The following is a 144,179-nucleotide window of genomic DNA, read 5'->3' on the forward strand; positions in this document are numbered from 1 at the left end:
GGTCGCTCGGCTCCCGCGGTCGCTCGGCTCCCGCGGTCGCAATAGACCAAGCGGCGCTGAGCTGCGAGGGCTGTCAATACCGCTTGCGGTTTTAATTCTACTTTTTTCTTTTTTTTTTCTGTTTAAAGGGTTATTGAACAATTAATGCCATCCCTATAATATATATAAGTCTTTGACATCTTTATTTAAAATAACTCCAGCTTAGCTAATGGCTAATACCAAAAAGGACTTTTACCATCTTAAAATGATGTGAAAAGAAAAAAGAGAAGCTACTTCAAACAGTATTTTAAAGCATTGCCCATTTTTTGGATTAGGTGTCTATTTATACAGGAACCACTGATTATTGTATATAGGAAATGGAAGTAGGAGGCAGCATGCAATGATGACTCCAGACAATAAAGCTTCTATGCACAGAGAAGAGTACTAAGAGAGTAGTGGATTATAAACCTAACATGCATGTTTCTGGGTGGTAGGTGTAAGCTAAATTTGCTGGAGAAACCCATACATGCATAGAGAGAACGTTAATATTCTTTAAAAAATACAAACTTTCCCAGCTGACATTCGAACCCACAATCTTGTTGTTGTGAAGCAACAGTGCTAACAACAGTAACCATAGTGCAGCTGTCATGATGTAAAACTGTGGATTTAGAACCACGCATATATAAAGTCAATCTTTGTCCTCATGGTTTTGTGGAGGAACAGCTGGTATAACAAATGTTAACTATGAAGAAATATTTTCCTCAGCCAAATTTTATATTTATAAAACAGTTTTTAAATCATCTCTCTCGTGCACATTCTGACATGCTTTTGTCAGTAGTGTTGTGGAAATGTAATCATATCCATCGAGCTTTTATTAATATTGCTACCTTACAACTACATATGCTGGTTGGTTTTAAATTAATTTTAGTGAGAGACAAACACAAAGTATGTAGGTGAAGAAATGCATTGTTTTAGAAACCCTTTAAAATAAAATTAAAACATTGACATGCACTAATATTCAGCTGCTCGGAGTCGATAATTTGCTGTACAGTATTTTGTTGAGATTACAGCTGGAAAGCTTTGGAATTATGTCTCCAGCTGTTTGCACATCTCACATCTAGACTTTGACTAATACATTGGTGAAAGGTGAATCTCCACCCTTAAGTCTTCTGCAGAATCTTGCAGGTTTTCCTTCCCGTACATTTCTATATTTAGCTCCTCCTATCTTCACACAATACCGTCCCTTACACGCATAGCAATGAGGCTGTCCAGTTAGAATATCTGAGCAGATTGAACTTCCATCCATGTTTAGTGCTTTGCATGAAGGCCATTGATTAGACTTGGATATATTTAGACTTAACAGATTAGCTGAAGCTTAATATATGTGGACCCCATTTTTTAGAGATTTATATTTGTCTTTTCCCGTTTGCTTTTCATTCCATGAAATCACCATTTTGTGTCTTTTATATGATTAAACATTTAATGAGGTTTTAATATGAAAGAATAAATAAAACTTTGAGGAGTGTAAAAAACTTCACATGTACTGTACAATAATTGTTAAACAAACTGTTTTATGTAGCTACATAGTACCACCTCTTTTTGTGCACTCACAATAATATTTCACCCAAATCTGAAGATTTTATTACATAACAAATCTGTATTTAATTTTTTTTTAGATAATTAAACCACAAACCTTGAATAAACTTTACATGATGCATATTCATTATTTTATTTCTTTAAAATATACATAATTGTCATGTTTATTTATTTAGAATTAATAGTTTAAAATTATCCATATAAGTGTATTTATTTCAAATATAGTTTACTGTTGGAATTTCATAATAATCAGGGTTACCTATGTGCAATGCCAAGAATGAACTTCTTGTAGTTTATTTTCGTATTTTTTTAATGAATTTTAAACAAGTATACTCATTAATCAAAATTTTTTTAGTAAGTATACTTTATTAAGACTAAATAAAGAAACCAGATGATAATGTATTTCAAATAAATAATTACAAGTTAATGCACATCATTTAATGGTTATTTAATAGGTTTGTATTTAAATTATATAAAAAAGTAAATGAGTAATAAATAAAAAAAATACATAAATCTTTAAATCTAGGTAAAATATTTTCCTAAGTTTGCCCCTAAGAAAATCTTAAAACTCATACAAACTTTGAGTTTGCATTTGGTTAATTTCATCAGTCCTTAAACGAGCTTTAAGTGGAGCCACGGAGTAAATGGGTTAGGTGTGAATACATTTTTTAAATATATACAATTGTAATGAAAAACTAGCTTTAAGAAGAAGAACGGATTTTTCAGTTATGAGTAAAATTGGAAAATCTACTTGTAAAATGAGTTTGTAGGCCTCCATGCTGCAAAGATGTCTATTTAAAACAGACTAAATAATCCATTTTAGATATGTATCTTTCCCACATGTAAAGTGATGTGTTGCAGAAGCCAACATGTGATAACTTCGCTATTGCTTTGATGCAGATTTAGCCAAAAATACAATTCAGCCAGCAAAGAAAACCATCTCAGTTATGTTAATCGGCAGTTACAACAGCAAGATCAACTCATTACATGAATATTTAAAGACAAGGAGACATCATAAAAAATTTTCTCTTGTTTTTGCTTCTCAGCCTCTATAAGAGACCTCTGATCACGCTCAGTGTGCAGGTTTACTAAAGGAAAGCCTTGTATGTACAGCATTAAGCAGCACAGGTGCACTGAAAAAACAGCAGTCAGAGCATCTAATCAATACATTTAAAACATTCCTCAAATAGACATTAAGGGAGCAAGGCCAGGGAGTATCAGCTCAGGTCACTGCTTATCGTGGGGTTTGTTCATACAGATTTGAGATCTGCTAAGAATGGGGGGCTCCTTCTTAGTCAGTGGGCTGAAAAGAAAATAGGAAAATTTGGACTGTGCCAGATTAATCATCCTTGGAGTGTCAATGACCTGATAGTTAAAGGATCAAAAGAAAGATAAAAAGTGTGGGCGGCGGTGGCAGCAAACAAAACCTTTCATCTGTTCTTGGGACACGTCATGTAGCTTTTTCAGATAGTGGAGCTGTGATTTCTCTCTCCTACAAAAAAAAAAAAACCTTTCCATTACTAGCCATGAGACCCCTTGCTTTCAGTTTCATAGCCTCAGCATTTTGTGAGCAAAGGACCTCTAAAGATGGCAGAAGGACAGCGTCTCCTTGTGTACCGCTGGAAGTTTCTAATCATTAAACGGGAGGCTAATGGCGAATCGGAAATTCAATATCAGTGCCTGCATTGCATTTCTCAATCTCCAGGCTTACAGAGCCAAAAAAAGCCCCACAGTAAACCTGGGAAAAGCATCAGGCTAAGCAGTTTGCGTAATGTCAGCGTGATCATTATTTAAGTATGATTTAAAAAGAGAAATCCCCATGCTACTATACTTTCCGAGAACTGGCTGAAGAATTAGCAACGCCCCAGGATGTTATCCCAAAATCTGAAATGCTGTGCAGAGAAGAGTTTACAGATTTTCTGAAGAGGAACTGATTCCTGTTCTTTTTAACTTTAGCACGCACAGGAGGGTGTTACTCAAAGGAGGTTACTGTAAACATTAATGACACACAAGCAGCTGTGTGCATGCATACGGTGCTCCTGTTTACAAGAACTCACCTGCTGATGATATGTGGGCCTTTGTGACAGTGGAGTCATTTTATATGATGAACAATAATCAAACAGCTGAGTGAAAAAGAGACAAATTGAAAAATAGATTTTATCATTTCCCTCCTTCTTTATAAATAGTTTTTTCGACCCCTCTCCCTCTGTACTCTCTGGGCTCACTGTGTTATTTCGCCACTGACAGGTGGAGCCTTTTAAGTCCCATGTGCAAATATTTGCAGATTATTTTCTGCAAATTGGTTCTACCTTAAACAGACTGAATGGAGAGTATCTGTAAACAACACTTGTCAAAGATTGCTGACAGGGATTTGTACTTTTACCCGGAAATTCTAAACAATGATTATGCTTTGCATAATAAGCCATTCGATTAAAAATTGAACCTTCCCCGCAGTCCTATGTACATGTTTTATTACCTCTAATACTTTATATAGGTTTCCAGCCCCTTCTGAAATAAAGCCTCCTCATATCATGGCATGTTACCCTGCTTAACAGTAAGGAATTTTATGTTCCGGAGTTTATGTTTTCATCCTCAGAACTAAACCATTGAGTCAGTCGTGTTCAATTGTATGTGACCAGAGTGTAAATCTACATGGAGGAGGTGGAGAGCAGAGCATACAAGCTCATACAAGGGAACACCACAAACTCACTGGTTCAGACATGTGGATGACACCTCACAGTCAATGTCAACATTAACATCAACTCAGTGGCCAGAAACATCAAGGATTTCAAGAAAAAAAACTTGTTGCACTTTCTGGACTGTGTTGTGCATATTGAGGACAATGGGAGTCCTATTACTGGGGTTTACCAGAAACATACGCATACAGACCTAAATCTGAATTTTGACTCACATCACGAACCCACTAAGTCTCTGTTTTCAAAACTCTGAGTTACCAGACTGACAAAGTTACCTTAATTGCAGAGCAGAAGCAAAAAGAATGCAAACATGTCAGGGAAGCATGTGATTATCCAAACTGGCCATCTACTAAGCTGGCCAAAAGGATTAGCAGAAAGAACACACTGCATCTAATACAAAGGAGAAAACAGAGAAACTTGAAAACACTATAGTTCCATATGTGTCAGGAATTTGGAACTGGTTCATCCCAAAGACATGAACACCAAAACCAAAGCTGAGTGGCGTTGTTTATGACATGCAGTGCATTAAGGATCTCGAGGACTCCTACATGAGAGAAACCAAACAACAACTACAAAACTTAAGGTGCAGAATAGCCAGCAAGTCTGGGCAAAATTCAGTTCTACACTTGCACCTCAGTCCAAAATGTTTAGATTTGGACAGAGAGGACAGATGGTTTAAAAGAGAGGTAAAGGAAGCCATCTTTGCTAAAGGAGAAAGGCTGTCACTGAACAGAGGGGGAGGATCATGGTTTAAGTTTCCAGGTATATATATAACTCAGTGCTGGAACTCATTCCAAAGAGGTTACACAAGCACATTCATTGTGATTAAAATAGCCAAACACAAAACCCATACATAACAAAAGACCAGAGGAAAAATGGCTCAGTCACTTATTTGCATCTGACTTGGAATGTGGATCATGGGCCTCCAGCTGCTTAACATTCACACTTCAACTACAGGTTGCTCTAGTTCAAGACAACAGAACTGACAAAGATTGCTAGACAGGTGTCAAAATATTTTCAAGAAAACTGAACAATTGTTTGGTTTCCTTGAATTTAAGCTTATTTTGTGTTTAATTGGTTGTGACACATTTTACATGGTGGTAATGGGGCAAAAGGGCCGAATGCAAATATACACACCACTTTCAGATTATTATTTGTCAAAGGAATCAAAACAAAGTATAATTTTCCTTTCACTTTAAAATACAGTATTTTCAGATAGTGTGCAGCATAAATTCCACCTTCAAGTTTGTGGTCTTGAACTGACATATCACGTAAATCTCAGGTGAAGGAATATGAATGTTTTTGCAACACAAAAATCAGATTTTCTACATCAAGTTCAACAGTACCTGACAGGGAGATTGATCAGCACATTAACAAATTACTCTCCCAAACTGTACCAACAGGTTAAACCTCAAAGTGCAAGTCTTCCCGCCAACAATGGCTATGTATTTCAAACATCTAAGCTGCAAGGAAGAGTTTTTTCTTTTACTGCAGGCTCAGATGATAAAACAGTTATTTGTAACCAGTATTTCTTCATTCCAGAGGTGATAACGAGACGTTTGTTGAGGTGGTGGTGAGCTTCTGTAAAGGAAAATGGGCTTGTTCCTTCTAAAGCAGTGCAGTTCCGGTTGAACAAGGGGCCAAGGAGTGACTAAACACAGGGAGGAGCCAAGCAAGTACAAATCGAAGATATCAGAAGAGAAGCAAAAAGTAGGTTTGTTTGATGGGAATGCTGGAAAAAGTGACTAATCAACGCTGCTTGTAAATTTATGGTATGGACTTTTTTATGGCTTCTAGCACAAATATGAAGTCATTGGCTAAGTTAGATATATTTCAAAGAAGTGAAAGTAGTACTTCCTCTTAAAGAACTCTTAGGTTTGTTCTTACAATTAAAAGGGATGTCATGTCACAGAACATTTTTGCAGACACAAGGACAATGAGGTATAAGAGAAAAAAATAGAAATAAAGACAGTCCCATGACATTGTATTCTGACTGAAAAAAAAGATTTATGTCTAGTTTCCATCTCGAAAAGTTTGTGACAAAGAAGCCTTGATGAGTAATGTCAGAGTTTTGTTAAGTAATCTCTTGGCATTCAGCCTCATTTCTAAACAGGGTATGACATTTATTTTTCCTCCTCTGATACTATAAATAGGTCTATAGGAGCTTGCCACTTAGGGATGACTGTCTTATTTTCAGGCTCAAAGGATTTGATGATTCAGAACCATGTGATCAAGCAGCTTTGTGTAAAGGAGCAATTGACTAATAAGGAAATACGTGGTTTTTGAAGTAATTCATTAAACTGATCACGCAGTAGCATAATCTGATTGGCTTTTGTCCTTTTACCACATTACTATACATTTTTTTTATTGGAAGGATAAAACACAAATTCTCAGTCCACTTTGAACTTGTTGGTTTGATTGTTCACTGATGAATTTTTGTTTTTTGATTTTGACATATTGTTTTCGTGTCAACAACAAAAAGGTTTGCACATAGTTTGGATGTTATTACTAGGTGGTTGGTAACCTAAAAACAATATGTAAACAACATTTTACCAATGCATAATCAACACAACCATCTTGCTGCAAAAACATTTAGCCATATGTGACAGTAACGCTTTTGCTATGATTCTAAAGCAGAGTTCAAAAGAGGGGTATGAGGGATGAAGTGTAGCTTTTTGTTCAGATATGTTGGAGAAGAGATGCATTCAAGAGTTTCTTGTTGGTAACTCTTTAGACCTGGACCTAAGCATTCTTGGTTGAGACCATAAGGGATAGCTCAGTTTTTCTATTACAAAGTAATATTGTTTCTCTTAACACATACAGAAGATATTACATTGCATTGTTTTTTTGTATTTTATGTAGCAACTTAACAAAAGTTTTTACTTACCTTCCTAATATCAATTTCATTCCCATAAAAAAAGTGATTGTGGACCCATGAATCTAAAGCAGTGATTCCCAACAGGTGTTACTTGTATCCCTAGTGGTCTGGGAGTGCATTGCAAGGGGAAATATTTTATCTATCTGGTAATAAAATATAATAAGATGAGATCTGTTCTGCTTTATGAGGACTCATTGTAAAAATTAAACAGCCTTTTTCAACCAAAAGGTAAGTTATTCCTCTATATTTGAGTTGACTTTCAGCTTTGACACATCAAGACCAAGCAGAGAAACAGACTGGATGTAGAGAACAGCCTTCGATCAGCAGTTTTTCCACACCTGATCAAAGCAAGCTCAGGTGTGGAAAAACTGCTGATACCAGGCTGTTCTCTACATCCAGTTTCATAGATGAGGAAAACAGTGTAAAATAAATGGAATCAGTCTGAATATAATGTTGTTCAGTATTTTGTCCCCAAGTCATCAAGTTTAAATGTAGTTATAGGAAAGTCACTCAGAGGAACTCCAATTTTATAAAGGCAGATTTATATCATGATTTTATTTTGGTATTTATTTTTGATTTTTTACTAACTTCCGGAAAACATCTTTATATTGTTCTTTTATGATTTGGAAATAATAAAATGCCAAAGAATTAAATGCTCAAGTTAAAAAGATTAAATAAAATACTTATAATATTTATTTTGTACTTAGTTATTGTATGTTATACTTTTTGAGAATCATTAATACTTTTGGCTGAGAGGGGTACTCTGTCAAAAAAGGTTGGGAAACACTGATCTAAAGCACTGTATATTAGTTTGTCTTTACAATGCAAATTATTTGCTTGAAATGAATTGAAACATGCACTGTTCTCTCTTTTTAATACCTCAGTTAAAAAAATCTATAAATATCATAGGCTACTTGCATTTCTTGTTGGTTTGTGCCAAATATTTGAGCTGATATAAAAAAGAAATCTGTCCCCACTTATTAAACTCTAATTATAGAACAGAAAATAAAATTAATAAAAAGTGTAAAATATAAAATAACAGAATAAGTGACAGAGTAAAAAAACAAGCAAAAAACAAAACACAAAAAAACACAAAAAAAAAAACACAATTAAAAGAAATCAAGAAATTGTATTTAACCAGTGTAGATATTATTTACTATAACCCATAACCAAAAAAGCTCAACTTAAAATATCGGTAGAAGTTGGAAAGAAAATGCTCCCCTTGAAGGTCCAGGTGGAAGTGTGATTGGAAAGAAACATCCTGAAACAGGATCTCCATTAGTCCATTTTGTGAAAAAAATAAAATAATTAAAACCACAACGATACGAAATCAGAAACACCTGTCAAAAGACAGGTGGAAACAGTCACCTACCCCCCACCCCCCAACCATCCTTACATTGAATTGTTTTTGTTTTTTGGGGGGGGGGGTTTTGTCTGTAGGTGTGTATGTGTGCGCGCGCGTCCGGGGTTTCACGGGAATTCACCTGGATAACGTCATACGCCGCGCGCTCCCAGCTAATGAGGCGCAGCGCGAGCTGGTAGGCAGAAGTAGAAGAAGCTTGAATGAACAGGCGCACTCCGAGGCACTTCCTCATAAGTAGCCTTAATATTGCGGTGGATTCCAAGAAGACCTGTTATTAAAACTCTAAATTTGTGACACAACAAAGGCAGCCTTCAGGTCGAGAAGAAAGCGGTGAGTTACTGAACTTCTTTCGTGTTTTGCAGAACTTACAACTCGGTGTTTGATAATTGGGAAAACAATGCAGTATCAGCCTGTACCTGTTTGTTCCAAGTAAAATGTTTTGTCTAGTTGCCTGTCATTATTTTAAGCTGTTTTTGCCATATTTCATTGTGAATTTTACCTGACAGCGAAACGAGTTGTATTTCTGTCTCGCTGGGCTGGTTGGGTCAGTGTAGTGGAAGAGCTGCAATTAATCACGTGGCAGCTTTTCAAAGCCAAGGCAAATGTGGACATTTCTCTGGTGAGATGCTGTGGCCCTTTTCATGAGCTGTCCAAACAAGAATGGATCAGAGGAAACACTCAAGTAACATAGGAACCCATTAAAAGTACAAAAATAAAAAAATACACAATATGTACACAAAGCCCCTGGTGTGAACCCTTAGAATCAAAACAGAACAGCAACAACTATTCCCACTGCTACTAAAATGATGTGTGTTGTTTATAACAGCTTTAATGTCATCTATAACATTATCTGGGTTCATAAACTTAACTAAAACAGGTTTAATTATAAGATATTTTAGTTATAGTACAAGGTATCATACTCATGAAAATGGCGCTTAATTAAAAAATGATAATCTTGTTTCTTTAATTTAGGGCGGTCCTGTCAAGTACATTAAGATTTATGACTGTTTTTAGTTTTAGTTTTTATGGTACAACTGTCTCCTTTCCACATCTGGAAAACTTACAAACGGCTGAGTTTTCTTTGCTTTTTACTCAGGAAAGGAAGTATAGTAGCTTTTCTTTAGCCAGCTGACTGTGTAGCAGTGAGTAGGAACCTGTGTGGGAGAATGCTTTTAAAACATATGTGTTAGGTTGGCCATGCCTTGTTCTGGCTAATTTATTTTATTATGAATCAGAAAAAGAAAATACAGACTCAACTCAGCCTTGAGACACAATTTTTCTATCCTTTTATTAGAATGAAATTGGTAATAAACGTAGACCTGAAAAACAAACCGTAGCGTTAGGTTGTTTATCTGTTGTGCACAACTGAGATCAAAGTCTATAATTCTGAGATAACAAAGGTACCTATAACTTGGCACTGACTTTACAACAATACAAACCTAATTTAGTTGTCTAAGTGAAAATGTGAGTAGTGATAACGGCTCGCCATCATGGTGGAGTAATATCTTAAAAGGAAGTATCTTTGACAGCTGTGGCGTTGCTCGGACTCAAAAGCCGCAACATCTTCTGATCGCTGGCTGAACAAATGAACAAGTGTTGAAATTATTCCTTCGGTTGCTAAAGTCTTGAGACACTCCATCTGCTATTGTGCTGGGTTTTTTGTTGTTGTTGTTGTTTTGTTGAGACCGCAGAGCTTTAAGAGCACAGTTAACATTATTTGCCCACAGTCACTACTGTGTGAAAATAGGTCGAGGGCATTGTGAATCATTTTGGAGGGTAGACGCAGGGACATCTGCTCCGCAAGCATCCTGATCTTTTGATAACTCAAAAATAAACAAAACAGGCGGAACATGTTTGCTTTTATGTTAAAATGTATGTTTAGATTTAGATCCTAAAACAATAGTGCAAATTTTATATTATTATGAAGAAGATCACCTGAAATAAAATCTGAACTGCAATAAGTCTGCTTATTCTCACAGTCCTTTCTTGTTGTGTGCTGTAAGAGGTAAACCTGCTGAGTGTCTTAGAGGCAGTGTGGGTTTTGTATCTTGCCTAAGGTCATTTCAACATGTAGCCAAGGATCACGCAACTAAACTTTAAATGTTACACTCCTCTGTCTCCTGAGCCACACATCCAGGTTTAACCCATCTATAACTGTTAGCGTCTTTACTCGGGTGTAAATCAGGTTTTTCATGGCTTATACTGATTTTCATATTAAACCTGCTGATAAATTTTTGATTTATATATATATATATATATATATATATATATATATATTCCATTATCTTTTTTAAGAGTAGAACTTAAGTTTGTTTTGAACATAATAGAGCTTTATTTAGGCAAAAATGTCAATAGAAATAATGACTAAGAAATCAACCAGTTCTCCGTTGATCAAGTATAGAGAAAAACTAAGAGGGTTTTATTTTCAATACAGGTGCTGGTCATAAAATTAGAATATCATGAAAAAGTAGATTGATTTCAGTAATTCCATTTAAAAAGTGAAACTTGTATATTATATTCATACATTACATACAAACTCATATATTTCAGATGTTTATTTTGTTTAATTTTGATGATTACAAATGACAACAAATGAAAATCTCAAATTCATCATATCAGAAAATTAGAATATTGTGAAAAGGTTCAAAATTGATGGCCCCTGGTGCCACACTCTAATCAGCTAATTAACTCAAACCACCTGCAAAAGCCTTTAAATGGTCTTTCAGTCTAGTTCTATAGGCTACACAATCATGGGGAAGACTGCTGACTTGACAGTTGTCCAAAAGACGACCATCGACACCTTGCACAAGGAGGGCAAGACACAAAAGGTCATCGCTAAAGAGGCTGGCTGTTCACAGAGCTCAGTGTCCAAGCACATTAATAGAGAGGCGAAGGGAAGGAAAAGATGTGGTCGAAAAAAGTGTACAAGCAAGAGAGATAACCGCACCCTGGAGAGGATTGTGAAACAAAACCCATTCAAAAATGTGGGGGAGATTCACAAAGAGTGGACTGCAGCTGGAGTGAGTGCTTCAAGAACCACCACACACAGACGTATGAAAGACATGGGTTTCTGCTGTCGCATTCCTTGTGTCAAGCCACTCTTGAACCACAGACAGCGTCAGAAGCGTCTTGCCTGGGCTAAAGAGAAACAGGACTGGACTGCTGGTGAGTGGTCCAAAGTCATGTTCTCTGATGAAAGTAAATTTTGCATTTCCTTTGGAAATCAAGGTCCCAGAGTCTGGAGGAAAAGAAGAGAGGCACTTCATCCACGTTGCTTGAAGTCCAGTGTAAAGTTTCCACAGTCAGTGATGGTTTGGGGTGCCATGTCATCTGCTGGTGTTGGTCCATTGTGTTTTCTGAGGTCCAGGGTCAACGCAGCCACATACCAGGAAGTTTTAGAGCACTTCATGCTTCCTGCAGCTGACCAACTTTTTGGAGATGCAGATTTCATTTTCCAACAGGACTTGGCACCTGCACACAGTGCCAAAGCTACCAGTACCTGGTTGAAGGACCATGGTATCCCTGTTCTTAATTGGCCAGCAAACTCTCCTGACCTTAACCCCATAGAAAATCTATGGGGTATTGTGAAGAAGAAGATGCAATACACCAGACCCAACAATTCAGAAGAGCTAAAAGCCACTATTAGAGCAACCTGGGCTATCATAACACCTGAGCAGTGCCACAGACTGATCGACTCCATGCCACGCCGCATTGCTGCAGTAATACAGGCCAAAGGAGGCCCAACTAAATACTGAGTGCTGTACATGCTCATACTTTTCATGTTCATACTTTTCAGTTGGCCAACATTTCTATAAATCCTTTGTTTTTATTGGTCTTCAGTAATATTCTAATTTTCTGATATGATGAATTTGAGATTTTCATTTGTTGTCATTTGTAATCATCAAAATTAAACAAAATAAACATCTGAAATATATGAGTTTGTATGTAATGTATGAATATAATATACAAGTTTCACTTTTTAAATGGAATTACTGAAATCAATCTACTTTTTCATGATATTCTAATTTTATGACCAGCACCTGTATATTTAATGCATAAGAAATGGATCATAGGATGAACTTTTAGAACATATCCTCTAATAAGATACATTTGATTAAATTTAGGGTTTGGATGCCTAAGTTCTAACAGTAATGCAATTTTTATAAAAAAAAATGTTCCAAGTCAAAACTTATTAATAGGATTTTCTCATCTCAAATCACATTGGTGCACCTCTAGTTTGAAATGATACAATAAACAAGCAATGTAAAGAAGAAACCTTCTCATAATTGCATGTAAACGCAAACACATTCAGGCACAATTTAGGTTTATTTGCACAAAGAGTTCTGGGCGCTGATGCTTTTGCTCATCACATGCCATTGTGCTCTTGTCACAGCTCTTCTTTTTGTCCTGTGCGCACACTCCTCCTTACAACTTGGTATCCTGTTTAGCTCCTCTGGTTTAGATTCTATTCTGTTGGGCTTAACTAAGCCTTTGTGAACTGTGAGCGAAGCAGAAATGGACACCTCATTTTAAAGCATGCTAAGCAAACACACATTCAGTCCCTGACACAGAGGCAGGATTCTTTCCATGTCGGTTGCAGCTTTGGCATCGTTACAAAAGTTAGTGCTCTCATGAAAGAAGCCAAACCATTTGGGGGGCGACTTTTTGACCGTGATCTTCATTAAAGGCATATCCTATTTGACATAATGCAGCATCCCAAAATAATCTGATCGCCACCATGTGTGTCTGTGTGTGTGAAGGTGCATTTGGTCTGGTGCTGTTTACATATTAACCTTGGAGGGATGGAAAAAGGCAGGCTTCTTGCCAGTCACCACTGAATTTCATTAAAGGCTTCTTTGTTCAGGGTTATTAGTTCCTGTTTGTGAAGATAAGTTGACTTGCATTCTTTCAAAATGGAACATTAAAGACAAAATGTCTCTGTAAGTTTTGAGGATTAGGTAGAGGTTTGTAAAAAGGTTTTACTTACTTGATCAAGTATGAAAAGAAAGTCATGTCACTGGAAAGATTAAGAAGCCCCCTGTCATATTCTGTTAAAGCAACACTTCTGGAGTCAGGTTCTGTGTAAACATTATTGAGATCTGAAGTAGAAAACTCGCTTGGTGGTCCATTTCTTTAAACATGTTGCTTAATGAGGCTAATTACTCACTAATCTATTGGAGGGAACAAGACATCACCAAAAGAAACAGCAATCCCAAAAAGACTGCAGCAGCTTGTGCAAAAGCTGTTTTATAAAAGTTTAAAGCTTACAGTTTTCTATTGGTAGCCATATAAATAGGTAGCTGATTGCTTACATAGGAAAAAAGAGTTGGAGGCAGGACACTGCTTATCCTGGGAATAAAATGGTTACATAGTTTGTTCAAATGTAAGACCATGTTAAACTCTAAAACATAATACTGACTTAAATGTAGGGTTGTCACGATACTAAACTTTTCAACTCGATACCGATACTAAGGAAAATATTCGATACTCGATACCATTTTCTATACCACAAGGATAAAAACAAAGACTCCAAAATTCAACAGAAATTTTCATTAATAATAAAAATACAATAAGAATCATATTTTGAGGTTGTTTGCTCTGCAGAATATTAAGCAAGCTTGGTAAAAAAACTTAAAAAATTAAAATTAAGTTTTCTTTACTTGGCTATGCTTTGCACAGATAGCAATGACACTAGCCAGACCGGTTAAGAAACAAAAATAATTCTCAGCAGCTGCACCTGTTACAAAAAAAAGTCTGAAACTGAAAAGTGCACAGAATTATTCAATCACATAGTGTTCAGAAAGTGCATTTTCCACTATTCTGCACTGTATTGATACTTTTGAAAATTAGTATTAGGATACAACGTTTCAGTATCGATACTTTTTTGAGTATCGATTCTTTTGACAACCATACTTAAATGCATTCTGTTTTAGTACTTTGTTACTGAGTACGAGTTTTGTTTGCATTACATGTTATGTGAGAATATTATTGTTTACGCCCTTACCTCTATTGGTTAAAATGAGCTAGAAGGCGGGGTGTCCTTCTCTTTAAATAATAATCACTTCCGAGTAAATAGCCATTCCAAACATGCTGATGACAGAAAGAGGCATCTAATTTGGTCATCTACAGCAGGTAGGTTATTAGCTGCTTATAACCATTCAGTATAACCTCACTTAAAAAACCTAAACCAGCTCCTAACAACTTTGGATAAATATTGGTTCTATTTCTAAATACTTTTTATGTAATTGGCTATTTGTGACAGGATTTTAAGGGGCTTTTTGTCCAACTTCTTTTTTTATAATGCCACAAACATACAACTGAAGTATTAACCGCAGTATCTGAATCCAACAAGTGAAACGTTTTTTTATGCATATCAGATATAGTCAAAGAAAAATGATTCTTGTTCTTTGAAAGATTTCAATGAAGTAGGACCTTTGTTCAGATTTGTTAGTTAAACGGAGCAGAACTTGTTTATGTGTCTGTTGCCCAGAAGGCAGAGGCAACTAGAAATCCATGCAGCTTCTTGTAGTAATGTCCATTTACGCGTATGTCATGTTGATGAAATCGTATATTGCCCTGATGCTTGGAGGCGGCCTCCAATACCCTCACAATTTGCCTTTAATTCAGACAGTCCTCCTACATTTGTATTTTGTTAGCTGGAAGGAGGGATGTTATCTGTTTGCAATGCTGGTTTATCCAGCTATATTTGGGAATGTTGTTATAGAGACGGTCTCCAAAAACAAAAAATCAAGAGATTGTGTTAGAGATAGATTGATAGATTTTTTGGCATTGGCTGGTAGCTGCGTACCTTTAACTATTAATGAGTGCATTCAGCAGTTATGCTTTGAGATCTCATGAAGCACATTCATTACAACCATCTCCATTTAGTATCCATTATTATTGTTTTTTGTTGTTGTTTTTTTTTTAATAAATTTTTCTTTTTTGTTTAGATTGAGATTTGTGACACCTGTTATCATTTTAGGTCTTTAGACCAGCTGTTGGCATCTTCAGTCCTCGAGGGCCGGTATCCTGTAACTTTTAGATGTTTACTTTATCCATCACACATAAAATAAGTAGTTATAAGATTAGCAGGGCTCTGGGGAACTTGACTGCATTCCGAGGAGGTAATTCAGCCATTTGATTCAGGTTTGTTAGAATCGGAAGGAATAGCAGCCCTAGAAGACTGGAATTGCCCACCACTGAATTAGACTGTTAAAATAAAAGGTATCCAAATTGGCCTTAAAAAGTACTGTTTTGAGTTAAAGATTTTCTACTGCGTTGTAAATGACCCATCCATTTATATAAGGGAGGAAAGTATAAGAAAAAAGACATGCAATTAATTGCAGTAGCTGTTTCCTGCAGGTCTGCTCTGTTTGCCTATAGTGGCTCTGCAGCCACACTTGGCCAAAACAGCCGATACTAACCCATCATAAATAACCAGGAGCTTCATGGTCCACATACAGAACTAAGCAGGAGGGTGGGGGGTATATTTGTCATGGAACCAAATAGGTTCTTTCAGTATCAGCAATAAAGCTAAAGCACAGCTTTTCACTCACCAACACCACAGCTGAATTCTGAACCTACTGACTCCACCCCTCTGGTTCATATTGGTTATTTGAATTTGAAATTTTACTACTCTGGAAATTTTCTATTTTATATCTGTATATCTAATTCAGGGTATTCATATTTTTAATAAGAATACCCTGAAATAATAAAATAATAAATAAAAAAGTGTATATCTGTACCTGCTTCCATCTAATAAAAAAAAGTGTATATCTGTACCTGCTTCCATGATCAAAATAGAGCATTAGCAGTAGTGACTGCTCCTTCTCTCTGCCGTGTTTCTGCAGGCTGACTGCTCTGAGGCACAACTTTCTTGGCATATTCACATGCAAATGACAATCAGGCCCTTGAACAATGAAAAAAAACCCATAGTTTTCCTAAAGCAGCAGAGGCTTCTGCGATCATGACTCAAACATTCTTAAGCTTATGGCATTAATGAGAAAAAATCCGTTTCAGTATAGTAAGAAGATTGTATTTTCAGATTTTTCAGCAAATTCTGAGCAATTTCTAGAGAAAGATCTTGCAGCTCACAGGTTTGAAAAGCTTACAAATACTTTTAGAAATCTGTAATTTACTAAGTAGAAATCTTTTTAAAAAACAATTAGATAAAAAATAAAACACAGGAATAGGCAAGAAAATTCCTGCATAAAGATTTGTTCATTTCCTTGAACTGAGTGCTCCACATCTGTCATCACCCTTTTTTAATTGTGCATCCCATCTGCCTGTCTTTTTAATTGTGGTTGGGAGTTTTGCTATAGTTGTGGAATGTGGAAAGACGGGTCTAATTTTCATGCAAGGTGCAATCATGGACAGGTTTTATATTTTTCATGATTCAAAATATTTCCTGATAAGATTTGCTGTAACTATGCAACGTCTTTGCAGCAGCATGAGTCTGCATCTTTAACGTGAAAACCGTTGACAAAATGATGTTTGAAGTTACCTTCACAGCTTCTCTCCCTTTGTGTGTTTCCGGTACTTTGATTTTTAAAAGCATTTGGTAGTCCTGACTCCTGCTGCCTCTGTAATGCATGCAATTTTTGTTGGACACACATCACAAAGACAATTCAACTATCAGTACTTGCTTTTGTGCTGATGCTTAGTAAAAGTATATTTTATGGCATAGACATTTGTTTAATGATCTAATGAAACTGGATTTCCCCCACATTCATAGCCTTTTAAAATTATGCTCAGTCAGTGAGACACTTAAGGACCTCTGCAGGTCTGTGATGGGAAAACTCCTTTTGTTGGAAAGACAGATGCACATTAGACATCTGGACAACTTTTTAATCATATGTCAGTATGTTCAAAGCAGGACATTATGCCTTTAAAGGAAAATAAACACAAGTGCTACAGTAATTGCATACAATTTTCTGGAAGATTTGTCTATAACGTGTACATTCCGACTTTGATAAAATGTTCCAATCACATCAAGAAGCTGCAAAGTAGGAGTAAATAATAATTTGAGGTGTAATTTTCAAGTCAGATAAAGCAACTGTTTGTCAGTTTAAACTGTCCTGTAAAACCTCCAGTTAGGTGGAACACTGATGGTTGTCTGTAAATCATTTGAGACAAAAGGAGGGGTACATGTCAGAATTTTAAAGTTAGAATTAAGTTAAATTCAATCCCATGCTGACAACCCAAGGCTTTTCTAAATGGGAAACGTTGAACTAATCGGTCTTTATGATTTAATTGAACTATCTTTGTAAAGTGCCTTAAGATGATGCCCTCTAAACTGAACTGAAATGAATTGAATTGAATAGATCCTTGGGTCGGCTCAGCCAGCTGACAGCATCTACTTTCAACTGATGCAGAATTCCTTCAAAAGTCAGCGAAAGAATTGTTTATTGTGGTCTCAGCTGGAAGTTAAGATGAATCAGATTAAATCGACTTTACGGATGGAGAATATGGTCCGTGTTTTCAGCCTTGCCGTGTTTAGACTGGTGCATCTAATTCTGTTGATCAAAATCAGTTGCTGTTTACTTGCTCTTTAAACTGCAATAAACCAGGATGCAGTCTAAGAAGCCTTAAGGAAATAATTTAGGATGACAAGAATAGACTTCTTCAGCAATCATCTGGCACAACTGCAAAGACATTTTCATACCAGTGATCAATTACACAACAGCCTGGGAAAATTTGCCATTTAACAGTGTTTTCACATAGGAGAATCTGTTAGTTATTCAAGAGGACTGATGTTTAGCTAAACTATTAACCTTGGGAAGACATGAGCACATGCGTTGGTGTCAGTTAGCAGCCAATTTAATAATTGTGATTGTCGACCTCACTGACCTGCTGATAACCTGCTGACTCACGGCGAGCTCCCAAGCCTGTTAGACCTGCTCGGTCTCTTCTTTCTGTAAGGAACAGATCACACAATTGAAGCCCTGTGAATTACAGGACCTGTTTGCAATGCATCTACTGTGCATGACTTTGATTTTAATCTACCTTTTGTACACAGCTATGAGCTTCTGGTTCCATGATTTTTTTGTCTTTAACACAGACTAACTTATGGAAAAGTACCAACTTCTTTTTGATTTCTGTTTAAAATGTCAATAATAGTAAAACCCAGAGAATCTTTTAAATTTCCCCCCTTTTCCCCAGATAGTACTATTATAACTACTTTGAATTTATTATATTAATGGTTGATTTTGTTTTGAACATTACAAAATCTCAGTTGAATCAGCTAAGGTGTTATTTTTATTCCAGGGGCGTGATGATGATATGTTTAACTAACAAAATTAAATAATAAACTATATGTAACATTATTACTTGTTTGTCGTCTTTATGGGGCAAGCATTTTGTTAATTGGAATCTTTACTCAGTGTAATATATTTCAGTATACTTCGGCAATTCTAGAAAATATTTTATTTTTGATTCTTTAAAAAGCTAAGGAACATAGGATTTTTGAGGGTTTTATAAAGGAAATCAAAGTGTAAGAAATCAGTGTTTCATGGCCTCTTTAGCAAACATAGATTTAACCAGGTTTTAAATGTAGTTCATATTCCCTAAAAGTAATTAAATAGCCTTTTCATATAGCCTTAAAGCTAACTTTTGACCAACCCCGATCTCTTAAAACTGACATTATGTCCTGACAGTAGACGATAATGACAATTGTGAACCTTTTAGCTAGTCCCAGTTCTATCACAGTTTGTACAAATTGTTCCTGTCCTCTCACCATGACACCTTTTATTTTTCTGTAGCGTGTCTGAAATGCTGCCAGAGAAATGAACAGACCCTGTAACACAACCATAAAACAAATGAATACTTTCAGAACTTACAGAAAAAAATGTTTTGAACATAAAAGCTGAGTTTCCAGCTTAAAATCCTTCCCTTTATATTGAGGGTTTAATGGTAAATTCTCTTTGGCGGATGGCTTTATAATTTATATTTTAATGCTTTTAAAAGTAACAATGTGGAGTGGAGTACTTACTTGATTCATATACATATATGCATGGCACTTGATTAACAGAATCACTTTTATTAGTCAAGAACACTTCAACACAGGTACAGTGGTAACAGGAATTAGTCTTCATAATGTTGAAATGTCAGCTTTTGTTGTATGAACCCATCAATCAACATGTTTTGCTCTGTTCTGCTTTAAACAATACATCTCTGGTTAGTTGTTAAAATAGTTTCACAAATGTTCTTGTTAAGGTGCCATCAGATGCAGTTCTGCTTTTCTGTCATATTTACTTTGTATCATTTGTTGCTAGTCTTATATTAACTCTAAAACTGCATATATCTATGCTTTAGAGAACATTTGCCTTGTAAAAATTGTAATGAGGATACTCTTCAAACTATGCTGCTCATGTGTCTGATAAGTTTCTTTTTGTTTTTTTATTTTTTAATCTCTTACCAGTAATACCTGGTAACCCACATGTTTTTTTGTTTTTTCCCTGAAGATGCTGTCACCACATCACTGCAGGTTTTCAGTCTTAAGGGTCTTTTTTTCTGCTGGGTTGAAAAAAATTTATTTTTCTTTTACCCCTAGTTATCCTCGAGGATTTTATTTTTTTTTTTTAAGTCTTTAGCCATTTCCTTACCCACCCTTTTCCCCAAATACAAGCAGTCAGGTTTTCCACTCCCTCTGGAGAGACAGGGTGCCTGTTTGTGCATAATGTCCATGAAGCAGTTTTACAATATATACGTTGAGCCCAAGACACAAATTGCAAAAAAAAAAATCTTGGTCGATAATTATGTTTATACTTGGAAAATATGAATTTCTCAGCCCATGTGTTTCATCTCTATGGAAATTTTTAACAACTATTGCATGTCTTAAACAGCAGTCTAAACAAAACCTGGATTCAGTTCTGATAAAGCAGCTGCAGAGTAACATTTGACATTAAAAGGAGGTTAAGGGCTCCAATAATGAATAACTCAGGGCCACTTCTGCTCTGGTTGTCACTTCCTTGGTCAGATCATTAGCTTTCTGCACATACTACAGTTTATTTCTGTTCACCACTCAACTTAAAAGTGAACAAGTGTGTCTGAGATTTAATGTGGCTGCGTCTGAGGTTTCTTCTTTGTTTATAATTCTTACCAGTAGGACCAGTCGGAGTGGGAATTTCCATAGCCTTTCAAAGTCACTTAACTGCTGTAGGAAAATGTTCAACTAAATTCTTCGTTCACCTCAGTGAAGCAAAACAAGATCTTTGTTCAGCAAGAGCTTAAAATAGCCCTGTGATTACCTTTTTAGTTGACTGAGACACACGTGTGTACATACATAACAGCATGCACTGCTTCAGTCTCCTGGAGCCTCCTAATGTACGACATTCAGCTCAGTAAGAGACAAAGCATGAGAGCAAGCATGTCTCAATGTTTCCCTGAGGTTTTTACCTAAAACCGGTTTTACAAAGTTTACAATTGAAATTTATTCCAGGTGACATATGCTTGCTTTAAAGTCTTCCTCAACCAATGTAAAAGCATTAATTTAGAGAAATGCCACACAAAGAGGTTGGTGAAAGGAGACACTGAGGTTAGCAGGGCTGCAGTCAGGAGACAAAAGTGGCAGCTAGCTTATCGGAGCCTGACTTGTCTTTATTGTAGCATGAAGAATGAGTAGAGGGATAGTGGTTGTTATGCCACTGATAGATTTAAAATTCAGTAACATTTTAGTTTCACTTCATATGTTCACCTGCAGTAGCCGCCATTTAACCACTAAAGGCAATTAGGGCAGATGGTTAATATACCAATATTGCAGAATTTAAAGGTGCACAGTAATATTAAAATTAGTCCTCAACCAAATTTATGAAGTCGATGTGTAAAAAAAAAAAAAGCAAGTTTTTAGGTTGAGTTACAACTTTTTAGGCAGTAAACAATTATTGATTATCTGTAAACTTCTGCCAAAGTTACAGAGCCGACGTGTGTTTAGCTCCTGGTTCTTGTCAAGTTAATATATGCCACATTTATGACAGAACAGGCCTTGTAAAAATAAATAAATAAAATGTGTGTATATATATATATATATATATATATATATATATATATATATATATATATATATATATATATATATATATATATATATATACACCTTGTTTCAAATAGAGAGTTGGTGCAGTTCTTACCTATACGAACACATCTATACAATAACAATTAGTATTGTAATTAAACATTTTAAATGGAAAATATAGTTATAATATAAGTTTTTCTCAAGTTTAAGTTCAACTATGTGTGGGTTTTTTCACTAAAGCACTTGGTCTGATTGGTTCCAATTCAGTTCAAAAATACTTAATTAATCCTAAATGGAAATTAAATAAAAAATTAAACATAACTCTAGTAATATGGTTTAGATTTAATTTCTTTGGTGGGATTTAACATGCTGGCTGATTCTCTTTCACATGTTTGAGGTAGCTAATGTCATTAAAATATTATTTAAAATTGAACATGTCCAGCAATGATTTTATGCTGTGCATTAGGAATTCTTCACACTAGAGAGCTGCAGAATTTCTATTTTTGTCAGACACCCCTTTTATTTTTCTATTGTCGAACAGTGATTGTCCTACTAGAGTTGCACCGAACAGACTTGATAACAATTTATTTCGCTATTTTGCAGATTTTATTACTTAATTATTTTTTTCAAACCGTTAAATCTAACCAGCATGAGTTACAAAACAGAAATAAAATGTGCGGCAGGTGCTTTGGAGTTGGAGATTTAAATCAAATAGAAAAATTTTAATTATATAGAATATATGCTTTAAAGCTTTCTCCCTTTAACATTTATCTGATGTTATTTAAACTACTTAAAACACGATGCATTAAGGAGGATTAAGTGTCTCAGTTGATTGTGCAGATAAAGTGGAAATGAGCTCATTTTAATGACTGACTTACTGGAGGACCTTATCAAGCCTAATGGCTGAGAAATAAAGACAACATACACAAGGAGCCCGTTTGAAGCAACTTTGGTCTTTATCTTTTGAATAAACATGGAGCATTTCAGGTAAAACATCAATAGTTTCATTTTACAGAAAACTTTAAAAAAGGATTTCTCCATAGTGATTTCTCCATTCTAATCTTTTTCACAGTCCTAATAGGAGCCCGATAACATTTAAGTCCCCTCAGTCTTGCTCTGCCAGAGCAAGACTGAGGGGAGAAAGGTTAATCCATACAGGGTTTAAGAGGAAGTGTATAAAGAAACGCTTCACTAAGAGATTAAACTTCATTAAGGAATGAATTTGATGCATTTTACTGCTTAAATCCTTTGGTTTACCACCTAGATATTTAAAATAGTTTTATTAATGAGTGTGCTTTAATAGAAACCTTAAAGTAGGTAGGAATGTGTTCTAAATGGACCCATGTAGGAAAACTATATGAGATTAGTCGGTTTTATTTTGTTTTTGAATATTTAGCCTATTGAAACCATCTCACTGGCTTATCTTGCTCCTGCTTGAAAGTGCCCCTCCCCCATTACTAGAGCAGGAGTTTGCATTATGCACCAAGTTGAATAGAAACCGTCTACTTCCTCTATAGAAACTAAAGACTGTTAAGTGCCATATCTCTGTATTACTGTTACTATCCTAAATACTTCAGGCCCCTTTCAGATTCAGATTTAAAAGAAGTTTCAGTCTTGATGTTGCTCCTGATTATGGACAGGAATATTAACATCCTTATTACTCACCAGTTTTTTTGCATGTTCATGTTTGTATCTTGGTAAATTATCTTCGGTGATAAGCTTTAACTCTTAAAGGGTAAGGATTCCTTCTTGCCATCTCCCTGATGTTTAGCTCCATTTGCAAGTCTAGGTCAGGATTCAGGCTGGGTGACTCAAAATGATTATTATCTCCAGTAGTTTGTGATCTACCAGGCTGGATTTGGGCTCAGCTCTATGTTAGATTGAGACATTCCCTGATTGTTGGTTTGTGTTGTTTTTCAGGAGTCCCAGGTGAGTGGTCACCATGGCACCCTTTCTACGAATTACCCTGAATGGCTATGATATGGGTGCTCTGCCCGATATGGAAAACACCCCTATCTGTGCCATCAGGGTTAAGGAATCTCTCACTACAGGTATGTCCCTGTGTATATGTGTATGATTATCGTTATGACTATTATTAACCTGAACTCTCACATTGAGAAAGTAAGCTTGTGGATGTCCAAACGAGTGCAGTCAACTCCTGGGACTTTCTTTTGATTGTGCTATTGTCTTTCCACAGAGCGAGGAAAAACGCTGGTCCAAAAGAAGCCCACCATGTTTCCTAGTTGGAAGACACATTTTGACGCTCACATCTATGAGGGTCGTGTCATTGAAGTTGTCCTCATGAAGAGCTCTGAAGAGCCTTTGGCCAAGGCCACCATAGGTGTGTCGCAACTGATGGAGCGCTGCAAGGCTTCTAGAAACAGAAGCAATTCTGAGTTATCGCTGGACCTGTATCCATCAGGGAGAGTTCACATCATCTTGCAGTATTTCCTGGAGGACACAGATACAGGTAAACCAAAAGCCTGATTTGATGGTGATCATCATTCCTTAGACTTGGACTTAGACTTCCTTTATTGTCATTGCACACAAAAAAAACACAAGGTGAATCTTGACAACGAAATGTCGATTACTCGGCTACCAGTGTAACAGAGCTAAGACCTTATTCCTGCGCAATAAATATGTTTACTATAACTAAGAGCTAGCTATATACGGGGTAAAGAACTACTTATCATTCCTGATGTATTAAGTGTGTTTTAACTGCTTAAGAGTTCTGTATAGCGTCCAAAACATTAACATCAAACTCTATCTTTAGAATGTGTTTTTTTTTTTTTTTAGTTCAACACAAAAGTCTGAAGACCATCAAAAAGATAACTGCAAAAAATGTAGATGTAGTTCCATAATAAATGCACCACTAAGGCCATCACGAGCTGCTGATGATCATTATATTTTGTCATTCTTTGGATTATAATACATTAAACAGAAAAGAAATAGGCTGCAGGTTGTTTTAATGGTCAGAGTTTTATTAGGGGCAGACGGTGAGGTTAGTGCTCAGCATCAGGGAGTATTTTATTGCTATTTTTAAACTGAATGGTGATTAATGCTGTAGTTATCACATGTGTTTTCTTATTGTACATTCATTTTTAAAAAGGCTCCTCTGAATCAATGTATTGTTCCAAAAGTCACACAGGCATATTTTTTTAACAGCTGTAGAAAATCAGGAGAAAAGGCTGAAAAAGTGACTTTAATGCAAAATACACAATCTCTTTTTTTATTTATTTAAAAAAAAAAAAAAAATATATATATATATATATATATATATATATATATATATATATATATATATATATATATATATATATATATATTATACCATCTCAATATAATAGATACAGTTTGATATCATATCTCTCAAATAACTCTAATGACATGTTTGCAAATCTTTAAATAGTCAAAAAAATTTAAATTAGTCAAATCCAATTAAGGTGCAATTACAAAATTATCTGATTTTCTACCAATGTCCTCCCCTTTTTCTTTACTGAACTAGACTCTCGCTTTAAATGGGTCAGAGTTTGTGTCCTTCCCTCCTTTCCTATCTGTGCAGGTGTGGATTTTGTTGTTGTAATGACAAAACAAATATTCTGTACAGAAATGCAGCCCACAGGACTGTTCCTTATCTTTAGGGTCGCTGCTCTTTTCTGTCAAACAGAAGAGATGAAGTACAATGTTGGAAATGAAACCACACCAAATGAAGTCATTGTTCTTTCTGGGCCAAACAATTTTCCCCTTACTCTGTCCTAATACCCTAGACTTTCACACTGTTCAAAATCTTGAAAGTACTAAATTACCCAAAGAATGTATTTCTATATGAATTTCAATTAGGGCTGCAACTAACAATTAATTTGCAAATCAATTAATCTGTCGATTATTTTTGGAATCATCATTTAATATTAGCAAAAAGTTTCCTTAAAGCAGAATTTTGGCCAAATTGAACCAGGTCAAACTATAGCTTTTCCATTTGAGGAGTTCAGGATAGAGCATATTGAGAGACCAAAACATTGTTTTTTTATCTTAAATGCAAAATGTTTACACATTTCTTATACAATCTTTTTTATAATTACTGCTCTAAGTGGGTTGCTCTGTCAGCTAAAAGCATGTTTTAGAGTCTCTATACTCCATTTAACCAATTACTAAATTTGTTTATGATTATTTCAATAATCGTTTAATCCGATTAGGTGTTTCAGCCCTAATTTCAATCCAAAACAAGCAGACCTAGATGTCTTTTTTTATCCGACATCAGTAGACGTGTAGAAGTGAGTGTGGAGATCTACTGTGAATGGGCCCCATTCTCCATCAGTGTCCACCCACACAATCAACGGGTTCCCCATTTAGATAAATTCCCAGTGTTACGTTTGAACAGTGCTAAGATTCTGTATGCTTTGCATCTACCGTCCCTCTCCAATCGAACTGTTTCCTGTGTTTGGGTCACTATGAATCTCTTCCCAACATACATCTGTTAAACTTATCACTTTTTCCCCACCATAAGACATTTGTCGCCATAAGGCTGCTCCTTTTTTCCCCCCAATTGTTCCTGTGTCTGCCCCTGTCTCCTGCCAACCCACACACCTTCTCCCTTCCATTTCACCACTGTTGTTTGCTTTGTTTACTAATCCCACACCTTCTTCCCTGAAAGACTCCTGCTGTACTGACTTGAAACAATTTATTTAGGATGGTATTTGTCTGTATTCTCATTAAAATAAATTTTGAATGAAAAAAAAAACCCTTAAGGAGAGGTAGAATTCATTACTTCCCAGTAAGTTGATGATGAGGTGTACTGTAGTTGAATGTACGAAATCAACATTTTAATGCTGTGAGTGATGTTAAAATCTATGTCTGCTCCTCAGATCATCTCAACCAGTCCGTTAAGGCTCCTCCTCCAGATGGAGTCATGACTCTGAACAGGAGGAGAGGAGCTGTAAAGCAACCAAAGATTCATGTGGTCAAAAACCATGAGTTTATTGCCACGTTCTTCCGCCAGCCCACCTTCTGCTCCGTCTGCAGAGACTTTGTCTGGTGAGGTGTCATCCTTGGTTACATACCAGTAGTAACTTCCTTAGCCTGATTCTGTCCTTTTGTGGACTTCTCATTCTTTTTTTTGCTGTCCATTATTAAAGTTTTGCATGAAAGGTGTTTTATTACCGTATTTTCACGACTATAAGGCGCACTTAAACATCTTTTTTTTCCCTAAAAAAGTGCGGTGCGCCTTTTGGTGCGGTGCGCCCTATGTGTGTTGTAACTGCGACTTTTGAGACCACCTCATTGAGGAGATGATGAAAGAGTGGCTGAATGTAAGGAGACCAGGTGTTTTTTTTTCCACTCATCACCATCGCTGTTAATATGTAACTCCATGCGTGCCCATCTCACAGCTGAAGTGAAAAACATGGGGAAACAAATTAACGCTGTGCTCGCTGTTCAACCGCTCGACATCGGTGTGAACCGGACCCAGCAGGTGCAGCAGAAGCAGCGAGTTTACATGCAAAGTCAATGGTTGACGTGCGTATAGGTGCAGCAAAAGGTCCCGCAGCGCGTTTTGAGCAGCAGGCGCTGCGTCGGGAGCGTTTAAGCATCTGACGCACCGCCAACCCGCTGCTGCTGCTCGAGATGGAAAAATAGAAGTTTTGCTGCTGGACGTGCCGCATCAACCAATCAGAGAAGCTGATCTGGGAGCTGACAGCGAGACAGACCCAGCGCTCTGATGACATATGATATTAACGCAAATGAAAAGGGCTGGATGGATGAGGAGATGATGAAAGCGTGGCTGAGGCAGGTGTATGTGAGGAGACCAGGTGTTTTTTTCCACGCATCACCATCGCAGTTAATCTGTGACTCCATGCGTGCCCATCTTACAGCTGATGAGAAAAACATGGTGAATCAAATGGATGCTGTGCTCGCCGTTATCCCGGGGGTCTGACAAAGGAACTTCAACCGCTCGACATCGGTGTGAAGCGACGGTTCAAAGTAAGGCTGCGAGCGGCGTGGGAGCGATGGATGACAGACGGAGACCACAGTTTCAGGATAAGTGGAAGGCAGCGCCGGGCAAGTTACGCACAGTTTGCGGATGGATTGTTGATGCTTGGACTAACGTGTCTGCTGGCTCTGTTGTTCAAGCTTTCGCAAAAGCAGGCATTATTTCTGAGGAGCCGCGCTGCACGGAAAGTGACTCTGACAGCGAAGAAGGGGAAATTGGCATGTCTGATTTAGCGCAGCTGTTTAATTCAGAAACAGAGGATGATGACTTTGATGGGTTTGATTAATACTTTGTAATAAATACATTAATAAAGCACAATCATACTCAGTTTTGCTCCCGCTCTATTTTTCTACCTGAAAACTTAATTCAACAGCAGCCTCTGGGCCGGGTCTCCTCCGGTTTCACCGCAGCGGCTGGCAGGTGTTTTTTCATCTAAATAATCTAAATCTTGCAGCTATATTTGCTGTGATCAGTGGGAATAAAGTAGTTTTAATATGTTTTTAAGTGAGAAAGTCCACCTGAAAACTTCATAATTGCAGTCAGTTCATCCAGATTATCTATTTCTGTCGGAGGCGCTCAGACCCCCACATACCAGCGGTACACCGACAGCAGAAATCCCTTCAACAGCAGCCTCTAGGCTGGGCAGCCTCCAGGTTCACCGCAACTGCTGGCAGGTGTTTTTCATCTAAATAATTTTAGCTGCAGGCACCAGGATACCGGTAATAAAAGCGAACAAATTCCGTCGGCAGGTTTCGGGATTTTAAGTTAATTTAGGAGCGATCACAGCGCTGTGTCATCTGCGATGTGTCTGTCTCACGGCCAGCACCCAGGTTTGATTAATAGTTTGTAATAAATACATGAATAAAGCACAGTCATACTCAGTTTTGCCCCCGCTGTATTTTTAAATACGCAGTAGAGGTATTTAAAGGTAGTAGAGGACATGTACCGGTATATAAAAAACGCGCCCTATAGTCCGGTGCGCCTTATGTGTGTGTTAAATACAGAAATGGGACACATAACTGAGAGTGCGCCTTTTAGTACGGTGAGCCTTATGGTCGTGAAAATACGGTATTTCAGCACTGCACATCTACAGATTGCAATATTTCTTTGCATTACAAATGTATTCTTGCCTGGCTTGTCAGTTTGGACAGACCAGGGAGGGCATGTTTTAGTAAATTTTTAATGGACATTACTGTTCAGGGGTATTGTTTTTAAAGGAATAGTACACCCAAAACATGATTAGCCTTCATTTTCTACTCACCCCCATGCTGAACAACACCCTGGAGTACTTTTTTGATATCTCAAATGCATCTGGAGATCTGGGAGGCTTCTTGCTGTCTGCTGACATTCAAATAATGGAGGTCTATTGTGCCCGAGACAGAAAGGTCCATAAAAGTCCACAAAAACGTGTCAATATTCCTCCATACTGCTCGTCCAATGTATTCCAAGTGTCCTGAGTGGGTAGCATCCAGAATTTACTCGAAACGAAGTCATTTAGAATGTTTTTAGAGCATAAACAGTAGTGTATAGGATTTCCTGAAAGCGCGCACATGCGCGTTCACGAGCCTACGGAAGCCGGCAGACCAAACCAGCGCATTCAGCTCGGCAAAGAACTCCTGCTCTTCCTCAACACTGAAGTTTCTTTCTTTGCACAAGTAAACAGCACATTTCTTCTTCTACGCTTGCATTATTGGCAGAGCAGACGCTGAATGCGCACTTTCATCTGGTTTGGTCTGCCGGCTTCCGTAGGCTCGTGAACGCGCATGTGCGCGCTTTCAGGAAATCCTATACACTACTGTTTATTCTCTAAAAACATTCTAAATGACTTCGTTTCGAGTAAATTCTGGATGCTACCCACTCAGGACACTTGGAATACATTGGACGAGCAGTATGGAGGAATATTGACACGTTTTTGTGGACTTTTATGGACCTTTCTGTCTCGGGCACAACAGACCTCCATTATTTGAATGTCAGCAGACAGCAAGAAGCCTCCCAGATCTCCAGATGCATTTGAGATATCAAAAAAGTACTCCAGAGTGTTGTTCAGCATGGGGGTGAGTAAAAAATGAAGGCTAATCATGTTTTGGGTGTACTATTCCTTTAACGTTATCCTCCTTTAAACCTGGTCAGATTATCCCTCACCTTGTGAGGCAACCAGATTTTCAAAAGGCTTCTAAGAGAAGACCCAAGTAACCTGCCTGTTTGCTTGTTTCTCAGCAATTGAGCTGTAAGTTGGAACACCATCATTATAAGCATGAATCAGTGTCTGGGAAATTCCCGCAAGACTGTCAACTCATCATCCAAGAGTAGGGAGTGTCAGCAATCTGTGAGCCAAGCTCCTCCTCTATGTATCCAATCTACCAAAAATACGTTCTCTTTACGGACAGACAGTAGAAAGTCTTGATTTTTTTTCCCCCTAAGCCTGTACCTGATAGTAACCTATATTTAACCTACTTTCTATTTTTGTTATCTCTTATCAGTTTTGATTGTAATAAATGCAAATCCATTGAGCATACACACGCTATTAGGTCTATTTTTTTTTTTTTGAGACTCAGATAAAACATTTTTTGCATATCAATAAGGTTGAGATCTATAGACTAATCCAAACAAATCCTAGTGTCAGTCATTCCAGCCACCCAAGTCCACAAACATGAAAATATTTCCTTTTTTCATGTCCATGATTTAAAACATTTTCCTTTCTTTCACCTATTTCAAATAGGGGTCTCAACAAACAAGGGTATAAGTGTAAACGTAAGTTGCTTTTAAGCTCATCTCCATATTTTTGCACGTTTACTCTTTTGACCTCTATTACCTAAATAATCCCTAGCATCTAAATGTACGCTTTATCTCATTTTTTTTTTACCCCAGAATGCAATGCAGCCATCCACAAGAAGTGCATCGACAAAATCATCTACAGGTGCACTGGAACAGCAGCGAATAGCCGTGACACTATGGTAGGTGAAGTTGATGTTTTCCAGTGTGCATGCAAAATGTCAACATCAGATCAGGTTAGTCCAGCAAGGCATGTTTTGTTTTACAAATATCAGCTGGAGGACATGGCTGGAGTATTTACTGCACTAAAATATCAAACTTGACCCAGTTACTGAGAAAAATACTATTTCCAAACACTATTTCCATACTGCAGCAGCTTTTTTTTTTTTCTGAAAGTGAGGAGGTATATCAAGCAGAAGAAAAAAACAACAGAGTTAACAAAAAATATCAAACTGTTAACTTCCATAATTGGAGCAAAACCAATAAATAGGAGACAGCTTAGCACTGAGTTACAACATAAATCATTTGAAAGTATAACTTCCCTGTTTGGCAAAACAATAGCCTAGATAGCACTTGGTAACAGATGTACCTAACATTCTTTATCAAGCTTTGTACCTTTTAGAATAAGTTTATATTTTAATGTGAAAAACAAGCATTTGTCAATTTGCACTGAGTGAGCAAACGTTGATCTGGTGCACACAAAACAGTGTCTTTTCACTTGTTTTATGCAATATCATTCAGTTCTATTCTGTAAATCTGTAAAAATGTTAGCTGTTATGGTCTGTTAATTATAACAGTAATGGTATTATCCTTTCTAATATCTCCCTTTTATATCTTTCTAATTCTAATGGATGTAGTTCCAGAGGGAGCGCTTCAACGTTGATATGCCGCATCGCTTTAAGGTGTACAACTACAAGAGCCCCACATTCTGCGACCACTGTGGCAGTCTGCTGTGGGGTCTTCTCAAACAGGGCCTCAAATGCAGCGGTGAATCATATTAACCCTTGTTTTAATTTGGACTTTACGTTCTCTTCGTCTTTCAATTCTACCATGAGGCTAACTTCTACACTTTGAATGTATCCCCCACATACTGCTTGGTGCTCCTGCTGCTGAGCAGACTGCAACATGAATGTCCATAGTTACTGCCAATGCAAAGTGGCCAATCTGTGTGGAGTCGACCAGAAAATGTTGGCAGAAGTTCTGTCTCTAATTGCCAAGGTTGGTGGATCATCAAGCTTTTTGCCTTTTTAGTCATTAAAATCTGTGCTTTTACCCTAAATATTTGTTTTTATTACAGGAAAATGAAGTCAAGAAACAGGATGACTGCAATGGACCAGAAATTGGGATTTATCAAGACAGGAGTTCAATTACAAGTCCGAGTGATAAGACATGTACAGTAGAAGACGAGCTATCGGGGGAGGATGTTACATGTGAGTTAAATGTTGATTGTTATTCTCCTTACATTGTTGCTTTTTTATTTGTTTTATTATTTTTATATGTTTCTGAAGCGCTAGATTTCCCTCGGTATTTGCATGTGTATTTGTTTATAGATTTGCATATTTATTTACTCAAAGTGTCCAAATTTTCAGCAGGTGGAAAAGCAAAGAGTGTGAGGCCGGCCCCATCCCAAGTAAAAACCCAGCAGTCACTCATGCACCTCAACATGGAAAACCTAACCTTCCATAAGGTGCTGGGAAAAGGTAGCTTTGGCAAGGTATGTCCTGCTGTCTTCACCGTTTATCTTTTCCTCTCTTTAAAATGTCGGAAAGCAAACCTTCCCATGGTTATCTGAACTCCCACATCCAGGTGATGCTGGCAGAACTCAAAGGAACAGGGCTGTTCTTTGCTGTAAAAGCCCTCAAAAAGGATGTGGTTCTGATGGATGATGATATTGAGTGCACCATGGTGGAGAAAAGAGTCCTGAGCCTGGCGTGGAACAACCCTTTCCTCACTCACCTCTACTCCACATTCCAAACTAAAGTAAGAACATCACCTATATAGCACCCTAAAGTTTTCCTGCCCCTTTCATTTGTAGGTTGAGCTTCAACCCAGTTGAACACCCATAGCAAGACTTTGAGTTTATGTTGATACATTTCCAAAGTACTCTACATCTGTTAGTAAAACAATGTTCTTTATTATATCTAGGGCTGCTAAAGATTATTTTGCAAATCGATTAATCTGTCGATTATTTTTTTTTTATTAATCGATTAATAATCGGATAGCCAAAGTTTCCTTAAAGATTTTTTACTAAGTTTAACCAGGTGAAACTAAAATGTTTCCACTTGAGGAGTGCTGGATATAGCATATTGACAGATGAAAAAAATGTTTAATCTTAAATGCAAAATGTTTATATATTTTATTTCTTTTTTTTTTTTTACAATTTTGATATAATTACTGCTCTAATATGGTTGTTCTGTCAGTCAAAGGCATATTTTATAGTCTCTACCCTCCATTTAACGATTAATCACGATTAATCTGATTAATTGTTTCAACCCTAATTGTATCCTTAAGGATTTTCTTAAGAGGAGTAAACTTAGGCTTCACCGCTGAGTAACAATTCCCAGCTGTTCATTAGATAAGACCACACATCCAGCCTGCGTTATCTGAATGATTCTCTCTATGCTTGAGTTCCTAATGTCTCATTTGTGAGCTCACAGTTCTATCTTGTTTTCTCAGGAGCATCTCTTCTTTGTAATGGAGTTCCTCAATGGAGGCGACTTGATGTTTCACATACAAGACAAAGGCCGCTTCGATATCAACAGAGCTACGTGAGTACACACCAAGATAAGAGTGTAATGAGCAGATTTATAACTGGGACTTCATTGACGTAAAGCGGTTTGACTTTTTACTCCCAGATTCTATGCTGCTGAGATAGTGGTAGGACTGCAGTTCCTTCATTCCCAAGGAATCGTCTACAGGTAGGAGTCTTTGTTCCGTAAAATCTGCAAATACAACAAAGGACACTATATAATCATTCAGTTAAATGTATGTATGTTTATCTACAGAGATCTGAAGCTGGACAATGTCTTGCTGGACAGTGATGGACACATAAAAATAGCAGATTTCGGCATGTGCAGAGAGAACATCTCCAATGAGAACAAAGCTGGCACATTTTGTGGGACCCCAGACTACATTGCACCAGAGGTTAGTCTGAGGAATTCCTTTTAAGTGTTCTGAACAAATATGTTCATATATTCTGATGTTTGATTTCAATTAAAAGCTTCACTTTGCTTTCATTTATTTGCATGATCGTTTTTGTAAATGCATGTTTGCCTCCTGGTGGCCTTTCTAGGATACCACAGCATCTACATCAAACATAAACCCATTTCCTATTGTCTACTCTATCTCAGATCCTGATTGGACAGAAGTACACTTTCTCAGTGGACTGGTGGTCATTTGGTGTGCTGGTCTATGAGATGCTGATTGGTCAGTCACCATTTCAAGGTGACAGTGAGGATGAGCTGTTTGAAGCCATCAGGACAGAACCCCCTCACTACCCCCGATGGATCAGCAAGGATTCAAAGAGCCTGCTAGAGCTGGTAAATGAGTAGTTGTGTTGAAGGTAATGTCACAGATATGTTTCTTTTGTTTCTGTTATTTAGTGAATTTCCTCCTGTCTTTCCCTCAGTTGTTTGTGCGAGATCCAAAGCGCAGGTTGGGGGTGGTTGGCAACATCCGAGAGCACTCGTTCTTTAAAAACATCAACTGGACTTTACTGGAGAAGAGACAAGTGGACCCGCCGTTCAAGCCCAAAGTGGTATGAGAGTATGATTTATGGGCTTGCTGAAGGGTTTAATAATATTTGAACTTAATTTATCTCGCATTGGAGAAATTTACCTCTGCATTTAACCCATCCCCTTGGGGAGCAGTGGTCTGCCATCTTGGGACACCCGGGGAGCAGTGTGGGGTCCCAGCGTGGCAGTCTGTGGGAGTGGGGCTTGAACTCAGAACCTCTGGATTCTAAGCTTCATGCCCACTCCACTTATTGCTGTGTATATTATAGCTGATAAAGCAGAAATTTCACTTCCTGGGAAATTAAGATAACACAATAAAAGCACACAAAAAATTCCCAAATAGTTAGATCACAGCCTATGCAGCCTTGAGCAGACTGATGATTTGGCTTCTTTTCCAGCTGACAGTCAGTGTTGTGCCGTATACAAGCATGTAATTGGAAAGTTTTGTGGTAGGAAAATGTGGGCATTTAGTTAGTGTAAATGCTTTATGGATTACCGGAGCCTGTTAAGCACAAAGACGGTCATATTTTATTTTTAAAGCTATTCCTGTACCACAGTCTCGTCTTTAGATGAAAATTTATCTCTTGTTTAAAAATTAAGCCCCCAGTTTTAAAGGGAGAGACTTGGAATCCAAGCTTCTTGAGACCCAGTCTAAAGCGTCCACAGTCGGTGATTTGGTAACCCATGTCACCTGCTGATGCTGGTTTGTTTTTATGAAATAGAAAAAACTTCTGCACCGGCCCAGCATGCTACCCTCTGTTAAAAGGCTTTATGGAGATGCTGATTTCAATTCCAGAAAGACTTGGCATCTACCCATACCGCCAAAAGCACCAATAACTGCTTTATTGACCTTAGTATCACAGCTGTAGAGAATCTGTGGAGCATTGTGAAGAGGAAGATAAGAAACATCAGAATGAAACCTTAGAAGAGCCACAGGCACTCACCTAGACGTTGCTGTAATAAGTCATTTATTGGTTCATGTTATTCTGTTGGATCTTTGAGACACTTCAAACGCATCACTAAACAGTAACTCATTGAATCGAAGTGTCAAAAGAAATATCTTCCTGAATATTTTGATTTTGCCCTTGTTGCTGTTCATTTTAAAATTAACGTTTTATTTCTTGTTCTAACAGAAATCTCCAAGTGACTACAGCAACTTTGATCGGGAGTTCCTCGGTGAGAAAGTTCGCCTGACCTACGGTGATAAAAAGCTGCTTGCAACTATGGACCAGAGTGCATTTAGGGGCTTTTCCTTTGTCAACCCCAAACTGGAAGAAATGATGAGAAAATAAAGAGTTAAAGTTCTCACTCAGGACACAGAAATAGACTTATTTTATTCCATTTATCTTCATGTGGTGTTTGGGCAACTGATTTTGTGCCTGGTTGTAACTTTTATGGTTCCTTGGATAGAGGGGCAGAAGAATAGATGGAAAAGTGTACGATCTTACCTCAGCCGTCTAAATGCACAGGTTTGAAACAGAGCATAAAGCTTCAGATAACTAAGGGAGGTTCTTAAACCAGTCTCACTTTTTATACTAAGGGGTATAAATCAAATATACAATGTACTGTATCAAAGCTGTAATTCACAGGCACAAGAGTAACACTTTCTTTTTTATAAACAATAACTTTACTTTGCACATGCAAACTGATAGAGTTGATGGTACTTGGAGCACTCACTCTAGGCTGCACTTTTTGCACCTTTTGCTACCATATAAACATTTTTTAAAAGGTTTTTGAGTAAAGATGCTTTATTCTATGCAAAATTGTGCTGAATGATAAACACTCAGCTGGTTCATCCAATGCAGAGAGAAGTCTATGCACAGACGGTTTAAATCTGTTCTGAGATTAACTATATATACTATGAAAAAAAATTACTGGAAATGCTTTCCTCAGTGTCATTCATTGCATTTTTTTCCAATCAGACATCCAGTCTGAATTAAAAACAAAAGTGTAAATATCACACAGTTTATTAAGAAAAAGGATAAAGGAGGCTCACTCTGCAAAAAGTTGTTGCCTGTTAAATGTTGCGACTCTACATCTGTATGTAATGAAGGATTTTATTTTATAAGGGAAGTGGCATTTCTATCAAGGAACAGTTAATTAATGTTACAATATTTAAATGTCATTATCTAATAAGAACATAATACAACTTTGTATGAAATAATCAGCATGTATTTGTTTATAACTGTTTAGTGGAGTTCGTTTTTTAACGTCTTCATCTTTTCTTAATGATTCTAAATAAATATACCTGTAAACCTGTTTCCTTCATATTCTTTGTGTTTCTCTGGATTTCCTCTAAGGGTGGTTGAGGCAGTGTGCAAAGTTTACATTTAAATCTCTCCTGAAATGTAAATCTATCTTAAGAAAACTATGAACTAAAGAGTATGTGGAAATGTATGCATTATAGAGATTGAACTATAATTGAGTAAATTCTGCTTTCCTGTGCATGTTCCTCTTGAGTTCAAAGGTCGACTTTTACATCATCAACTTATTGCATGGTGGCTCCTCTAACTGGCTAAAGGAGAGGATGTTTTTATTTGTTACTTCAACAGGAAAAAATGTTTCTACTGTGGTTAGCAGCCTAGTTGACTTTGTCAACAGTGGCTCTCAGGTTTCCAAGATATTATTCTATAAAATTTCAATTAGGACAGTGCACATCACTCAATGTGTCTGCAAATGCTTCAATATAAATATACCAGTTAGCACCAGTGCTACATTTCATCTGTTGTTCTAAGGCAGTTACAAACGTTTAACACATACAGCGCTGCAGGAAAACGGACACAAAGCAAGTCAAAAAACTATTAAGAATAAAGGATTTTTTTGTTGTTGTTAGAATAGCCTAGAATTATAAATGATCTAGGATTCCATGACCAGTAAGTTTTCAACCTAATCTGAATAACTTTTAAAGTTGAGTAGTGTCCACATTTTCAAATCTGGTCACTGTTCTTTTCCCACACATCCACCAAAGCACATGTTGTAGGTTTGACTGTTTACATCCTGAATCCTAAATAAAAAAATTTTTTTAATTAAACTAATGAGGTCAAACCTACAACATTGGAACATCTTAATTAGAATATTGTGAAAATGATTTTACTTTTTAATTTCAGAAAGTGAAACTCCTATTTCACATAGATTCATTACACTTTGAATAGGATAGTATAGAAAATCCCTTTATTGTCCCACAATGAGCTGTGTTTACAGCAGCACAAAGATTATAGAAAAAACGGTCACACAAATATGGACCTTAGAAAAATGAATAAGAATAACATAATTGAAAAGTTAAAACATCAACAATAAAATATTGTACTGTAAAGAGTTTTAACAATATAAACACTATGCACCGGAGAATAAATGACCAATATACAGCTATGGACATTGTTACAGTAATGGATATTTGACAATTTCAACATCAGAGATGTGCAAAATTATTAAAAAATGTAATATTAACGGACTAAGATAGAAACTGCAAAATGAGCCTGAATTTAACAATTTATTGAGGTTGTTGGGAACAGTGATGGTTATAGAGTCTTACAGCTGCTGGGACGAAAGATCTGTGATAACGCTGCCTGGTGCATTTAGGGTCCAGCAGACTGTCACTGAAGGAGCTCTCCAGTTCTGCAGCTTCATGCACAGCTTCATGCATGGGGTGGTAGACATTATTCAACAGAGATGTTAATTTAGTTAGAATCCTATTGTTTCCCACCTCCTGCACTGAGTCCAGAGGGCATCCAATCACAGTTGGCCTTCCTGATCCAGCCACTTTCTCTCAGCTACAGTTAAGCCACTGCTCCATCAGACAGGTCCATAGAAAATGGCTGAAGCCACAACAGAGTCATAGAATGTATTTAGGAGCGCCCCCTGCACTCCAAAAGACATCAGTTTGACCTTAAAATTAAGACCCCAGAATGAAACAATTCATTAATTTATTTCTTTTAATTTTAATGAATGTGACTTAGAGGTGATACAAACTCACACTCGGCATTTCATAACTAAGATGGCTTAAAATGTGTGTTTGTCTCAATGCAGTCAATATTTCTTATCATCAATATTTTGATGCATTAATTGCTGCATCAGTGTTGCATGGCATGGGGGCAGTCAGCCTCTGGCACTGCTCCCCTGGTTTGATATTTGACATCAATCTTCATGTCAACTGGTCTCTCTCACTGAACACCCCAAGGATTCTCTATTGAGTCAGGCCAAGAGCGTCTATTAACAGCACGCTCATTATAAAATCAGAATCTCTATAAAGTTTGTCCGCAGAAGGAAGCATGTATGCTGTAAACATTTTGCTTTAATCTTTCCTTAAATTCTTGAATTTATTTTACCTAAAATACTCTTAAAGTGGCAGTTATCTCTTTGCCAGTGAGTCTTTTCCTATACCACTTTTTTCTTCCTTTAAAGGGACACTATGCAACATTTTTCAGTTAATTAATGTGTTCCATAACGTTTTGGATGATTAAATGAGTCATTTCAGGTTGAACAAAGGTATTCTCGGCCGCCCTGGTGGTCTGTGGGGGAAATACTGCACTTGCAACTGCAGGAGCACCGACCCGCAGCAGCTTTGCTGCTCCGGCTGTGTCTGAGGCGCGTTGGGCGGAGCTTCACTATCCTTTCTCTGCCTTGCAGCTATATTTGCTGTGATCAGTGGGAATAAAGTAGTTTTAATATGTGTTTAAGTGAGAAAATACACCTGAAAACGTAATCAGTGCAGTCAGTTCATTCAGATTATTATCCTGCCTTCAATATTTTTTCTGTCGGAGCCGCTCAGACCCCCACATACCAGCGGGGCGCCAACAGTATGGATCCCTTCATCAGCAGCGGTTCACCGCGGCAGCTGGTAGGTGTTTTTCATCTAAATAATCCAAACTGCATATTCTGCCGGCAGATTTCTGCATTTTAAGTTAATTTAGGTGTCAATAAACTGTTTAAGAGGAGAGATCATCAGCGCTGTGTCTCTCTCCCTGCGTTAAACGCACCCGAAGCGCTGCTTCAGCTGCTCAGACGTGCTGCGCCTGGTGCTCAAAACGCGCCGCGGGACCTTTTGTTGCGCCTTGACGTGCGTCAACCATTGACTTTGCATGTAAACTCGCTGCTTCTGTCGCACCAGCTACGTCCAGTGTGAACGCAGCGTTAGTCATTCGCTGCTAAGCTCAAAACAACCGCGCCTGGCTTGACGGAGAAACCAGGAGAACAGCTGTGCATATTTACGACAGTGCACTTTTACTTTCGCCCTCTGGAGGGAGCCTCACTGGAAAATCAACACCGGTTGCATAGTGTACCTTTAACTGTTCTAAGAAGATGCTTGGATATAAAATTCTGCAAAGAAAAGTAAAAAACGAGTTTATTTAAACATTTTGTTGTGAAGGATGACAATAAATCACTTCTGGAAATATGTCAAGTCGTTTTCCTTAAATTAGGTGTTTAACTTAAATGAATGATTACACTCAAAAGGATTTATATGCCATTAATTAACAGTAAGCCATAATATGATTAATACATGAAGAAATAGCTTGAAATAGCTAACTCTGTGTAATAAAGATATATTACATATGAGTTGAATTTATTTAAACTACGTTTCACTATATTCTAATTGTTTGAGATTAATTTATAGACTACACCGACACCACTGCCATCTAGTGGTCACAAAGTGAGTTGCTGCGGTGAGCGGAGGAAGAAACGTGTTCGCAGCGCGCTCGCCTCGTGTGTGTGCACAGTCCCCATCCTCTGAGTCTGTACCCAGCGGGATCTTAACTATGTTTAACAAAAAACACAACTGTCGTTTCCGAGGCTGCGTTAAAGCATGAACCTCATGTTTCTATTTATCAATATTTCATATTGTCCCTGGAAATGTTTATAGGGTTCAAACTGAAGTACAATGTTATCTTTGTTCTAATAAAATTACATTGCCCATAATAGATTTTTATTTTTTTACACGACGTGCTTATTTGCAAAAATCAGAATCTTATTTGGTGGCTTCGCAAAAACAGCACCTTTTACTTTTGTTGAATATATATTTAAAAAAAAATGAGGAGATAAAAGATTCCCTTTTGATGAAATCATTAAAGCTCTTCCATGATCTCTGCAGTTTAAACCACACTTGCTTCAGCACAGCCAGTACTTTTTTCATGGTTATTTCAACCCCAGTGTGTTGAAAATCGTCGCTCTGTGTTTTTTTTTTTCTTTCCCTTTTGTCATATCAGGCGAAGGGTTGGTCTATTGTGAAGGTTTTTCTTTCTTTCTGCAGAAGCCTTTCTACTAATCGAGCGACAAAATGTGTTTCAGCTCCGCGGTTCTATAGGAGCGGCTCTCACAGAGGAGAAGATGCACTTATTTGGTTGAGAAAGCTCGTTTGTAATGATAAATGGATGGACTTTGAGCGCTGCACTCACACTGTCAACGCATATTTCCAGCAGTTTCTCCCGCCCTCTTCTCCAAAAAAAAAGAAGAAAAAAAAATCCGACTTGCCTTCCATGTGCAGCGTGTTGTGCGGGGTTATAATAGGTTTTTTTCCTTGATGAGGCGTTATTATTATTTAATTCAAAGTATAAACTCACCCTGCCTTTATAGATCACACAAGCCATCTGGCTGCATTTATGCACTTGTAAAATCTCACAGAAAAAAAAAAGAAAAACATAAAGCAACTCCTTCATATTTAACAGCAATCTATCGACTTGTTTATCAGGAAGTGTTTTGGATGGGGAAAAAACCCCAACAGTTATCGAAAGTGGGTCGATCAACCTATATGTATCTAATTTATTTTAGCTGAACCATCAACTAGAAGTCTTGATTCCACCAGGGATTTCAAAGCCCTCTAACGGCCTAAACTGTTTCAGTAAATGAATGTCAGCGGGGGATATCGGGGTGTTTCTTTTATTTTCAACGCTTTTAATTTTCTGTCTTCACTCAGCTTGTCAGTTGTTTTATTGTGTGTGTGTGAAGATGGAAGTCGGGATGATGATGATGAAGCCAGGCTCAGAGGCATATAGGCGGCAGAACATGCGCAGTGGACACTTGTGCCATATTGGAATGAGGTCGTGAAAGAAAAGTGCGTCAAGCTAACGGAAGTAAGGCGACACTACCCGCCACAATAAAAGCCCCGCGCGTTGCCCGAGCGACGGTTGGAGCTGTAGATGTCGAGGAGTAGAAGCCGCACGAGCCTCAACTTCGCCGCCATAATGGAAAGAGGTAGGTTGCAAACAGTTTTTGACTCAAGCTGGGCAATGTTTATATTATCTTGATATACAGTGAACTTTTTTGTTCTGTTTGAGATATTAATTTTAATTACCTGTAAAAAATTAAAATAAAATAAAATTGCCAGAGGAAGAAAAACTGTTTAAACAGTTAGTTTCTACATAAATATTTATTTGAAGATTAAATAATTGAATATTAGGTCAATGTGAAATCATAATTCAGGAATATTACATATTTTAAACTCCAATCAGGATATGTGATTAGTTATTTCTCACTGGGAGAAAATGGTGAAAAGATCCAAGCAAGGAACTGAACCATTTTCTCCACGGAAGTCAAGAGCGCTACAAATCATATGTGACTGGGTATAAATCAATTTAAGGTTTCTCTTAAAGGATTGTAAGGGGGAAAAAAGTGGTTTTGCACATATCCATCAGATTGAAATTTATTTGACTTTTTTCTAAACTAAAACTTTAAAATTTAAGCTTAAGTGTTTTTAGAGCTGTCAGTAATTAATACATTTTCACTTTACATGTAAACTCTTGGTCTGTTGAAAATTAAAGATTAAGGTTTGGTATCTTTTTGGTATAAGAGATCATAGTAATTATGTTTTGTTTGTTTAATTATTCAACATCACAGAATAAACTTAAGTATAAGAAACTTTAGCAATTCAGCAGTGTTGGAAACAAAAGGACTGTGACATCAGTATATATTGAATAAAATATGATGATCCTTATTTTCATTGCTATTGTTTTCATTGATGGGGTAGATTGAGATACAAATTCATAATTATGAGATATTTGCCTTTCAAACTTTGAATCTCATTATTATGACTTTCTATTTGGCTTTTTTTCATGTGGCAGAAGTGTGCTTCAATTGAAGAGGATGGGCCACTGAAAAAAAAAGTTAACTGATTTTTAAATATTATTTCAGGTTGATATGGGGAAAAAAAGTCAGAACTCTGACTTTTTTTCTCAGAATTCTGACTTTAATCTCAGAATTCTGACTTTTTTTCTCGGAATTCTGACTTTAATTTAAGAATTCTGACTTCTCAGAATTTTGGATCTTAATGTAGATGGGCACCATCAAGGAAGAAATGTGGGAGCACTCAGCTTCACTGACGAAGATCTGAGTTGTTTGAGAGGGCCAGTAACACATTGGTGGAAAAGGACGCAATTAGGCAACTTTTTACGTGCCCGAGGGGTCCCCGGTGATGCTATTTCATTAATGGAAGAGCAGAAGGTAATTAAATCAAGAGAGCTAGTTTAGTCTCTAAAACAGACATGGCTGCGGCTTGATGCTAACATGTCAGCTGTCAGAATTCAGTCAGAATATGAAAAAAGTCAGAATTTTGAGAAAAAAGATTTTTTTCTCTCATATTATACTGAAATAAAATGTACATATCAGTTAACTTTTTTTTTTCAGTGGCCCTAATCCTCTTCCGTAGGCTTCCATAGTTTTTAAACCAAACCTCTGCTAGGTGTTTAAGACGGCCTGCCACTCACAAGATGGCGGCGGAGCGACGTATTGTTTCCACGGGGGCTACTTGGCCAAGCTCTACAGCGCTAGCTACGCGAGCCTGTTATTTTGAAAGGTTTCGCCGGCAGTCCGTTTTTTTTTTCATTAACGCTGGATTAACGCTGCTGCGAGAGCGAGCAGGCGAAGAGAAACGGCATCTAAAAAAGCGACTTGGAAAAACTACTTATCGGTAAGGGGATAATTTGGCGACTAAATATTCACGTACTCTGTGTTGTTTTTCACGTATTATTAACGGTGTTTTTTACAGTGGGGGCGCCTTCGCCTTTTTTCCCGTCTCTCAAAAAGATGAGTCGGCTTCGGTCGAGTGTAAGCGCCCTTATTGCTCACCCAGCTTTGCTCCTATATATCGCTCCAGCAGCCGTGACGTTCAGTAACTTGACTCGGACACAGTCGGTCCCAGCATGCGTCCAAAGAGTCCCGCACGGCCCTGACAGTTTTCGGGACGGGGGGCTGTAATTCATCGGGACGCATTTTAATCGTTGTCATGTTTTTTTTTGGTTTTTTTTTTTCTGCTCAGTGTGAAAGTTGGACCGTCAGCGCAGCGTTGGTCTGTCTGCAAAAAAAAAAAAAAAAAAAAAAAATATATATATATATATATATCTTGGCCCCATTTTTCTGTATTTTTCAACGTATTAACCGTTGCAACCATAAAGCAGTTTAAAGACTGCGTGGAATTTTCCACTTATTTTTGCCTCGGACACTAAAATATATTTCTAACGTCGAAGTCTTACATAATGAAGGTTGCACGACCTTATCCGATTTGTTTTCTTTTCCCCGAGACGGTGGCTTAAAAAAATAAAATAAAATAAAAAAAGACACATAAACTAAACGCGGGTTTTTAGAAGCCAGTAAGATCTAAACTGTTGACATTTTGTAAATTGACTCAATACAAGCGATTATTCATGTGGCCTCTTAAAGCTGAAGTCTGTAAGTTTTTAAAAATCACTTTTTTGTCATATTGGCTAAAACTGTCCCTATGCCCAGACAGCAGTACATGTGATATGTAACCTGTGAAAAAAACTGCTTCAATTGGTCCCGCATACTGCCTGTATTTCAATCTGGAAAGAATAATTCGGGACGAGTCAAAACAACCAATCACAGCCAGAGGAGCGTCTGATGGAGTGTCAATCACAGCTCACACACGCCTTCTGGTCGCACGCGGTAGCCGCGCAGATGCTGTGAGAGGGGTGGAGCTTGGAGGTGGGGAATGAGTGAAGCAGAGAGGGTGGGGGAGTGGCGTGAAACCTGTTTTTCTTCAAATTTTCAGTCGAAGTCTGCTCTCTCCTCAATGTTACAGACTGCAGCTTTAACTTCCCTATTGTGCAACTTGAGTGATCCGCTGGCAGCGCGCGCTGCTCAGACCCACAGCACTTTCTCTGCAAAGTGCATCCAGCCTGTTATTAGATAGAAAATAGCAAATAATGCTGTTTTCTTTGTTTGTTTTCATGGAGTCGTTTGGGTTAAAGGATCATGGACTGATACTGTGTCTGAATATGCAAACTTATGGCGATTAGAAGCACCAGTAGGTTAATATCATGTTTTTGGGGGAAGTTGAGCTTATTAAAAATGTTCATATGAGGTGAGATCAACACTTCAGGGCGCCTGCTTTATGTTTCATATAGTTCATCAGCTCTTTTAGTAAATTGAGTTTTACAAAAAAAAAAAAAAAACATGTATTTATTAAGTGAAACATCTTTACATATTAAAGTGTAGGTAATGTTTTAATTACGATTATAAAAAATATAATAATTATAGAAAAAAAGTAAACAAAATGAATTAAAACCAGGGGCAGAGCTAGATGGGGGCCCAGGGCTGGCCATGTGGCCACCCCTACCATTTTTTTCCTCTAAAACAGACGGTAGCAGCAGTAATACTCTAAGGGTAATGTTCAAACTTATTAAATATTTAAATTTTTCATATATTAACTTGACAACAGAAACACTGTGGTTAATGATGCACATCAATATACAAACATTAAAGATGATACATAAAGAATTCATGCTCTTTTCAGAACTAAATTTTCAATTATTTGGGGTAAAGATAAAATGACGTGCGTCTGTAGTTCTTCAGTGAAATCATAGATAAATAAATACTATAATAATAACTTAAAAAATCATTTAATGTGGATGTTTGCCGCAGAACTCAAACCAGAAAGAATTTTGTCCACTATACCTTTTATTTACACAGCATAGATGTTTAAATATATCTGTTTATTTGTTAGCCAACACTGCAGGGGAGTATAGGTTGTCTTTATTTAGAAAATATGGATGTTGTGCTTGTTCCTGTTGAAACAGGGTAGATTGACCCTGAGGTTCTGTTGCCTTTGACTGGCCACCGCTATTAGGATTTTCTGGCTACGCCTCTGTTTAAAACTACAGCAGCATCAATCAGTAAGATATTGTAGTTGGAAAAAATTTTCCCTTTCAGTGTTTCTGATTAGTGATGGCATGTCAATGATTTTTTTTTTCACATTTAATAAACGCATTATATCTCCAAATGTCTTTGGTACATTTTAATCTGAATTTCTTAAAAGCTATTCTGTGAAATAAACAAGAGAAAAGTGCTCTGAACTATTACCTCCAATTTAATTTATTTTAATCTGTTTTAGACTATAGGAAAAACAAACAACATGGAAGGTCACAGGTTGTAGAAAACTGGATTTGCCAAGAAAAATATTCTCCTGTTAGTAAAAAATCATATTTCCAGAAATACAATCCCTTTTTTTTATTTGTCTGCTGTAGTTCTTATGGTGTTATCATTTTTAATGAAAAAGTAAAAAAAAACAAATTTTTACCCTTTATTTGCAAATACAAACCTTTTCAAAAGTATAACATCGTTTTGCCTCTCTTTAAAAGTTGAAAAGCAACAATTATATATTCTTCGGCTAAATAATAAGGCCTTTCAGCTAAATTAAAGCATTTGTATCTGGTATTTTAATACTGCTGCATGTAGTTATGCAAACACTAGATGCGCACCTTCCCAATTTAGCCTTACCTGGAACTGCTCTTTATAGAACAAAATACAGTGAAATTGTTTGGTTAATTAGTCAGGCTAACTGCTAAGCATTCAGTTGCTTAGCAGAAAAAGCTTAACTCTCAACCTAAATCAGCTTCTTCTTAAAAACACGGATGTGTCTTCTTTAGTTTCCACACCATATAGAACTGGCAAACAAAGAAATTGGGCTTTCCATTAAGCAAGGTTAAAGTCTATGTTGGGCCAGTGTTTAGTAACAGGTGGGGGAGGGGAGCATGGCATTACTTGTTGCTCTTTAGGATGAAACGAAGGCAAAAAAAATCTGAGGCTATTCTAGAGTTGTTATGATGGTAAAATTTGGTGTTGTTAGAATTTAAAACGTGTTGGACCTCAGTACTGCTTTTCTAATCTATTTGGTCACATGCTGGACTATTGAGAAAAACACTGAACTGATGCAAAAGCAGAACATCTCTGGTCATATGACAGTTTTTATATCAAAGTCAAAAACAAAACATCTCTCTCTTAGGTCATCACTGCTGCAGGACCTGAGAAATGTTTTTTTTTTTTACTAAGGAAAGATTTCTGAAGGTGCTGAACTCAGAGAAGATCATTTTCCTTTTTTTACTCTGAGGATGTATTTTTCATCCAGGAGCTGTTGTTTCTGAAATTATAGCAGCATGCCTCTTGTTTCTATGCAACAACACAAAAGCCGACAAGAACTGTGACTCTGCTGAAGGGATCTTTCTGCGGTGGGGGATTAACCTTGGCACCATTGCAGCCAATACTTTCCTGTCAGTTTAAGTCAAACTTTCTATTCTTTTGCAAAGCTTTTAGTAATGAATTGCTAACGGTGGAACATTTACTTGCAGCCTTTTTTTTTTTTTTTAAAGCTTTCTCTCTGGAGCTAAAATATAATATAGAATGCTCCTTTCATGTCTCAAATTGACCTCTTAGGGGTTTACTTCTCCCTATAATGCTTTCAAGCTATTTAAAAAAAATTAAAAAGAGAAATCTCTAAAGTTGGCTTTCTCACTGAACCTAGCTGGTGATTTTTGACAAATGGAGCACCATGTTCTGGCCAAATCCTACTCTGGTCATGTAACAGACTGCTACCAAAACATCTCTGGCAGTGCAGGGACTCTCCTTCCCTCAGCTCCTCACTGTCTCCCCTCCTGCTCTACCGCTGACAGAAAGCTGTGCATTTTGCTGAAAATTGGTCGATCTTACTGAGTACTTCAAGTTATTGTAAAGAGTTAAGAATATGAAAGCACAACTTCATCTGTGGTGAACTAAATGGTTACAAAGCAGCCTAGTTTTCTCCAAGTCTGAATGATTGTCTCTCCACACTCTAATCTCGACAGAACAGGCTGCATCTTAGCCGACGTCGTGCTCTGGCTGATAACAGAAGCAGACTTTTTTTTTTAGACTGAAGTTTTGTAAAAGTATATTATGTGACGGCACATGGCGTACAATAAAGGATAGCGTATAGTAACAAGTAAATGAATCCAAATACAAACACTTATTTGTAAAGTAATTATTACTTCTCTGTGTATGATTAAAGACAACAGTTAAAAAAGATACTTTACATTGCAGTGCAAGGGGTTTGTTTCAACAGCAGTTAAAAAAATGTGCAATTTTGATGACAAACAGCTCAAAGTGATTAGATTCAGTCTTATTTAAAAACGTCTGACTTTATTGTTTTCACAGTAAAACCTGACGACAAAGGTAACAATCTAATCAGAATCATCAGAATCAGATATACTTTAAAGTGCAAAGTCATACTGTCAACTTTTAAAGGGTTGGAAAAACCCATTAGTAAGAGTATGTCTTCATCAAAGTCTGATTACCTCTCAGAACAGTCTGTTTATTTTCCCCCTCCCACACCTGTTGCTGGGCATCACGGGGCAGCTGGCTGAAAGAAATGCGGTGTCATTTTCCGTTGTTTGTAATGGAAAAGAAAAGGTGGATGTTTGGAAATGTTTCAAGTCAAAACAGAAACATAGATGAAGGATGTGGTGTAGACAGTGAAATTGGGCCACCTTACAGTCGTAACAGGATAAAACTGTTAACTGAAACAAGTGCAGCGAGTTGCAGGGAGGATCCACCAGAGCAGGACTATTAATCAGTCCTACTTGAATTTAGATTTAGAGAAAAAGCTAAAGATTTAATTAATATAAACACCAAAAAAATAAATAAATGTTATAAATAGAATTTGAACCAGTGGCAATTTCTCATTCAGTACTAGGGAGGCTTAACCTCCCCTGTAAATTTCGTAAAATTATTGTTAAAATATGCATTGTGAAACGATATAAATGTAGTTATTAAACTGCATTAATAATGAACTAAAATGTGCCTGATTTCATGAGTATTTTGCACATTAATCAGCTGTTTATTCCGCTCTCGGACTCAATCTCCCCTCCTAGAGCAGCAGGACGCTTTTAATGAGAAATCTAGGGCCACAATAAAAGTTTAATTAGCAAATCAATTAATCCGTCAATTATTTTTTGTTTGTTTTGATTAATCGATTAATAATCGGATAGTGAAGTGTTGCTTAAAGAAGAGTTTTTATGAAATGTAACCAGGTGAAACGTTTTTTATCTAAAATGCAAAATGTTTACATATTGTTTTTTCACACTTTTTCTATAATTGGTGCTCAAGGTGGGTCGCTCTGTCAGCAAAAGGCATGATTTAGAGTCTATACTCCAGTTAACGATTAATCAATCACTAAATTAGTTGACGATTATTTGCATAAGAGATTAATCTGATAAATTTTTTCAGCCCTGGAGAAATCCCTGGTGAGGTTTCAGCCTCCGTCTGTTGAACTAAGCAATGAAAAAGAAAGAGCTCTGATTGAAAAGCGCTGCAAAATACGTCACCTCCAGTGAGGCTGAACTTAGGGTGTCTATGGAGCAGGGCGCGTCATGAAGCTGACTGCTTGATGCTGATTGGCAAACATACTTATGAATTTTTGACTGACATTGGCCAGACAGGGAGGAGGTTTTTCTCATAATTAGAGAGGGAAAGAGTTAAAATATTTCAGATTGCTTCACAGAAGCTATTTTACCCCATTCTATTAATGTGTTTTATGTGTTTCAACATTTTTTAATGCAGTATGTGACGTTTGTATTTAATTAACGCAATTGAGCCTCCCCTGTTTCAGAGAGCAGCAGCCGCCTCTGGTTTGAACTTTAAGAATCAATATATTAGATTTTCTTAGCAGTAGTGGCAACAATTCTTTGATTAATATAATCAAATTATAATTTTCTTACATGTGTAATTAATTCTGTTTTTACATGGTATAATGCTGAAAAAATGGTGGTAGTTCCACCAAAGGTTTGCATCATCTGACCATCTCATAGCAGCCTGATATGAGATGCGCTTTTTCTGTTTGAAAACATCAAGAAGTAAATTTAGCCACAGTCTTATTCAATTGTGCATCAGAGGAGAAAATGCTGGTGTTTTAGACTAACTAATGGTGAGCTACAGATGCCACCTAGCAGAGGTTATGGAGATGTTCTCTGATGTTTTTGTTCATGTTATCAGATCGTTTTTCCCACTCAGAGACATCTGAGGCCCAAAAAAGCATTTTTCTAAAAAGCTTCATGGCATGTTAAGTGCGGATGAGGCTATGATTCGTTAAGTGCTTGGAACGGGGATGTGCTGCGTGGATGTCGGTAGGCTCTGAGCGCCTGTGAGTGTGTGTGAGTGTGGGTGAGTGTGTGCATTTGGCCCTCTCGTCTTTCGGGTTCAGTTGGGAGTGTCGTTTGGTGTGAGTTTTAGGCAGACTGCTGCTAACTGTGGTCCACTCAGACCACTTTACCGAGTGCAAAACAGGGAAGTCGCTTTTCTTCCTGTGTGCCTGTAGAGCCGAGGCTGTGGTGAACTTCTGCAGAAAGCTACGGCTCGTCCAGCCTAAAGTGAAAAATCAAACAGGTTTGACTTGAAAACGTAAAGAACTTTATAGGAGTGTTGGTTTATTTAGTTTTTTTCCCTCAGTTGTAGAGTTAAACCTTTGAATCCATGCACCAGTGTTTGTAAAGCTTTTTTTGCTGCTCTTTTTAACTCTTTTTCAATCCCCCCTCCCAGCCCCCCAGGACAATGAGAACCTCTGGTTTGTGTGTCTTTGTCAGAGGGAGGGGAGAGAGGACAGAGAAAGTCTGGTGCGGGGTCGTGGGTGAAAGGCGGGCGCTGATCCCGTTGGAGCACCGGGGTCGCAGTTGCAGTCCGGCGGTCGGCAGGGGTCGGCCCTCGGCGGCGGCCCCTGTTTTTAATAGAGATGTCAAATGTGACAAAGACGAGGCTGACAGCGCGGCTGAATGGAGCTGAGCTGATGGAGCGGCTCCCCTCGGCTCCAGCTCTCCCATCTTTCGCATTCACGCCACTCTCTCCTGTTGCTTTAACTGATTTCATCTGCTTTTCACAATCATGCGGGGTCAGCTCCATGTGTCAAAGTGATCCACATTCACGTCAGGCCTATGTTTGAGTCTTCATCACCGGTTTCAAGAAGGAAAAACAAAAAAAGCTTACAATTAAGATTTTGCAAAAGATATTCTATTCGCTAGTTGAAGCGACTCCTGAGAGATTAAAATTTGCCAGCCATCTGGGGTGCTACTTAGGTGCTAAGTGCAGGGCCAGAAGAGAAGCTTTTGGAATATTAATGTTCCAACTTCAGATTTGGCAGCGTTGTGTGATAAATGCAGCATTCCTTCATTTAGCATTTTCACAAAGACTGAAACAAGCGCACATTTATCTGGCTTAATGGTTATTAAAGCAGCTGAAATTCTTGTTGTCTTGATCCACTCGGCCCTTCAGGTCCCTCCGGTGGTGTTTATAGTGGGCTCATTTTGAAGAAGTCACACATTTTCTCACACTGAGTCTTACAAATGAAATGTAGTTTATTAGGATGTTTCTAGATGGGATGGATCAAAATAAGGCCATGCACGGTTGTAAAATCTGGATAAATCTGGTTTGCATTCATATTCAGCCTTCTTGACTCTCATGGTTTAAATAAATTCCCATGCTATATAATATCATCAGAAGCCACCCAATTATTAAATCAAGAATATGAGTGTGTAATGTTTAAATACAGCTGTTCTGCTGAGGCCTCAGAGGGGTGGCGGAGAAGTGGAAACATCTCAGGGAGCGTTAGAGTATTCACATTTAGCAGAGAAGCAGCCCAGATTAATTTAAGCCAGAAATTATTCATATCTCTGGCACATTAGAATTTTTTTTTCATTAATTTCAGAAGTTTGTTTCTGATGGGAAAGAAGACAGGGATATTTTAGAATAATGATAAAATTATCCTCTTTTTATTTTTATTTTATTAAAAGTTGGCTTGTCAAATTTGACTAATATTGTCAATGGAAAGCTCCGAATCACTACCACCCTAATCTCTAGCTTCTCTGTAAGATTCAGGTCTGATCTCTGGCTGCTCCCTGGGAATATAACAAGTTAGAAGAAGCTTGCTGTTAGAATCAGGGCTGTCCCAATACAAAGTATTCTTGTTCAATACGATACCCATATAGAAGCTTTGAGTATTGGCTAATACCAATATTAACCCAATAGGATATCAGCATGATCATCCAGTGTTTGATGGAATGATAGGACTCAAATAAAGAACAAAGTCAACAACAATAGACCCTAAAACTTTAAAGAGAGGTGGATAGGAGTGGAGTGTTTCTGTCATCACGCTCATATCAGAGATCAGGCTGATGTACTCCGACGCTCATTTTCTGCTTGATTTTATATATTACTGACTGATTTCCAATATAAAACTGGAGCGGAACATTTCTAGTTCAAATGCAAAAGATCATTTTGAAGCTAAGTCTTTCTTTAATGATCTTAGGATGAACTGTGGTTCTGGAGAAAGTGCAGAGATCCACAGCTTAGATGGGTGATTCTTTTAGCAGGGAAAATATGTTGGTCAGAGTCTATGGGAAGATGGATGAAGCTAATTGCAGGATAATAATGGAAGTAAACTTGTTAGAGATTGCAAAAGACTTGAGACTAAAGAAAAAGTTTTATTTTGTTTGTTATTTGTTTTTTTTTTTAGCAGGTTGACAGTCTTAGAAATAAACCCTAAAAGAAAGGCAAATAACTGCACCAAAATGGGCTTCTGCTAAATGCTAACGCAGGGGGCTTAATACAAATGCACGCCACACTTTTCAGATTATCTTGCCAAAAATTCTGTAAACCATGTATGCTTTTCTTTCCATGTCACAACAGTAATCTACTTTCTTGGTGTATAATCTAAATTCTGTTATTCATACTTTATGCAATATTCTGTATGGCTTATTGCATCCAACTGATCCCTGTTGAAAGAGATTTGTTGCACTTTTTGTTTGCAGCTTATCTATCTGAGAAGGGAAAGTGCCATCGAGATATCATATTGTTGAAAAATGACTTCAGATATCTTCTTGTTCAGCAGTACACAGAGTGACACTGTGCAGAACAGAACATTGAAAAGGCTTAATATCTATCCTTCTCTTTATCAAAAGTTTGGAGCCATTTTGAGTCATTCTCTCACTGCCGGCAAACATCTTTTCTGCACTGATCCTTCTCAGAGCTTCGAGCCTCGGCCTTGAGGGGGACCAGCATGAGCCAGGCGACGCTCGAGTCTGGTAAGAACTTCTCTATGAGCGGCTGGATCACATAAGTCGGACTTGTTGTTAGGAGAGTAAATGTGTGTGTTCCAGATGGAGATGTTGCTCAGGATGGGGCTGACTTTAGCTGGGATGACTACCTGGAGGAGACTGCAGCCGTGGCTGTGCCCCATCACGCCTTCAAACATGTAGGTGAACATTTTCCAAGTTACTGGTGATTGTTTACCACGCTGCTGTCTTAAGACTTCAGAGTCAAATTATGCTCTAATATGATGATAGAATTAAAACGATTGGAGTCAATCGGCTTATTTGCTTAATTTCCATTAAATCTATAATATTCAAGTTTATTTTAACCTCGTTTAATCAAGTGATCCAACTCATGTCTCAGGTGGACCAGGGCCTCCAGACAGGACTGACCCCAGGTATGAAGTTGGAGGTATGTGTCCGCTCAGAGGCCGACAGCCCTTACTGGGTTGCCACTATCATCACCACATGTGGCCAGCTGCTGCTGCTGCGCTACGAAGGCTACCAGGATGACCGGCGCGCCGACTTCTGGTGCGACATCATGACGACAGACCTCCACCCATTGGGCTGGAGCCGGCAGCACGGCAAGACCATGAGGCCCCCCGAAGGTGAGTTGTTCACTGACTCTTAAGTCAGTCAGACAAGATAAGTTCTAAAAAAAGATGTCAAAACCCTGAACAAGGGTGTCTGCGGTTGGACAGGAAGCAGGTATCTTCAGATGCGAAACCACTGACTCAGCTAGGGGCTGCCTTATGCTGCATTTGGCTCCAAAATAACAATGTTTTCAGAATATGCAGTCCCATCAGACCAATTTGATTGTCATGTTTTCCCACGGGGATGGTGCATTCAGGGACACCAAAGCACCGCAGTAAATTACTTATTTTTATTTCTAAGAAGGATTAAAGCATGTTGGCTGAAGGAATATCAGAGTGGAAGGAGCAGAATAGATACGTTTGCCACTTCTAGTTTATTTTTCCTTGTTAAATTATAAAAATAAATACTTTGTTAGTTAATCTCCAAATGAAATTGAAATCAATCAAACCCATTTAAAATACATTTGGTTTTTGGGGTTATAAGGAGGACATTAGTACTTCATTTAACCTCTAATCAGGTGCGGAACCCCTGGTTTATAATCTTCTGCTTTTAGAAGTTTGGTTTTGAATAAATAAATCACATTTAAAGTAAATAAATATTAAAATAACTGTACGTAATAAAATAATTTTTTTTTCTTGTTACTCGTTATAGTTACAGTAAAGATGGGCCAAAAAAAGGGAGCAGAAAAGAGCGTGTAATCGCTAAAGACCGAACCTAAACATTGTGAACCTTTTGTTTTAGGTGTGCGTGAGAAACATCCAGAGTGGGAGGCTCTGCTACAGAAGGCCTTGGCTGAGGATTGCGGAGCGCCTGCCAGTCTGCTGGAAATGGTAAAGCACACTGGAAAATCCATCTAGAAATAAGTAAAAATTTCTTGAATTGAGTGCATTTAGCCTTAATTTGGAAGGTAAATGAGATGGTTTGCCAATAAAATTAGTATTTTTTACCCTTGAAATAAGATAATTAGATAATATGTACTTGAAATAAGAAAATTCAATTGTGTTTTCTTATTTTAAGTGTACATTGTCTTGTTCCATTGGCAAAATGTGTCTTTTTACCTCCTCAACCCAAGAACAAATACACTTATTTTAAGAAAAAAAATGACTTATCTAGATTTCGATTTTTTCCAGTGAAGGATTTCTGAGCATCTGTCCAACCTTAAACTCACAAGATCCTCACAGCCAGGAAGGAAACTTAGCTTCTGTATCTCTGCAACGTTAATGTAGCTTGTGAGATTAAAAATAGAGTTGTTGAAGTTGCAACATTTTTGTCAGACCATAAATGTTAGCTCTATTAAACAACTGCAAAGCTTGGTTGTGGAGAAAAACACCCACCAAGCTGGCAGTTTATAGCCTCCAGTGATTAGAGTAACTGATTTACTCACACAAGCCTTCACATAACATGGTGATGTTTTACTTTCTGTTTTACTTTCTGTCTGACAGCACTTGGTTGAGTTTCTGATAGTAAATCTGGGAAAAAAGCAACTTTCACGTCGGGCATGCCTGTTGGGAAATACCTCATCCTGAACTAAATGACTTCATGTCTGCAGTGAAGTCTGGCATGTGCAGCTCACATGCAGTCGGTCACATGTAGGGCTCTCTGAGCATGTGTTTACACCACAGAGGCCATGATGCTGAAAGTTATTTCTCATTGCTGTTAGTTGGCTGTCAGCCACTGAGCTTCAGTTCTGCTGCTTAGCTTCACAGTGCATTCTCTCCTCGCCGAGGCGTGTGTTCACATGTACCCGAGCAAGCGCTCTCTCTGTCCACTTCTCATTGATCGTCTCCCCCGATCCTCAGCCCCAACGCGGCAGAGACCCGCTGGAGCTGCTGACGGCCGGCTGTTACGTGGAGCTGCAGGACAGCACCGACCCGGGGTCGGCCTGGGCCGCCGAGGTGGAGGAGAATGTTGGAGGAAGGCTGAAGCTGCGCCTGCTGGGGACCGAGGGCCTCCCAGACACACCTGCAACCCTCTGGCTCTTTTATCTTCACCCACGCCTACACCCACCCGGCTGGGCCCAGGAGCACGGCTGCACCCTGAGGCCCCCATCAGGTTAGCAGCTCTGACACCGGTCAACTTCTACAGGTGCTGGTCATAAAATTAGAATATCATGAAAAAGTAGATTGATTTCAGTAATTCCATTTAAAAAGTGAAACTTGTATATTATATTCTTACATTACATACAAACTCATATATTTCAGATGTTTATTTTGTTTAATTTTGATGATTACAAATGACAACAAATGAAAATCTCAAATTCATCATATCAGAAAATTAGAATATTACTGAAGACCAATAAAAACAAAGGATTTATAGAAATGTTGGCCAACTGAAAAGTATGAACATGAAAAGTATGAGCATGTACAGCACTCAGTATTTAGTTGGGCCTCCTTTGGCCTGTATTACTGCAGCAATGCGGCGTGGCATGGAGTCGATCAGTCTGTGGCACTGCTCAGGTGTTATGATAGCCCAGGTTGCTCTAATAGTGGCTTTTAGCTCTTCTGAATTGTTGGGTCTGGTGTATTGCATCTTCTTCTTCACAATACCCCATAGATTTTCTATGGGGTTAAGGTCAGGAGAGTTTGCTGGCCAATTAAGAACAGGGATACCATGGTCCTTCAACCAGGTACTGGTAGCTTTGGCACTGTGTGCAGGTGCCAAGTCCTGTTGGAAAATGAAATCTGCATCTCCAAACAGTTGGTCAGCTGCAGAAAGCATGAAGTGCTCTAAAACTTCCTGGTATGTGGCTGCGTTGACCCTGGACCTCAGAAAACACAATGGACCAACACCAGCAGATGACATGGCACCCCAAACCATCACTGACTGTGGAAACTTTACACTGGACTTCAAGCAACGTGGATGAAGTGCCTCTCTTCTTTTCCTCCAGACTCTGGGACCTTGATTTCCAAAGGAAATGCAAAATTTACTTTCATCAGAGAACATGACTTTGGACCACTCACCAGCAGTCCAGTCCTGTTTCTCTTTAGCCCAGGCAAGACGCTTCTGACGCTGTCTGTGGTTCAAGAGTGGCTTGACACAAGGAATGCGACAGCAGAAACCCATGTCTTTCATACATCTGTGTGTGGTGGTTCTTGAAGCACTCACTCCAGCTGCAGTCCACTCTTTGTGAATCTCCCCCACATTTTTGAATGGGTTTTGTTTCACAATCCTCTCCAGGGTGCGGTTATCTCTCTTGCTTGTACACTTTTTTCGACCACATCTTTTCCTTCCCTTCGCCTCTCTATTAATGTGCTTGGACACTGAGCTCTGTGAACAGCCAGCCTCTTTAGCGATGACCTTTTGTGTCTTGCCCTCCTTGTGCAAGGTGTCGATGGTCGTCTTTTGGACAACTGTCAAGTCAGCAGTCTTCCCCATGATTGTGTAGCCTATAGAACTAGACTGAAAGACCATTTAAAGGCTTTTGCAGGTGGTTTGAGTTAATTAGCTGATTAGAGTTTGGCACCAGGGGCCATCAATTTTGAACCTTTTCACAATATTCTAATTTTCTGATATGATGAATTTGAGATTTTCATTTGTTGTCATTTGTAATCATCAAAATTAAACAAAATAAACATCTGAAATATATGAGTTTGTATGTAATGTATGAATATAATATACAAGTTTCACTTTTTAAATGGAATTACTGAAATCAATCTACTTTTTCATGATATTCTAATTTTATGACCAGCACCTGTACATTTACACGGAAAACGAATGGATGCGATTAAAATTATAAAAGAAAATAAATATAACATTTATGGTGTGATTGACAACCATATTCAAAGAAAGTATGTTTGTTTTTCAGTGCTGACAGTGAAATAAATGGATAGTTACCCAATAGAGCTTGAGATTAGTTTTCCACCTATGATCAGAGTAATTTTCAGGACTACAGACTGTAAATACAATCTTGTTTGTATGCAAAATGTAAAAAAAAGAACTAATGGCTGTATACAGTATGTCCTGACACAGCTGGTTTCTCCTCTACTGCTGCTACAGCTGAAGGTGTATTGATTTTTAATGCCAGACTTTTTTCTTACTGTAGTTTTTTTTTATACCTTCATTGACTCGGCTTATAAAAGCAACAAACAGAAGGTAATTGAAAGTAAAGCTTATCTTAAGGGAGTCAGTGTTAAATGGTTCACTCTAAAAGCTATTTTTCTCATACATAACCAACTGAGGGTTGAACTTTATAAAAGGATAAATGCTGGGGGGTTTTTCTAGGTAATTTAAATAAATAAAGGTGTGATGATGCATAAAATCAATTGTGGGGTTCTTTTTTTGGGTTCTCCAGGAACACTGCGCCTAAGAAACATAGGATCTATTATTATCAAGGACGTATTGAGTAAAAATTGAACAAATTAAGGCAGGTTGGCATTAACTGTTATTTTTACAGATTGAGGTTAAAGGTTTTGATAGTTTCCAAATATATTGGATTCATTTTATTAATTTGGTTAAAAAAGAAAAACCAAATAAACTAAGAAAAAGTTCTTAAACCATTGCTCATTAACATTCACAGGTTTTCCAATTATATGTTGCCTAAATGCAGTGATAACATAAATATTAAGATTTTTTGTAGATGTTTAAAGCCTAAAGATTCAAACTGGGGTCATGAGATTGCAGTTCTTCCACACCTTCTGTTGTTTTCATAGACATAGCCTCCCGAAGCATTTAAGGCCATGCAATCCTGTGTATTAGTTAGGGTAATGATATTAAAAATCAATATCATTTTAATCCTTCTATTCTATATTTACTTTAAATTCTCATGAAACACACTCTAAATTATAAAGAACATGCCTCAGTTGGTCTTTTCTAGCTGCAAACATGGAACGAAAACAGTTTTACTAACATGCATAATGTATTCATTACATATGATCTTGTGAATTTCAGATGTATGACTGAAGATGATTTAAATATCCTTTTTTTTTAATCAAACAGTAATATAAATATCAGATGCCTGTTTTTTGGTCTTCAGTAGCTGATTTTTCTGTATTTATTTACTTCAGAACTGCTGGCGCTGCGTACTGAGGAAGAGTGGGAGGAGGTGAAACAGAGGATTACCTACCTTCCTCAGGATGAAGCCCTGACGGCAGAGTTTGCTAAGGTAAATCCAGCATCACTGCACTTTTACCAAATACTTCTGTTTAGGATTACATCAGTGATACTTCCATCATGTCTCTGAAGCAACAACGTCCAAACTGGGTTTGTGAAAACGACCCACTAAGCATGTTTTTTGTTTGTCGTTTTAGGATCAGCCTGCTGTCGCTGATCATTGTTTTAAAGAAGGGATGAAACTAGAAGCTGTTGACCCTGCTGCACCCATCTCCATCAGGCCTGCAACTGTCACCAAGGTAACAGCGTTTCTCATTTCTCCTGTGCTGCAACGTTCCTCCTGATGTATGCTGTTTGTTTATACCGATAATATTTGAATATTTATTACCCCAGAGGTCCACAGACTGTTCTTTGGATGGTTTAGGGTGAAGAAAACTGACTGAGAATGTCTGGACCATGATGCATTTTCTCATTTGTTTTTCAGGTGTTTGATGAGAAATATTTCCTGGTGACAATGGACGACCTCTGTGGAATAGAGGAGCCGGAAGGGGCAGGACGATCCTTCCTTTGTCACAGAGACAGTCCAGGGATCTTCCCAGCACAGTGGAGTCTAAAGAACGGGCTCCCTCTATGCCCACCACCAGGTTTGCCCTTTCAAATACATCCTTATGTTATCTTTTTCTGACTGTTTTTTAATGCTACCTTCTGTTCTCTTTTAGCTCCGCTCACTTCCCCTCTTGTTTTTGTCTTTCCTCCACTGCAAACAGGTTTCCAGGGTTCCGACTTTGACTGGGCAGACTACCTAAAACAGTGCGAGGCCGAGGCTGCTCCTCAGCACTGCTTCCCAAATGTGAGTCTTTTTCTAAAAACTGGGCATCTTGTGTTGCTCAATGATCTCAAATAAATGAGTTAATGTTTTCTTTCTATCTGCTAAGGCCGGGTTAAACGAGAACTAGAAATTAATTTACGAAAAATGTAATAAAACTCCTCTAAGTCCTGCCGGAGCCCAGGGCTGTTTATCACTATGATGAAGTGATGCATGGATATGATTATATTCAAATTTAAGTAAATATATTTACATTTTGCATATGTTTTGCATAAGGAAGAACTGGATACATGTAAAAGAAAACAGCAGAAAACCAACAGCATGCCTTTTTGAAGGTTCAGCTGCAGTTTTAATAGTCGGTATCTAAATCTGGTGTAAATACCTTCACATATAAACGGATCTGATGCAGAGTCAAGAGCTGCCTGTTAGTAAAGACAGATTAAACACCGTTCCACTTACTGTTGATGTTTGGTTTATCTACTGCAGAGCTGTGAAGTAACTGGAAAAACATTAGATTTGAAAGCCAGAGATTTTTTTTTTTTTGTAAGAGCCTTATTTTATAATAAAAAAAATAGAAAGGCCAAACCTTTAATTGAATTAGATTTATTCATTGTTAAAAAACAAATCTGATACCAACATTTTCTCTCAATAGTTAAAAAAACAAGATCTGTATATCTGAGGAGCGCGGGCGCTAAAAGGTCGCATCACTTTAAGCTTATAACAGGCTTTACGAATGGGCCTGTCAATTACATTAATGTTTTATCTAAATTACAATACTTCTATTGCTTAAGATGATCTGTGACGCTGACTGCATCTTCAGCAGCATTGCGGCAAAGTAGCTCAGGCCATGAATGAACCTGTCCATCCCTGGATCCTTTCTAAAACAGGCCTCCCTTTGTTTAAGTTAAGGACCAGCCCATCTGCTGCATGCACGGGATGGTGGATCCCCCCCAAAACATCAGCCTTTATTAATACTTGAAATAATCAAATAAGTGTGCAGCCACCTTTTGTCAATAGTTTCCTTTAATACATCCTTTAATTATAACTTTCTCAGTTAAGAGGTTGTGAAATGTGTATTTTAACCTATTTTAAGCATTTAGTCAGTTCATTAACAAATCATTAAATCTGTGATGGACCTCATGGTCTCTTTTGGAAAGCTGCAGACCTTCATTTCACTTAATTACTTCAACCTGGCTTGGGCTTAATGAAAGAGATGAAACCAGTATGGAATCATCAAGCTTAGTCAAGCTTGGTCAAAGAAGAATTAGAAGAATTAGAAAGAAGAAAAATACACAGGTGGTCACGCCTACAGCCAGGGTTCATGTGTATCTGTTGTGAACTGGTTGCGAGCGCCGTGGAACCCCTTTAAAATGCCCCCCAGGTCAAAAGTGCGGCTTCACTTTATTAAGACTGATGCTAATAGTGCGCAATGCAATACATCGTGCACGGAAATAATTTAAGAGCAGAAAGTTGCTCGGTGTTTGACTGCAAGAAGAGCGGACTGCAGCCGGCGCCACCATCCTCCTCTCAGCAGCCCGTGGGCGGTGCAAAGCCAGAGCGGAGTGAATAATGCGAGACACTCTTGGAGAATGCTGCTTTCAAACTGGACGCAGCAGGAGCAGCCAAATCACGTCTGCTGCTTCCTTTTTTGCTGCTTGTACCAGCTTCTGACGCGCGGCTGAAGAAGCTTTGCTGCTCTGGCTGCGCAGTCGAAAAGTGGCTCTGACGCGCGTTGGGCGGAGCTACTCTATCCTTTATTTGCCTTGCAGTTATATTTGCTGTGATCAGTGGGAATAAAGTAGTTTTATTAGGTTTTTAAGTGGGAAAATCCACCTGAAGTCTTAATCAGTGCAGTCAGTTCATCCTGCCTTCCAATATTTCTGTCGGAGCCGCTCAGACCCCCACATACCAGCGGTGCACTGTCAATAGGATCCTATTCAACGGGCTTGTTTGTCAGACATGGTAATTTTTCTAAAGGAAAACTGATAAGTAAAAAGGTCCTCACAATGTAACAGTGAATATTAGACACTGATTTTTTTTTTTTTATGTAAGAGGAAAAATGTAAATGGAAAATCAGAGCTTAAAATAAAACTCAAGATTTGTACTTTTTTATGTTGTGTAATTTTCTTTTTCTTCGAATTGATATTATAAAACTGGTATCGAAAAAAGTATCGTTCAGGAACCGGTATCGAAGTGAAGGTATCGGTATTGGTACCGGAACCGAACATTTTTGAACAATACCCAGCCCTACTGTCCACTTCTGTATATATTTAGCTTGCTTTTGTTTGCTCAACAAATGATCAGAAGAATAAGATTTGTATTGCTGCTGGTTTAGGGTAAAGCATCAGCTGTTAAACTCTAATGTTTGTATTTTATTTTTGTTTATAGGAGCAGTATGAACACAGCTTCAAAGAGGCCATGAAACTAGAGGCCGTCAACCCAGTGTCACCAGAGAACATTCATGTGGCAACTGTCACGAGGGTTAAAGGGCAGTACGTTTGGCTCAGCCTGGAAGGTGAGAGGGGCATGAAAGAAAATGTTCAGTTAGATATTATTTTTTTTCTGTGCTTTTTTTTTGGTTCTGGTCTGACTAGAAAGACAAATAGTTTTTACAGCTGTTGGTTGTATTTATTCTAATTTCTTTTAGTAATAATGGAATCCGCTTTGTCCAGAGCCAATTTGAAGACTATAAGCAGTTGATTACTATATCCGAATTTACTGTTATTTTTTATGCAGAATATCATCTAAATGCCATTTGTGTGGTTTTTCAATGAGAAAAATGAAATGAAACAGATGTAATTTTATTACAGTAACTTGCAACTTTAATTACAGTATACTGCGCTGTGTGCAGACATAACTCTGGTAGCCTGGTGCTGAAGTTTGAAAGTAATGGTTTCATAGAACAACAACACAGAAGATAACTGCAAAGGATACAAAAAACTAAAGCTAGCCTACGTCTGTTTTGAATTGCGGATCTGCTGCGCCGCATTAAGAAATCACTTCACATATTTATCCATGGTTCCCTGGATCAGAGTGTTGTCCAACACAGAGTTCACTTCTTTTTCAAAATGATTAAAAGGTCAAAGTTTTTGAAACCAATATGCAGGAGACCAGTCTTTAAAATGCAAAATGCATTCCTCATCTCAGCTGTGGAAGTGACAACAGTCTCTTCTTCTTCATCCTCGTCCTCCTTGCTGCGCGCAGCACTGGTACCCGCACCAAACAGCTCTTGTACCTCCACGGATGATGTCCTCGTCCGTCACGGGCTCTGACACCGGAGTGCTGTCATCAATTTCGATCCACTTATTAATTATTTTTGCACATGTTTATATGCATAAAGTGGCCAAAAATGAACACTATAAGCAGATTTCTTGATTACTTTAAACAAATTATTTAAACAGCATTTCTATAGAAATTATTCTGTCCCAAGCCTTTTGAACACTAAGCGGTTGATTACTATATCAGTGAACCACTATAAGCGGAATCCACTGTAATATTATGAAGCTATAGCAATCGCAACTTTGGTGGAACAAAAAAATAATCAAGAAATTTGAATTCCAAAGAGGCAAGGGGTTACTTTGATTTAATTTACTTTTTTTTGTCTAAATAGACACTTTATACTGCATGTTGAAACTGAATATTGAAATAAAGAATGATTTAATTTCTCTGTTACTCATCTGCAGTGCTGGGACTCAGGCATTATTAGGTAACGCATTACAGTAACTTTGTTAATGTTGCAATAACTAGCACTGTAACTAATTAGTTTGTAAAAGCAAGTTATGCGTTAGTCATTACTACTCTTTAATTAGATTCGTTATCCGTACTTAATGTGTTTAAATATGGACCCGTTTCCTGGTGTGAGCGCACGTGTGAGCGACGTGCAACTTCAGCATGCCTTGAACACAGAGGAGAGATGATGGAGCAGAGCCACGGATTCGATGACAGAGTTCCTAAAGTGCTCAATGAAGGCTAAATGCTTCTGTGATTTGCTCATTCTGTGCAGGAACAAAAACTTTCTAAACGTCAGTTAGAAGCTGTGATTTAAAGAAGCTACTCACATCATCTTAACAATGCCTGACAGCAGGCTGCCTTTAATCAACATATGTTCCTTTATTCACTTTATAATGATTTTACCTGCATGGTTTAATACTTAATACGATCCTTCTATGTTTTGTTTTTTCCAGGAATAGTGTAACTACTGTTTAATTCTATAGCAAAGTATATTTCATTTTTGTTAAATTGCTTGAACAGCATTGTTTTCCATCTTCATACCTATTTTATAGCCAATTGAAGGCTATCAGTATGCAAAAATATAAAGTTCTAAAACATCGTATTTTTCTTTTATTATAATCAACAACCATGATCACATCTACATAATTATATTGCAACTCCCTTTTCAAACCAGACTGATCAAAATAGTGCACGTTAGTTTTCAGTGTTTACAAATGTCTTGACTTTTAATTTAAAAATTCATTTATTATTTAATTTATTGATTGATAAAAAAAAAAAACACCATATTCTATAACTGAACCTCTAGTTGTATTTAATGTCAAGAAAGTTATCCAAATTGTTTGACATTTTAAAAAGTTAAACTGCATAGTTACTTCGGCTAGTAACAAGTCACTTTTGCTCAGCAGTAACTTAGTTACCAATTCCGTTAAGCTTTTGGAGAGGTAACTATTGAATATAACTAGTTACTTTTTTTAAATAACATTCCCAACTCTGCTCAGAAGTTATTTTAAAGGAGCCATTTCCTTTATGTTTAGTTTAATGGTAGACAAAAAAAATTAAATAAAAAAATCAGTTGGAAATAAAACAAATACATGGATCCATGTGTTGTCTCCACATGGATCCAGCTTTTTAGACCTTAGATAAACATTTTAGAAACCAGTTCCCTGAACCGAAAAATGTTAAAACAGTTTGGAGCTTCCATGTGTTGCTCCTTTTTTGCCACAGTGATGTTGTTTACCTCAAAGGGGTATTTTTCTCCAAGGTTTATTGACATTTCTGTGGCAGCGCCTCCAAAGGACATAGGTGCTACAGTGTCATCAGCCGTGCTGCAAGTGAAAAACTACTATACGTTACTCAGAAAACCTTTTAAATTCATTTTGTCTGCTTTTTGGAGGACCCCCCCCCTTCTTTTTTTGTTTGATCATTCTGTTTTAGTTCTACTAATAATGTTCATGGACTTCTGCATTAGCATTGAGCAGCATCCAGAAACGACTACATAAAAAGACTTCTCTGCTGACTCCGATTAAACTCATTTTATGTAGTTTTGCAACATATTTAAAAAAAGAAGAAAAAGCCACAAAGGGGAGAAAATCCATATTTTGAATCCATACAGTTGGATTATGACGTCTTCCCTCACGCACTAAAAGCACTTTCTGTAATATTAATGAAAGTGACAATAAGAAACAAAAAGTTTAATTAAGCTGTTATTATTAAGGCTTATTTTTACAAAAAGAAATCAATTACAAGGTTTAAACAAGCAAAGGTATATTTAGCACTAGGAGTGTAAATCACATCCATCATGGCGATTCGATTCAGTATCGATTTCCTGACCAAACGATTCGATTATTTTCGATACTCAAGAATACACCACGATAGGATTCGATTTGATTCGATTAATCGGTTAATTTTTTTATTTTTATTTTTTTACACCTAACAGGCTAAACAAAGTTTCAAGTTTGAAATAAATCAATGAAAGCTGTAATATAGTTATGCATTTTATTTTATTTTTTAGAAACAACGGCAAATAACAGAAGTAGAAAAGTTGCAACAAAAAATACTGCAAAAATACTGCAGAAAATCAGTGCAATGAGTGCAATGCAAAACCTCAGCTCCAGATGTCCCCTCCACAGACGCTCTGCTGCACCTCTCCCAAATTGTAGCTGACAGCAAACAGGGCCGCAGACAGGAGGCTGGCTTGTTTTGTTTTTATGACCGAAATTGCGGAAAACAACTCGTGAAGTTTGAGCTGCTAGAAGAGCGAGGTGCTCGAGAACACTGGGACCCTTTTTCCACCTGGATCTCCGCTCTTTTTGGCCCTCATGTCCCTACGTCGTCGGACTAAACTCGGCCCCACTTCCTCGCCGCCTCAGCCGTATCTAGACCCACAGTGTGTAGCCCAGACCACGTTTCAATATTGAGCATCATTTAAAAATGTCTGTGTCAAGCTCACTGCAACACACTGCTGCAGGAGTATAACCAGGAAGCGCGGTAGGAGGGCAAAATAGTTTTAGTGCCACCGCAGCAAGGGAGGGAGAATTACGCCCAGGAGCAAATGGATAAAAATAGACCGGAGGAATAAAAAAACATGAATCGATTCTCTTTCGGACGTGTCGATGCATCGGATCGTCGGCTGTTGGATCGATGCATCGATAAAAAACGATTATTATTTACACCCCCATTTAGCACACATTCAGCTCCAGTAAAAACATTGCTATGTTATAACTCTGTATTTTCCTCAGAAAAATATTGATTACGATGGCTAAACTATCAGCCATGGATGGCCAGAAGGTTATGCAGGTTCATCTAAGGGGAAGGATTGGTTGAAGGGTTTAGTTAAAAAAAATTTTTGGCCTATTATATGTTAAAATGCATATCATAACTTGCTTAATGGTGCTCCATACAGAGCTATATCCTCGCTGTCATCTTATCAAACATACTTTTGTCTTATGGGAAGCTTCTCTGTGACAGAAATGTCTAAATTCAGGCTGAATTGACAGCAGTAAAATGATCCTGCCTAGAAAGCGGGGACCAGTTTAGCCCAGCTCCGCGACCTCTGATGTTTTTGGAATAATTATGGCCTGGAAGTGCTTAGATTCAGAGGTTGGTTCCAAAGGGCTATCCCCAGCATGTGCCTGGCCATGCGCCAGGGTTCCCCCTCCAGCAAAATACAAAGAGGCATGGTGTGCTGCTTTCTAAATTTAAGGCTATTTACTTACATTTATAATTTGCATTCACTTAACTGAGACGTTTAGCTGTGATCTAAAATGAAAACACTTGAAAGATGACAGAAAAGGTTTTATTCATTTTTTATTTACACTTTTTAGTGAAAAAAACTGATATCTTCTTCTAATCTAATCCTTATAGTAGCTGACCAGCTGTTTGTATGTTCCTTTTGTTATTTTGATTAATTATGCTAGGTAAAACACTGAACAATGAATCATTTTAGCCTCAGTTTAAAATAAATAGAACCTGATTTTTTTTTTTTTTATGTTTGGGTGTAATAAATGACGTCCAGCATTACAGGAGCAGAGTTTGCGGTTTTGTTTCTATGATGCGTGTGTCTGGAAGGGATGAACTGACATCGTTGCATGTGGTTTTATAGGTCTGAAGCAGCCAATGCCAGAGCTGATAGTTCACGTGGATTCACTCGACATTTTCCCCGTCAGCTGGTGTGAGACAAACGGCTACCCTCTGGTTTACCCCATCAAGCCCTCAGGTATACAGCATGAGTCATCACAGAAGCTTCTCCTGATCATTATCCAGCTGATGTTAAAACACAGAGTGACTCTGTGTAATATTTAACCTGTTGCATCTTTGTGTTTGATTTTGTTTTTTGTTTTTTTTTTACTAGTAGAGAAGGAAAGAAAAATTGCTGTTGTGCAGCCTGAGAAACAGTGAGTATAAAAGCAGAATATTATATATCACCAACTGGTGTGTCAACTTCTAACTGATTTTTTTATTTTTCTTTCCCACATTACAGCAGAACTCCCCCCAAGTCCTCCTCACCTGATGCTGTCAAACAGCAGATGGCCAATCAGTCTGAGGCGGGTGGTGAGTATGTCTAAGGATTCCCAACTGTGTTGTTTTATTGGCAGATTATCTGTAGTCTGTGGTTGTTTTATCATTGTGGTTTTTTTTTTGGTAACAGGACAGGGGAATGGTAAATACTGCTGTCCAAAGATCTACTTCAATCATCGCTGCTTCTCAGGGCCATACCTTAACAAAGGTCGCATCTCTGAGCTGCCTCAGTTCATCGGTCCTGGGAACTGTGTCCTCGTTCTCAAAGAGGTGAGCTGCGTTTATCTCATCCTGCCTAAAATAAAATGCCTGCTAAAAGAAAAGAACGCTTTTTGTTTGCTTTTTTGTTTTTTAAGCCTAAATGCAAAAATAAAATTTACAATCCATAATGTTTCATTTTTCCTTTAGCTATCTAGATCCAAAACCAAAACACAGCTGTTTGTTGTAGAGATAAAACTAGAGACTGATGAGTTATATCAGAGTTACAGAAACATGTGATCACATGGATATTGCTGAATAAAGCAGTAGCAGTTCTGATTACAATTTCTGGGCATTCTGGGATATATCTGCCTCTTCTGAGGCCTTTCTTTTCTTCTCTTACACTTCGTATACACTTGTTCTCTTACGACCCTCCGCCATTTTCAAAGAACCATGGTGAGAAAGGTGAGCTTCAAGGACTGTCTGAAACCGTAGCTCACTACAGATATAAGCCTGCAAGTGCGCATGTGCAGAAAAAGACACCAGAATGATTGGCAATTAGGAGGATCAATTAGTTAGATGATCCAATAGGAAATAAAAGATAATCCTCTATACCTGTAACTTGTGCAAAATTGGACTTCATTTTTTTTCAGCAATTCAGGAACTTGCTACCACTTAAGTTGCTATTTTTTTTTAAGAAAAGGTAAACCTCATTACCTGCTCATCACACAATGCATCACTGCCAAAACCATGCCAGCTAAAGCGTTTTTTTTTATACGTTAGTGGGAGGTATATTAGTAGACGTTTACAGAAATGCTTAATGAAATAAGATTTTAAAAGCAGTTACTTTTAGTCAGGATGCTACAGCTGGCTTTTGGCATGTACAACTGTTAAGATAAAGTCACTCAGCTGAAAGCACAACACGTTTCTCACAAAATGTTGAGCAACTGTTTTAGCTAACCTCTGGTTAACATTCAATAAAACATTGCTTTCCTAATATCCTTATCATGACTCGCCCAATTACTTTTTTGGGATACTGGGAGTCTAAAGTGTTGTAATTGTTTCCTTTGTTTCCAGGTATTGACTCTGCTGATAAACTCTGCATACAAGCCGAGCCGTGTGCTGAGAGAGCTGCAGCTGGATCAGGAGAGCCGCTGGCAAGGCCACGGAGAGACACTCAAAGCCAAGTGAGGAGAAACGCTCTTTAATCTCAGCTCAACACTCTCAGCTCCTCAGAAAACTTGCTCAAATCACACAAGTGTTCACAGCTGGTGTTTTTGAAGATCTGCATTGAATTTAAAGCTGTAGTTTCACTGATTGCCTTTAGTGGCTTCCTGTTCCAAGTAACTCTGTTCGATCAAGTTAAACCAAACTGGACGAATGGTCGTACATATTTACTGTTTCATTTAGCGATAACTTTTCTACCTTGCAGCACGTTTGTTTGTGGAAGACGTGTAACTATTTTGTCCTCATTTATCAGTATTGTTCTTTGCATATCAGGTATAAAGGAAAAAGTTACCGGGCCACTGTTGAAATTGTCCGCACCGCAGATCGGGTGGCAGACTTCTGCAGGAAGACGTGCGTTAAGCTGGAGTGTTGCCCTAACCTGTTTGGACCTTGCATGGTTCTGGAGCACTGTTCAGAGAACTGCTCTGTTCTGACAAAGACAAAATACAGTAGGTGGTCATTTTCACCATGTGCATATCTTAGATTATTTTACATTTTAAGGCTGGGTGATTAATAGATTTGATCAATTGTTTGATTTTCTTTTTTTCTTTCTGAAGATTTATTTTTTGGAAAACCTAACTATTTTACAAGCATGTTTCACAATTTGTTTGTAATTGCCATTTAAATTACGATCACCCCCAGAGGAAATGATTGAAACTACAGCTAGTTTTAAAAAGTAATAAATGCAATTTGTCTTTTTTCTTTTTATGAAACGTAAGTGAGAAAAAAATAAATAAACCACATTTGCCCAGCCCTGATTGCAGAACTTTTTTACTGAGCTTTACTGAGCAGCAGAAATGTCTGAATTTGTTTTTTTGTTTTTTTACTCAGTGATGTGTCTCTGTTTAGAATTGGAGCAGATTTACAATGAATAAGGATATTATTATTTTTCCAACGTCCGCAGTCTATTTTTATCCAAGCCCATATATTTATTTTCATTAGAAGTTGTAAAAATATCTGTAGTTCTTGTTAATATCAGTCAAATATTTATTTTACACCCCAGGTTTTATACAAAATTTTAAAATTAGCTTTTTGTTTTCCTTTCACTAGCATATTATTGTGGAAAGAAGAAGAGTAAACGTGTTGGCCGTCCTCCTGGGGTTCACACCAACATGGATGGGACAGTAAAGAGGAGAGGCCGGCGGAGGAAGAGGAGGAAGCAGCTTTTTGTCCATAAGAAGAGACGCTCTTCGGCCTCAGTGGACAACACACCAGCCGGCTCTCCACAGGTAAATAAAAGCATGCTTTTTTTATCAGTTCCTTGTTTAATAATCAATTACCCGACCTGTCTTGATTGCCTTTGCTCATCTTTTCCTACAGGGCAGTGGAGAAGAGGAAGACTTGGATGAAGATGACTCCCTGAGTGAAGACACTGGCTCCGAGATGCAGGATGACCTTCAAGATGACTCTGAGCAATCTGTTGAAAAATCTCAGCCCGCCACGCCGTCACCATCTCCACCACCAACACCCAGGCCCTCACGGAGACGCCGGAAACCTCGCTCACCTTCCTTCTCTGATGATGAGAACCATCCTCCTTCACCCAAGGTAACGAGAGTAAAGATATTCTATTTGTTCATATTTAGCAGATAACAAGATGAGAAGAGCAAATTTCAACATATGTTTTGGAATTTTAGCTGAAAAAAAAAAAAAAGCTAAAGGTAGTGGCGAAAAAGAAAAAGAATTTGGAAATGTCTCCACCATGTTTGCTCCTAAGATGGTTTTATGTCTACCATCCTTCCTGTCCGTGTAGGAGACATTTTCTCACAGCATAAGCTCGCCACCATCATGATTCATAATATGGATTATATCTGTGAAATGATGACGATCCATTAAAAACTGATCAGTCTTGTGTTTCTTCTAACAATTTTTTTTTATCTTAAACAGTTCTTTAACATATCTACGAGCTAAAACATTTAATCAAATGAATTGTAAAGAACTGATTATTGAAGAAATCATCAACTGATTTAGTAATCAAACAAAAGTCAACTGGAGTACACAGCTGCTAAAACACGGCATATGTTGAAGGAAACAACAACTCAGAGCTGTAATAAAAGTGTACTAAAAGACATCTTACATTATCAGTTAATGCTCTTGTCAAGCTTATTCTTTTGCTCATAAGCTCGGACTCACGCTGAGACAATGAAATTTAAAAAGGACACATATAAATGGATTTGGATTTGTCACAACAGTTAACCCTGAGCTACAGGCTGGTTAGTCAACATATAAAGGTGCTTTAAGATCCAATTCATGGATCTTAAAGCACCTTTTGCTATGCAGCTGTTCGTAGATTAATGGAAAAAAGTCAACAATATAACTGGTTAATAAAATCATTTTTATTTGCAGTCCTAATCTACATACGATGGTTTCATTTGGGGGGAAAAATGTGTAATTTCCCCGCCATACCTCAGCAACATTCGCATGCCTACTAACTTTTCCTGCATTGTCCCAGCTTGCAGCCCCGCTAACCGATTCATATCAGAATACATCCCATCTCCCGCAATTGCTCTTTCTGCAAAAAAAGTAAATTAAAAAGTACATTTTTTTCTTTCCCTAAATAAAAAAATCAAATTAAACTATAACAAGTGGATTTCTTTTCTGAGAGAACAAATGCATTTACATCCTTCCTGTTATCACTCCTCTGTACCCTATCTGTCCCAGAAATGGGATCCTACCGCCTTACGGCACCTCATTTTCCCGGGCTTTAAATTTATGAATAACTAGTAATTTGGGGCTTTATGTTTACATTTTATAGCACTTTCATATATATAGTGTATAATCTAATGAAAGACACTACTCAAATACAGTGTACTCATATTTTGCTGCATGTCCGATAATGATGTCAGACAAGCAGATAAACTAAGATCATGTGATTTTTATGATAAAAATAAGCTCTTTCAATACTGTAATAACATTATTTATGACGACCTGGGGGAAATATCTGCTCGTGCATGCATATAAGCTCAGCAACATAAAAATTATTGTTTTCAATTGATTATTTAATTTATGCAACCATCAGTTTTATTGAAAGTTAGAAACACCTGATTTTTCTTTAAACATTTCTTTAAAAAACTACTTCTTTTGAAGTGTGACCTAATCCGTGCATTGACATGCATTTTATTTATATATATATATATATATATATATATATATATAGCAACAAGGTATTCATTATTTCCTTTAAATTTAATATTGGTTGTAAAGAAAATGTAAGTTAAATTTCTAACAGTAGAGCAATGCATCATTCATTGGACTTTCAAACATGAGCATTTGCTATTCAGCAGGTAACTCAGTGGGATTAAAGCATACTGTATGTAGTGCGGCTATTTTTTCCCTTTAACCAATTACTAAAAAAATTATTTCTGTCCATTTTAGCAGAGAGTTGTTTAGCTTTTCTGGAAGCGAGTAATGTTGGCTCTGAAGCTACTTATCTGGTGTGATATAGGATGGATTGAGAATCTGTGCTGCAAATGTGGACGCAGGCATTAGCATTGCTAACATCCCTGCTGCTACAACATGAGCTGCTTTGAGATGGATTTAAGCTGGAATACTCCCATTGGAATAACACTTTTTGTGCTGCTTGTGCATCACATTTACAGGTGTATGATACACAGCAAATTGAACACTATAATTAATCAATAAAAATGAAAGCGTTAAAATACCGGCCATATTCAAAACCCTCTATTCTGAAACCTGTTTCAGAGAAATCTTGCTCTTAAGCACCGCATAGCTGCAGCTCTCCCTGATGAAACCAGAGCCCGTTTCAATTGCACATCGCTCATTTAGACACATTTTGAAAACTATGTATAATTTTTTTTGTCTGCTCTACATGTGTCAACTTTTGTCAGTCTTTTACATAAAACACATTGACATTTGTTTTTGTAGAATGACTCCATTTCAAAAACGTTGTGCAGCAGTTTATATTGGTCTGACCTTTTCCCAAATTGTGTCAATGAGGTCATTATTAGAGCATCTAACTCCCAGTATGTCACGTACTTTGAAGTTTGCAAAACACATTAACCTCCAATTCTCCCTTGAAAGGTACTCACAGTCATTTAAAAAAACTTTTCTAGATAGTATGACTCAAGCAGTTTATCTAGCAGGGAGTACAGGTGCTGGTCATAAAATTAGAATATCATGAAAAAGTAGATTGATTTCAGTAATTCCATTTAAAAAGTGAAACTTGTATATTATATTCATACATTACATACAAACTCATATATTTCAGATGTTTATTTTGTTTAATTTTGATGATTACAAATGACAACAAATGAAAATCTCAAATTCATCATATCAGAAAATTAGAATATTACTGAAGACCAATAAAAACAAAGGATTTATAGAAATGTTGGCCAACTGAAAAGTATGAACATGAAAAGTATGAGCATGTACAGCACTCAGTATTTAGTTGGGCCTCCTTTGGCCTGTATTACTGCAGCAATGCGGCGTGGCATGGAGTCGATCAGTCTGTGGCACTGCTCAGGTGTTATGATAGCCCAGGTTGCTCTAATAGTGGCTTTTAGCTCTTCTGAATTGTTGGGTCTGGTGTATTGCATCTTCTTCTTCACAATACCCCATAGATTTTCTATGGGGTTAAGGTCAGGAGAGTTTGCTGGCCAATTAAGAACAGGGATACCATGGTCCTTCAACCAGGTACTGGTAGCTTTGGCACTGTGTGCAGGTGCCAAGTCCTGTTGGAAAATGAAATCTGCATCTCCAAAAAGTTGGTCAGCTGCAGGAAGCATGAAGTGCTCTAAAACTTCCTGGTATGTGGCTGCGTTGACCCTGGACCTCAGAAAACACAATGGACCAACACCAGCAGATGACATGGCACCCCAAACCATCACTGACTGTGGAAACTTTACACTGGACTTCAAGCAACGTGGATGAAGTGCCTCTCTTCTTTTCCTCCAGACTCTGGGACCTTGATTTCCAAAGGAAATGCAAAATTTACTTTCATCAGAGAACATGACTTTGGACCACTCACCAGCAGTCCAGTCCTGTTTCTCTTTAGCCCAGGCAAGACGCTTCTGACGCTGTCTGTGGTTCAAGAGTGGCTTGACACAAGGAATACGACAGCAGAAACCCATGTCTTTCATACGTCTGTGTGTGGTGGTTCTTGAAGCACTCACTCCAGCTGCAGTCCACTCTTTGTGAATCTCCCCCACATTTTTGAATGGGTTTTGTTTCACAATCCTCTCCAGGGTGCGGTTATCTCTCTTGCTTGTACACTTTTTTTGACCACATCTTTTCCTTCCCTTCGCCTCTCTATTAATGTGCTTGGACACTGAGCTCTGTGAACAGCCAGCCTCTTTAGCGATGACCTTTTGTGTCTTGCCCTCCTTGTGCAAGGTGTCGATGGTCGTCTTTTGGACAACTGTCAAGTCAGCAGTCTTCCCCATGATTGTGTAGCCTATTGAACTAGACTGAAAGACCATTTAAAGGCTTTTGCAGGTGGTTTGAGTTAATTAGCTGATTAGAGTGTGGCACCAGGGGCCATCAATTTTGAACCTTTTCACAATATTCTAATTTTCTGATATGATGAATTTGAGATTTTCATTTGTTGTCATTTGTAATCATCAAAATTAAACAAAATAAACATCTGAAATATATGAGTTTGTATGTAATGTATGAATATAATATACAAGTTTCACTTTTTAAATGGAATTACTGAAATCAATCTACTTTTTCATGATATTCTAATTTTATGACCAGCACCTGTATGTCTGCCCCAGTTATAGGCAAACAGTAAGACAGAAACTCTGACCCAACATATGTGTTTCACCAGACGTCAAAGGCTGAACCTCCTCAGAAGCTGTGTTTGGACACGAGTCCACTGGAGTGGAGTGTTTCTGATGTGGTTCGCTTCATCAGGACCACTGACTGTGCACCTCTTGCAAGGATTTTCTTGGATCAGGTAATGATGCCCCTGAGGAGGCAATTTGAATGAAATTGAAATCAAATGTTTGAGAAATTTTGAGAAAGAAGTCAGAAAGAATGTTGAAGTTTTATCTCGTGTAAAACTGTGCATTTGTAGGAAATTGACGGACAGGCCCTTTTGCTACTGAACCTTCCCACCGTACAGGAGTGCATGGATCTTAAGCTGGGACCGGCCATAAAGCTGTGCCACCACATCGAGAGGGTCAAACTGGCTTTTTATCAACAGTTTGCTACGTAGTCGACGGGGAAAGTTAACAGGACACGGCTGCTTCCTGTTAAGCGATTTAATCCTGTAAAAATGTGGACGTTTTATTTAAATTAGAATTTTTAAATTTTACTTTTGTCTGTTTTTGCTTTTGTTTTTTGTTTTCTTTTTACACTGGAAATCATTTTCCTTTTTTGTATGAATTGCATCCTTTTAAATTAGCTCAAATCTAAGAAGTCATAAATTATTATTTTCGCTTACATAGGGCCACAAAGACATGAAATAACCAAACATTTCACTCCATAAAGTATCAGATGTGAAGCAAATTACTGACAAAAAGATATGAATTGAATATGTGTAAAATGCATCAGATCATATCTTTTTTTTATGGAAAATTACACTAATTTCAAGGACCCTCTGTTTGAATTTCATCTCCTTGATATTTTTTTTCCCTTATACTGTCAAGTAGCCTCTACAAAGATAATCAATATTCTTTACTCTTTCAACACTCAAAAGACTACAGGTGGAGCAGTTAAGGAAAAATATGCATTGAAATCTTTGTGGTGTAATTAATCAATGCAACAGTTGTTTGGGTTTAGCTTTGTCAAAATTTAGGCACAATGTTGTTTAAATTACATTTAGGAGGAAAATTATCTGTTATTTTTTTATAATAAAAGATAAAAATGTCAAGTTTTGTTCCTATGAAAAAAAATTGATTTGTTATTACTATAACTTTGCTCCAAGGATTCTGTATTGCGAGCACAAGTAAAACAAAGCACTGAATGCTGATATACCCAAGTGCATGTTTGTACAGTGTACATACTCAAATCTTTTAGTAAAACAGGGTTATTTGGCAAAAAAACTGCCTAAGCAATGTGTAAATGTCCAAAATATACAGAATAATTTGCACAGAATAGACTTTAACCTTTATGTAAGGGAAGCATAATTTTGTTTTGAAAATAGATACAATTCGCAGCATCAGCAGAATAGTTTTTAGCAAGCAATTGGCAGCTCTAAAATGAGAAGTTCATTAGCAAACGCTTCTGTAAGTTGCTATTTCAAGTAGTTTAAATTGCTATGTGCTTCATTTTGTGTGTGAGAATCCTCAATTGTTTAGTTTGCTTGTAGGTTCCTGTTTTTTTTTTTGTTTTTTTTTTTTGTTTTTTAGAAAAACAGAACAAATGTATGTGTCGTGTAAAACTGCAATAAAGATCAATGAGCCCTGGTAGTCTGTGTGTTGTTTTTTTGGTTTTTTTTTCTCCTGCCTTTTTTTTTTTTTTAGATAAATAAAGGTGCGTTCTGCTGCACCCCTAGTGGGAGGAGTGGTGGCCTAACGGTTAGGGCATAAGCTGGGAAATCCTGAGGTTGTGAATTTGAAACCCACTCCCACAGACTGCCAATCTGGCTCCCTGAGCAAAAGACCCTTAACCCTGCACTGCTCCCCAGGTGCCAAAAATGGCAGCTCACTGCTCCTCAAGGAGATGGGTTAAATGCAGAGAGTGAATTTTGTTGTGCTGTACTTGTGACAGTGTAATGACTATATAAAAAATAAAATGTCACAGAAAATTTCTTTATTCATACTTGGAAATAATCATAGCTATGGAAGCAAAAGGGAAACAAAAAAAAAAGGCAAATTTTCCAGCAATTCTTAAGCTTTCCACATGCGTAGTGTCAAAGGTCCTCCTTCTATATAGGACTACTGACTTTTAAAGCTACAGTGTGTAATAATTACAGGGATATACACTCAGAAATGTAATATATTATACATAACTATGTTATTTATCATCATCTACGAGCTCAGCCTCTTAACCTTAATATTTGCGTTGCCTTAGAATTCGTTATTTATAATTACATAGGAGCGGGTCTCGCAGTGTAATTTTTAGCGACATCTAACGTTCAGATTGCAGACCGCAGCAACATGAACATCTTCTAGCGATTGCGAGATTGCCCACAGAGATGGGCAATCTCGCAATCGCTAGTTTGTTGGCTCTGCGCTGCCGTAGCGCAAAGATGTCTGCCTCCATGGCTGCGAGACCCGCTCCTATGTAATTATAAATAACGAATTCTAAGGCAACGCAAATATTAAGGTTAAGAGGCTGAGCTCGTAGATGATGATAAATAACATAGTTATGTATAATATATTACATTTCTGACTGTATATCCCTGTAATTATTACACACTGTAGCTTTAAAGTTTTCATTATTTGATAAAATATGTCCTATTCAAAAAAGAATTAAACATTTATCATCTATTACTTTCTGTTTATTTTTACTCATATGTATGATTATTTGTTTCAGTATTTATTAAACTTAGAAGCACTATGTGTCATCTTCCTTCAAGCTGTGCTAAAAAAAGTCTCCAACCTAACCCATTTGTTGGATAAAGGGATGGGCGAAGCACCGAACTAACCGACAGCGATCCCAGCCTACATTTCCCAGCATGCAGCTCGTTCGCCTACGTTCAGGTCACGTGACGCCGCCTGTCAACAGGAGTGGGCACTGCTAGGGAAGCAGCTAGCTATTATTTCCCTTTAAAAAAAACAACCAAAAAAAAACATCGGATTTTCATAGACTTCTCTGGGCGTCATGAGAGACTGGACGTGTTCCGACTTTCAGGTAAGAGAAAAAATTTGCTTGCCAACATTTTAGCTCAATGTAAAGGAATAATGTACTTAAGCTAACCCTGTGCTAGCAGTAGCCGTGGCCCAGAACGTGGATTTTTTTTACTTGACCTATACTTTACCAAAGGATAATAGAGCTATAACGTCGGTTGTTGTGTGTTGTGCTATCTACATAGGATGCATTTAGCATCAGTGTCCGTTTTTTTTATGTAAACACTAAGGTTGAGGTTAGAGAAGAGGTCCTGTACTGCACAGACCTCAACAATCTATGTTTTTATTTATTTTACAACTCGTTTAGACAACTTTTCTTCTCATATGAATGAGCAGCTGTGACCAAGCGGATGCATGAAGCAGGAGAATGAGCGACAGACGATGCTACCATATGTCCCCGATGCCCAGCTTGACATATACACCGGCTGACTAACTGCTATCTGAGGGAGACCCGCTTGGTTTACTAGAGAGGACCATGGCTGCTGTAAGTGGTGGAAACACGCTCGGAGGGGCGGCTGTAGCCGGGGTTTCTGTGGCCAACACCTCGGCGACATCCTCCAGCCCTCCGCCGGGGACCGATACCCGGGGCTGCGAGAACGGCGCCCTGATGGACTCCTTTGGGATTTTCCTCCAGGGCCTCCTGGCGGTGATGGCTTTCAGCACCCTCATGTGTGAGTATGCTCCCAAAAGCTGCTACGTGTCAGATATCTGACACTGCTGATGGAAGCCGCCTTCATCCAATAACCTCACTACATTAATCCAATTCTGTATTGATCTCTGTTAGGTCCAGGAAGTGAGGCACTAGATAAGAGCAGCACAGATGAGACACTGAGACTGCTTGTCTTTTATGTTCTGTCTTTACTTATTTGCGCAAAGAATACTTCAAATTTCCTGCTGTTGAATGCCTTTTTAAAGTTGTTTTTCTTGTTTGTTTGATTTTTGTTTTGTCATATACAATTTCTAAATTGAATACATTTCTAAAGAGGATCAAACATCCCAGGGAAGAGTCTTAGACAAGTGTCTAAGAATAACATTATAGTGAAGAGTTAAATTGTAAGCAAAATTGGAAAATTGGAGCTTGCTAAACCTTTTCTCTTGAAATTATGCACATGAGCCTTCCTGTTGTAACTACAATTATGAGAAAATGGATTATTAAAGGAAAGAGATGTATTTTGTCCTAATTATAAAGTGCTTTACAAAAATATAACACCTGACGCTGCATGTTGTAGTGATGGAGGACTCTGGCTCTTCTTGCTTTTTAAAACCTGTTGTTTTTTTTTTCTTGATAGGAAAGCCAACATCTCTGCTCTAAAGTAGCCCTTCAGTTTTTGCAGTTGAGTTGATTTTATATAATAATTGAACCTAAAGTAATGTAGAAATATGAAGATGCAGTGAGGCAAAGCAATTGGGCAACAGAGCCCATACAGCGTACCCCAGCTTTTAAAAATGTCATCCGCTTCTTCGCATAGATGACACTACAGATCTTGACCGTTGACACAGCTCCATGGAAAATAATGGAGGGAAGCCAAAAAATGCACTCTTGCTTTTTGCTTCTAATGCTTTATCTGTCACAGCTGACACATTGGCAACATTTTTTTTTTACAAGATTGCTGTAAACTTCCTTTTTTTTTAACAGTGACTTTCCATTTCCTACCCTTCTATAAAGGTTAGATTTCTACATTGCATAATAGTTTTTATATTGATAAATTCTTCGGACACTCACCTCTGTTGTTTCTTTAGATTATGCCAACTTACATTAACTTGTTTAGTGTGAAAACAATGACAAAACTGATACCTGAGGTAGCAGAGAGGCTATTTGAGGATTAAAAATTATATTTCTTAGCACAGATTTCGAGTATTTTCCCCAGAACCACTGGAACAAGCATGAATCCATGTAAACTGCTGTTAATGCAGACAGCATTGACTTCAGCATTCATTGTAAGTGGCTTTTTTACATCAGGACTGTAGCAGCACCGTAGTCGGTGTGCGCTTGGCATAAGCCAAGGAACTGTGTTGTATACTGGAAAAACTAAGTACTCAATATAAGGGCTGAATGATTTCGCGAAAAATCTAAATTGCTATTATATTTAACCAGTATTGCAATTGGGATTTTATTTAGATTTTTCTTTTGCACTAACCGCAAGTTTGTAAATGTTTCATCACAGGCAAGTCGGTTTTTTAAAGCTTGACCAGAGTCCATTGTGGCAGGACTTTACTGTTACCTTAGTGCAAAAAAAGTCTTTATTTCTACTTCCATGCATGGATCTGTGTGCTAGCTACAACTCTCTTTACCTTTATGTGTGGTGACAAACTGTCTTTAAGTGTTTCACTGCCACCTAAAGGGCTGGAGTGAAAACTTTGGTGTCGTACTCTTGTTAAATATAGTGTGATTAAAAATTTGGTGCATCTGTGATTTGAAAATTGCGTTTTGCTAAATTGCAATTATATTGCAAACTTCAGCTGTGAGGAATATATTGAGATAAATTTCTGGCATCCCCAAAGCACGTTTCCATTCCTGTGTTTCACTGTTGGGATATTGTTGTTGGAAAAAAGCCGATTGTTCTCAGGTTTAAACCGGGGTTTTGGCCGGTGGAAAAAGTGTTGTTAGTTAAAAAAAACAATTATTAACCCGCTCTATTGGTGGCTCTATCTAGGAAAGTGTTACCTTGCCGCTATATTGCCAGTCTGTTGCCTTATAGTCCATCCCAGCCCTGTGCAGGGACATAATATATTCCCTGTGTTTCTTAAGCAGGTGTTTTTATGAAAGTAACAGGTAAATATTAATTTGAAGATACGTTTGACTTTCAGATCAGAACCACTGGAGCAAAAAAAAAAAAAAAAACAGCAGAGGGCCCAGAATAAAGCTTGACAAAGGATGAAAACTTTGAAATGAAAGATTATCAACTACCTCAACTTCATTAATGAAAATGAGAAGTGGTGAGCTATTTATTTATTTTATTGTCCGTTTGTGCACAAGGCAGATATTTAGGTAAAGAGAGAAGTCAAGAGTCGACAGCGTACTTTGCAGGGTGTGTTTGGTCTAAAGTCAGGATTGAGATCATCAACCGAGGTCGTTTGCAGTTTGAATGTCCCCATCCAAAAAGTGCCATGATCTGTCGTAATTTATTGAACACAACAGCTCTTTACAGCAGTTTGTGGTGTCACAATCTTTCTACTGTTTGGTGTTTCTAATGAGAGCGAGAGAGAAAAAAAAAAACATTGCTGCAAACAAGTGACTATTGTGAAGAGAGGGAGGAGCTTGATTTGGTAGATGTGTCGTTGCTGTTAGTTCTGTTTGCATAGCTCACTTGTGGCTTCTGTAAACCCTTATCTTTTTATTGCTCCACTACTGGCTGCTGTTGGGTCTTAAGAAGGTTCTAGATAGAGCTGGAAAATGGAAAAAGACGAAATGGGAACTAGAGACCAAAGGTTGTGGGCAGGAAGTTTTTTGAAAACAACAAATTACGTCAAATAGGCTGTTCATCAGCTGATTTAAAGTAAAAAAAAACTCAAACTGAAATGAAAGTGTGAAAAAATAACCTAGTTATGATTAGCTCCACCCTTATTGTTGAAAACGTCTTAAATTGATTCTGGCATGCTTGATGTGTTTCCGTAAGCGAATGATGGCTTCACGAAGATCATCCACTGCTTGGAGATGATGTCCATTTTTGTAAACGCCTCTTCCCATCCACCCACAAATTTTCTCAATTAAGATTTAAGATTATTGTTAAAAGCTCCCATAACAACCTGGAGCTCCATTCTGCCATTAAAGAGAGACAAAAAAACCCGGGGGTTCTTCCAGAACCCCTCTGATCTCTTAATAAATGAAATGACTCTCTTACTGCATCCAACCTCAGCTGCAATGCAGATACACTGTCCTACCACCTTTAAAGATGGTTAGCTGTTTTGCCTTTACCATTAATAGATCTTGATTACTCCACAGGAAATGACATAATCCAGCACAGAATTTGGGTTTTAAAGGCTTTGGTCTAAAACTTGATAAGCTAATGAACAGCTGATCAATTTATTAAGCCAATTTATTTTACATTCAATTTATTAAAAACATAAAATTGCCTGCCCACAACTTTTGGTCTCTAGTTCCCATTTCTTCCTTTTTTTGCAGCTCTACACTGATGCAATGTTTTATCTGGTCTTAAGAATTTTGTTGAATATATTTTTTTCTAACACATAAATAAATCTAGAGGAACTAGAGGATTAAAATGTTTAGTCTCTTCCCTTTTCTCTTTTGGCCTGGTAGACTTTTCTCCATTAGACTTCATAAAACTATAAAAAGTGTTTTTTAAATGGTTATTTCAAATCTTTTCCCTGTCCTGAATGATCCCCAGATGAATGACAAGTCATTAATGTTGTATTTACTCTTAATTAAACATAAACATAAGATCGATTCCCTTCCCTGGTGAGATGTTATAACCCTCCCCCCCGTGTGGCATTTTGTTCTGTACAGTGAAACGCTTCAGGGAGCCCAAACATGAAAGGAGACCCTGGAAGATCTGGTAAGTCAGATAAGGAAACTAAAATGAAAGTTTGAAGCTGGATCACCCCAGTCAGTCTGAACTAACTCGCCTGTCTCTCTGCAGGTTCCTGGACACTTCAAAACAAGCAATCGGGATGCTCTTCATCCACTTTGCAAATGTCTATTTGTCAGACCTTACAGAAGAGGATCCCTGTTCGTTGTATGTGCTTTTAAAAACACAATAATTTGGTTATGAAACTAAAGGTATAACATGCTATTATTTCCTCTTACTTCACAGATACCTCATTAACTTCTTGTTGGATGCATCTCTGGGCATGTTGCTCATATATGCAGGAGTAAAGGCTGTCAGTGCTATAGTTGAATGGAGGCAGTGGGACTCTCTGCGTTTTGGAGAATACGGTGAGTGCAACTTGTGCATTGCTTTTTCCTGTTTTCTCAGGGAAAGTACTTTCTAAACCCATAGCAGCCAGTAGAGGGTAGTATATGCTTGCCTCTGGAACTGAATTTACTTTTTAATTTCATTGTTCTTATGCTGTGCATCCTTATCTGTGTAGGAGAGCCAGTCCAGTGCACTGCGTGGTTGGGCCAATGTATCCTCTACATCCTCATTGTGATGTTTGAGAAAGTTCTTATGATGTTAGTCCTTCTAATCCCCCAGTGGAAGAAGGTGAGGAAAATTCTCCCCTTGGAACTCTTTAAACCTTTACATGTTTTGCTACCTGATTACCACAACTTTTTTTTATAGAGTAATTTTTTGATAGATCAACAAGCGGTACATAGTTGTTATCGCACAGGGGTCAAATCTCCCATGTAATAATCTCTCTACATTTGATCAACACTTGAAGGTTTGTTACTGAATATTACTGAAAAAATACCATCATGGAAACTAGGGATGGAACGGTTTATGAAAACTGTCCGAACTGTTCGGTTCGACTGTCTCGGTTCGGCTCACGTGTGTTGCTTTCGGTTCATGCACTGCTCCTTTTTCTCTCATAGGCGAAGCGTTTACACTCCAGAGCAGAAGGTGGCGGTACTGCGAGCAAAGCCAACCGCCAGTAGTAAACAAGAAGAAAAAGAAGTGAAGCAGCGTAGCCGGGTGTAGCAGAAAAAAAATCAGCTGTTGTGGAGAATTGTGTCGGAATGGCGAGTGGGAAAGAACAGGCGTTGGAAGACGCGCCAGCAGCACTTTATAGGTCTGCTGTATGGGAGCGCTTTGCATTTAGAGTGACCTACGATGACGGCGAAAAGAAAGTTGTGGATAAAAGTGCAACAGTGTGCAAGCATTGTGCAACACGTTTTGTTTATGCTAACAGCAACATGACCAACATGTCATGCTAACCCCGAAATCCCTCATACTCCGTCAGCGCTCCGCTGCGCTCCAGACCGCCTGCACAAAGCAAAGCCTACAGCCTCCGCTGTGGCTCCCCTCCGCTCCGCTCTGAGTTCCTTGGAGATCGTAGAGAGCATGCACGGGATGATTAAATTCAAAGCAGCAAAACATGCGGAAATGATCCAGGGTTTCCGCAGATCTTTAAAAATAATTACAATTCTTTAATTTTTTATTTTTTTTTATTACTTTAATTAATTTTTATGGGATTTCGGGGTAACAATCAACATATACCGAACCGAAAACCGTGACCACGAAACCGTGAACCGAACCAAACCGTGGATTTTGTGAACCGTTCCACCCCTAATGGAAACCCATAATGAATGCTCCAGACCCAAACACAGATGTGATGTTGCTACGTTACTAAAGCTTAGACACAAGTTTTGGTCATTTCAAAGCATGCTGTTCCGTCCATCCCTGCTAAAATGGGGAAAAAAGCTCCTAAGATAGTTTACATTAAAAGTTGCACTGAAAAAAAGAAGGCAACATTTTTTGGCATTTATTCAGTCATATTTAGTTACTTTTAACACAATTGTTTCATGTTGGCAGGATAGGACATCAAACAATTGTTTTAAAGTAACTATATATGATTAAGTAAATGCAAAATGTGGTTGCATGATTTTTTCAGTGTGGGCATCGTTAAGAATTGCATTCAATAGGAAATTGCTAATTGTATATTCTACAAATATGGCCTGTGTTGTAGAAACCATTAACTGACAGAAAGTCGTTAAAGGGGCCGTTACCCATGATAGAGCCAAGGCAAACATGGATGATTTTTTTTGTCAGATTTAACTTTCTTTTTTTAACCCACATGATTAAAGCTGACCTGTATCAGGAAATTATATCTGCAAATTGTATAATGGTGAAACATGGGTTTGACACTGTGGGAATTTTTTTTTTCAAGGCAGGGATGGGGAAGCTGTTTGGAGCTAATGGAGATTTTGTTTGGAGATCAGCACAGGGCATTCTTCTAAAACGAATGTTATCTCCTGCAAAAGATTACATTAAAATTCTTCCGATCTTTTAAAAAGAAAATAAAAACAATGAGAGCATATTTCACATCCCAGTTATTTTTTACTGTCGATCAAACTTGGCACATTAAATTCAAGTGTTCTATATCGAGGTTTCAAGGTGAGAGAATGTGAAAAATGTAATGGTTAGGAATTTTTTCTCAGTACTCTCATGTAATTCCAAAAGTCTAGTCGGGTCCTTCCTATTCACAAAACTAATGTCTTTCTGTTCTCCCTATCAACTACATCCCTTTCCTCTTTTCTTAGTGTAATTCTTTCTGCATGTTTTGATCATTTATAGCTTTCAGAATATACATTTTGATGATGCCTATGTTCTTATTGTTTCCCAGCTGGCTCTACTCAATCCCATACAGAATCCTGATCTGGAACTGGCCATTGTTATGCTCATTGTTCCATTCTTCGTCAATGTAAGTCCACCAATGCTTTGTTCTGTTTGTAGTTCTCACAGTCAGTTTATGCAGGTAACACTTTTTTCTTTTGTGCTTTTGTCTGCTTTAGGCCCTTATGTTTTGGGTGGTAGATAATTTCCTAATGAAGAAGCACAGGACAAAAGCAAAGCTTGAGGAGAGAGAGGAGGACTCGCGTGGGAACAGCAAGGTTCGGTACCGACGAGCACTGTCACATGATGACTCAGAGTCGGAGGTGAGTCTGAAATGCGAAAGCATAGTGGACAGCTGTTGAAATTACCATTTTGCAAACAAGTATGTTTTGATAACTAACTTTCTAAAAGCTGTAGACTTTAGCATATGATGAAACTTTAAAAAGAGATTAAGAATTTACCCATTCTGGAGGTTTTTTATCCGCTTTTACACTTTTGGTTTCAGTTTCTAAACCAGTATAGGCTGGAGCATTGCTTCGTGGTTACTTGACTTCCTTGCCATTTTGCTGCTGTTGCCCAAAGAGCAAGGGTTAAGTATTGGTGGGGGTTGGGCTGTTCTGTCACCGATCTATTGTGAAGGCACTGTGTGATCGTGGGGGCCAGTGGCGCAATGGATAACGCGTCTGACTACGGATCAGAAGATTCTAGGTTCGACTCCTGGCTGGCTCGAAACATTTTATTTTTTCCTTCTCTGTCTGTTTTTTGGTCAATATATATTTAGAACAAATCTTAGGGAGATCTTACCTACTTGGACACTTTAATATTCTTTTGTATTTATGAAGTTAGTCTTAACTGCTCTGAGCTTGGTTTTATCCAGGGGATGTTGCACTCTTCTTCACTGGTCTTTTGTTCGACTCTCGGTAGGGGGCTTCTTTTGTTTTCGAGGGGCCAGTGGCGCAATGGATAACGTGTTTGACTACGGATCAGAAGATTCTAGGTTAAACTCCTTGGCTCGTTGTTCTTTCCCCCCCACTACTCAAACCCACAGTTCACTGATCAGAACATGGGACCCTTCCCCCCCCTATCCAAACTGGATCAACAGGAACGGGCCCTTATGCTATATATGTGATGGAATCTGACCTCAAACATTTCTGATTTTTATCATGGCTGGTCAATGTTGAGGTCTTTGATATTTTTACTCGACTAATGCTAGAATGAGTATTTTCAATATGTATTTAGTTGAGGATGTGATATATTATCTGCTCACTAGACATTGTCCCTGTGTTATAACAAGACTTTGCCACTTGGGGGCAGTCTTAAGAAATAAATACATCTTTGTACCAGAAATGTTTGTGTGACTGTAGAGATTTTAGAAAAATCATCTGTTGAACTCAAACAGTACATACGAGGGAAGTCCTTGTTGTTTTAATTCTTCTTATTGCTCTGAGTTCTTTAGTCATTCAAAATGAGCTGTTGTCAGTCCCCCTTAGCTTGTGAATATTCATGACCAGTAAACATTTGACCAAAGCCCATCTATCCAAAGACTAGACTAGCCACCATTTACAACCCTAAGAGCCATTTTTGCCTTCAGTCCTGCTTATTAGGGTTTACTTAGGGTCACAAAGCCTACAAAACTTGTTTAAGGGGAAAAAAACAAGCTTATATTATATCATACCCAAAAACAGAAATAAAACACTTTAATTGTTTTGTTTTGTTTAACTCGTTAACTGTAATATCCCGTCCATGGTAAATATGTGATGCTCCAGCCTTATACCACCACAATAAGGCTACTGTCCACAATTACAATAGTTTTATTTGGCAGGTTAGACCCTCCCAAGGGTTTAAAAATAGCTTCTCATTTATTTTATGCTTTTTCATCCATAGTTTGTTTTGTTTTTTTCTTTTCTTGGGGATTTTGGTGTGGGTAGTTGACAGGATAAAAATCCAACATAGTGCGTATCAAAAAAACAACAAACAAATTTTGTTTCAATTTAGCTTAAATAACGTTGGTTTAAAGCTACAATTAAAATTTTCAATGACATCTAACAGTCAGACTGTAGTGTCAGTTTTATAAATAGTATTTTATTAGCCTGTGTGGGATTTTGTGTATAGCTTTATCTTGCTGTATTAACATTGTAATGGGGATCTCTATAGTCACTAGCTGGTCAGTGCTACTCTGCTATAAATATGTCTGCCTCCAGAAATGGAAACTACTCCTATATAATTATAAGTTATATAGGAGATTCAGACTTTCAGTTCATAGAGGATTTGAATAACATAATTATGGATGGATTTTTTTCCCCCCTGGAGCCACAGGTTTCAAACATTTAAGCAGTCCATTGATTCCCATTTTGCATTGGTCGAGTTTTCTTTTTCTTTAGAGATTGTTTTGAAAAGTTTTCTTTTTTTTTTACTTGCAGAGGTAGATTTTACCATTTTCTTCTTTCTTTCTTTTCCTCAGATCCTTTTCTCAGCAGATGATGAGATGGATGAGTCAGACGAAGACGATGTCCGTCGACTCCCTGGTCTGAAAATGGTGAAAAAGAAAAAGCTTCGAATGGGGATTCCTGTTTGATCAGTGTGTCCACCGTTTTCTTCTCCTTACCATATAACCTACATTCCCTGTACCTCTTCAAACCAGAACACGTTCTGGTTCTCCTCAAAGACGATACTGTACTTCAGTTTCCCTCCTGATTACTCCCAGAGGATTGGTACGCAAAATGTTTTTTTATTTAGGAAACGGTTGTTTTGCAGGTTTCCAGGATCTTTGGAATATTGCTGCATGTCGACATGGCACTTTGGGAGACCTTTTTTGTTTGTAGATGGATCAGAAAGGAAGCCTCCCACCACAAACTATCATTGGCACAATGGGAGATGTATGACACTAAATTAGATGACTCGTGAGTCTCGGATCGTTTCAGTTAGTGGTCTCGAGACAAATATGCAAATTATCGGTCTGTTGTATCACATTTCCCTCTTTAACGTGGTCCTTACCTATTTGGGGTCCTAACCTCCTTTTAGCTCTGTCCTGTAGTCCTCCTCCTGTGTAGATATACCACCATGGCCTGTGATATATAAACTATATCTATGTGAGTGGATATCTGTACACTCCTCCACATATGAACAAGTATTTGTCTGGGGATGCAGCCTTTAAAACTTTTCAGCACAGCAACATGCTTAACTACTGTACACCTTCTGTATGATATGAACTGTTGTCTGAGGGAGTCCTAATGTTTTCATGCAATCTGACAAAATGTTATAAACTACGATTGCAAAGAGGTTTCTAATGTCAGCTCAGCCATTGATGTCAATTAGGTAACACTCTCATTTGTTTGTATTTGTTATGTTTTGCTTCTTGAATGTGTGTTTTTTTTTTTTTATCCATTTGTTAAGGACTTGTATTTCTGGGGCCAAAAAGGTGACTCTGCTTGCCTCCAAAGTGATTTCATTTCAGCAGAGATACTTTATTGAGGAGCTATTTTTTTGCACGTACTGAGTTTTGTGTGTTTTTCGTAAAAGTGTTTTTTGTTAGTTGAGGTTGAAGGTCAGTTCCCCTCTTTTACCAGTTTGTGTCTCAGTTTCTTACCCCCACTTTCTCATGCGTGAGTAAATAGAATACAGTTGTATTTGCCCATTGCATATCAGATTTGGATCTTTTTGGTAGTTATTTAGATAAATTATGAAGATTAAGGATGGTTTTATTTTCATAATTTAGTTTAATTGGATATTTTCAGATTCTATAAGCAGTCTTATTGTGGCCCTTTTGACTGATTATGACCAAACAAAAATTGTATCTCAGCTACTTCCTAATGATTTCTTCTTCTCTATCCTTTGTTCCGTTTTTATTTGCATCCATTCTTTCCTTAGCTCCTTCTTTTTTCTCTTTTCTTTTATCTCCTTTCACCATATCCTGTCTATCTGTACCTTATGTAGTTCCATGCTCAAAACCAGCCCACTATAATGGGGGGGGCAAATATATAGAAAGCTGCTGTAGGGCTATAGTCAAGTTTTGTAGTCATTTTTAAATGAGATAATCCTGGAATTTTCCCTTTAAGAGAGAATTAGGAGCTCTGAACTAATAGCTGCCTTCTGGTAATGTGTATTTATTGGAGTCTTATTTTCTCACACTTAACAGTTAGTAAAATCAATAAAAACTAAAAAGGATTTATAAAATATCCCAAAGGCTTGTCCAAATTATTATGTGGTCTCTACAAAGCATCCTATGGCAGACTTTATCAACACCTTTTTTTTACTCAATGGGTTTGAAACTGCACAGGTGCAAAATGGTGAAGGGGCAAAACGACCAGCATTTATTTGCATTTTGTTTTTTCCTTTTCCTGTTTTAAGGAGAGCTCCAGATATCCGAGCATTACGCTGGTTCTGGTGTTCAGAATGTGAATTGCTCTGACCTTTAAACTGTAAATGATGAGTGTGGACCGAGAAGGTATGTCTGAGGAGGAGGTTTTTGTTTGTGTAGAGTGTGTGTGTGTGTGTGTGTGGAAGGCAGTGTATCTTTCCAATATATCTGTAGTTTTAAGCGTGGGAGGAAATGAGTTCTGCTCCCCTTTAACAGTAAACTGAGTTACATAAACTGTGAAAACTTATCTGCGTGTCATGTTTTGGATAATTGTTTTGCTATGAAGGGGACAAATTTAAAGGTGAGAGCACCTTTACAGCAGTTGATTTATTGTTACAGGTCTTTTTCTCTGCCTGGACAAAAAAAAAAAGATCTTGTGTTTTTAAAAACTTACATTTTTAGACCATTACAGAAATTGTAATTCATCATAGGAAATAAAGGAAGGTATGAATGAATCTATATTTCATTGTTTTTCTTTTTTCCTAATTAGCCATTTTGTTTGTTCTCCCCAAAGAACAAACAAAATGGCTGGTCCTAGCAAATAAAACTTGATATGTTTAAAAATACATATGAGGGCAAGTTAGCAGCTAAACCCTATAGCACTTCTTTAGGGTCATGTATCATATAACCTCTTAATAGGAGCACTGCCTTTTCCAAAATTTACATTAATTAAATGACACTTTTTTTTGCTCCACTCATGTGTTTAGTTTTGTCCTCCTATAATAGAGACAGTGATATCTTACCATCAACTAGAATGTTAACAAGGCTTACTGTTTCAACTAACTATAAATCTTTATAGGTTACATGCTTCCATAGTGATTCTATTAAGATTTACATTAAATGTTTATTTTCAGGGTTTTTATGTTCTAAGGTGCTTCAAGGTTGTTCATGGGCTATGTCGGGGGTCTTCAACAGGTGGTTCGCAACCCCTAGGGCAGGGGTGTCAAACTGGTTCCAGAAAGGGCCGAGTGGCTGCAGGTTTTCTTTCCAACCAAGCAATAGCACACCAGACTCCTATAATCTCATCAAGTGACTCAAATCTGAACATGATGACATAATGAAATGACTGGAGTCTGGTGTGCTATTGCTTGGTTGGAAAGAAAACCTGCAGCCACTCGGCCCTTTCTGGAACCAGTTTGACTCCCCTGCCCTAGGGGGTCCACGGAGGTACCTCATGGGGGTCGTGAAAGGTTTGGTTGATTAGACTTTTTTTTTTATATTCCCCCCTGCAATTTTTTCCACTAATGGAAATGTCTTTAAATCCACATTAACATGAATTCAACACACTGTAGTAAACAGATAAATGGAGGCAGAAGATGTCTTTCAGTCATCAATCCACACATTCAGCGACACACAGGAGCTCTTTCAAGCTGGGCACCGTTTCATTCACAACACCTGTCCCATCAACCAGGAATCAGAATCAGAAATACTTTAATAATCCCAGGGCCAAATTACCTTTGCTACATTACTCCATCTGTAATAGAGTGACTATAGGACTAGTTTGATATAACTCAATTGCATACAATATATTTAATTAGGGGGTCCCCGCTCCATCAGTTTGGGTGTCCTTAGCCTGGAAAATGTTGAAAACCCCTGTGCTATGTGATGTCTTTTGTTTTGAATTGTGATGTATTGTGTTTATGTCAATTTCTTTGGAATGAGTTCGATGACTGAAAGAAATTACATGGGCAAACCCTTTATGATTTAAAAGACCCATCACAGCCCATGCACAACACAAATTCTCCAAGAAACCAGAGGACCAAGGAGCAGCCATTTGATTTATTTGAATTGGAATATCTGCAGGAGGTTGGACCTCCATGCTGTTTAAATACATCAACGCTCGAGCTAAAGATTGCTCTGGTGCGAGCCAACCAAAGTGACAAGACTTCCAGATATGTGGCGAGATACCTTCACTATTTTGTGGTTACCATTACCCAGGTGACTGAGAACTTACACAGATATACTACAGTGTTTGTTTGTTTGTTTTTTTAACCACACTCTTGTTGATTTTATGGGCACATTTACTGTGTGAATTGTCTTGGTTACATGGAGATATAAAGAGGTGAGTCATCATGGTACACGGTAGCATCAGAAGACTAGTATTAAGAAATAGAACTTACTTTAAAAAAAATTCCTGTGCGGACCGATAATGTCTGATATCTGAATGTAAAATCCCAACTACGGAGAAACCTTGACCATTAAATTTAAACTATAGATACAGCAGTCTTCTAGAAAGTTAGACACCTACATTAATAACCTAATTATTCCCAACGATTATTTTTTATTATAAAACCAATTGAGGAGAAAAATATGAAAAATTAACAGTTTAGTTTTATAGAAATTACATCTTTCAATTTTCCGTCTCTTATGACAAAACCTGCTGTGTGGTATATAGAGGTTGCACTCCTTCTGATCTGTATTATATTGTAAAAAGAGGTGTGTCACATAAAAAGCAATGAGTCAGCTTGCCCACCATCATATGGGCAAGCTTTATAAAGCCTAGAGTCATGACTTAGTGGTGACTAATATTACTAAATTTCGATTTCAATGATCATTTCAGATAGTAAGAATGTTTTTATCTATGTACAAATGAAATCCGTATAATGATTAATGTAATCATTAAGTTTTTTTCAGGCTATACAGCAGTAACACCCTGATTTTGTTGGTTCTCATCTGAACCACAGGCTCCAACACCCAAAATGTTGTTACCGTAATTGAGGCTTAGATCAAATGTTGGAAATCCCAGACTCTGAAGTAAGGAGTCGATCTGGGCGGTGGACCCTCTTCTTTTTCCTTGCCAGTGACGACTGGAATAATCAGCTGTTGGCCTGTGAGCTTATGGGACACCCACTCCAGCTGTACCATCCCTCACGTCACTCCTAATAATACACACTGACAACAATGTTTGGAGGGTCTGCCTGACTCATGGGGTGAGGACCAGGACTATATATATAATGTTAGGGTCATAGCAGAGAAGCCACACTTGGAGCAGAATAGCAGTTCCAGAGTCTCTGGAAGCCGTAACAACCATGTCGCAGGTACGTTTTATCAGGTGTTTTGATTTGCAGCTTATATTTAATAAATTACTACAGATCTCATATTCTTGTTGTTCAACACTTAAGTCCGGCGAGGTGAAAAAGAAGAAGCGTCCACCGATAAAGGAGGAGGACCTGAAAGGAGCTCGCAGTAAACTTGGCCTGAAGGGCGAGGTCAAAAGTAAAACCTATGAGGTCATGGTGGAGTGTGGTAAGTACCGTCTCTCAGTAAAGTAGTTTTGCTCTGACACAGAAACATCTGAGAATTTTTCACAGCGTCATTGCGGGATAAAAAAAAAAAACCACATTTCCCCACCTTATAAATGTGTTCTTTGTTGAGTGAGGTGTTTGTGTTGGTTGGTTGGTAGGCTGGCCTGTAGAGCCTCAAGATTTGACCGAGGGGGGAGAAAATGGCTGTAAGCAATTTATGAAACATGCCCAAAAAAAAAACAATCCACTGGACTTTGCTTTCCAAGTTCAGAGACTTTTTCGCTTCCCATCCAGGAACCTTTTTTTAATTTTAAAATGTCAGAAATAGTGGTGAGTTCCAATCTTTTTAGAGTAGCCCAAACAAAGCCTTGTTTTGGCTTAAAAAGCATGATAATTGAACCAGAAGAACAGATGTTTTGGTCCCCTGCACGGCGATGGGGCATAAGATGATAGCGGGAAGGAATCAATTCTATCGCTAAGTTGTAGATTTTTGAGAGTCTTTTTTGGAGTGACTGTGACCTGGATGACTGAGAATCCTCACTAGCTTTATATAACATTAACTTGTGAAGGTAGAGGACTAAACATGCAGACTTTAGTATTAACTATATTTAGTTGTATATCCAAAAAAAAAAACATGGAAACCAACTGCAGAATTTATTTTATTTAATTGTATGTCTCAAAAAATGCATGGAAACCAAATCGCATCCCTTCGGGCCGTGTGGTTGGCAAAATATGTTCCCTGACCGGGAATCGAACCCGGGCCGCGGCGGTGAGAGCGCCGAATCCTAACCACTAGACCACCAGGGAGCTGTCAGCCGCATACATAATACAGCTTTACAAATGTGACAATGCCATTGTGGTGTCGCGATGTAGACAGCACTTTTTGTTTAGTCAACTTCGTTACAAGTCAGGCTACTTCAAAGGGGATTGTAGCTTGCTAACTTGCTAACTACTACTAGTCTGGATGAGGTTTTCACCCTAAATTAACCTTAATTAAAAAGCCAATCAAAAGGTAATCTTGAATTTATATTTAAAGTAGAAACCAACTGTAATCCTAACATCTGCTTCATCAATCTAACAAATTTACCCACTTAAATATTTATCCATAACTTTTGCATAAACAGAGAGGAGATACACTCTAAATTAGTTGTATTATTGAAGGGCTTATTTTAAACAGTATCTGATTTTACCTTTTGTTCTTGACTGATTATCACTGGTAGTCAAATTAACTGAACTCAATTAATCTGGCTATTTGCAGGTAGCCATAACTGTGGTAGTTTGTTAAGATTGATTGATTGATTGATTGATTGATTGATTGATTGATTGATTGATTGATTGATTGATTGATTGATTGATTGATTGATTGATCACACTGTGGAGAAATTTACTTGTTACATTAGATCAAATACTCAAAGAAGAACAATGTGCCAAATTAAGGAAAAAGGTACACGGGATATATACATCATATACAGTGCGTCCACATGACAGCTTTTTTTTTTTATAGTGGGATTATTATACAGGGTTATTGCACAGGATGTTTACATTGGTACTTATATAGATGGATATTTATATTTTTATATGTATATATATATTTCTATACATATAGAAACATGCACATGGTATCAAATAGTAATTTCACATTATATATTACAGACAAGCTGAACATAACTTACAATTTTTTTGTGGTTTTGATATTTATTTTTCTATTTTATACTAATAATGTGTCCCTGTGTTTGTATCCATCTAGCCATGAGCAGTACCGGTAGTTTATATTTGCTAACTTGTAATAGCACAGCTAAACCTTTAAACTATATATATATATAAAAAAGTAGGTTAGGATATACTTCCAGCCACTTTACACAGCTAACATATAATCAATGACTACTTAGATAGCATGTTATAATTTGCAATGCACCTCTTCCACACCTGCTGTTTTTGTTGCTTTACTTTTCGTCCATTGTCAGAATGCTTCATTAGGATGTACTGTCTCCTGTGTAATTTTATTTTTAATATGTCTTTTTATGTGTGTTTAGAGCGTATGGGGAAGGTGGCTCCATCTGTGTTCAGTGGCGTAAGGTCAGGAACAGAGACGGTTCTCTCCAAACCTGCTGCTCCCAAAGATCCTTCAGCCAGTGTGTTCAGCAAGTAGCCCCAGAAGTTAAGAAGCAGCATTTAAAAAAAGAGCCACCACTGCAGTCTTTTCTTTCATCTTATTTGTGAAGATGGAGGAAGCTAGTTTTGTTCAAATGATGTATTTTGATATAAATGTTAAGGCTTTATTATTGTTGTTTTTGTATAAGCCTATCTGTATAAATAAATAGTTTTTCCTGTGTTAGAAAGCAGTGAGGATTCATTGATTTTCCATGGAAGATGTTGCTGCTGTGTATGTTGGGCTGTGCACTATTGTGCTCATTGTTTGGGGTGGGTTTCTGTTAGGCATGTGCCAGTGTTATATTCCCACCCTAAACACCAGTTAAAAAACAATGGTATCTTGGTTTCACCTAAATAATACAAAAATGTTTCATTAAAATTTCTAACATTATCTAAAAATAGGATTGTATTACCTATAAGGCGACATGGCATGTTGATTATTGTAGTTATATAATAACTTGTAAGACATATTACATTTTGCTCCTATGAAGTCACACTGGGAGTCCAACATTATTAATAAGGTGAGCTTTCTGTTTAGGTAGCCAGCTTGCAGTCAACAGACACGTCATGCATTGTTTTCCAACTGTCTTAATAAAACAGCATTATTACCTTAAGTGTGGGGTAGGAAATTTCTAACTCCATGGCTGACTTTGTTTTTTGTTTAATATTTCACCTAAATTTAAATTTCTTCTTAGCAAGAGAAAATTGTGGTAGCCTTGAAACTCTGGTCACTAGAGGTGATCCATGGGTAGGCTAATAGATATCTACAGGTGCTGGTCATAAAATTAGAATATCATGAAAAAGTAGATTGATTTCAGTAATTCCATTTAAAAAGTGAAACTTGTATATTATATTCATACATTACATACAAACTCATATATTTCAGATGTTTATTTTGTTTAATTTTGATGATTACAAATGACAACAAATGAAAATCTCAAATTCATCATATCAGAAAATTAGAATATTGTGAAAAGGTTCAAAATTGATGGCCCCTGGTGCCACACTCTAATCAGCTAATTAACTCAAACCACCTGCAAAAGCCTTTAAATGGTCTTTCAGTCTAGTTCTATAGGCTACACAATCATGGGGAAGACTGCTGACTTGACAGTTGTCCAAAAGACGACCATCGACACCTTGCACAAGGAGGGCAAGACACAAAAGGTCATCGCTAAAGAGGCTGGCTGTTCACAGAGCTCAGTGTCCAAGCACATTAATAGAGAGGCGAAGGGAAGGAAAAGATGTGGTCGAAAAAAGTGTACAAGCAAGAGAGATAACCGCACCCTGGAGAGGATTGTGAAACAAAACCCCTTCAAAAATGTGGGGGAGATTCACAAAGAGTGGACTGCAGCTGGAGTGAGTGCTTCAAGAACCACCACACACAGACGTATGAAAGACATGGGTTTCTGCTGTCGCATTCCTTGTGTCAAGCCACTCTTGAACCACAGACAGCGTCAGAAGCGTCTTGCCTGGGCTAAAGAGAAACAGGACTGGACTGCTGGTGAGTGGTCCAAAGTCATGTTCTCTGATGAAAGTAAATTTTGCATTTCCTTTGGAAATCAAGGTCCCAGAGTCTGGAGGAAAAGAAGAGAGGCACTTCATCCACGTTGCTTGAAGTCCAGTGTAAAGTTTCCACAGTCAGTGATGGTTTGGGGTGCCATGTCATCTGCTGGTGTTGGTCCATTGTGTTTTCTGAGGTCCAGGGTCAACGCAGCCACATACCAGGAAGTTTTAGAGCACTTCATGCTTCCTGCAGCTGACCAACTTTTTGGAGATGCAGATTTCATTTTCCAACAGGACTTGGCACCTGCACACAGTGCCAAAGCTACCAGTACCTGGTTGAAGGACCATGGTATCCCTGTTCTTAATTGGCCAGCAAACTCTCCTGACCTTAACCCCATAGAAAATCTATGGGGTATTGTGAAGAAGAAGATGCAATACACCAGACCCAACAATTCAGAAGAGCTAAAAGCCACTATTAGAGCAACCTGGGCTATCATAACACCTGAGCAGTGCCACAGACTGATCGACTCCATGCCACGCCGCATTGCTGCAGTAATACAGGCCAAAGGAGGCCCAACTAAATACTGAGTGCTGTACATGCTCATACTTTTCATGTTCATACTTTTCAGTTGGCCAACATTTCTATAAATCCTTTGTTTTTATTGGTCTTCAGTAATATTCTAATTTTCTGATATGATGAATTTGAGATTTTCATTTGTTGTCATTTGTAATCATCAAAATTAAACCAAATAAACATCTGAAATATATGAGTTTGTATGTAATGTATGAATATAATATACAAGTTTCACTTTTTAAATGGAATTACTGAAATCAATCTACTTTTTCATGATATTCTAATTTTATGACCAGCACCTGTATACTCTATAGGCAAGGCAAGTTTATTTAGATAGCACATTTCAGTAGCGGGCCATTCAAAGTGCTGTACATTAAGAAGAAACGTACATTACAGCAGAGCAAAGTATAATAAAAATCCATCCATCCATTATCTTACACGCTTGTCCCAATTGGGGTCGCGAGGGGTGCTGGTGCCTATCTCCAGCAGTCAATGGGCGAGAGGCGGGGTACACCCTGGACAGGTTGCCAGTCCATCGCAGGGCAACACAGAGACACACAGGACAAACAACCATTCACACACACACTCACACCTAAGGACAATTTAGAGAAGCCAATTAACCTAACAGTCATGTTTTTTGGACCGTGGGAGGAAGCCGGAGTACCCGGAGAGAACCCACGCATGCCCAGGGAGAACATGCAAACTCCATGCAGAAAGACCCTGGGCCAGGAATTGAACCCAGAACCTTCTTGCTGCAAGGCAGCAGTGCTAACCACTGCGCCACTGAGCAGCCCTATAATAAAAATAAATTGTTTAAATCTTAACTGATAATATTTTGACAGAACAGTCAAAGGCCAATCTTACATATATGTTTCTAAGCTTGATTTAAAGCAACTTAGGGTTTCAGTGCTTCTGCAGGTTTTCTGTGAATTTGTTTCAGATTGGTGGAGCAAACAAACTAAAAGCTGATTCTCCATGTTTGGTTCGGATCCTGGTAATGCCTGGTAGATTTAAGTCAGAAGCTCTAAAAGGTCTGCATTGCAGCAAGTCTAACGTACTTTGAAATGAAGTGCTTCATTGATTTTTAGACGAACAAAAGTATTTTAAAGGGTATTCCCTGAGATATGGGATGCTAGTGTAAGAACTTTAGCACTGGGGTGCATGGCCATGGGAAGTGCGGGGGGTGCTGCAGCACCTCCTAGTGGCGACTGGGAGATTTTTTAAAAATTTATTTAAAAAAAAACTAAAAAAAATTACACAATTTATAAATTAGTTTATTCTTTCGAAACAACAAATGATTTAATTTCTCAACTTTCTAAGGTGGTACTTTGTTATTATTTAGAGTCTTCTGTATGTTTTTTAGGAAGTGTACTTTGCAGAATATTTGTGTTCAGAGCTAACATTGCCAGTTGTTAAATAAACAAAGCTTGCTAAAAATGTTATGCAGAAAATCTTCATAGTTCATCATGCTGGTGAATATTCTCAGTCGTCCAGATCATAGTCATTTCAAAAAAGTTAGAAAACAATCCACTGGAATTTTTTTCCAAGTTTGAAGATGTTTCGCTTCCCATCCAGGAAGCTTTTTCAATTCAAAATGTCCAGAATAGCCTTGAGTTCGAGGCTTTATACAGTAGCCCAACAAAGCCTTGTTTTGGCTTAGAAAACATGCAAATTGAAATGGACGATTGGGTCCACCCCTTTGGAATGGGGGTCATTTGACTTCTTTTTCAGCCTGCAATGCCCCATACCTGTCTATGTCTCTGAAAGAGGGTTATGACCCCTGTAAGGGGGTAGGGGTTATGGCAGTAACCTATTTCTTGCTATTTCTCATGTTTTGAATTGAAAAAAAGCCTGCTGAATGGGAAGCAAAATGTCTTTAAAACTGATAACAAATTCCGGTGGATTTAAAAAATTATTTTTTTTTACTTTTTTTGAATTCATAGTTCATAATTTTTCAGGAGGATATGACATCACAGATAAATGTAATAAAATTGAAATATAATTAAGAGGCAATTTACTATAATATTTCTCTCAAGCAGTGAAACTGGATTTATTGAAAGCAAGACAATTTATTTTAAGTATATTTTTTGATGATAACAGGTCTCCAGGTAATGAAAACCCAGAAATCAGCTTCAGCTTTTGAGAAATCAGCTTCTCAAAAAATAAACTATTTAGTAAGAGAATACTGCTAAGTATTTTTGGCAGAAGTTTAAAGTCAATACATACACAGTCATGAAAAAGACTAAAACAGAAATAATTATATGTAATGAATCCATCTGATATACCACTTAAAATATAGATGTACTGAAAAAATCTTCTTAGCACTGCTTTGAGATACACCCATCCATTTTCTGTCATGCTTATCCCATGCAGCAGCACATCCATCTCCAGCGGTTTACGAGCGAGACAGGTCGCCTGCCCATCGCAGGGCGACTCAGAGACAAACAACCATACCTAAGGAGAATTTAGAGAAGCCTGTTAACTTAACAGTCATGTTTTTGGACTGTGGGAGGAAGCTGGAGTACCCGGAGAGAACCCACGCATGTACAAGGAGAACATGCAGAAAATCTTCTAGCTGCAAGGTGGCAGTGCTACCCATTGCACCACTATGCAGCCCTGAGATTCACCCATATAAATAATAATTGTATAAACTGTTTGATGACCAAAACAGTTTATTTGAAACTGATAGAAAACAATTAGAGTTGCAGAAAACTGGTAAAAATAAGACACATTTTCGCAACCAGATTTCCAGTAGGCACAGCTTTCTGTATACAACTGTAAGAAACTTAATATTTTTTGCAAAATTATTTAACTGTAAAGGACTATATCCATCAAACAGAAAGCTTATCTTTAAATCACATCCAACCTTTGGAAACCCAAAATATAAACCACTTTCGGAATGACCCTCTCATATCTTAGAAAAACCAGCCTGATGCCAACTAGTGTTGTATCAAAACAGTCTTGGAGTTATACACAAAATTACTTTGGCAGGCATGTCTCAACACAGTCGCCAAAATAGTAGATAATGTCTGTTTTTGCTTCAAGTGGGTCTATCTGAGGTAATGTTACTGTAAGGGCGAGTGTGGATGAGGAAGTGAGCACTAAGCCTACAGTAGAGCAGAAAGGCCCTATTTGTTTCATATAAGTGCCTGCCCATTCCAAAGAATATTTACCCAAAAACATTCTCACAATTTCTCTTAATTCGTGCATTGGAGCCACGATTCCCGCTAATGAATAACATAGAAGTTTATCTTTTTTGTTTGTTTCATTTTCCACAACCATGCCCACAAACATTTTTAACTCACTGCAGATCCTGTTGGTTCTGTGTGCTCCACTCATAAACCTTTAGATAACAAGGCTGAGCGAGTACAGCTAAATTTCAGAATGCAGACTTCAATTTGCAGTGCTTATCACCTGCTTAGTAAATCTGCCACAGAAGCACTGTGCCATGAAACTGACTCATAATGAAAAAAAAAGACTTGCCAGTTCAAATATGATACCCTTCCCAGAAAAAGTGCCAGCCCAGTGCCTGCTCTGCCAAAAAGCTGAAAAAAGCACATAAATATTTACAAGTAGGTGTAGTTATCGGAAATTTGTACTTTGCATCATAGTTAGTGGATGTGTTATTTCTAATGCTGGAAAGCGACAGACATAAAGCAGAGCATGCATGCAGTAATTCAACATAACACCCGACTTTTACACTTAAACTCAACTTTATTTATCCCTGGGATTACTCCTTCAGGATCCTTCTCATTCCAGTAGCTTATATAGAGTACAAATAGTAAAAGCAAGATTCCATTAAAGATGAAAAATATGACAGACATTACAAAAAAAGTGCATATAGTACCTTACCTCTTAAAACAGTACTGTACCTCTTACCTTGTTGTTTTAAGGGATAACATATACCTGACTTTGCTCTTTACTAAGTGTCATAGCATTAATGTGCTTATTAAGTCACACACTTATCTCATACACTAAGTAAGGTATTAGAGGTGTTAGTAAGTGGTGGTTTTTATTACACGAGTTAGAAATGCTGGTTTAATCATTATTTCTGCCAAATGTCATTTTAAGGAAGGCGTTAGGTTTGAGTAGAAGCATTCAGATAGTTGCACTTTTTTTATTTCAGCTTTATAAGTACCATGTTTGTACCTCCGGGCATCCGGCCCATAGAGGCCAAATGGTTCGGTCAACAGTCAAGGGCAAATATCCCACCCCCTCTGTCCCTCCTACCGAAGCAGACAGGACTTTTTCCCCACAGCGCTAAAGCGAGTCAGTGTTCATTGGGAGTTTGGTCATGTCTGGTCTGGTTGGAATCCGCCTGCTGCTTCTATGGGGCTGTGGCTGCCTCTGGCTCACCAGCCCAACATCTGGATCACTGGTCATCTTTGAGGACACTGAAGCTCTGGAGGTAGCTTTAAACAATTCAACTTTATTTTAATCTTTTTTTTTTCTTCAAATTTTCATGTCTTGCAGAAATGTTTAAGTTGGTGCAATGCGCTTTGTGTAGTGGTCCTGGTTTCCTGATTGGTATTGATAATTTCACCCATGATAGAAATCTGTTTCAAAATCTGCATTATCTGTAATACAGAATATTCATTTATATATTTTCTTACAACCTGTATTAGAACATGAATTACCCATTTTATATTTATATTTGTATTCATATTTGAACTTTTTTAATGCAAGTATCTCATAGTTATCCCTTAGTTCCCTCCAATTTCTCCAGAATCCAGTTACATGCTTCTGGCTTACAGTACACTGCCAGCCTGGAACACATAACACCTGATATATTTTCCCTACATGAATTCCTATCAGTTTAGAATAGATTTGAAACTTTTATGATTTAGCTTCCACCCCTTATTTATCAGTTTTTAAGCTTTTCTATTTACAGCAGGTTCTTGAAGTCAAAATCAACATTTAGTCACAGTTCCAGGGTCAAGGTGCAAAAGTTGGTCACAAATATTGTATTTGTGAAAAGGTAAGACAAACAAACTGATTGTTTTTGTTTCAGGAAACAACAGGACCTGCCAAATCGCTTCAGGTATCGAACATTTCTGTTGTGTTTATGCTGTATAAAATGTATTTGTTTTGTTAATCTATTAACAGCTTACCAAAGTTTAAACCCCCAACGTTTCTGTAAGCAATAAATGGTAACATGTTTCTCCAATTAAATGTCAATAATTTCAACCGAAACTTCCCTTTGTTATTCTTCAATGCTTAGACATATATTTCCTGCATTTTATGTTTGTTTCCTTTTTCTTTTGCAGAAAAGAAGTACAAATGAGGCAATGGTAGGATTTTTTTCTACTCTGCCAATAAATGACAGTGCAATGCAAATACAACTTTTAACCTTTTCACATTTAGTCAGACATAAATGCATGGTTTAAATCCCTGTGTTCTAGAACCTTACATCTAATTCATAACTCTGACTTGGATGGAAAAATGATACATGGTTTAAACATCTAAAAATCTAAAAAGTTCATTGCAGTGTACAGCCAATTGGCACGCCTACAGATCTACTAAACCACAACCACCCACCTGAAGAAACAGGAATTAATCAAATAATCAGCTAAAAAGCTTGCTGTTACTCTGAAGGAGCTGTTAAGACTTGCAGGTCCAATGAAGAAAATATGTTGACATTCTCAGTTTTGCAATTTCTCAAACCTGTCCTTTAAATATAACTGACAAGAGGAAAACCCTTGTTTGAAAACACAAAAGAGGTATTGTTTGCACTTTACTACAGTCCATGTAGGGATAAAACACATAAAATCATCCCATAGGGGAAAACAGGTGATGACAGAAGAATCCTCTCATGCTGTTGGGATGTTTCTCTTTAGCAGAAGAACTTGGTCAGTTTGTATGGATTTACATTGTAGAGTAAAACCTGTATGATGTTACAAAGTATTGAGAGAAAAGCAAAGGTTCACCTTCTACCAGGTCCACTCTGGACAATATGGTCAAGCTTGCAGTGGCTTGGTTTATGTGAAAGCATGTTCAGATCCCAGTCCAAGTCCAGACCCAAATTAAAATGTACGAAGAGTGACAAGATTTAAAATTTGATGTTATAGACACGTTCCATCCAAACTAGACTTTTACAAGCAATAGTTTGTTAGGAAAAATAATTTTGGTGTGCAAAGATAGTAGAGAAAGGCTCCTAGCAAGACTTATGGCTATCTTTTTACCAAAAATTTGTTATAGACGCTTTTATCTCAGCTTGGCCTTGTACATGTCACACTTTAAATTTGTATAAAGAATGTAAACATGCTTTATCAGTATACCACCATTCCACAGTTTTGTGCTACTCAGGGGTGTTTTATCAAATAAAATAGATGAGTTGAAAGCAGTAAAATAATAGAAATGGGAAAAAAAGTTAAGGGACACGTTAACAGATCAATAAATACTTTTATAACACTTTATGAGGTACACAGCAAAAACAGTCTAGAAATAAGTAAAAATTCTTCAATTAAGTGTTCTTACCCTTAAAGGTGTTATGGAGGATTTTTGCAATTTTCTAAAAGACCCGCCCTCACCACATCTCCCAAAAAATGCACATGCACAACCCTGTACCCGCTCCCGAGAAGGAACGCCCTATTAAATGCGTGTGAGAGCATGCACAAGCCCATTTCTCTTCGTGCAAGCTCTTATCTCATAACTCATAACAGCTTACTGTGCCCGAACTTCCGCTCTAACCCCTTAATCCCTCAATCACTATATAGAGTGGGGATTTTATAGTGGACTTCATAGTGAACTCAGTTAACTGACTGTTTGGACAGATGATCACTACTTTTTGGTCCCCGTTGGTAACTCCACCTCCACTGCGCGGTGACTGCAGCATCTTTATTAGTCGCCGCTGTCAGGTAGTACAGGATATGACGACAATGGGCCGCTGTGACAGCAAATCTCATAATGCCTTGCGAGGAGAGCTTTAAGCGCAAAGCATTCTGGGATATATCTGCCTCTCATACACTTTGTAGAAACTTTTTCTCTTCTGACCCTCAGCTATTTAAAAGAACCATGGTGAGAAAAGTGAGATTCAATGACTTTCTGCAACTGTAGCTCACCACCGTCCTCACCATGTATGACGGCCTTATGTAAACATATCACCAGAATGATTGAATTAGGAGGACCACTTATTTAGATGATTCATAAATGATCGTCCTCTAAACCTTTAATTTTAGTGTGTAGATAAGATGATTTGCCAATGGAATAAGTATATTTACTCTTAAAATAAGATAACTAGATGGTATGCACTTTAAATAAGACAGTGCAATTGTTTTTTCTTATATTAATGTAAATCGACTTGTTCCTTTGGCTTAACTTACCTCCTCAATTCAAGAAAAAAACACACTTATTTTAAGAAAAAACTTATTTAGATTTAAATTTTTTGCAGTCTAAAATAATAGAAGAGGATTTATGTCTACTTTGAGTATGAAAGAAAGAAGAAAAAATTCATCATATTTCAATATTAATGATCAAAACAGATACATTTAAATAATTTTGGCCAAATTGAAAAATCTTTATGAAGTAAAAATCCAGAAGACTTCAACATTGTTCTCCCTGAGAAGATGAAGACTCATAACACTAACACTCCCAGGCTGTAAGAGATGATGTAATGTCTGTTAAACACTGTTTCCTAGCTGCAATATTTTTGGCATCTCTTATATGGAAAATGTATAAAATTTTACAGAGGATTCTGTCCAAAACAACCGTGTTAAAAGATGAGCTCATGTCATACTGGGCATGTTGGGAAGGCTGTCCTCATTCTGTGCAAAATGGCACCTTAATCTAGACCTAAGGAGTTAGGTTGAAGTTTTTAGTAATCAGTTCTTATTCTCTAAAACTGCAGCCTGTTTGTTATACACACCACCACTAACCTGCCTCTAGAGACTAAAAGCTAAAAAGAATAGTTAAATATTCTCATAAAACCTTTAAAGCACTGTATTACATGGCCATTTAAGATAAATGAAAAAGTGTGCCAAATTTTATTTTCATTAAGGGAGAACTTTAGGTCCTTTTCTTTTATTTTTAGCAGGTAATAAATGAAGGTATCTCGTTGTATTGATCAAATATTCATACATTCATCAGAACTTTTCTACAGTTTGTCAACTCTCCCACAGCAAACTCCCATGAGATTTATTTGGATTTTTCAAATAAACTAAATCATTATTTTTATTCATTTATTGATTTGTTTTCTTTCTTTTTTATTTAACAAATAAAAACTCAAAAAGTGAATTTATTCTCCGAAAATTCAATACTTTAAAGAAACAACATTTACTCTTCCAATTTTGCAAATCCTGGTACGAATGATTCCTTATCCTATTCAGAAAAGGAATCCTGCACAGATTTTAAATGAAATTCTATGTCGGCTTGAACTAGACCATTCCAACAAATGGATATGCTTTGAGTTAAAATTTCTCCATAGGCAGGTTTTCTTCTATGAAGGACCTATATTTATTAATATCCTTTCCCCATAATCTCAGACAAGCATCAACACCCATAGAAAAACTGTTTTCCCACAGAATGATGCTGCCACCACCATGTATAATTGTGGCAGTGGTGTGTTCAGGGTCATCAGAGCACCTTCTTTCATGATGTGTGCCAAAATGTTACTTTTCATGACATAATTTTAAGACTGGCTAAATCAAGACCACATATATATATAGGTTGACTCTATTTGAGGTTAAGCTGTTTTCAATATAAGGGGGCAAATGTTATTTTGCCCCCTTATATTTAAAATGACAAAAATGACTTTTTGTCATTTTTTGGTTCCAGAATGACAAAAAGTGAGAAGTTTCAAAGGATCTGATCAGTATGCAATGTGCTTTTTTGGCCAGATTTATAAATAGATGAATTAATAATTCTAATGACAATAATATGGAGGCCTCTATTTAAGTTTTGGATTAACTGTTTTCATTGTCTTCTGTCCAAAGGTGCAAGTACACAGTGTGACTGTGGAGTGCACTGTAATGTCCCGCTTTTCCCACACTGTCATGACCTCCGTAGCTCTAAACAAAGCCAACACATCACAGGAAATCTTCTTCGAAGTGGAACTCCCCAAGTCTGCCTTTATCACAAATTTCAGCATGTAAGAAGGGATTTTTTTCTCTTTTATCTCTTTGAAGAAACAAACAGGATTCCAGCTCACTGTAGGTTGCTGTTTATGATGATACAAACAAAACTGTTTGGTTTTTCGTGCTTCTCAGGGAAATTGAAGGGAAGGAGTATATGGGACAGGTGAAGGAAAAGGAGAAAGCGAAGAAACAATATGAGAAGGCTGTTTCATCTGGACAGACTGCAGGATTGGTCAAGTGAGTTTAGTGGGATATAAATACAAACTCAAACCAGAACTGCTTGAACTAAAGCTTTCTAAACTAGCTGATACAAACCTCCACTAATTTGGAAGTTATGACTTTAGCTTTACCACCAGATGGAGATGCTTGTTTCTGTGTTTCACTGAAGGGCCTCTGGGAGGAAGATGGAGAAGTTTTCCATGTCAGTCAGCATTGCAGCTGAAAGCAACGTGACATTTGTCCTGACCTACGAGGAGCTCCTTCAGAGGAAGTTTGGCCAGTATGAGATTCTGATCCGAGTTAAGCCCAAAAGCCTGGTGCAGCAGTTTCAGGTGAATCACCAGATGGTGAATTTAACCTTCTCTTTTGATGATTTGATGATTTTGTGGACAAATAATGTCCTTGTGCTTTTTCTGGGTGGGAACAGATTTTGGCCAACATCTATGAACCTCAGGGCCTGTCTTATGTAGATACCCATGCTACTTTCCTTTCCAATGAGCTTCTCCCCCTGGTCGAGAAAACAGTCAGTGACAAAAAGGTACATCACTCTACTTGTTCTCTTTTTCACCTTTAAGCCTGAATGACCTTTATTCCCCTTTTCTGTTTTGCATCTAACTGAAATATCTCACTGTTTGTTGCTCTTCTTCTCAGGCCCACATTTCTTTCTCACCAACTTTGGATCAGCAAAGAAAATGTCCAGATTGTGATGGATCACTGATAGATGGTGATTTCATCATTAAGTATGACGTGAACAGAGAAGGACGCCTTGGGGAGATTCAGGTCTGCCATCATCTGCTCATGCGTTTAGAGCTTTCACTGTTTTCATTTTATATTCACACATTTATTCAGCTATTTAATACAACGTATAATTCTATTTCCCTCCAGATTGTGAATGGCTACTTTGTGCACTTTTTTTCTCCCCCTGACCTGCCCAGAGTACCAAAGAATGTGGTGTTTGTGATTGACAGAAGTGGGTCGATGGGAGGCACAAAGATGAGACAGGTGAAACTTCTTCATGCTATCTTTTAGAATATATGTGCAGTGTATAGAAAAAATATATATATACATATTTGGAAAATGATTTGATTACATTTTGCCATTTTGAAATATATACAAATATAGAAGGGGACGACATGGGCAATTTTTTTAGGGGTGTGCAACTGTTTTCAGACAATGGCATCATTTTTAAGCTGATACAACTGGAAGGCTACAAGATGATTATTTTCTTTGTTTAACAAATTCTAAATAATATCAACCACTTAGCTAAAAATTGGAGCTCAACATTTCTGATTAAGCCAAAGGAATATATTTTATTTTCAGTTAAAATGTGTATGTAAATCATTGGTCCTATAAAGAAGATTTAAAATGATTTCCAACAGATTTTGGGGGAAAATGCCTGCTTTCAAATTAAAATTTAACTGGGTGGTTCCAAATTAAGGAAGTTAAGATGTTTTTGATCCTCTTTCCTGTGAAATGTAGATGATTAGTAAAATAGCTAATTAGTTTAAACCTAAAAATGTCCCTTTTTGACCAATAATTGTCAGAGTAAATCTCACCAAGAGTATTATTTTTTCATTTACATACATCTGCATCAACTCATCTTTTTTGCGACTGGCCATTTGTTTACCATTTTGTTTATGTAGTCCAAAATCCCAAACAGTTATTCCAAGGGCCACAGCCAATACCAAGGTTGTAAACTTGGAAATCCTTCCATGGGAATAAGTGGAAGATGTTTGTCAAATTTTTGGATTGTAATTAATACGCTCTCCTTGTATATTTTTTCTTTTTATGTCTATCTTTCTTACAAGGTTTCTAGGTTATTAGGAATCATTAATTGATCATTGCATACTCTTTAGCAAAAATTTTTTTTTAAGAAAATACGGAATATTATGAAGTAATAAATGAGTTCATATAAAGAATTTATATCAAGTAAATACAAAAAACGTGTATTCTTCTGAAAGATTTTTTTTAACCAAGGTTGAGATTGTAAAAGATGCTGCACCAATGCTGGTGTGGAAGCATTCTGATCTCAGAACTTTTGCAGACACTAGAGGCAATGGTGACCATTCTGGATGACCTCCATGCGGACGACTACTTTGCTGTCATCCAGTTTGACGACGTTATTTTAACTTGGAAGGATTCTCTTACCAAGGCAACCAAGGAAAACGTGGCTGAGGCCAAGAGCTATGTCAGAAGTATCAGAGCCAATGGAGGTCAAGACAACAATCTGTGACAGTTTATCACATTATACTTCCTGTATTTACAGAATGGAAGAAATGACAAGATGTTTTTATTTTTTCCAAGGTACCGATATTAATTCTGGAGTACTGCGAGGGATAGATATGCTGATCAAAGACAGACAGGAGAAAAAATTACCTGAGAGAAGCATTGATATGATCATTCTGTTGACAGATGGAATGCCAAATTCTGGTAAGTATGCTAAGTGTGACCATATGGGGCTTTGCAGAAGTATTTATACCCTTTCAACCTTTTTTTTTTTTAAAGTTGAATGTTGCTTGACTTTAGACAGACTGATAAAAATTGTTCAGACTTGCAAAAGGAAAGTGCTAAAACCATGTCATCCTTCCAAGTGCGTTTTTTTTTTGCACCATGTTTTTTCCCCCAATGTTTAGATTTTTATCACTACGGCAATTTAAAAATGTCATGAGAGCTGTACAAAATGAAATTTTTGTTTTGTATACACTGTGTGTATGCAAAATGACAATTAAGTTTGTCTAAGTCAAATATGAAATGTATCATAAAAATAATAGTGGAAAAAGAAGGGAGTATTCCTGCGTACACAGCTAAAGGGATTTTGGGATATGCCTTTTCAGTTTGTTTAACTGTAGATGTGTAAATCCTTTTGGGTTGTTGGGTAGCCTTAAGAGCAGTTTATAAATTAAAGTTGGTCTGAGTTGGTCAATCACATTAAATCCTGTACATAAAATTAAAGGACACGAATACTTTTTTTATCAGTCACCATAATTTAGGAAAGGTTTCTTTATGTACTGTATCGTTATTTTTATTACATTTTTTTTTTACATGTTTTACTTGTGCATCTGAAGGAGTGTCTCGCATCCCTGAAATCCAGGAGAATGTGAAATCTGCCATGGGAGGAAACATGTCTCTTTTCTGTCTTGGATTTGGAAATGATGTGGACTACAACTTCCTGGATGTGATGAGTAAACAGAATAAAGGAGTGGCTCGCAGAATCTACGAAGCTTCGGATGCAGTGCTTCAGCTCCAGGTAAAGTGTTTAAGTGAGTTTCAAGTGTTCTGTGTGACTGAAAAGTATTTTTCTCTCCTCCAAAACTGTTCTAGATGCATGTGTTTTTGATCTAATTGCAGGGTTTCTACGATGAAGTGTCCAGCCCACTGCTCTTAGAAATTGATCTGCAATATCCAGACAATGCAGTTGACTATTTGACCACAAGTCACTTCCCTCAGTTGTTCAATGGCTCTGAAATTGTGGTAGCAGGTCGGTTGACGGACAACGATCTGGACAACTTCCTAGTGGAAGTCATTGGCCAGGGGGTGATGAATTAATACTACAAATAATAATGCTGTAGTCAAGACCACTCTAACCCAGAGTAAGAAGCACCAAGACCGACACAAGGCCAAGACCATTAGAGTCAGAGACCAAGACAAGACCAAGACATCTTGACCAAGGTCTTATATGGTGTTAGGCTTTTTAAGGTCTTGGCCTTGTCTCAGAACTACTTGGTTGGGGTGGTCATGACTCCAACAAAAAACAACGTTAATGTCCAGATGCATCTGCATTTGTCTTAATTAGGAAATATTTCTCTGTCTCTGTTCGTTCCTATGTAGCTTGAAGAGAGCTTCAATGTGCAAGGTCAGGCCTCCATTGTTGACTGGAATGTGATTTACCCAGATGAGAGCTACATCTTTGGAGATTTCACGGAGCGTCTGTGGGCTTACCTCACCATCCAACAGCTTTTAGAAAAGAGGTATGTTACAGAATAATGGTAATAGTAGTTTCCTAAAACATGAGACAGGTAAAAAGGTATAGAATTAAAATGATAGAATTTTACATTTCTAATGGACCAAAGAGGAAGACATTTGAACTAGATGTCAATAAAAATCGAAAGAATCAACACAATCGAGACAAGTTAGTTCTAAAATGAAGCTGTGTGATACAATGGGACAGGACAGAATATGCAGTTGAAACCTTGGGCCTCATGAAATAGAGTGAGCAGCCTTTTTACTAAGTGTTAGTGGTAGTAGCAGAATTCCAAACTTGAGGCTAAGATTTAAAACCCCATGCACACACACTTTACTGAATACTTAACCTTCATACATCGGTGTGCACCGACTTTTTGATGGGTAGATATCAAAATAAAAAAAGGGGGACATATAGTGAATCCTCACCACTGTAGAGGGCACATTAGCATGTGTTTTTCAAAGGCCAGCCAGACTGATATGAAGTTTACATGGCGTTTTAGTCTGGTAAAGGCTGGTGCAGTGGGACTAACAGGTAAAAATCAATCAGGTAACTACAAACTCCAGGCAGAGGGCTCTGTTCTTGTAATTTTGTATTCTGTGAAACATGTCAAGTCGTCAAAGAAACTCTCCAGAGAACAATTTCTTCCAATTTTGCCTAAAAAATTTGCAGATATAAGGTGTGCTCTCTACTATGTTCTTTATTATCATTGAAACATTGCTCCATTGTGGTCCCCAGCTGGTTGTTATGCTAGCAGAAAAGTGCTGCTGCATTATGGGTAATTCTGGTACTGAGAGCCACATTTCATAAAGTCCCATCTCTTGCGCTGTGATTGGTTTGGCCAGATAACCACCAAAAAACAGTGGTTTAACAGAATGAAAACGCTCTGTGCAGTTTAGTCTGTCTTGCCAGGCTAATAAGTCACTACTTCAGTTTTTTAAAGCAAACAGGCAACACCAGACTCCTCCACTGAAGAGAAGTTTAGCAAACGTCACTTAAAGTTTGCTGCAGAAACTTAAAGCAAGCCATTAAAATTTAATAACGAAGAAATAAAAGAATTAAAGATAGCATATAAGTTTGGATTATACTTGTTTCTAGAAATGTATTCTTGAATTATTTGTGCCAGTTTCTTTTTGTGGAACAGGGTTGTTTGTAACATCTAATCTGAATTTCATACCTATATGTCCTTTGGAAACATATTTGCTGATATTTGAACATAAATGTTGACATGTTTAGTATGTCTTTTTCCTGCCGTTTATGCTTTGAGAGGTCATGTTCAATTATGTTTGTCAGCTATTTCTTACAAGCTCAATCTTCTTTCCCTTATAATAGTAAGACTGGTACATCAGATGAAAAAGCCAACTTTACAGCTAAGGCCCTGGACATGTCCCTGCAGTATAGCTTTGTTACACCTCTTACCTCCATGGTGGTTACCAAACCTGAAACAGAGGATGGTCCAGACAGCCCTCTCATCGCTAACAAGCTGACAGAAGGTAAAACAAACAAAAAATAGTAGGTGTTTTTATTCCTGTTTTCACTTAAATTTCTGCTAAAGGATTTAGTTTCCCTTGATTTATTTGAAAGCAACAAGCCCATGTATAGACAACTGTAAGGTACAGATATAGATATATATATGTGTGTGCGTGTTTAAATAAAATACAATTTATTAATTAATTACACATTGATTGTTTTAAAGCCCTTTCATCTATTAGCTTTGATGATTTCCTGCTTTGAAAATGGACCTTATTGAAAGCAATAATTCTCTTATACGGAATATGACTTTGCATCTTATATAATGCTATACATTCAGCAGTTTTACAGGCAAACAGATTCACATTTTTCTCCTTTTATTCTAATCTTCGCTGGGTTTTCAGGAAATAAATGTAATGAGTTGTCTATTTGTTGTTGTTGTTTTTGATAGAGCAAAGACAGCAAGCAGAGAGGGCGAAACCGATAAGTAAAACAACTCTTTTGTAAAATAGAAATGAAAAATCATCAAGTGTGGATATTTTATTTTAAAATAGATTCCACTTTGAACCCATTGTATAGCAATGTACCACAGAGTTGCGACACAACTGCAGGGGGCAGCTTTACAGGCTAAGCAACTACCGTATGCTCCTGTGTATTTTGGTAAGTACATTTACATTTTAATAAAAAAATAATAAACCAGTCTGCTGTAGTTTTACATAATGATTGTACATTCCTATGTCTAATGCAACTTTGGGGAAACTGCCCTTGAAACACCTCCACAGGTGGGAAATCCTACCACATTTATAAAGATGGATATCATAAAAGATTAGCATTCGTAAACTCTCTTATTTAAAGAAAATATGTTGCAAATGTTGCATGTTAGGGGGGTAAAATAAAAAACGCACAAAACCAAAACGCCAATAATCTATACAGGATTTGCAGGTAGATGATTATATATCATTTGATAATAGCAATCTATATAGAACTTTCATCCAGAGTAACTGCTATAAACTAAAATAAAGAAAGCAATAAAAATATTACAACAGTTTAATTAAAAATGTTTTCTCTTCCTATTTTTTCTGTTAGTGAGTTATTTCTCTGTATTTATTTTACACAAAAAAAGTGATCACTGTCAACATCCATCTCAGCATCAGTATTTATGGACATACTAAGCCAGTGCAAATCCTGTAATGGTTTAAAGCTTAATAAAATAGAGTTTGCAATAATTCTTAACTAGTTTTTGAAATTTCAATTATTTTGAAGGAAGCAGAAGTTTGCTTTGATCTTGGTCTGTCTAAGCTGTTAATTGTAGCCACTGGAATAAATCAGTTTAGATTCAAACTAAGTGGAAACTAAAAAATCTACTGCAAGTAAGACATAAACAATCTACAGAGCCTGATTTAAAGATTCCACAATATCATGAGTAGAACCTTTTATCCATTTTAATTCTAAAGGCCTTTGTACATGATGGTTCTTGCAGTGGATGGAGATCCCCATTTCATGATAGAGCTGCCTGACAGAAATGACTCTTTTTGCTTCAACATCAACAATGTACCAGGAACCATTTTTAATCTCGTCAGAGATCCAGAATCAGGTCGGGACACACTTCTTAAATGTTTTGGCCTCTGGTTCTTTGTTGCAATTTAACATTTCTTGGCCTCATCTACCACTTCCCATCATGTGTCGTCAGGTGTTTTTGTAAACGGACTGATAATTGGAGACAAGAAGATTCCGGCAGATGGGAAAATAAACACCTATTTTGGGGGTTTTGGTATTATCCATGCAACTTTGGGGGTCAGGCTGCAGGTGACCACTCAGGCTTTTTCAGTGTTACAGGATGGCAAAGAAGTCAAACTGCTGTGGACGGATACGGCTTCTCTGAAAGGACCTAAGTAAGTGATGTTATTAGCAGTTTACCAGGAACTCAGAGTAACCATGAGCTCTTTTGTTTTCCTTTAAGCATCAGTTTTTCATTTATGAAGCAGGAGTATAATTCAAATGGGTGAAATTCATCTATATGACTTAGTTCCATGTTTTTAAAATCAAAGCTAACAAAAATATGCAGGTTTTTTAGCTTTGATCAGCCTTATATGAATGTGATTTTGCTCACACATGTCTACCTATTAATTAATTATAATCCCTCCCCTTAAGAATAGCTATGAAGGACGTCCAATTTGATTTGTTACCCATAAACACAAGAGCTATGAAGCCTTTAAGAAGTCATGCTGATCTTGCAACAAACATTTTATTTGAACTATCACAAAAGGATTCTATAAAATAACCATTTTAACATGAATACCCCAGATCAGGATTATTGTGACAGTCTTTTATATGTTTTCTTTCAGTGTGGATCTTCTTGTAACCAAAGATCGCAGCCTGAAAGTGACACTAAAGGGCTCAGTTAAGTTTGTCATCCTGCTCCACAAAGTGTGGAAGAAACACCCGTACCATCAAGACTACCTAGGTTTCTACACCCTGGACACTCATCTTCTGTCCCCTTCTGTTCATGGCTTACTAGGTACAACATTATGTTTAATTATTTTGTTTGTTGTTGTTGTTTTATTTGTGAACCTTTGGAAAAGAATGATTTGAATTGATAAGCATATTCTTATGTTTTCTATGCTAATCCTGTTTATTATGACATATAGACACATGAATACACAACAAAACCAGGTTTAACTCTTAAATTCCTTAAAGCAGAAATAATTGCTTGCATGTGTCCAGGTACACCTCAATAAATTAAAATGTTATCAAAAAGATCAATTTTAAACAAACAGTAAAACTCCTATATTATACATAAATACATTATCCACATAGTGCTATATTTCAAATAAATCACTTTGGCATACAAAGTGAAAAAATTGTTCATTCATTGGCCACAAATGCAGCTGAAGCTGACACTCCACTCACATGAAAAAAAATCACCAGTCTCTCAATTGCACCTGCAATACAAAAGAAACTGGCAAAAGAAACTGGGTAGCTCCTTCCAACATGCACCAGAGAAGCGTGTTGAGTGTCAAAAACCTCCTCACCACATGTTTGATAACTCTGCCGAATTCGAACTCTGACACTTTTAAGGACCAAAATATAAAATTCAAGATGTGTGTTCATCTGGTGATAAAATGGTGGGCTGTTGTGTTTGGTAACAGTTGTTCCAAATACCATAAAGTGCCCTGTTTCATAAATAACTGACTCCACCTACTAAATTGACTCCACCAACACAAAATTGGCAGACAGAAAATGACAAATTTTAATCAGGACAACCCAAACAAACAAATCTGCTGCTGAATCAACAAATAGATTTTCCTTTCATAAGTCTACCCATTGTCTGGACCTTTTTATTCTTGCTGGGTCATAGGGCGACTGCTAACTATCTCTAGCAGTGATTGTTTCAGATGCAGGGTCACCACGAAGACAGACAGGACAAACAACCATCCAGACACGCATATGCAACAGCCATTCAGGTCGCTGGTTACAAGTTTAGAGGCAAGGCAGAATTACCTGAGAGAAGCCATGCTCTGGTACAACATAAGAACTACCTGCAGATAGAACCCAGAGTAGAATCTGAACCCAGAACCACCTTCATGCAAGCAACTATTATAGTGACACCATTTATAGAGAAATAAATATGGTTTCCAAGAGTATAAGTTTGATTGCCAACAAAAACTGTTACAGTTGTATCAATATTGCTATACAACTAACTTCCTGACCTTAACTAAAAGCTATTTTACTCAATGTAAAGTTGCTTACTTTTTTACTAAGTATTTAAAAATAAATTTACTTACCACAAATCACTCCTCAGGTCAGTTTTATCATGGGATTGAATATGAAGTGACACGCTTGCGGCCTGGAGAATCCCCGGAGAAACCGGACGCAACTATGTTTACAAAAGGACACCAGCTCACTGTGACCCGGCAAGTTTAATCTTTATTTATGTTTGCGTGTTTATATTGTGAGTTGTTTTTGCTGTAATGGTTGTTAAAAGTGTTTAAATAGGTTAAACTTTGTGCATGCAACTGATTCAATCACCCTGACCTGTTTTCTTGGATTTACAGAGGCTGGCAGAGAGACTTCAGAAGGGATGTGAAGAACGGTGAAAATGTTCCCTGCTGGTTTGTTCACAATAACGGATCAGGCCTCATTGATGGAGAAGCAACAGACTACATTGTGCCTGGCCTTTTTACAGCTTTTTGAAAGCATATACGGCAACCCTGTGCACTACGAATGTGATAAAACTCAGATTCATTAAAAACAAAAAATTCTGCTTGACACTCATGCAAATACATTTTTTTTAGCATTGTGAGCAATTAGAAGAAGGTTTTTCAAGCTTCACAAATCAATCAATATTCATGACAACCTTGATTGGACACAACAGGGTTAACCGATATGTTTGGATTCGACCTCCTGGGTTATCTTCATAGCAATATAAGAGTTGTAGTGACACAGGTCTTATATTAAAGCAGCCAAAACGCAGTTTAAATATAACTGCCAACATTTCATTAAAAGGATTGCTTTATTTCTCTATTCCATAATAAAAATAATCAGATTATTAAAACAGAGATAAAATACGATAACAGCGTCATACCACACACTCAAGGTCACTTTGTCCTCTGTCAATATGTACCCCAATTCTCTATCTACATATTGATGTATTACAATCAACACTTAGTTCATAGATTTCATAAACATTAACAATGCATTTTCACCCCTCATTGACAACAAATCACCGGTTGTCATATGTGCATATCTGAGACATTCCCCATGCAGTTAGGCCTCATTTTCACAACTCAGAAATCTAGACATGAATACTGTTGCCAACTTAACACTGTCCTCACATTTAGCAACTTTTCAGACTACGCTCGCAACTCTTTTTCCAAAAAGCAGCTGGTAACATTTCTTTGGGGTATTTGAGACCATTTAAAACATGTTTGATTCTTGCATTTTTAATGCACAGCAATTGATGCCATGGATTTTTAGCCAGTCACTTATCACTCATCGGCAGCCAAGTCTGATCCATATCAGCTTTAAGCACAGCCTTGGTACCGCAAATAAGACTAGTATAGACAGGGTGGGATAGAAAGATAAAGATTTTCATCTATATAATTAATTACTGACCGACACTAAAACATATTTCTACTGTTTCTTTTTTTTTTTTGCTGTTTAGTCTGTTGAATAGGGTGAGCAGAAGAAAAATGCAAAAACTTTATTGTTTTTTTCCTAGGTTTGTAAGTGGACCATATGTAAGAAACAAAACAAAACCAGATTTAAATGAATGAAAATGAAGAACTGGAGATTTTTTTTTTTGTAGAAGCTGGTAACAAATGAAACAATCTACAGATGTGTGAAAATGGTGAAAGGGCAAAATAACTAGCAACCAATAACGTCTGAGTCTCCTAGACAAAATATTCAAATAGTATTCACACTGTCTAAATAATGCCTGAAACATTGCTTATCTATGTGGCCTTTATGACAAGTTCTTACTATTAGAGGTCAAAGTGTGAATGTTTAACCTGGCTAACGAAATTATTATACTGGAACCTTTTACCCTCTCGCATTTCTGATTTTATCGTTTAGAAGCTGTTTTTTGACTTTCAACTCCAGTTTCAAAAGCATAAAAGCTTAAATTAACTTTGAATTTGTTTTTGTGTCTGTTTTGTGTAAAGCGATGATAGAGACTAAGGGATGTTCTCAATGGCAACATATTTTCTATATTCTTTGGTTGAGAAGAAAATACTTTTTCAGATCTTTTTCTTGTGTTTGTCAAATTCTTCAAACAGAAAAATAAAAGATCTACCTGATCACATCCTGATCGTTTATTCTTGCATTATAAGTACTGACAGGTCCAGAATTACATTTTTACCAATGGTTCGTGATGTAAAGGTTTGTAAAAATCTGCTGGAGCACTACTGCACCACAACACCGAATAAAAATTACAGGGTTTTTCACAATATGCTGTCATTTAAAGAGCAATACAAAAAATTTGTACTCTTTCACAGACGTTCTAAAGTCATGCTTGGACAGGATATGGATCACCAGTATCCATTCTTAATCCTATTAGAATAAGAGATTAAATTCCACTCCTTCTAATAGATGGACCCTCCCTCTAACTGTAAAATGCGGTGCTAGTGGAGGTCTTTACTTTGAGCCGCAAAGGAAGGCTGCAGTTGCAATTGGATCTTAGGTTTTTAAATATTTGGACAAAGATTCAATTCTTCTAATTAAGATTCATTACAGTAACATCATGAATTTTCAATAAAACAATTCAGATGCAGCTGATTTTGCTTTAATTCAGTAGGTTTAACAAATTATGAGAGGAACTAAATCCTTTTTAAACACAGTTCCTATATTCCAGGGCCTTGGAAGTAGTTGGAAAAATTAAATAACTTTGAAACAAAAGGTTCGCTTCTAATACTTGTGATATCCCTTTGTTGGAAATGGTTGCCATAAGTCTTGGGCTTTTGGATTCTGTGTTTCCTCCCTTTTAATGCTCTGCAGGCCTTTGCTGCAGCAGTTTTCATTTACTACTTATTTGCGGGCCTTTCTGTCTAAAGTCTGGAGATCAGGTGTTTGACTTAGCCATTCAATAATATTTCACTTCTTTGCCTTAATAAACTGAGTTATTCTGGAGTTCCTTTTTGGATCATTGTCCATCTGTATTATGAAATACTGACCTATTAGTTTGGCTGCATTTGGCTGGATTTAAGCACACAATATCTCTCTGATTCCAAATAAAGTAAAAAAACAAAAACAAACAAACACTGAACTTGTTTTCCTTGTTTGAAAACATTTCGCTTCCCATCTATAAAGCTTTCTCGATTCAAAATGTTTGGAGTAGTGTTAAGGCCAGGCTTATAGTAGCCGAAACTAATGCCTTGTTATGGCTTAGAAAACATGCTAATTGAATCGAAAAACTGGTCCACCCCTCAGTAATGGGGAGTCGTTAGGGGCGATGTAGGCCTGGCTAAACAGGCGAGATGTTTTGATCACCTCCATTGCAATGAGGATTTAGATCTCACCTCTTTAGCTAGGTGAGATCTCAACAACAGACATTGTGCAGAATCATTCAGCAACTAAACTCATTTTCATTAAGAAAGCAGTGACCAATATAGCCACCCCTTAACTTTCTGGATCTTCTGATGATCAATCTTTTGTGCAGAATCATGCACAGCCTGCAAGGAGGTGGACTGCTTTCCTATACAGTTTTTTTTTTTCATCTTTAACACCTTCACTGGCCAGCATCATAAAATTTGTATTTGGTTGTATGTGATAGAGCATTGTCCTGAATACAAATATATATATTTAAATCCAGTGGATCAGCATTAAAAACATCAGCCCATACCAATACCACACCTCCATGTTGCTGGCATCCATCTCGAAATGAAGTGCTGTGACAGTTACTGATCCTTCTGATCCATCAACAGTCACCCCCATTTTATCTACCCATAGAACCTTTAAGAATATTTCTTCAGATATTTCCTGGCCCAGTTTAGTCTTAAGTTTAAGTGTGTTGTTAAGTGTTGGTTTGGCTTCAGACTTCTTTACCTTGGCCATATATCTGAGTACTGAAAATCTTGTGCTTAAGGTACTAATATTAAAGTAGGCTGCAGTTATGTAATAGGACAACAGGACGATGATGAGTTCCTGGTTAGCCTGATGTTTGATTCTTAGTCAGTTAAAGCTCTCTTTTTTTGGACCATTTTGCCTGAAAGAAACAAGTTGCCTAACAATTATACACACATTAAGGATGTTGCCCATTTTATGCCACACCCTCCCTTATTACAAAGAAAGACATATTTTCACAGAGATGCAATCAGAAAGTACCTCACACATAAAACAAGGAGGTACACACATAAAACAAGAATAGATAGTTATTGGCTAAGCCAGCCTTTCCTTTATCAATGAAATAATAAAATCAAACAAACTCTCTAGTCAGTTCTAGTGGCCACATTTAACTTGTTCCTCTTGATTAAGGCTAACAAGCATTCTGAGTACTAGATTAAAACTGGAAGGGAAATGAACATTTCATTTTTGTCTATCATTACTGCCTTACTTAAAAATACTCTTGCTGGTCAAATACAAACATTATTTATATGTAGAATCTGAATGGCTGACAGTTTGGTGGAATTTCTCTTACAAAAAATGCATCTACGTAGTCCTTTGCAAACATATTTGCTGTTCTCGCTACGTCATTATGGCCCAAAAGCAGAATAAAAACCCAACATTATATATAATTTTTATACCTAAAATTCTTAGACTTTTCCCAGATTAACCCAGAAATAGGAAAATCAAAATGTTTCTTTTATTCCTATTTCCATGTTAGCTTTGTAAAAAAACTGGATTTTAGGTCATTTTAAACCAACAGACATACTGCATTGAAATCACAAACGCAAACGGCGGATGTGCTGTGTGACTTCATTCAGATGACACCGTTTCAACCTACCTCCAGCCTCTCCTCCACCATCGCAGCTAAGTTTCATTCCTCCCGGACTCTTACTGCGTTCCCTGTCTCATCTTAACCGGTCCGGCAGAAGACCGCCATGTTGAGCTGGTTCTGCCAGAGGTTTCTTCCCAACGGGGAGTTTTTCCTCTCCACTGTCGCTCCATGCTTGCTCATCATGGGCAGGTTCTCTCAACCTGTGTTATCCAAACTGGACTTTCAACTTCCAAGTCCCTGAGTGAAGCTCTAGAATCAGCTCACACAATTCACTGGATCTCTGCATAAAGCTCAGCATACCGTCTCACTAACCAGCAGTTTGCAGACTGACCAACTTCATCTATCTCCACTCCACCACCAGTTTAAGGCCTGGGGGGAAATAGCCCTATTCTTTGCTCCTGTTCATGCATATCTATCAAAATTCAGCGCTGTTTCCTGCCGAGGTCTGAGCACCAAAGACAAAGTAATTCTATCAATACATTTCTCCTAATTGTCTTTTCTTTTCTTGTGAGTTTTTCAGATTGAACTATGTCCCTCTCTATACACCTTGAAAACCTGAAGTTGTGCTGAAAACATTTGGAAGACTTTTCGAGGGTTGCTTGGCATTAATTCCTTCTCATGGAGGTTAAAAAAAGACCACAAAAGGCTGTTACTGAAAAAGTCATGTCTTTACAGACTACTGTATCTATTCATATAAGCTGGGTAGAATATATTTTTTTATTGCACAAAAACAATAGTTACCCAGTGTCAGGTTGAGTGGAGGCATCGAGGACCCAAAGGCAAAGATGAGTTTTACTGATTTAATGAAGTTATCACAGGTAACAGAAGCAGGAATCCAAAAATCCAACATAAAAATGCAAATCCAACCAAAACCATGGAGACATCAGGGAAAGCAAGCACAAGTAGCCAGGAAAAGACGAGGAATGAGCACTGAGGAACTGCACATGGCGTATATATATATATATACGCATAGGAGACAGAATAAAGACTGGACTAATGAGCTGACAAGGAGCAGGTGTGGATGGAAGCATCTAGAACAGGCATCTCCAAACTTGGTCCTCGAGGCCCGCTGTCCTGCAGGTTTTAGAGGTTTCCCTGCTTTAGAACAGCTGATTATAATGATTGCACTAGACCAAAAACCTGTTAACCTCTTACACCCTAAGGGGGTATAAATAAATTTCTGCCTGCCAAAAACACACAAAAGTAAATAACTTATAGCCTCACAGCTATTAGATTTAAGAAGAAACTTTTGGTACGTCTGTAAAGGTAAGATGTCATAGAATGGTTTTCTGGTATCAGCACCATTGTAGCTTTGACCCTGCCTGAAATATTAGGGACAAAATACAAAATATTTTGCATTTTTTTAACCTTGCCAAAATTTTCTTTGAAATAAACATTGCAAAACACTACCAAAATATTATTTATAGCACAAAAAAGTAGTACAGACTTTCAAATCTAAATGTTGTGTAAAAATATACCAAATTTGGACTCAATCAGATGAATCATATTTATTTTAGAATGGTATTAGTGAGAAATTTCTTAGGCGGAGAGGCCATTTTGGCACATTTATCCATAAATGTCACCAAACTGTGCCAAATGTGTTTTTTACATCAATACTGGGGGTTTGGTGAAATTACGAGGTCACGTAGCAGCTGGACCCGCCGGTGGGTCCGTAGGGTTCAAGGGGTTAAACAGCTTTCAGTTAAAATCAGCTGTGCTGGAGCAAGGAAACCTCTAAAACCTGCAGGACAGCCGGTCCTCGAGGACCGAGGTTGGGGAGGCCTGATCTAGAAGAAAGCCAAGGGGAAAGGAAACAAACGCAAGGGGGGGGGACAGTGAGTAACTTTAGAACAAAACACTGCTAGAAAAAAAACTACAAATGCAAAGAAACTAAAAATAAACTTAAACAGAGGGCAGAACCCTGATACCCAGAGTCTATGAGGGATGGTGCTATTAAACCCTTTAATGAGTTTAAACTAGATTTAGTACTAAAAACAACATTTGGAATGTTGTAAAAACAATGAATGAAGAGTACTATAAAAGCATATGGAGTATAGAAAAAACAGCAGGTTCTGATAGTTGAACATAGTAAATTCCATTGAGTTGAATATGCAGCAACTGGAGTAAAATATACAATATGTTGAGAGCTGATTTAACACTAATTCAGAGTGGGCCAAACCCACTTGGATTGGTGATAAATTTAACTCTTAAAGTGTAACTTTATTTTAAAATTTACTCAACATAGTCACACTCCATTTTCAAACTTGTTTATTGTGTTCTAAAATGCATATATTTTTTCAAAAATATCAGATCTCCATGGAATTATAATCACAGCACACGTACAGCTCTCGAACATGCAGAAAGTTTCCATGCTGCATTGTAGTGATGCAGTAAGTCATGTAAAATGAATCCTGACTGAGTATTGAGTGCATTAATCGATGTCAGTTCTCTGGATTTATATATCGACAGGTTTATTTGGTGGAGGGTTTTGTTTCTACACTTAGACAGCTGTTATAGTAATTTTTACACAGAGTGTATACAAAACGAAGTTTCGTTTAGAACAGCTTTCCAGACAGTAAATTAACATTTCCATTCCGTAAAGTGCAGCAGTGATCAAATGTAAACATAATGGAACATATTTATGTTCAGGTAAATTTAGTTTGGAAATTGATGTTTGGTTTGGTTTCATGTTAACCATGCTCTTTTGTTTGCTTGATTCATTTATTGTTATTTTTCAAAATTGTCAAAAATCGTCTGAAATTAATCCCTTTTTATTCACTCGTTCATTTATAGTGGAGTGCATGAACATATTTTTAGTAGGCTAACATTTCTGGCCTGAAAATATCCTTTCTACTTTTCCAAATACATGGATTTCACCAGCTATATGTTATGGTCTACAAAAATAACTGAAATGAATATATAAAATGTATAATGTGTTTAACAGATCTTTGTCACATTATAAACATTATTTTAATCACATTATTTAATTTTCTCACTTCATCATCGAAATAAATGAACTGTTTGATAACAGTTATTTGGTTCAGATGTTTACTTAAAACAACAAATGAGAAGTGTTTGAGTTCAGATGGTAAAATGTTTGTTTTACTTTATAATCATCCAGGCTGAAGCATTTATGATGCTCATGTGCTTTCAGGTTGTCTTCTTAAGGATGGTATATTTACATGGTTGGTTTTGAGCTGTGGTTTCCCCTCAGCAGTTAAACGGATATATATTATCTGTGTGCATGTATGAGGGAACTCCTTGTGCTCCTTACTCCTATTTCATAGCTCTGTGTCAGCACCAATAGACACAGGGCAAGTGTGCTAACCCCAGTCATGTCGGAAGTTCAGGAGTTGAGAGGGATTTTGTGGCTATAGGTGGGGGGGTCAGGGTCTGTGCAGAAGTATTTGACTGTCATCTGTCTCTTTGTATGCATTCTTTTTTTTTTTTTTTTTTTTGCAAGCCTTGCTGATTAACACCAGATGCAAAATAGCCCTGGGTGTCACGGGCAACTTCAGTGGACCCCCCCTCCAAACTGTAATAAGTTTGGCCTTAGCTGCAAAAAATGGCAGCTTCTTCAACATGGTAAAGTTATTGCTTAATGAACACTTTTCTAACCCCAACAACACTGAAAATCTGATGACAAAAAGAGTCAGAACTTGATAAAAATATTAATAGTTGCAATTAGATGTAAGTCTCCTACTTGTCCAGCAGAGGGCATGAGAGAGCTATCAAACCATTACAAATATCTGGCAAGTCCTTCGCTCTGAAGAGCGCCAGCAAATGATTCTAATTACTATCGAAAAATCATAAAATTATTCAACTTTATTTCTTATTAACTGTTAAATTTGTGTCAGTTAACCATGAAAATTACATTTAAAACCAGTAAAGCAGTTCTTAAAAAAAAGCAAAAACTTTCAGAGATAGGTTCGATTAAACCTTTGACCAGCATCACATATTGTCATTTTTAATATGTGGAAAAAACTTCTTTCTGTATATTCATATTCCATTAAAAAAATGTTCTTTGATTGATGATAACCCAATATTGATATTGAAAATACAAAACAGGATATTATTGTATGGTAAAACGTGGCAAATCCCAAAGTTAAGATTTTGAAATTAACTGAAATTGTTAGTCTATTAATGTGTACTTTCAGATGTGCATTTTCAGGTTCGTTGCTGCACCTTTTTTCTGATTATAAAATTGAATGAAGCAAAAGGCATGAAAAAGATGAAAAAGATTTGCACTCCTAATTTTTGCCTTTGAAGTCCCTTGTTTTTACATGATATTACTTTGTGTTAGACCATCTTTACTAAGTTGTTAAATTGTTCCTCCCAGTTTACTTTGAGAGTCTCTGCACCTTTTGTCCCCGTGAGAATATTTCACATTGCTGCTGCCGCTGGTGCGTGATGCAGGGCACTGAGAGCTCATTGTGTAACGCAGTGTGGGTGCTGCGGTATGCAGCCTCTTGGCGTGCGGTGTGTCGTGACAGGCGTGTGGCTGCTGACGCCAGCCGGCTGCCTGTCTGTCTGTCCGTCTGTCCATCAGCTCAGTTACACCTGACCGCCGATCACACTGTTGCACCCACATGCAGAAACGCACCTGAAAGAGAACGCTGTTCGCTCCACAGCTTGACTCAGATCCATCTTGGTGCCCTTATTATAAGAGTTATTAGGGGTCCAAAATATTTTTAAAATTAAGATCAACTTTGCAATATGCATGCAAATGCAGACATTTAGGGCAACATTTTCCAAAATTCTAGCTCTAAAATTGTTAAGTCTATCCAAGTGCATGATTATTATTATTATGATGACACTTTACAATAAGGTACAAAACATTTGACTAATTACATCTGTGTCTGTTGTATGGAGCCTTGCAAAAAAAAGCCTTTGAACATTTTCCTCATCTTTGTATATTAAAACGGAAAAAAATCGTTAGTATGTCATTTACATTTTTATTTTATAGCCCTATATGCAGCAGGAGTGCATACATGAGAAATGGGAGGAAAAATATGTTATTTTACAGGATATAAAACTAAAAAAGATTGTGTGCAGCCGCTCATACGTAATCAAAACTATTCCAGCTACAAATCCTTTAAGGAATCCCAGGGGTGCCAAGGGGACCTCAGGAAATTGAAAGGAAAATAAGAAATATATATCTATATATTTTTTAGAATATACATTTTCATTAACTACAATATTTATATATTATTTATATATATTTTTTTAAATATAAGTTGTATAAATATATCATATTGACATGACAAACCCAGGTAATCTGACCCTGAACTTTGATGCTCTTTCCATGTCTAAGTATATAAGAAAGGATTATCCCACCTTGGCTGACAGGCACTAAAATGCCTTTCTCTTTTCCAACAACCTACTTGTATAAGTGTGACTTTTCAACTTTTAAGATACTCAAAACAAAACCTAGAGCATGTTTACACTCAGACAATGGTATGCATAAGGTCCCGATAGACTTTAAGCATAGTCCTTCCACTACACACACTTGAGAGAGGTTTGATCTTTTTTCTTTTATTTTTTGTGCTAATTTCTTAATAGTTTGTTAAAAACTTTGTTATTCAGTGGGATTATAATGTAACATTGAAAAAGTGTTAGTTAATGTTCTTATGCTAAACACATTAAACTCCCCAAATACCAGATTCGTTTAGACATTGGTTTTTAGGCTAAATCTGGTCGGTCCGTCATGTTCTGATTTAGTCCAAAATTAATTGTTGAAAATTGGACTGTGTTTGGTCAGTCGGATTTTGTTCCACTGTAGTCCAATAATAGACGTTGAATAGACACTGCAAACTCAGTTTTTAAAGGAAAATTCCGGTTTTTAACACTTTTAGCCCATTTTCTGTAGTGTCCAGGATGAAATCGAATGATCGACACCAAAATGTTGACAATTGGTCCTGTCTCTGCTATTTGGCTCATGCAGAATCCCCCCCTGGCTGCTTCAGAATGGCTTCCATAGTGCATGTCCGATAATGTCCTTAAAACAACCTTAAACGTTCTTTTTTTTAAATATGCTACTCACCGGGTCGTCAGCGCTGTTCAATGACGTTCCAAAAAAAGTTTCGTGAAGAAAAACCGTTCCTTTCTTGTTTTATTTAGCATTTTGTAAATCCCAGAACTATTTTTTCCGATACATCACAACCGCTTATAAACTTCCGCTTCCCGTTCGAATCTGAAGCGTTGCACACTCCAGACCACTAGTTGGCGACGGTATCCTCTACCGTCAAACTCAAAGTCCAATATGTCCTCCTCAAGAATCCACCTTTCGTATTCCATTTTCAGAGTTTTTTAAAGTGTTTAACAGAGACGTTAGCACCTCGACGTCGGAGTACACAGAGTGAAGCGAAAAGACTACAACTGTGTAAACAGGCCCCATTTCCGTTTCCGGTGGCGGAGGGATATTGACTATTCCAGCAGAACTCAATGGGATTTACAAAATGCTAAATAAAACACTACAGGAACGTTTTTCCTTTACCAAACTTTTTGTGGAACGTCATTGAACAGCGCTGACGACCCGGTGAGTAGCATATTTAAAAAAAAGAACGTTTAAGGTTGTTTTAAGGACATTATCGGACATGCACAATGGAAGCCATTCTGAAGCAGCCAGGGGGGGGATTCTGCATGAGCCAAATAGCAGAGACATGACCAATTGTCAAAATTTTGCTGTCGATCATTCGATTTCATCCTGGACACTACAGAAAATGGGCTAAAAGTGTTAAAAACCGGAATTTTCCTTTAACGTCTTTTCAATGATCTGAAAAATACAGCTTTTCACTTTTTACTTTTGAACCAAATGTAAGCATGTTTGGACGGAAATCCTGCTTGGTGGAAAATAGTTTAATTAGTAAGAAAAACATTGTGGGGGGAAAATTGTTTTCCTCTCATATTTTGTAATGTTGCCAGAAGGTTTGGAGATCCTGAAATGGAAAAGTTTGGGAACGCCAGCTTTAGGCTACATTTCTTCTTCTATTTGTCCATGTTTTTTTAAGGTCACTGTAAAAATTATCTCTTTACAACAAATTTCAACTCTTGCTAAAGATTTTTTAATGGAAGTGGTCTGTATGATAACCGTGAGGTTTTAACACATGAATATGTTTTTACTTATAGGTATAGTGGAGGATGTTCTTTTTCCGGGTGGATCATCAAAATAAGTGGTCATCCTAACTGTCAATCATTCTGGTAATTTTTTACGTAAAGCCGTCCTACGTCCTCAACTCCATTTTTACTTACCGTTGGTGAGTCTGACATAGCGAAAAAATTGCAAATCTTCTTTCGGAAAGTACGCTTGTATAAGTGATGCAGATAGCAACTTTTAAACAGAGCGTGCACAAGGAGAAATGGGCTTGTGCACGCTCTCGCAAGCGTTTAATAGCCGTTTACTTTCGGGAGCGGGTACAGAGTGGTGCATGTGCATTTTTTTTTTAAAGTGGACAGGGTGGGTCTTTAAAAAATTCACAAAGATCCTCCACTATACCTTTAACTTTCTCTATAGCTCAGCCTGTATTATTTTCATCATCCTCTCTTTCAGGAAGGGGCTCTTCACTGTGTTCTCAAATTGTTTGCAACCTCATCCCTCCTTCTATCAACTCTGTAGCCACAACCACACTTATTTGTGGCGATGGTACATCGAGGCAGATTTGTTTTTTTCTATCACATGGTGTTTTGTATAATGCAGCAAAACACCATGTGCTAGAAATTGCTGTTCTATCATATTGAATTGCTGCATTGAATCTTATCTGAGCTTCTTGTTTTTTCTTTCATTTTTTCTTCCCAGCATGTAGCTGTAAACTCTTAAACCTTGTATGTGTAACCACTAACCACTCTTTCAAATGGACCAGATTTTTAAGGTGTAATAGTTCTGTTGTTAACTGATTGTCCCAGCTGAGCTGCTAATCTTTGCACAGCCTCCAGAACTACTGCAGGCTTTTGTCTGCTTCTCTGCTTAATGCACTCCATGTTTGGCCTGTTCGGGTAAGCGGTTGGCCATGTTTTGTTTCCCGGTTGTTAATAAAACATTAGTCAGGCGCTCTCACATCTATTCTCTTGAGCACTTTTTCTCAGTTGAAGTTATATTCCTTAATTAAGCTGTTTATTATATTCCACGCCAGCAAACGAAAAATAAATGGTATCTGACTTGTGATAATATCATATCTGGTCAATATCTGTATCAGTCATTTGTCTACGCTGCAATATCTGTATCATATAGGAAATCAAACAGTTGGACCTGGATTTGGAATACTTCTTCCTTTTCAGGTTAAAATTTTGCTTAGAAGCAGGAATAATGGTGTATTATTAACTGACCTGTCGGATCTGTTGGTCCTCAGACCTTCACAGTGCAGCTAACAGAACACTGTTGATAACTGGATTATATTACACACTGGTTAACCCTAAGTTGGCTTCTGAAGGAATTAGCTTAATTGCTTTTAGTAAATATATTTGAGGAGCAGGAATACCTTTAATGTTAAATGTAGTGGTATGTTTTTCTATAGAATACATTTTTTATTTTTCATTGCAGTTTTAAAATATGTTGGTCTCCCCTGCAGAAAGAGATGATGTTACATTGCAAACGACTTTGGTGTTATCCTCAATATTCAGTGCATCTCTCCGACTGCAGAGGTGAAAAGTTGAACCCAATGTTGACCTTCTCCTGAGAGAGGGCTTAGCTCTGAAGTCAGGCGCCGGCCAAAGGCACAGGGAGGATATTCTCAAGTTCCTCTTTCCCTTCCTCACGTGCTCCATTACTCTCCTCCCTCCCTCCTTTCTCCTTGCACACGGAAACAATTGGCATCTGTGATAAGATGCTGTACATATTTCCACCATTTCATCTCATTGGCTCTGTTTGTTTGTTTTTCCATCGTGACGAAAAGCCTTGTGTCCTTCTGTCACGCCGCTGTTAATCAGAGTTTCATCGCATGTAGGTGCAAGGAGCTGGAGAGGGAGAAGGGAGGAGAAAGAGACTGAGAGGGGCCTAATGTTTATCACTGCGGGGAGTTGGATTCCAGATGTTGAGATAATGAAAAAAATAAGCAAACAATTATGCAGAAATAGACAGAGTGAGGGGGGAAGAAAAGCACGACCAGACTGACAGACGACACGAGCGATGCCTGGTGTAAGTTTTGATTTTTAGTTATCAGATCAGATTATTAAATGGTTTCCCATCGTCTGCCAATAGAAGAGGAAATATTACCTTTTAGTAAGGTATATCAGTTCTTAAATGAAAAGAAAAAAAGGCAGTTCTGATTGATACAACCTTGACAGGAACACTACCGGTACAAAAGAATGCAAACATTTCAACGATGTTTGTTTACTGTTAAAGGGAAAGCTGGAAGCCGCTGCATAAGAGGTTCGACTGTTATCATGTGTCGTATCAGTTCGACCAGCTTATCCACACTGTGTTTTCCTAACATCAGCCTGACCCAGAAACTTCTAACCCAAACTAAGTCTGACATCCTCTCTGTCTAGCGGCACAATCTCAACTTATGAGCCTTGACAGTACAGGCTGAACTGCCCCCCTATGCTCCCACTGCCCCCCATCTGTTTTAGTTTTAGAGGGGTTATGATAACCTCAGCCTGACCCCCTGATTGGTCTAATCTCCCCCTTATCTTTTCTCACCAGTCAGCTGATAGAGCGGAGACATACGATTGGCGGCGAACCCATCTCATGGAGGAGGGGCTTGTTTGGCGTGTTGATGTTGCAGTTAGACGGTGAGAAGTTTAGTCTACTGTCTGAACCACAGCAAAGGCTTCAAAACACAGAGGCATAAGGGAATGTTTGGGGTCAGAATCCAACAAGGCAAGCATAATGACTCGATCAGGCTGTAAACTGTGAAATAACCTCATAGTTTCACTGATCCCTGGTAATGTGCACAAACCTCACCCCTATCAGTAAATTCTTGTTGTTGTAGCCTCTGTAAACAAGTGTACTGCCTTTGTCTGAAACTCCTGCTTCAATTCGTCATTGCAGTAACATGAGTTTCGGTCTGTTTGCATTGATAACTCACAGTGTGTAAAATGAAATGACCATAGAGCTTTGGCTCCTCTGTGTAAAAAGACACATGAAGCTGCTGTTTGGAACAGTAGCTGCTTCTGGCAGCCTGTGTAGAAGGCTTGAGAGTCAGATTAGATCAGAAGACTGCTCTGTTTGTTTGTTTTGATTTGGGAGGGGTTACACTCCTGAGGGATACCCCCCACAAACACACCAACAAAAACACACCCAATGTCACACTACTATCTCTCCCCAGGATTCCCCCTCAAGGCACAGTCAACTGGAGCCCCTGTGACCTCCCAGTCACCTCTTCCTGACCCATGTTGGCCAAGGCATCCTTTGAGCTGAAAAAAATAAAATGAAAGAAGACTCTGGTGTGCCTTTGTGTCTGCTGCAGCAAATCGCAACCAGATCAGTTCATTCTAGGGTGTAGGCATTGCCACCCAGGCATTATGGGACGCCTCTAGCCTGGACTAGGCATGTAAGAGGCTCATCCCGGTGTGCTGACCCTCCTATGGTCTGTGTTTCCTATGTCTGCTGCAATTTTTCATATTATGTATGTAATTGATGTGCAAATTGTCTGAAGTTTTGAACCTATAAAGTAAAAAACTAATAAAAATATGATAGCATGATATATATGTATATATATATATCCATCCATCCATCCATCCATTTTCTTACACACTTGTCCCGAGTGGGGTCGCGAGGGGTGCTGGTGCCTATCTCCAGCAGTCAATGGGCGAGAGGCGGGGTACACCCTGGACAGGTTGCTAGTCCATCGCAGGTATATATATATCTATCTATATATATCTATATATAGATAGATATATATATAGATATATATATGAAAAAAGAAAAAATAAGCACTAAAGAAAATGTAAAAACTAAGTTTTAAGTATCGTATTTATTCAATGTAAGATCTTAAATTCACAAAGTCTAAAATGAAATAAACTACAGTTGTTCTCTTTTTTTATTTGCAGCCTTCCTAGTATCTGTTGAAAGTCTTGCTCTTTCTGGATGCACAAATTAACTACAGAGGTGTCTCCATGCATTTTAAACACCTTACTGGTACTGGCACAGTAAACCAAGCAATGCTGTCCTTAACACTATTTAATACTGTTGAGGTATGTTGAATACAATGATTGAGAACAGTAATTGAGTTTCATACTCACCAGTTGGAAATCATCTGAGACTGGTCCCCTGCCAAACTACCTTAGCTAAAGTTTGAGTATGCTGTTAGGCTGGAAAATCATCTAAAATTTCAGATTCAGTCCCAATACAAGAAAAATACACATTACTCTTTGACTGTTCAAATATTTTTTGTAAGAATGAGAACATGGCAATGCAACAATTAATCAGGAAACTACCATTCAAAATCATCAATTCTCCAAATTCCATGCAGCAGACAAAACAACAGCTAGAAGTGTTGCTATCATTTAGTCAACATTAACATAACTTATACCTTTGCTTAAATTTTGCAGTAATTTCATTCAGTGCTATTCTTCTTTTGTATTGATTTTAGTATATTTCACTCTAATTTCATTTCATTTTCACCAGGCTGTCAATACGCTTTTGCTCAACTGTAATCATCATAATCAGCTGTGCTAAAGCAGGGAAACCTCTAAAACCTGTAGAAAACGGCACTCAAGGGCTGACTTTAGGGATGTCTGCATTAGTGCACTGAACAGTTATGCTTTGAGATCATGTGAAGCACTTGTTGTACCACCTTCAGAATCGAGGAAGAAAAAACAATATCGGCTCCAAGATTTGGCCCCAAAACTCAGCAACACATATCACAGATTGGTTTGTCTGATGTCAAAATAGGCTGTATTGGTATCACCTGACTTACGCCTGGGTCCTCCATTTGTCACTCTTTATTTGCCCACACCTAAACAGCGGGCTCATTTGGGAAAGTAGAGGGGTGTGTTATTCATTTCATTGCTTCATGTAGCTGATGGAGCCATCGGCTAAAGCAGGCATCCCTAACCTCGGTTCTCGAGGCCCGCTGTCCTGCAGGTTTTAGAGGTTTCCCTGCTTTAGCATAGCTGATTATAATGATTGCAGTAGACCAAAAGCCTGTTAATCAGCTTTCAATTAAAGTTAGCTGTGCTGGAGCAAGGAAACCTCTAAAACCTGCAGGACAGCGGGCCTCTGGGACCTAGGTTGGGGATGCCTGGGCTAAAATACCTTTTTTTTGCTTTAGTTTTTATTTTGCTGTAGATCAGAGGGTTACACTAGGACTTAACATCTTTTAACTGTTTCTGTTTGTGTCACAGGAAAACTACCAATGTACAATGCTTTTGCTTTTTGGTTTGCAAATACACTAAGGAGGGTCACAAAGTGTTTTCTCTTGACATCTTTACCTTGTTACTGGAGTGTCACATTTCCAACAGCAGCTCACTGTTTTGATAAGCCTTTGCTTTGGCTAATAAATAGCTATTTGTTTTTTTTTTTTTCTAATGAAAGTAGAATGACACTGTGTGTGCACTTATGCAAAAAAAGTCTCAGTTTGTATTCATCGTAACACAAATGAATATCTTTAAAGAAATTAATTTTTCATTAATTGTACTGATAGTGTCAAATTCTCGGTTATTTTGACAGTTGTGGTGAATGTCATAAAAACTAGATAAATTTCTTGTAGTGGTTAAGTTAAAAAAATAACTCTGATACTCTAAAAGCTATGAAAATAAATGTGGAAAATCCATGTATCTCAAAACATCACCTGCATGACCAAAATGTTCTAATTTCTCAATCCTTTCATTTATCTGCCTTCCTAGACTGCATAGAGAACATCAGCCAAAGGCACCAAACGTCCCATGAGCCTATGCTAACTCTTACTCACATTTACACACACACACCTCTGCTGACCTCCTCTTCATTTCCCACAAGGCCTTGGGGTGAGGCAGCCTGGCACCAGACAGTTATTCAAACCCTCAGGCAAGCTTTGCAACAGGTCAGAGGCAGTAACACAGAGAGGTAGTGAGTGGAAAAGGGAGCAGCTGATTATTTACTGGTTAACATGTGTCTCAGCGTCGGATGGGGGATGATGGACTTTTTTTTAATGAAGAAGTGAGACTTTGTGAAGTACTTTTGTTTGCTTGACTCACATCACTCTGTCTTCTGAAGTATAAATTAAAATATTAAGCTTCAGGAACTAATTTGCTTTTTTCACCAGTAATTACCTTTGTAGATTTCTTTAGTGTTTCAACGCATCCCTTTAAAACAGAAAAAAAAGTATTTTTAGCTGTAAATTAATTTGTTTAATATAGTTCATTTCATTTTTAATCCCATGAAACAGGAAATAAAAGGCATGGGGATGCTGTGATTGGATTAAAAGTCGCCTTTGTAAACATTGTGACCCATGTCTTTGACACGCCTCTCTTCTCTTCTTTAAGAAAGTCTCTTCATAACACGAACGCCCAGAGATGAAGGTGCCTTTTTAAGAGAGGACATGGGGATGGTGAGGCAGACTTTGGAGTCTTTGTTAGACATGTGGGCCTGTGTTTTTGTCTCGGTTTTGTTCTCCTAAATCCTCCTTGGTTGGTGTTTGTCTCTCCGAGCTCTGCTTTGAGTGATTAGGGATGAAGGCTTAAATGGCTCGGGTAAATGAAGACATAATTTCAGCTCTTTATTGTAGTTTTGAATAGTCTTCTTTTATATCGACAAGCAATGCTGGTTTGAATGTTAGCCACAATTTAATGTTTGTTCTTTAAAGAGATGCCGAAGAGTTTTTATGTTGCATTAGACTTTGAGGATGGTTGATTCCACACAATTCTGGAGTTTGGAGAGTGATGCCGATAAACCCTGCCACCAGAGATGAGCCATATCATGAGAGGCATCGCTAGAAATCCGAGTTGTGCCATTTAGGCAGAGAAAAAGGCAGTATCATGAGGAAGAGAAGAAGTGGAGAGACACAGAATGAATTGTTCCACAACAGACTGACGGACCTTTTAGCCTTATCTGCTAGAGCTACTCTTACAGAAAACCAAAGAGAGAAGGCTAAAGAATGCCCTGCTCTTTGGCTTCATCCCATACCCTGTTTTCCACTCTATCTCTCCTGTACTTTCCCTTCTTACTACTTGATTTCTTCCTCTCCTTTTTGTCTGTATTTCTTGAAAATCTTCCTTACTCTTGAACTCCTTCTTCTGCTTCTTCTCTGAGGTATCTTCCTTTGATGTTTTAATGTCTTGCTATAGAGTGGCACCAGTCAGGACATTTAGGGCCAATTTCTGCTGATAGACTTTGAATCTTCAAATACTAAATACCAAAGAAAATATATGTTACTTTCTTCATAATTGATATTTGAAATCTCATAATGAAATATTTTTAATTAAATAAAATAATAAGTTAAATGAGACCTTTCTCTATTTCCATTGTTTGAATGATTCAAATAAGGCAGAATCCTTCTAAATATTATATCCCAGTTAGGCACAATAGCATCACCTCATTTAAGCTCATTTTGTACCTTTGAAAATGTAATACACACAATAACTAAATGATACCTTATTACTTTTAAAAATATCTCATCAAATTAAACAACAGTTTTCTTCAAATTGATATTGAAGAGGAAGAGGCAGTGGCTTTGTGTGTAATTGGTCAATAATTCAGTAAGTTATTATGTCTTTACAGGAGCCTCAGGTAGCCTCATCAATATAATCAACCACCCAGATTCATTGACAGGCTGTTTGTGTGAGATAGTAGCTCCGCAGTTAAACAGGAATTCACAAATACAAAGACTAAAGAGCAGTTGATATTTTAGGTTGTGCTTAGCACCATATATTAGTGATTTACATGTTTAACATCACTAAGAACCATCTGCATGTATTTCCTGTTGTCTAATGTTAATTGTTAGATTTCATGGACTCTGAACATTTGCAAATCCATCTTGTCCCACTGAAGGTAGAATTATAAAGATACAGTTAACTTATTTCATATAGATTGTTTTTTAACTTCCTCACCGACAAGAGTTGTGGTTACTGCTACTTGGTAGCTCTAAGGTTTGATTCCTTTCCCTAATAATTTTCATATTTTCTAACCATAGTTGCCCCATTTTGGCCACTTACAGTAAGTGACAAATGGTCTGACTTTGACCTCAAGCCAATTTCTCATAGCATCAATGTCTTGAGCCTCTCCTCACCCTCTTCCAGCTTATCCATCAGTTTCTCTCTGCTCAATCTCTCAATCAGAGGCGTTTTCTCCCACATTCTGTACAATAGAAGATGTGTAAGTAACATCTGAATCTCAGCAGCCTGTGAAACAGATCCCTGTTCCCATCTCAGACTTCATCCTGTATGCATGACAGCTTTTCAAGGCTGACGTTCGGTTGCACCAACATCTTATTTGCATTTGTTTACATGTGCCAGTCTCTGCACATTTGGATTTTCAGCATGTCACAATGTTTTGGTGCAGCCTCTTGCCCATATGCTGATACATACGCACTATCACACGTATATACACCCCCCCTCACACATGCACACACACAGGGCCAACAATATTTGACAACTGTGAGTCGTCCCTCTCCTCCCTCTCTGACAGAATGAAACGGATGGATAATTAGATATCAAAGGAAAGCAGGCTGGGTGTGGCGAGGCGCACGGGCCCCTACGATGGTAAAGCACTTATTAATGAGATAGGCCTTATCTGCTCTCCTCCCAGGAATTCTGCCTTTGATCGGCCCCGACTCTGGACTTAATACATTTTTGATTGATAGGCCAAGATGACAGAGGAAGGCGGTGTGGACTGGTGCAGGGGGAGTCTGCGTGTGTGTGTGCAGCTAGAGGAGGCGTGCAGTCCTTGGATACAACTGTAACAATGCCCTTCATATTATTAAATAACTTATGGCCATAATGCTGTAACTTATAGGAAAGACAGAACTAATGTGAGCATTCACAACTGATGAATAAACTTCTGTTTAACCAGGAAACCCACACTATATATACACACTTGTACCTGGATCTTCCCATCCTTTCTCCAACACAGACATAATTTCTTCAAGACAGCCCAAACAGACAGGTCTATTCAGTCACCTTAACTCCAACTATAAGTCACACACTAGGGCACCAGGAAATCTTTTCCTTAAAATAGAGTAGGCAAGGGGCAGGCCTGCGGAGGGGGCGCTGAGATAAGGCCCTATCCCCATCTCGGGATGAGTTATAGCCCACCCAGGAAGATATGGCTAGCACCGACCCACGCGGACACACTACTCAGCATGCTGAGATTGGAATGGCTGGCGTACTTCCCTGTAAGTGAGGCGGTGGGCAACCTCGTCGACCGAGATAACAGACCCGCTCTCAATAACACCTTGACCAGAGGGAGGCGAGGCAGCAGCACTGAATCATTGAGCTTCTTACAACACCCACACATACAGGCTCTACACGAAACAATCCAACTCCACTCACATCATGCACCTCCGCCCACCATGTCTGCCCGACAGGAGGTGACTGAGCATAACCATTACAGGCCTGTGTCACCTCGTTATGAGTCTCTGTCAGTGTGAGGCGTCAGGTAAATTAAAGCCATAACTGCAGTTCCATCACCTGCCCATCACGCCCCATTTATTACTGTGCCAGCAGATGTAGGTGTGCTATCGATCAGCACGACAGGGACGTTGCAGGTCTTTAGATCAATCCCACGGACAATCGCAGCACTGCAAAAAATATAAATCTCAATAAGTTATTTTTTCTTATAATAAGTGTGTTTTTCCTTGATTTGAGGAGGTAAAACAGACATTTTGCCAATGGAACAAGACAATTTCCTTTTAAAATAAGAAAAAACTATTTTATCGTCTTATTTCAAGTAAATATTATCTAACTATCTTATTTTAAGAGTGAAAATACTCATTCCATTGGCAAATCATCTTATTTACCTGCTCAAATTAAGGCTAAATATACTTAATTTAAGCCATTTTTTACTTATTTCTGGATTGTTTTTGCAGTGAGGTAAAAGGGGAGGTATTTGTAAAGGTCCATATAGCTGAGTTTTTAAATGAGTCATGAGAAAAGCATCTAAAAGAAAACTCATAGTTTTCTGGGTCTCTGTTCCTGCCCCATTTCTCAGGATGTACAAAGTTTTATTTTTTTTATTTCAAAAGTTTAAACTGCCGATTCAAGGTAAATTATCCGATTTGGATTTAGCTTTAAGGACTAACATATAGAAAGATGTAAGAACTACGTATAAAATGTTTTTCTGCCATTCCTGACTAGTCATTCATTCAGGGTAGAAGTCATGATTATTAGAAGCAGAGACAATGTCATGCAGCATAAATACACTAGCAGATACATTGAAGCAAGACTTCCCACTTATTATAAAATAAAGTGTAGAGTTTCGCATTTTAAATAAGTAAAAACCTTAACACTGGGATGTCCGAAAGGCTGTCAACATTTTCAAATAAAATGTTTCACAACAGAAGTGTTGGAATTTTAAGATGATAAGACAACTTAACTTTGTAGTCGTCAGCTTAGCCTTCCTGTTATCTGTTAAAAGTCATGCTCTTTCTTGCTCCCTATATTGCTCCTTTTCTTGCTCTCATATAAATCACACACAGCGATGCCTTACAAATATTTCCTAATGTCTTGTGTATTGCTGCTTACCTAGTTTATTTTGCAGAGACATACATATAGAAGTGTTGTTGTCATCACAATAATGGTATCTCTTGAAAGGAAAAGGTTTGTTTTTTCTTATAGGCAGCCACTGAAGCATAACTGTGCAGATTTGGTTAATTTTCTGGTGACTACTGAGTTTTCTAAACTTATTTTTGTTGTTTTTCAGCCCCACCTGAACAGTGTCTGCTATGGCAATGGTGGAAGAGCAACCACAGAGCATTCTAAAATGACACATCAAAGTCGCCTTTAATAGAAAGGCCGGCCCTCGGTGCAGGACGCAGCCTGAGAGAACAGCTCCATGTCATCCAAGGGGAAACGGAGAAAGTGTTGAACAGAGATGGGGTGGGAAGCGAGGCGGCAAGAGGAGGGGGTTAGATGATAAGGGTGGGAAGAACTGATAGAGTGGAAAAAGAGAAAATGATTAAAAACAGCAATCACCCGTTGGAAACTGATAAACCAACTAGTCGTTAATTGGAAGCATGCAACTCATGGGGATATGGTTGGATTAGATTTAATTCTTCCCCTTTTCTCATTTCTCCAGCTCTCTTTACAAAGGCATGGACTTAAATGTGTTTGTCACATTCCAAAAGGATCACAGTCCATTCTATATATTTCTTTTACTTTTCCCAACTTATGGAGAAATATTAAGTAGCCCATATTAAAAAGCAGCTTTCTTTACTGCGTATCTATAAAATGTAGACAGAATTCTATTTTTGGAGCAAAGAAAGGCAAGAAATTCAGAGATGAAAGAGACCATAAATAGTGAAGTGTGTGCTGGTTTTGAGTGATCTTAGTTTTTGGGGCATATAGGAGATGGGAGATGGTCCATAAACAAAGGGCTGACAGCCCACCCATCACTTCGGCAGGTCTGGCTTGTGCTGCCTAGATAAAACGAGGCTGCTTCCTCCTGTATCAACATCATCCATCATCCATCTTTGCCTGACTTCCCGCCCTATTATTCGCCCTCATGTCTGCCACTTTCACTCTGTACACCCGCTGTATCTTCTATGCACTGGATCATTTGCCAAACTTTTAAATAATCTAAAGCAACTATCTAAGTATCCCTTTTCTCAGAACCTTCTTATCATGTGCCTCACAAAAGTATTAATGCCCCTTGAACTCTTTATACATTTTGCTGACACTGTAATTGACTGATAGAGAGCAGCACATTATTGTGAGTTGCTTGTAAAGAATCTCAGTTATCCAGGTCATAGTCATTCAATAAATAACAAACAAAAAAAAAAAACCCACTGGACTTTGTTTTCCAAGTTTGAAGACATTTCGCTTCCAATTTCGGAAAGCATTTTCTATTCAAAATGTCTGATATACCGTTGAGTTCCAAGTTTTGTCGTAGCTCAACAAAGCCTTGTTTGGCCAAGAAAAAATGCTAATTCAAGGAAGAACAGAACCGCCCCTTAGTGTAGAGGAGTTGTTGAGCTCTTTGTTAGCCTTCAATATCCAATACTAGTCTATGCCTCTGAAAGGGGGAAGTCGTCAGAGGCATTGTTGTCCAGGCTGACCAGGGGAGATGTGTTGGTCCCCTACATGGCGATGAGAATTATGATAGCGGGAAGTGTTTGAGACATTTGGATATTTTACCAATTTTGAATTGAAAATGCTTCCTGAATGTGAAGCGAAATGTCTTCAAACTTGGAAAACGAAGTCCAGTGGTTTGTTTTTTTACTTTTTTGGTGAAACTATTGTGAGTTTTGAAGCAAAACAAAATACTTGTTTTACCGTTTAGTTAAACTTCCAGCTTTAATTTGAGACACCTAAATAAAATCTGGTCCAACCATCTGGCTCTAGAAGTCTATCTGGTTTGTGATCTAATTGCGTTATAAGTCCAGCTCTGACCTGAAACTTCACTCAAGGACTTAAAGGAGACCAGTTAACAAAGAAGAATAAGTTATGCTCAGGTCAGGGATAAAGTTGTAAAGAAGTTTATGGCAGGATTAGATTTTAGCACACTATCACCACTGTCCTCCTAACTGACAGGCTGTGTAAGGGGAATATTAATCAGAAAATACGTTTCGAGACCCATCGCATCTCTGAATGAGCTCTAGATGTCCTTTAGTCTTAGTCCTACACTCTATCATGCATTTCGATCTGGACTCCATGCCAATTAAAGGCACTAACAAGCTTTAACACTGAACCATTCCTTTGTGGCTTTGGTTGGATGTTTAGGCTTATTGTCCTGGAAGTTGAACATCTGACCCATTCTATGACAGGTTGTCCTCTAACACTGCCATGTATTCATCTCTGTCCAACTTTCAATGAATGTTAAACAACTTCTAAAAAAAGCATTTCCGGTGGAAAGGTAGTTTTTGCAACTTTTTTTTGTAATACCTAGTATTGTGTATGTAGGCCAAAAAGGACTTTCATTCTCATCTCACCTTCTGTAATGTGGTTGATATATCTCCTATGTACATCCCTTGAGACAAACTTGAAGCAAGACTTCTTATGACTTACTTCTGAATACTCTTCCATTAGGAGAGCTAAGTATTTGTGACAAAGAAGATTATCTCAATTGTTTTTTTTTTTTTATGATTGTATATGTAAAATAAACTATGTTAACTGACAGTTAATGCCAATTATGTCTAGGTGGGAGGTTGCTTGCAAAGAGAAATGCATGTATCACTTTTCAAGATTTTTATTTAAAAAAGTAAAAAAAAAAAAAAGAAACCTAAAAGTTAAATATCAATATTTTGTTGTTGTTTTTTTATTTCACTTTACAAAGATTTGACTTTTTTGAGCTATCAAATAAAATTAAATTGAACATTAGGGCTTGCAGTTGTAATGTGACAAATACAGAAAACGTTCAAGGGATGTGACCAGTGTTGCAGTGCAAACACTTAAACTTTTTGTGCCTTAAATGCAGCTGATATTCAAAGCTTTAGCATGAGCTGTGAGCGTTATTGTTTATAGTGATTTATGCGTCTTTAACTCAAGTTTAAAAGGCATGAACATTAATCACTGACCAGTAGACCATCCTGTGCACCTGTATCTCTTGCTGTTCATCCTTGTCTTGCTGACAAATGAAAGGAGGGCCATTGTTTTGTTTTTATTTCCTATTTGAATATTTGAGGACGATTTGGGTTCAGCCTACATTGCTCGTCATATCAGACAAAGCCAGAGTTTGACTGAGCTCTGGCAAACTGTTCTTTCCAAATCTAGCCTGACAAAGTAGTAAACCATAATTTAGAAAATCCTAGCCCTTTGCGAAATGACCCTTCAGACCACCATTGTTTGCTTGTCAATTTCAGGATTGTATGAGCATCTCCTTCCTTTCTTTGTTGCTTGTGGGGAAAGGAAATTATGCAAATGGAGATGGCAATGTAAAGAAAGAAAGTTGACATCTTCTGTCCGTATTATACCCTGAATACACACACAAACCATCCGTGAAGCTTCTTCTTGGCCCAGTTAGGTGGTTCTGTCTCTTTTGGCTGTCTCTCAAGCCGACTTTAACAATTGAAGCCATATTACCTTTGCCTCATGCTTTCTTCTAACCATCACTGGCCATTTTAGTCTGGCTTGACAGCTGCTGAGACAGGGAGACAGAATACTGTCAACAACTGTAACAAATATTGCCTGGTTATCCAACCTTGTAAGAAAAACAATGAAGGAAGGAAAAGTTTTGTGAATATGCTTCTATAGATGTTAAAAATCTTTGAGCAAACTGACACGAGATGAATGACACTTTCTTACCTCAAACACAGAAAACCTGAAACGTGGCCGATACAGTTGAAATGTCTTTGATGCCATTCAGTTCCACTAGTCGAAGGGGAATTAAGAGATAGAGAGGAGCCCAGGAAGAGTACTGGCTCTGGGGAAATGGATCGAATGGAGGATGAATTAAAATGAATAAAAGACAAGAAATAGGAAAATGGACAATCACTTGTGAAGCATAATGAACAAAGTGCAGATATCACTGTCTTTGTCCGCCGGGGGGCTTTAAATGCCATGTTCTCACACTAGAGAAACAAATGAGACAGAGAGCGAGCCAGAAACCACGATAATAGTCCAAGTAAGTCTGACTTTACACGGCACATTCTGCTCTAGCAAAGAGCAGAATGTGCTTTTCTGAACAAAGAGAAAAAACATATATTGACCCCAAATCACTTTACGAATGCTCATCTGTATATGAAAACATTGCATTATAAATTGGAGTAAATAATTGTGTTTGCAATGCAATCCTTTGCTTGTTCTACAGTAAAAAAATGTTGAAATGGTGACAATTATTTACAGATCTAGATAAAAAGAAAAGCAGAATAACATTTTCTAAATCATTATTTTAAATTTAATTCCACTTAATCAGTTTCAACAACTTTCAACTTTGTCTAACAAGATTTGTTCAGGTTATCACGAGAAGATGAAGCATGTGGGCTTTTACTTTTAAAGCTGGGAGACACAAACATGACACATTAACATTTTTAAGATTTACAGTGATAAAGCTCCGACATGAAAACTCTTGTGATGTTTGTTCATTTCATAATTTCACAGTTTTGTCTAGATGGTGCTTGGTTTGTCCTTTGTGACTTTCAGGAATATTGTCTAACATGATTCTATAACAGTGAGAGAAAACCTGAAAGTAATATTTAAACTGAGAGATTTTAATGTAATATTTAAATTCTAGAAATAATACTTGAATAAATGGCCTGAAGCTAAGGTCCTTTTTGTGGGATTTAGTTTGATATGTGGGGCCTTAACCACAAAGATCCCAAATAGGATGTGCAAAGTAATTTAGTTGCACCCCATCATAATAGGCAGATTGCATGCACCACTGTCTTTTTGAGAGTGGCCATAAAACGGTTTTAAGCAATTTAGTTAGAAATAATAAGGATAACAATTATTTATTAAATAATTATTTCTAAATTGTATTAATATCACTCTTTTCAAAAGTAGCCTATCTCAAATTGATATAAAAAAAGTAGCTGGATTTATCAACTCCTCTATTACAAGTCCCTCTTAATAGTAAGATAAATAAGATATGTACATTTTCATCCAGTGTCCGATTATGGGCTCTGTGACAGATGTGTCCAGTGGATGCTGACATTTTATGTTAATTAAATAAACATCCCACGATATTTAAGTTCACCCATTTACTTTTGTTTTGGATGATTATACAAAGATTTTCTGCCCTATGCTGCAATAATATCTGCAGGCCTACGCTGGTGTTTTTTTCCTAATAATATTATTCTACTATTGATATTTCTAATAGTTCAAATATTTTTAAATGCACACAAAATCTTTCCATCGTCTGTGGTTTCACCAATACCTGCTTTGTGGCCTCAATGTCCACAAAAATGCTGCCATAAGATGTTGCACCTGACTTTCACCACACTAAAAGGATGCAGAAACTGAGCCCATAGTTGAGTTTCAGATTGGAAAAATCACTAGCCACATGGTAAATATTTGTTTTTGCTTATGCACTACCTATAAATGTAAGTGGGTTGGTCTTTAGAACATGATCTGTATATTGATGAAGACACACAGAAAAAAAAAATGCAGAAAAAAAAGGTTTGCATTGTCAGCTAAATTGCACAAGGAAATTACTTAGCACATTCTTTGAAAATCTGCCAAAACTGAAACAATTTTCCATGTGTTTTTCATACAAATATTTTCAAGATCAGGCCCTTACTGTCTTGATGATTTAACATTTAAAAGCTGCTAAAAAACTATGAATTATAAATTAAATTCCCAAGTGCATTACATTACTCAAATAGACCATTCTTTTCATTTGTACAAAAAAATGTCCTCATAACAAAAATGTAAAATTGTAAAATCTTGTTATTCTAAAAGGCTAAAAAAAACAATCCACTGGACTTTGTTTCCAAGTTTGAAGATGTTACCATCCAGGAAGGTTTTTCAAATCAAAATATCAGAATTAGCGTTGAGTTCGAGGCTTTATATACGGTAGTATTTGCTTTGGAATCGGTGTGACCTGGATGACTGAGAATCTTAACTAACAAAATCCTGCTATGTACCTGCAAAGGTATTTACAACCTTCGCAAGCATAACAGGATGTGGCATAATTATTTTAATTTAAAGCAGAAAATTAACAATTGCTGCCTAATTATTTGTTTTACATCTATGATTTGAATTTATTTTCCACCACTTCCTAAAGGTGCTCAATGGAATCAGAACTGGTGACTCTGAAGGGGGGGGGGGGGGGGGGGGGGTCGTATAGGGTTACAGTGGGTTCATTATCATGTTCACAACAAGTTAGAAAGCAGCTAAGAGTTGTGAAATGGTAAATTGTTTTTCATTACCAAATAAGTTAATATTGTTGATACAGTGGGGTACATCACAACACCTTTGCCAAACTGAACCACTGATTCAAGGTGGATGGATTCATGCATTTAAATACTCTCTACTCTACTCTAGCATCATATTGTCTTGTCTGGTTCCGCCGGAGGTTTCTTCCTGTTAAATGGGAGTATTTCCTCTCCACTGTCGCAACAAGCATGATTGGTGTGAGGGATTGCCTTCGATCACTTTTTCTACGTTGGACTGCTTTTAGTCTGTAAGGTTGCAGTCCCATTTTCCACCCTTTAACTGACAGACATGGTTCTTGTTGGGATCTCCATTTCACATTAAAGTCTCATATTCTCATATATATATATATATATATATATATATATATATATATATATATATATATATATATATATATATATATATATATATATATATATATATATATATATATATCCTCTTCCTTCCTCATCCTGATACGCAGTCTTTAATTCCACAAACCATCTTCACCTTGTCCAGCTGTCTATATGCATTGACTTGCAGCTATTTCTAATACATAGTTCCCACACATCTCAACAGGAGTTGCGCATCGCCCTCTAGCTGCCATTATTATTGGCAAGTGACAGATAATGATGATCAAAATGGCTTTCAGATAGAGCATAACAAAATATATTAATATTCTTAACTAATGTGCAGGGGAAAGATTTATGGAGAAAATGCCTGCTGTGCTCTCAGGAATGACCCTATGAAGTAGAGAAAGGAAACATTTTAGATGACAAGGACAAATGACATAAGTAATTATTAAGTAAACAATAGAAAGCTTTGCAGCCTTAAATTCTTAAATTGTTTTCCAAAGCCCACTTTGTGAGGAAATCCAAACTCAATGTCATCTTTATATCTTTTCACCATGACTAAATTTGATAGTAAAATAGAAAGAAGAAAAAAATCTTTAACTATGATGCAATCATAGATTTAGAATATTGTGTCATGTCACATACCATTAGAGAAGATAGGTATTCATTTATTAGCAAAATCCTCAGCATGCATAAACTTATGCTTCCAAATGGGAATTTTTTTTAGGATAATGTGAAAACCTGTAGCATTTCTGAATCATCTGCATAGTTTAAACCAATGGTGTATCGACACAACATAGACAACCGACCAGAAACGTGCCCCATGCGTACACACTTAATCATTCTTCACCTTCACTACACATGCATATACTTCTGTATATTCTGCTGTAAAATGAGCTTCACAGCCCCCCTCTTCACCCACGCTCTCTCCATTCATCTCCTGGTCGCAATCTTTACTCACTGTAGCAGCAACGTCCACCTCTGCCTCTTTGGTTCTTTCAAAGAACGT

The 144,179-nt window shown here is 37.7% G+C and overlaps 4 protein-coding genes and 2 non-coding genes across 13 annotated transcripts; 5 read left to right on the forward strand and 1 right to left on the reverse strand.

Moving 5' to 3' along the window:
- Nucleotides 1-8,670: 8,670 nt before the first annotated feature.
- LOC119789564 (protein kinase C delta type-like) lies at nt 8,671-36,275 on the forward strand. 4 transcript variants are annotated; one of them, XM_038294522.1, is made up of 17 exons: nt 8,671-8,842; nt 23,445-23,575; nt 23,722-23,994; nt 26,387-26,555; nt 30,230-30,261; nt 30,379-30,464; nt 31,140-31,269; nt 31,400-31,500; nt 31,580-31,664; nt 31,872-31,996; nt 32,089-32,262; nt 32,959-33,050; nt 33,138-33,200; nt 33,288-33,426; nt 33,633-33,821; nt 33,911-34,039; nt 35,150-36,275. In XM_038294522.1, the coding sequence occupies exons 2-17, from the start codon at nt 23,467-23,469 to the stop codon at nt 35,306-35,308; spliced, it is 2,055 nt and encodes a 684-aa protein (XP_038150450.1). In that variant the 5' UTR covers nt 8,671-8,842; nt 23,445-23,466; the 3' UTR covers nt 35,309-36,275. The 4 variants fall into 4 exon arrangements, with proteins under 4 accessions (XP_038150450.1, XP_038150426.1, XP_038150441.1 ...); XM_038294498.1 differs by having other exon boundaries at nt 8,672-8,842; nt 31,580-31,712; XM_038294513.1 differs by having other exon boundaries at nt 8,672-8,842; nt 31,580-31,712; nt 31,875-31,996.
- A 6,546-nt stretch (nt 36,276-42,821) lies between these two features.
- On the forward strand, nt 42,822-74,632 carry sfmbt1 (Scm like with four mbt domains 1). 4 transcript variants are annotated; one of them, XM_038294535.1, is made up of 21 exons: nt 42,822-42,912; nt 52,214-52,336; nt 52,412-52,506; nt 52,707-52,950; nt 53,678-53,766; nt 54,736-54,988; nt 57,940-58,037; nt 58,183-58,284; nt 58,470-58,629; nt 58,753-58,835; nt 61,200-61,326; nt 66,145-66,258; nt 66,394-66,436; nt 66,523-66,593; nt 66,691-66,830; nt 67,836-67,945; nt 68,259-68,434; nt 69,036-69,214; nt 69,306-69,530; nt 73,771-73,899; nt 74,020-74,632. In XM_038294535.1, exons 2-21 carry the CDS (start codon nt 52,312-52,314, stop codon nt 74,158-74,160), a joined length of 2,604 nt encoding a protein of 867 aa, XP_038150463.1. In that variant the 5' UTR covers nt 42,822-42,912; nt 52,214-52,311; the 3' UTR covers nt 74,161-74,632. The 4 variants fall into 4 exon arrangements, with proteins under 4 accessions (XP_038150463.1, XP_038150482.1, XP_038150473.1 ...); XM_038294554.1 differs by having other exon boundaries at nt 66,526-66,593; XM_038294545.1 differs by having other exon boundaries at nt 66,397-66,436.
- A 1,955-nt stretch (nt 74,633-76,587) lies between these two features.
- Nucleotides 76,588-94,359, forward strand: LOC119789603 (store-operated calcium entry regulator STIMATE-like). 2 transcript variants are annotated; one of them, XM_038294584.1, is made up of 11 exons: nt 76,588-76,742; nt 77,075-77,409; nt 81,204-81,252; nt 81,337-81,432; nt 81,511-81,632; nt 81,788-81,900; nt 83,981-84,058; nt 84,150-84,293; nt 86,432-86,539; nt 91,450-91,573; nt 93,606-94,359. In XM_038294584.1, the coding sequence occupies exons 2-11, from the start codon at nt 77,214-77,216 to the stop codon at nt 93,719-93,721; spliced, it is 1,146 nt and encodes a 381-aa protein (XP_038150512.1). In that variant the 5' UTR covers nt 76,588-76,742; nt 77,075-77,213; the 3' UTR covers nt 93,722-94,359. The 2 variants fall into 2 exon arrangements, with proteins under 2 accessions (XP_038150512.1, XP_038150504.1); XM_038294576.1 differs by lacking the exons at nt 76,588-76,742; nt 77,075-77,409; nt 81,204-81,252; ... (4 more) ...; nt 84,150-84,293; nt 86,432-86,539 and adding an exon at nt 91,209-91,365.
- Nucleotides 84,627-84,699, forward strand: trnar-acg. The gene has a single exon. It is a non-coding gene; the product is annotated as a tRNA-Arg (tRNA).
- Nucleotides 92,308-92,379, reverse strand: trnae-cuc. Its single transcript has one exon. It is a non-coding gene; the product is annotated as a tRNA-Glu (tRNA).
- Nucleotides 94,360-100,052: 5,693 nt separating the features above from the next.
- On the forward strand, nt 100,053-114,792 carry LOC119789618 (inter-alpha-trypsin inhibitor heavy chain H3-like). The gene is made up of 22 exons (XM_038294596.1): nt 100,053-100,208; nt 100,812-100,841; nt 101,068-101,091; nt 104,731-104,885; nt 105,004-105,108; nt 105,260-105,422; nt 105,518-105,628; nt 105,742-105,870; nt 105,976-106,092; nt 107,135-107,303; nt 107,395-107,520; nt 108,156-108,337; nt 108,439-108,624; nt 108,919-109,058; nt 110,384-110,544; nt 110,973-111,008; nt 111,101-111,181; nt 112,002-112,115; nt 112,212-112,413; nt 112,867-113,039; nt 114,324-114,435; nt 114,577-114,792. The coding sequence occupies exons 1-22, from the start codon at nt 100,095-100,097 to the stop codon at nt 114,713-114,715; spliced, it is 2,769 nt and encodes a 922-aa protein (XP_038150524.1). The 5' UTR covers nt 100,053-100,094; the 3' UTR covers nt 114,716-114,792.
- The last annotated feature ends 29,387 nt before the right edge of the window (nt 114,793-144,179 follow it).

The sequence above is a fragment of the Cyprinodon tularosa genome, unplaced genomic scaffold, assembly GCF_016077235.1.
Source record: "Cyprinodon tularosa strain WSP-4 unplaced genomic scaffold, ASM1607723v1 ctg11, whole genome shotgun sequence".
In the NCBI taxonomy this organism is placed as follows: domain Eukaryota; kingdom Metazoa; phylum Chordata; class Actinopteri; order Cyprinodontiformes; family Cyprinodontidae; genus Cyprinodon; species Cyprinodon tularosa.

Bases quoted from the DNA above. Each gene is read 5' to 3' on its own strand.
- LOC119789564 (XM_038294498.1), top strand. From the start codon at position 23,467: ATGGCACCCTTTCTACGAATTACCCTGAATGGCTATGATATGGGTGCT. The intron at 33,201-33,287 runs GTAGGAGTCTTT...GTTTATCTACAG, and splicing joins TCCCAAGGAATCGTCTACAG to AGATCTGAAGCTGGACAATG. The intron at 33,822-33,910 runs GTAAATGAGTAG...TCTTTCCCTCAG, and splicing joins CAAAGAGCCTGCTAGAGCTG to TTGTTTGTGCGAGATCCAAA.
- sfmbt1 (XM_038294535.1), top strand. From the start codon at position 52,312: ATGAGCCAGGCGACGCTCGAGTCTG. The intron at 66,831-67,835 runs GTGAGCTGCGTT...CTTTGTTTCCAG, and splicing joins GTGTCCTCGTTCTCAAAGAG to GTATTGACTCTGCTGATAAA. The intron at 67,946-68,258 runs GTGAGGAGAAAC...TTTGCATATCAG, and splicing joins GGAGAGACACTCAAAGCCAA to GTATAAAGGAAAAAGTTACC.
- LOC119789603 (XM_038294584.1), top strand. From the start codon at position 77,214: ATGGCTGCTGTAAGTGGTGGAAACACGCTCGGAGGGGCGGCTGTAGCC. The intron at 77,410-81,203 runs GTGAGTATGCTC...TGTTCTGTACAG, and splicing joins GGCTTTCAGCACCCTCATGT to TGAAACGCTTCAGGGAGCCC. The intron at 91,574-93,605 runs GTAAGTACCGTC...ATGTGTGTTTAG, and splicing joins TGAGGTCATGGTGGAGTGTG to AGCGTATGGGGAAGGTGGCT.
- LOC119789618 (XM_038294596.1), top strand. From the start codon at position 100,095: ATGTCTGGTCTGGTTGGAATCCGCCTGCTGCTTCTATGGGGCTGTGGC. The intron at 101,092-104,730 runs GTAGGATTTTTT...TTCTGTCCAAAG, and splicing joins GAAGTACAAATGAGGCAATG to GTGCAAGTACACAGTGTGAC. The intron at 105,109-105,259 runs GTGAGTTTAGTG...GTTTCACTGAAG, and splicing joins CAGACTGCAGGATTGGTCAA to GGCCTCTGGGAGGAAGATGG.